The sequence below is a fragment of the Delphinapterus leucas genome, chromosome 6 (assembly GCF_059928025.1).
Source record: "Delphinapterus leucas isolate spDelLeu-1000000601 "Yukka" chromosome 6, BTC_Dleu_Yukka2, whole genome shotgun sequence".
NCBI lineage: Eukaryota > Metazoa > Chordata > Mammalia > Artiodactyla > Monodontidae > Delphinapterus > Delphinapterus leucas.
In genome coordinates this window covers 92557218-92701396 of record NC_143134.1, presented here as the reverse complement: position 1 = coordinate 92701396, position 144179 = coordinate 92557218, and the positions used below count along the sequence as shown (strand labels likewise).

The following is a 144179-nucleotide window of genomic DNA, read 5'->3' as shown; positions in this document are numbered from 1 at the left end:
AACTGGAGTGTTATTTGCTTAAATGTATTTGGTATTTAAGGTTTGATTAGTGATGTTTTCAGCAATACCATCAACAATCAGCAGGTTTGTTTACACTGCAGAGAATGGCAGAGATTACGGGTTGTGGTCATGCATACTCAATCATGATATATTGGCTTTTTTTGACTTTTATCTCTTGGATATGCCTCAGAATTCAATTTTAATTTTTTAAAAATGCAGCTGCTTTACACTGGTTTGAATAACACTACGATAGAGGGTTTTGTTGAATTGTGTGATGTTTCTTGGTGTGTGTGTGTGTCTTTTATGAGGCTGGGTGTCATTTAAAATTATGTTTTACTGGATAACCAGAGTGTAATTTCTTTGCTTGGATATAAACTGTGTGTGTGGGTCAAGCCCTTTTTCTTTTCACTTTCAAATGAAGGTGAATGCCACCCTAGGGACATTGGGTGAGGTGGACAGGGTATGTGAGGGCACAAGGGATAGGGGCAGGAAAACCGGAAACTTGGTCAGCTTCCTTCACTTTTCTGAGCCTTAATTTCCCCACCTGGGTTTATACTAGAGAATTCTAAAGTCTTTCTCCTCTAAACAACCTCTAAAATAGGCACCCTTCCCTCTTCCTGATATCACTGTAGTAGGGGGTGCTCCTTTGGGTGCATGAAATTGAATCTCATGTCAAAAATGTCATTAGAATAATAGAAAGTTGGATTGGAAATGACCTTAAGGTCTCTCCCCAAAGCTCTTTCAGGCTCTCAGTCATAACCACCCTTAAGGGCGCGGCCAACAGAGAGGAGTGTATTCACTAGGTATCAAGAATGGAGCTCAACTTCAGCATGCTTATGTAGCGTGTCACTTCTCCTCAGAATCCTGGCTCTGAACCATGGCTCATCACTGTGGCTTAGAACTATCCGTGGATTTCTTTTTTAATATTGGTGTCTGGATCCTACAACCAACATGCCAAATCAGAAATCTAGGGAGTGGGAACCCAGTATTTGTATATTACCAAGCTCCCTGGCTGATTCAGAGCCTCAGTCAAGGTGGAGAAGCTCTGTTCCAGAGAAATATTTCATTGAGATAGAGTCGAGACAGCAGAAGGAGATCTGATTTGGGAATCCAGAGACCAGGGGTTAAGCCTGACCCAAGTACCAAAGGAGCACAGAAGGAGGGAGGACTAACACAACCAAGGAAAATCAGGGGAACCTTCACAGAGGAGGTGACGTTTGAGTTAAATCTTGAAGAATGAGTAGGAATTTTCCTTTTGGAGAAGAAAGAATGGGTTGAGAGAAATAATGTATTGCTGTGTGTCACAGAGTGTGTGCCAAAGCAGTAGCAGTAAAAGGCAAGATTTCTGAGTTTCTATTCATTCCTTCCAGAGACCACGTGAAATGCTAGCACTAGACGGAAGGGCCTCTCCTCCCACAGGGAGGTTCACTGGAGCATACGTGGGGAAGGGGAATATACGGAGTTGGGTGTGTAAAAGTAAGCTGCATCAGCTTACAAAAAGTCATGACTCCCAGAAAATGAATTTGGAATTGATTCTGTAGGCCGCTGCTCACAGATGTAAGGTCACAGCACACTGGTATGTTACAATAAGCTGTGAGGGGCTGTGAGCAGTGTGTTAGTACTGGCTATCAAAGATGCAGTAGAAGAGAGTGGTTGAGAAGGCAGGCTCTGAAGCCAGACTGTGGGAATTCAATCCCAGCTCTGCCACTTACCGACTACAAGCAACCTACCTGCCAACTGAGCAAATTATTTAAGTGTTCAGTGCCTCCGTTTCTTCATTTGTACAGTCTTTTCTCAGTATCCATGGGGGACTTGGTTCCAGGATACCAAAATCCACCGATGCTCAAGTCCCTTATGTAAAATGGTGTAGCAGTCAGTCCTCCATATCTGTGGATACAGAACCCACAGACATAGAGGACCAACTGTATAACAGAGACAATAATGTTGCCTACCTCATAAGGTTGTTATGAAGATGAACATGCATCTGTAAAACACTTGAAAGTGTGCCTGGCAGTACAGATATAATTATTATTATTACTATTGCTGTTATTTTTAAAATTTTCTACAATAGTTTGAAAGTCACACACATGTTCGAGGAGACTCAATTTTATGTACAATTTATACTCATTTGTTTTACTAAATGGCAGAGATCAAGGCGGAGGTGAGCCATCATTCAGCAAGCTGCATATAGCCTGGGCTATGCCCAGACCAGTGAGACCTGCAAATGTCCTCCAATAGGAACCACTGCCACAGGCATGCCACCTGAGTAGGGTTGCCAGGAAAAACACAGGGAACCCAGCTAAATCTGAATCTCAGATAAATAATGAAGAAGCTTTTTAGTATCCTAAGGATACCCCAACTATTCCATAGGACATACTTATGCTAAAAAAAAAAATTATAAGTATGGGGGGAGGGTCCATGTGCCTTCCAGAGCCCCTTCCAGAGAGGCTGGATCTCCATGGCCTCTCCGAAAATGGATCCCCCACAAGTAGGGTGGGAGCATCATCCCTGAGAAATCTTCAGGGAAGCTGGTGTTAGACCCTGAAGGCTGGAAAGGATTTTGATAGGTGGGGAAACAGCAGTCAGTGTTGCAGCCTGGAGCCTAATGTGCTCTAAGGCACAGAGGCATGGGAGTGTGTGCCATGTCTGAGACCATTGAAAAGACAATGGCAGCAGGGGCATAGGGATATGTGTGTGTGTGTGTGTGTGTGTGTGTGTGTGTGTGTGTGTGTGTGTGTGTCTGCATGGGGTGGTGCTCAGGAGGACATATGGTCCGGGAAGTGTTTGGGGGCCAGGAGTTCAGGAGTTTAAGAAATTAGATTGAATGAGTTACTACCCAGTTCCTGAATTAGTCATTTTGCTTCCTTTCTTAATGGATTTCATTACAGACATTCCAGTTTCCCTAAGCATTGCCATTTTTTTCTTATTATGATTAGTTTGTTTGTTTGTTTATTTGTTTTACAATTCTTCTGTGTTTAGTTAGTGAAAGGTTGTAAGATGGATAGGAACAGCAAGGCTCAATGATTATTTAACAAGTAATAAACTGACTGCAGTCAAACATGCTTGTCATGGAAGCGTTATTCTGTTATCTGAAGCAAACATGGCAGAGCTCGTTTATTTAATTAGAAGCTGTTTTTACTGGAATCCTTCCAGGAGGACAGTGGGTGTATTCTATGGCTTTTTCAGGGCTCTTCAGATTTCAGAGGTCTCACAGATAGAAATTAAATAAAAGGGGACAGTTAAAATAAAACCCTGTGAACTGTTATTTCTCCAAGACTGTCTGTTGACTGCTTCCTTCCTCTTCAGCTGTTCGGGGATGGAGACCTTTATCCTCAGACCTAGGCAGATAAAAATTACATAAAAATGTACTGAGCTCTTTTGGTGTTTTTCCCAGATTTAGAAGACACACATCTTGCCATTTCTTGATTAATTACTACATGGAGGTTGTTGAGAGGCAAGCTTGGCTCAACATAACGAAGGACTCACATATGATTGTGGAAACACCGCCAGGCTGGTTGAGGAGGATTTGGGTTCTCATCTTATGAGCAGCAATAATTCTTTGTGAGATCCTGGGCAAGTTGTTTCCCTTCTTGGGGCTTCAGTCTCCTCATCTGGGGAATGAGAAGTGGATCTTAATATTTCCTTTTAGCAGCCCCATTCTGAAATGTTGGGACATGCTCGCAAGAAGACTGTCCAAAGAGGAGCAGCCAGGCAAGACAGAGCAGCAAGGAAAGGCCTGCTGAACGAAGGAGCTCTGCACGGAGCCTTAAAGGAAGGACAAGGGGGGGACAGGGGAGAACTTTACACATTTATTCTAAACAAATAATCATAGATGCCTACAAAGTCTTATGTTGACAAAGGAGATAATGCTAGGAGGTTCTTTGGATATTACTATTTCGAGAGAATTAAGGAGTTCATGACTGTGAAGATGTGAAGTGCTTGGCGTAATAGACCTTCTTGTTTCTAGGAACAGTGGAGTAGGTTATTTAGACCAATCCTCCCACTGAAAGCAACTAAAAATGTACATTTAAAAAAATCTTCTTAAAAGCATCAAAGAGATGACAAGAAAATAAAGGATTACTGGATTAAAAATAAACGGAAAATGAAAACCTAGTAAGATAAGCAAGCACTGTAACTGCTTTTGATCTGAACACACTACTCCCTCAAAATTAAAGCTTTGTTCTGGCAGTCTCAAGAGGTGAGAGGGACAGAAAGCAAAGCACAGGCCACACACAGTGAGGCATCTCCTAGGAGACCCTTCCCACAATAAGCTGGGACCAGAAGGGATACAGTCCCAAGAATTACATCCTGGTTCTAAACCTTTGGGTCCTGTTCCAGTCCCTTGCTTCTCAAAGTGTGGTCCACGGATCCAGGACGTCAGTGGCACCAGGGAGCTTATTAAAAATATGGATTCCTGAGTCTCACCCCAGACTAACTGCTTATTCAGTATATATACTTTAATAAGATTCTTGTTAGAAGCAAACATGAATCCTCTCAGGAGAAATGTACTTTCATTCTAGGCCTCAAACTATTCCTGACAATAGCTTTTCTAATACAATTTTCAGTAAATTGTCCAAGATAAGTCACAAAAGGAAATTCACCTCCACAAGAGAGAACAAGCAGAAACAACAGACAACAGAAACATAACTACAGAGACTTTACATGGTGGAATTATTGGATGTAGTCTATAAAACAATAATTTATATTCATAATAGCTATGTGTGAAAGGGATCATAAAAAATTTGAAAATCAAACTTGAAAGTGTCTGCAGTGAATAGAAAATATGAACTATAAAAAGTTCATAACAAATTTGAAAAAGGACCTTAGAAATTCTAGACATAAGTTTTTATCATGATTTCTGGAGCTCATCCATTTGTGGAGGACTGGCTTGGGGCAGTGAGCTACCTGTCACTGAAAATGTGTGAACAGGCTAGACAACTGGCTATCTCTCCACTGAAAAGGGGACAGTAGTATTGACTAAGCATTAGCCAGGTCATCCTCAAGTCTCTTTCTGGTGCAGATACTATAAGATATTTTTCTAAGATGGGACATCCTCCAATTGGCCAGGGCCCTTGGAATTCCTTCTAACTTGACTTTTCCTTGTGTGGGATTGAGAATCCTCCCCAAGGTTGCTATATCACCCATTGCCTTGGGGTAAATAACACCACAACTGTGTAATACTTGCAGAGAGGTAGGGATCATCAGTAGAACCTCCAGATGAAACAGAGGGAGTCTATCTAGGGGACACATCAGGCGCCATGGACCCAGGAGAACTTTATGAACTGTGATCCAGACTGATTATTTGCACATTTCTGCATGAAGCTTCACAAGCCCTCCCCACTTTCAAACATTCTCAGAACTTCATAATCTTCAAAAATAAAAGGAGGGACTTCCCTGGTGGCGCAGTGGTTAAGAATCCTCCTGCCAATGCAAAGGACACGGGTTTCGATCCCTGGTCCGGGAAGATCCCACGTGCCGTGGAGCAACAAGGCCCTTGTACCACAGCTACTGAGCCTGTACTGTAGAGCCCATGAGCCACAACTACTGAGCCCATGAGCCACAACTACTGAGCCCACGTGCCACAACTACTGAAGCCTGCACACCTAGAGCCCATGCTTCACAACAAGAGAAGCCACCGCAATGAGAAGCCCGCACACCACAACGTAGAGTAGCCCCCGCTCGCTGCAACTAAAGAAAGCCCGCGTACAGCAATGAAGACCCAATGCAGCCAAAACTAAATAAATAAATTTTCAAAAAAGTAGAAAACACTAGGGTCCTTCTCTTGACCCTCTTCCCTTCTTGGTTCTGTTTATCCTCTCTCCTTGTTCTACTCTATCAAACTCTCCAAAGGTAGGTCTGTGGCCATATTTTCTGTCCACCCTCACATATTATGTCTCCTTCACCCTAATTTCTCTGCATGCCATGAGCTTATTCAAGTTTGTTTTTCCTTTGGTTCATCCTCCCCAACTTCTCTGATCATCTCCTTCTTGGGGCTCTCTCTTTGGGAATCACAGTTAGCATCTGAGGGGCACCTAAACCACTTTCTATATCATTTAATCCCCACACTAATCATGAAAGATAAGCATTTCTGTTATTCCTATTTTATAATATGTATTCATTATAGAAAAATTAGAGATTATCTGTAAACAAAAAGCAAATTGAAAGCTCCTCTAGTTTTACTATCCAGAGATAACTTTACCACTGTTAATATTTGGTATATTTTATCCAGACTTTTTTTCCATAATTTTTGTGGAAAAAATGAGATTTTGTATGCTGAGCATATGTTTTTATAACCTATTTTTATTTACTAACAAGAGATAGTGAACCTCTTTCCATATTTGTAAATACATACCTACAACATAATTTTTTAATGTTTGCATAGTATGGATGTATGATAACTTATTTAGCAAACCTTCAATCGTTGGGCATTTGAACTAATTCCAATCTTCACTATTAAAATAGCATCTTATAGTAATATCTTTGTACGTATCCTTAATTATTTCTCCAAGATAGAATCCTTGATGTGGAAATGGATTCATGCTTCTGATTTTGACAAATTTCCCCTGCAGAAAGTTTATACTAATTTAGACTCTCAACAGCAATGTGTGAAGGTGAGCGTTTTCCTGCACCCTAACTAACATTTAGGTATTATTGTTTTATTGTCTTGATTAATTTCACAAGCAGCCTTTTATTGCTGTTTTAATTTGATTATAAATAAGATGGAATACAGCCGTCCTTTGGTATCCATGGGCGATTGGTTCCAGGACCCCCACGGATACCAAAATCTGCAGATACTCAAGTGCCTCATATAAGATGGCATGGTACAGTATTTTCCCTTATGCTTCTTTACCATTTAGCTTTTCTCCTTTGTGAATTAAACTGTTAGTATTGTGTATATATTAACACACTGGCACATAGAAATGAATGTTAGCATCATCATTATTATAGGTAGCAGCCACAGTATATTGCAAATAGTTTCCCCCAATTTGTCATTTTCTTTTGTTCTAATTCAATTTCATTTTATAATTTAGGCCATACAGGGGTTTAAATTTTTAATTTGTACTTGTTTTGTTATTCCTTGTTTGTTTTGTTTTTTTGTTTGTTTTTTTAAAAAAATTTTTATTATTTATTTTACTTATTTATTTTTGGCTGTGTTGGATCTTCGCTGCTGCGTGCAGGTTTTCTCTAGCTGCGGAGAGCGGGGGCTACTCTTTATTGTGGTGTGCGGGCTTCTCATTGCAGTGGCTTCTCTTGTTGCAGAGCACGGGCTCTAGGTGCCAGACTTCAGGAGTTGTGGTTCACGGGCTCTGGAGCGCAGGCTCAGTAGTTGTGGCGCACAGGCTTAGTTGCTCCGCGGCATGTGGGATCCTCCCTGACCGGGGCACGAACCCGTGTCCCCTGCATCGGCAGGTGGACCCTCAACCACTGCGCCACCAGGGAGGCCCCCAGGTTTAAATTTTTGATGTGAACAAACTTATGAACCTCCATCTTTATGGTTTCTGCCTGTGGTTGCCTGCTTAGAAAGAACTCTCCCACTCTAAGATTATATAAATGTTCACCTTAGAGTATTTTTATGGCTTCATACATTACATTTAGATCATTAACACATCTGGAATTTATTTTCATTTAAGGATGGGATAGAGATCAGTGGCTTTTCACAAAAGGCCAAACGGTTTTCCTACTCAACATTTTAAGTGTTTTTCAAATGGAACAGAGCAGAGACATTTTTGAATCAAGACCTGTGAATGGCTATATCTCTGAGTGGAAAGGAATTAATTACTGCATGTCAGAAATCAGCATGGGGCCAGAGCTATTAAACATACTAATGGCTTGGATGGAAGGAGAGCTGCAAAGCAGGCTGTGAGCCTCTCCCTGTCCAATGGTGATTTAAGTGGGTTACTTACAGCCCAAGATGACAGAGTGAAGAAAGCCAGACGGCCTTTGGTGTCGGGGAAGGGAGCAGCCATGGTGTCAACAGACAGAACTGGGTCTGGTTGTAATCTGCCTGCAAAGCTCACCCGACTCCTTGGCCCTCGTTTTGAAGACTGGAAATGGAGCAGAAGGCCTGAGAAAGGCCTTCCAAAGCAGCATCCCTTCGTGGCCAGGCCTGGAGAGACCGCACGTAAAGGTTTTTCCAGCTAGAACCTCAGCAGCCGCCTGTGCTCACGATTCCTCTCCAGCACAGCCATGCTCTCTGGTCTCACTCCACGAACTTCTGGCTTCTAGTTCTGCTCTCCCACATCCCCCCACTGCATTGTTTTCTTCAAAGCACATATTCATAATAAAGTCATTTTTCTCTAGACTGTTTTTTATGCTGTACGGCAGTCCCATCATTGCATGAGTTTTTCACCTTTAAACTTTTTTCATAATGCTGTATCTTCTGAAAGTGGACCTTGCTTATTCTATGGGCAAGTAACATAATGATACTAGTTGACAATTACACCTTGCTCCCACGTGTTTTAAGGCACACCTCAGAGTAATCCTGACAGATAGGTGGGCAAGATTGGGTGTTCAAAGCCTAAATTTGAGAAGGGATTTTTCTGAGGGACACAGTGAATCAGGAGCAGATCTGGAACTCCGCACTAGGGATATGGGCCCAGCTTCAGAATTCCACCTACTCAGCTTGATGGCTCTTGGGAGTCCTGTGATTCAACAGAACTCTGATAAGCCCTGTTGCAGCCCTGTGCTAGGGTACCAAGATAATAGATTCATACCCAGTCTCTCAGCAGTTTCACTCCAGGAGTGATTTTTGTGTATTTCCTGTGTACAAAATGAGAGATGGACAAAGAGAGAGTGTTAACCGCAGTCAGGCTGTCAGGGAAGGCTTCACAGAATACTGTGTTTGGGCAGTTGGGTGGTGGCATGTTGGACTAAATGAGCTTCGGGGTCTTTAAAGGAGATCTGTTGTCCTGGCACCCATTCCACACCCCCGCAAAGCTTTCCCCTCTTCTACTCTCAGTTCGTGCAATTTTATCCTCTGACCACAGGTCTAGGTTCAGGTCAGGACCCACACTATTCCAGTGACACTCAGCCCTGGAGTTTTTGTTATTATGCTATTGGAGGAAAAGATGCTGGTCTTTCCTTAGGGGTAGCTGAGAGGCTGATGACCATCTTACCTCTGTGAGGGGAGAACCTGCCTGAGGGGAGCCCACAAAGGAGAACAGAGCTGAGAGAGGGAGAGGGTAAGACAGAGTCTTCAGGACAGTGTCTGGGCCCTGAATCCAGTCACCCCTGGAAGCAAATACCTTGAATTTTACCGTCATGTGAGACTAGCGATTCCTTTTCTTATGTGTGTATACCAGTTTGAGTTGGGCTTCTGTCACTTGCAACCCAAAGATCTTTGACTAATACAGAGTCCTGTCCAAATCCAAGGCTGTGAGTCTTTGGCAGACTTGACGTGGGGTGGGGGGCAGAAATGGTGTCCGCACTGCCTCAGCATCTAGCTCCTCTGCCTTGCAGGTCCTGCTGCTCAGCATTCATGAAATGATTGGGTCCAGGGTTGTCCTGCTTTCAAAGCTGTTGATTTTTGCTCCTTGGTGGTGTGAGGTTCCAGACCAGGGCAGGACGTTCAGGTCAACTACTGAAGGATTTGCTTTCGAGAGAGCAATCCAGCTGTAGGAATCCTATATGAAGGTCACAGATGATGGCTAGGGAAACTCTCTTCTAGATCTTTCTAGAATAGTACCCCCTCCTTCTTCTGGAAAATAACCCCTATCCCCACCCTGGCCATGTGGTTTGAATGGGGGCTGCCAGCATCTTAGTGACACAGCCATGTGACCAAAGCGATTGGCCTGGAGTGGGCACCTGCCCAAGGATAGGGGAGAAAGAAGTCACAGATCTTCTCCAACAGTGGAGATGTCTAGAGTCGGCAGTGACCAGTTCCCTTGTACTGGGGAAGAAACAGCCTGAGAAGGGAGAGAATGAAGTGGGAACACAGAACTTGGCATGAGGGAAAGGGGGCATGGAGATGGGTGAGGTGAGATTAGGCAGTTTTCTACTCCCACATACCATTTGTCTTTGAGATCCCACTTTATTCCCTATGTGCCTCTTGATTAAATGAGCCTTCTAGTAAATCCCCCTGCAAATAACCAAACCTATTTAGCTGAATTAGGTGTCTGTCATTTGCAACCCATAGGGCCTTATACAACTGTTGAATTCCCCAAGGCCGTCCAGGCTACACTTAGCTAACTAGCCACCCATTAGATCAGTGGTTCACAGCCCAGGCTCACATTAGAATTACTTCAGGGGCTTTTAAAACACAATGGGACCCCTGCCCAACTCCAGGAACTCTTACTTAACTGAATCTAGAGAACGGCCCAAGCAACAGGTATGTTTTTAATCTCCCCAGGTGATTTTAACATGTATCTTGGCTTGCAAACCACTGTAGAGATGACCAATTCACTCTACTTGCCTACGGAGTGGGACATGTTGCAATAAGGTTGTGGTCCTTATTTGGTGGTCTTGGCATCTGAAGGGCTTGGTCCCAGCCCCATCTTAGTCACTAATTCTGTGAGTGTAGGCAAATCTGTTGACCGAGCTTCAGGGTCCCCACTTGTTAGATGGAACTAATAACTACTGCTCTGACCTCCTCACAGAGGTCTCATAGGGACCAGATGTGAAGGAACCTAGAATTCTTGGAATCAAAAACCTCCTGGAGCGGAGACTGTACGTCCACACACTCCTCACACAGTGGAAGGGGATGCTGTGGCGTCTTCTTACCTTTACTGGAGTCAAGACTGAAGCCTCAGGAGGGACAGAGGGCAACTCCACCTCAGCAGAGGAACACAACATAAATGGGTCTCTAACCTGCAGTTTACACAGTGTCTGTGTCCTCATTTCCTGCTTCACCCCCTGCCTACCCCACCCCCACTCTGCCTCACCGCCCGCCCCCCGCCCATCAAAGTTCCTGTAGGAACACCTCAAAGATTCCTTGTCAACAGCCAGCCACCCATCAAGGCTACTTAATGATCAAATCAGCCTTTCTAGGCCTTTTCCTAAAGGATTTTTATCTCTGTCCTTGTTCTCCCCTGGATTTTTTTTCCACCACTCTTTGGCTTAATAAATGCCTTTCCAGAAGGCTTCAACCCGGCTGGAAGTACACTTGAACAGCAATTCTAAGTCCTTATTAGCTCTATAGTGATCAGGTGAAGGAATAATTGATCTCAATCAGGAACACCTGGTTTCATAATTGCACAAATGATTATAATCCAATAATAAAAGTCAATTTAACTAACTTAATTCAGATTGCTTTAACCTCTCGCAGACAGTTAAAAAGTAAAGAAGCAAACAGAGGAAAAAAGGAAAAAGAAAAGAAAAAAGAAAAACAAAGCTCTGTCTAAACTGCCTGACCCAGTAGGGCCCAAATGTAACTGATTCATTTTCCCCTACCACAGTATACATTATCGCTTCTGGGCCTTTGTTCACTATATTCTTTCTTTGTAGAGTATCCTTTCCCCATTTCCATGCTTCCAAACTCTATGCATTTTTTCCAGATCAAACTTAAATAACACCTCCTTCACCTCTATAAGGTTTTATAAAGTTTTGGGGTCTCAGAGTTGGGAAGATATCCAGTTCCCCTGTGGGCCTTGAGCAAGATAGTGACCAAGGGAAGGAAAGTAATATTTATTGAGCAGCTTTTGCAAGTCACTCTGGTATTTCACGTAGTACCCATAGAGCTTAACAATTTGCTCAAATTCAAATAGCTGGAGAGCAAGCAGAGACAGAATCTGAACTCAGATCTCCCTGATTTCAGATCCAGGTCAGGGCTAATGGCCACCAAGACTTGGTCATTCATGTCACCAGAACTTCACTTACATCCCCAAGCTGCTGAGGCCTGAGAATATTTGAGCTCTAAGACATCCTCAGAACATGAAAAAACCCTCACACTTCAAAGAATGCTGCACCTCGGGCGATCACTGGCAGTACGAAATAAGTTGAAAGTGTCCAATTTTAAAAGGAAGGAATAGGTCATCTTTACGATGTAAAAAAAAAAAAAAAAAGTCAATGGATGGATTCATTATCAGGTTAGTTGACCATGGAGCCATGTTAGCCCTCAGCCATGCACGGTGCCCCCTCGGTCAAAGCTCTGTCAAACCTCTCAAACAGGCAGAAAGAGGGACCCAGGAAACAGGCACTCCCATCTGGTCTCTGCATTGCCAAGAAGAGGTCCAGCTGCTCATGGCAACCTCCCCTCGGGGCTGGAAGAGCTGAGGCTGGGCCAGGGCAGCCTCCCCATGACGGCGGAGAGCAAACAAAAGCAGCCAGGATGCTGAAGGGGCGCAGGGCTCAGCTCCCGATGCCGCTGGCTGACCCTCCTCCTGCACTGGGACTCAGGGCAGAGACCTAGCACGTAGGCTGGGAGAGAATCTCTATGCTCCTAGGAGCCTTGGCTTGGCGGGGGGTGGGAGTCGGTCGTCAAAACCTCCAGCTATGAAGACCCTAAGGGATTATCTAGTCCAACCCCCTCATTTTCCAGATCGAGTTGCTGGGGCCCAGAGAGGGGAAGGAATTTGTTCAGTGTCACTGGGAATGTCAGTGACGCAGGCTTCCCGTGCGTGATTCAGCGTAGGACACTGAACCCTGACAAGCGACCCTGGGTTTCCATTGGGTTTATCAGAAAAATCAAAATAATCACATTGCTCAGTATTTTCCAGCCACTGGAAAAGTCTAACTTTGTTAAATCGACGAAGCATAAACATTTGCTAATCGAACTATTTACCCAAGTGATACTCAATTAAAGCAATATTAAGGGAAATAAAATGTGTACATGCTACTGACTATTCAGGATTTATATCACATTCTCTCTTTTTTTAAACATCTTTATTGAAGTATAATTGCTTTACAATGGTGTGTTAGTTTCTGCTTTATAACAAAGTGAATCAGCTATACCTATACATATATCCCTACATCTCCTCCCTCTTGAATCTCCCTCCCACCCTCCCTATCCCACCTCTCTAGATGGTCACAATCAACCAAACTGATCTCCCTGTGCTATGCGGCTGCTTCCCACTAGCTATCTATTTTACGTTTGGTAGTATTTATAAGTCCATGCCACTCTTTCACTTGGTCCCAGCTTCCCTTCCCCCTCCCCGTGTCCTCAAGTCCATTCTGTTCCTCTGCATCTTTATCCCTGTCCTGCCCCTAGGTTCTTCAGAACCCTTTTTTTTTTAGACTCCATATATATGTGTTAGCATATGGTATTTGTTTTTCTCTTTCTGACTTACTTCACTCTGTATGACAGACTCCAGGTCCATCCACCTCACTACAAATAACTCAATTTCGTTTCTTTTTATGGCTGAGTAATATTCCATTGTATATGTGTACCACATCTTTATCCATTCATCTGTCAATGGGCACTTAGGTTGCTTCCATGTCCTGGCTATTGTAAATAGAGCTGCAATGAACATTGTGTTACATGACTCTTTTTGAATTATGGTTTTCTCTGGGTATATGCCCAGTAGTGGGATTGCTGGGTCATATGGTAGTTCTATTTGTAGTTTTTTAAGGAACCTCCATACTGTTCTCCACAGTGGCTGTAAAAATTCACATTCCCACCAGCAGTGCAAGAGTGTTCCCTTTTCTCCACACCCTCTCCAGCATTTACTGTTTCTAGATTTTTTGATGATGGCCATTCTGACTGGTGTGAGGTGATACCTCATTGTAGTTTTGATTTGCATTTCTCTAATGATTAGTGATGCTGAGCATTCTTTCTGTGTTTGTTGGCAGTCTGTATATCTTCTTTGGAGAAATGTCTATTTAGGTCTTCTGCACATTTTTGGATTGGGTTGTTTGTTTCTTTGATATTGAGTTGCATGAGCTGCTTGTAAATTTTGGAGGTTAATTCTTTGTCAGTTGCTTCATTTGCAAATATTTTCTCCCATTCTGAGGGTTGTCTTTTGGTCTTGTTTATGGTTTCCTTTGCTGTGCAAAAGCTTTTAAGTTTCATGAGGTCCCATTTGTTTATTTTTGTTTGTATTTCCATTTCTCTAGGAGGTGGGTCAAAAAGGATCTTGCTGTGATTTATGTCACAGAGTGTTCTGCCTGTGTTTTCCTCTAAGGGTTTGATAGTGTCTGGCCTTACATTTAGGTCTTTAATCCATTTTGAGTTTATTTTTGTGTATGGTGTTAGGGAGTGTTCTAATTTCATTCTTTTCCGTGTAGCTGTCCAGTTTTCCCAGCACCACTTATTGAAGAGGCTGTCTTTTCTCCATTGTATATTCTTGCCTCCTTTATCAAAGATAAGGTGACCATATGTGCATGGGTTTATCTCTGGGCTTCCTATCCTGTTCCATTGATCTATATTTCTGTTTTTGTGCCAGTATCATACTGTCTTGATTACTGTAGCTTTGTAGTACAGTCTGAAGTCTGGGAGCCTGATTCCTCCAGCTCTGGTTTTCTTTCTCAAGATTGCTTTGGCTATTCGGGGTCTTTTGTGTTTCCACACAAATTGTATCACATTCTCTTAAATGAGCATGAAATCAATGGCAGTTCTCACTGGCTGGGATTTGAACAGCAGGAAATTAGCAGGAGCCTTTAGAAGGATTCGACAGGCAGCAGGAAAGGCTCAGAATCAGGAGCCAGGAGATCCACCTCCTCCCTCAGCTCTGCCTCTCAAGGGCCCATTGACTTTGGGCAAGTCCTCTAACCTCTCTCAACCTCAGTTTCTTCATCCCCGAATGGGGAGTGCTACTCCCTGTCCAGCCCAACTGCCGCTCCTCACAACTGGAGTTGTTGCAAGGGTAATGTGAGGTGGCCCTTTAGGCATCTGATGCAAATCATAGTATTTTCTAGCCACCTTCAGTCTGAGCTGGTGATCAGCTACCGAAAGGAGAGTAGCTGAGGAGAGCAGGTCAGAAGCAGGGTAGGTAAGGGGACTGAAGACCAAGTTCTTGTTGGGACAGTTGCACTCCATCTGCAGCTGGGCAGATGGAACTGAGGGCTCTGACTCTTCCTAACTCTGTGGCCTTGGGCAAGTCATGTGAGTTCTCTGAGCATGTAAAATAAGCCTGTATTAACTCATTTAAGCCTCACAACAACCCTGAGTCAGATGTTATTACTATCCTCATTTTACTGATGAGGACATGCAGGCAAAGAGGGGTTAAATAACTTGCTCAAGGTCACACAGCTGCTAAGTGATAGAATCAGGCTTTGAATTTGGGCATTCTGGCTCCAGAATCTCTATACTTAACCTCTACATCGAGTGTATTAGTTTCCTATGGCTGTTGTAACAAATTACCACAAACTTAGTGGCTTAAAACAATACAGATTTATTACAATTCTAGAGGTCAGAAGTTCTAGATTCAACTTGTTGACAGGGCTGCTTTCCTTCTGGAGGCTTTAAGGGAAAAGCTTTTTCCTTGCCTTTTGCAGCTTCTGAAGGCCACCTGCAATTCCTTGGTTCATGGTTCCTTCCTCACATCACTCCAACATCTGCTTCCATTGTCACATTTCCTTCTCTCTACTCTGACTTCCTCTTATAAGGACCCAGATGGTAGTCCAGGATAATATCCTCACCTCAACGTCCTTAATCATATCTACAAAGTCTCTCTTTCCATGTAAGGTAACATATTCACAGGTTACAGGGATTGGGATATGGACATTTTCGTGGGGCCACTATCCCATGGGCCTGTTGCACAAATAAGAAAATGTTTGTAAAGTGCTTAGCCCAGAGCTGGGACATAGTAGGTCTGGATGCTGGTGATATTGAAGATGTGATTAACCGGCAAAGACTGGCTGCCCAGTGTCACAGCTGTCAAGAACCACTCTCCACTGACGTGCAAGGAGCTTCACATGCACTGGGTCAGACAATCCCTCTCACTTCGTTTAGGTTGCCCCTGAGACCCTGAGAAAAGGATTCCAGTGCAAGTCATTTATTTGGGAGGTAATCCCAAGAAAACAGTGAAAGTAAGACAGGCAAGGAAAGGAAAGCAATAAAGGGTGTTATCAAGTTACTTACCACTGTGGACACCTGGAGCTCGGTCTTGCTGGGACTGTGGGTGACAGTGCAGAGCCTCGCCTCACAGTTCTCCTGCCCAACAGGTGACAGAGCTGGGGTGTGGATACACCAGCTCCCTACAGTCTTCGCTGAGGGTTAGTCTGGGGGCTGGGGACAGTGGAATTAATTCATTCATCTTCACACATGCATAGGGAGCAGGCTCTAGTGCCCAGAGAAAGCCCACATGCAATGACCTGCAGGTGCTGGCAGGTAGGACTTAGGCTGTGGGCATGAAGGGCTGAGCCAGGGTGTCAGCAGTATCTGCTCCCCAACCTTGAGTCCACAGTCTACTTCCTGTGGATCCTGGAGTAGCTGCAGTCGAGGAATCTCCCCAAACCCAGATAATGCAGAAAGGTTAGGAAATCAAGGAGCCAGCATCTGACCAAAGTGAAGGTAAGAGGACTGCCTGGCGCTGACAGCTAGAAACTGAGGCTGGTGGAAGACATGATCTGAAAGTTACTCTCCAGGGCTCTCGGCCCTTAGGACAGACAGGCCACATGCAGGGCAGCCTTGGGGGGATGGTGGCCATACTGCTAATCCCCAGCACCACTCATATTGCCACTTTCCTGGGAAGCTTTTATCTACCTCTTACTTCGACTACCATGTGGGGTTATTGTCAACCTTTTGAGTAGCTGCTGTTATTTTATTAAGGAATTCTTTCTCCTCCTCATTGTTGCTTGGAAAGCTTCCTGGCTGTCTTTGGTGTATTTTGTATCACATTTAGGCCCTTTCTCCCAGCAAGATGGAGCAAGTCTCCTATAACTTGCCAGCTGCGTATCCTCTCCTCCCTTTCCTTCTTTAACCCAGTGCAATCTGGCTTTTACCCACCTTTCCATGGAAACAATGCTCCCGAAGGTCACCAAGGGATTCTGAATTTCCAAAATTAATGACATGTCTCACTTACCCAAGCTGAAGTCAGCTTTTGATGTTGTCACATGCCTTCTCTCTCCCTTCCTCCCTCCCCCTCTCCCTCCCTCTCTTCACTGGTTTGCCCACTGCCTGGCTGCTTCTCAGTCTCCTTCTCTGAGTCCTCTTCCTCTGGCTGCTCCTTGTGTTGGTTCCCCTGGAGGTTCTTCACTGGCTCTCCTCTCTTCTCGCAGTCCTCACTCTCCTTCATTGATCTCACCAGATCCACGGATTCAGCGACCACCTGTTCACCTGCAGTGCCCACATCTCTAGCTGTCCCCCAAGCCACTCTCCTGACCCCTAGATCCAGATGGTCCTCCCCTCCCCCATGGGTCAGTTTCACATAAACATCACACTCAACAGGCCCCAGCCTGATCTCATCTTCCCCAAAACCTGTGTCCTCCTCCAGTGTGCCCCATCTAGGTGAATGATACCGCCCAGCCCACATCATTGCACAAGACACCTGCCACATCTAGTTACTCACCAGGTCCTATCTCTGTTATTTTCTCATAACCAGCTCCTACATTCTTGCCCAGCTGTCTTATTCGTGGTTCAGGTCATTATCACTGGGCCATGGCAGGAGCTTCCCACAGTGTTTTCCTGCAGCTGAAATCAACCAGGACAATCCAATCCCACAATGCTGCCGTTTTATGGAGCAGGAAATAGGGCTGCAGAGAGTGAGTTACAGGCCTAGCACCGAGGCCTCCTGGCCCGAGGCATAATGGACGTCAAAGCCAGAGAGGCCTGCGCTCAAAGCCTCACTTCTCTCCTTGCTAACAGGTATTAGTTTCCACTTGCTGCGATAACAAATTACCACCAACTGAATGACTTAAAACAACACAGATTTATTATCTGACAGTTCTGGGGGTCAGAAGTCCAAGATGGGATTTATGGGACTAAAATCAAGCTGTCAGCAGGACTGTGTCCCTCTGGAGACTCTAGGGGAGAAGCTGTTCCTTACTTTTGCCAGTTTCTCAAGGCTGCCTGCATTCCTTGTCTCATGGCCTCCTTCCAGCAATGGTATCACTCTGACATCTGCTTCCATGGTCACATCTCCTTCTCTGACTCAGACCCTTCTGTCTCCCTCTTAAAGGACTCTTGTGATTACATTGGGCCCTTCCAGATAATCCAGGATGACTTTCCCATCTCAAGGTCCTTATCTTAAGGTCCATCTGCAAAGTGCCTTTTGCCACATAAAGTAACTTATTCACAGGTTTTGGGGATTAGGATGTGGATAATTTGGGGGTTCAACCTACCATACTAACTATGACACCCACCCCCCAAATTAACTTAATCTCTCTGAGATTTTGGTTCCTCATCTGTAGAATGGAAGTGGTATTTCCCACCCCACAGGGATATAGTAGGTAGCAAACGAGAGTATGTATCTAAAGCACACACACACACAAATGTAGGTGTTCAACAAATACCTGCCATGAGAAACCTTGGTATTATGGCAGGTTGGGATGGACCAAGGCATCGAGGAGATGTTCCTGAAAGCCCTCCACCACTTCCTCAGGACTGCTGGAGGTGGACTCTTCTCCCTCCTGGTCCTCATCAGTGCTGGCTGGGCCTGGGGCAGGATCCGCCATCCTCCCTCTGAACTCCAAGTTTCAGGCATCTTCTCTGGAACTTGAACTGTTCATTTGTCATAGGCAAGCAATGCCATGCAGGCCGGAATCCACTGGGACCACTCTGTACCCCAGCCCTGGGCTCAAGACAACTTACCTGCTGACTTGGGGCAGAGGTAGAGGAAGAATAGGAACGATATTTTAAAAATGTATTTCAGTTCTTATTTTGAAAATACTAAGAGAATCTACTACTTCAAAAATAGCTATCGTGTTGCTGTTATTTTATAATATGGTAATCCCTCAGGAGCAGGGTCATATCTATGATATAGTGGGAAAAACAAAATTCAATGCTAATTCCGTCTTTTACAGGCTAAAGTGGACACAACCCATGTAGTTATATACCTCCAACGAAGTTGACCCCTTCCAGTTCCCAGGCCAGGCCCAAGTAGTCTGAGCATAACCACTTTTCTCATCCAAATAAGTGGTTCAGAAATGAGATGGAAGGCATCATTGGGGGCAGGAGTAGGGAGCTTGCGCCTAATGAAGTTTTCCAACTATCCAGAAAGGCCGAAGAAGCTATGTTCTCTCTCTTCTCCTGCTACTATCATGTCTGGATGACAAGTCTGGTACTCCTGTGGCTGTCTTGTTACCAGCTGTCTTGTTGCCAGCCTGAGGACAAAGCCAACCCAAGTACAGCAGAGATGTAGAGAGAGTGCAGGTCCTTAATGATATACTTGAGCTGCTGTTACAACCAAACTTGAAGCCTGCTTTACCCTAGACTTATAATCATATTAGAGAATAAATCCCTTTTCTTGTTTAAGCCAGTTTTCCAATATTTGCCACCCAAAACGCCTGAAGTGATATATTAGCTGTGTGACCTTGAGTAAGCCACCTAACCTCGCTGAGCTTTATAATAATCCACCCCTGCATAGTCTCGATGAGGATCAAGTGAGAACGTACATATGAAAGCACTTTTCAAACTAACTATAGAGTGCTGGACAACTTAGGCTATTATTATTATTATTTTAAGCTTTGGTAAATGTGCGTTGGCCAAATTGGGCCTGTTTAACAAAACTCTTTGCATAATTGATTTATTCAAATCTCAGCTCTACTTTGACCAAGTAGATCCAGGTTCATTTTTTTAGAGCCATGGTAGCATCGGAAACATGTACAGGTACTCTTCCCTCCCTCTGTCTTGTTGAAGTTCAAATGGATCCCCTACAAGGAAATAGAAATGGCCCAAAGTTTGTGTAGGGAGAAAAGCACCAAGGAAAGGAGAAACAAAGTTTTCCCATCTCCCCTTGAAAATCAGAGCCCAGGAACACCTGAGAAGAAGTTTAGGTAGTCCAAAGCACACAGACGCCCAGGTACCTGAGGCTTACTCTGCTGTCTCCTGTCATCTGTGCTTCCCAGTCGATACATTTGTCTGGGGAAACTGTAGTTCTGAGGGTTTTCAAATAGTGCCTGGGCGATCTGTTCCCTCTGAATATCTCCTCTCCTTCCACATAGGGAACTCTAATTGATAAACCTTTGCCTTTATCATTTTCACTTTTTCTATGAACAAGTAGGGATGGGAACAGACTGTAACTTCTCTGTTCATCTGTAGTCTGAACCCCTCAACATGATGCACAGAAAAACAGAAAAGTCTCAGAGCCCCAAGAGGCAAGGGTACAGTGATGCTGGAGGGAACACGTCCCTGCTTGGGCATGGCTTCCAGCTGGTCCTTGAAAGATCGAGAAAGTGGGATACAGGGAGACCAAGCAGAGGACAAGCTTACAGGTAAAGGAAGCCATATGCAGGTGAGGAGGTGGGACCACCGAGTGGATTAGGGCATTGGCTTAACCAGAACTGGCCTGCGGACCACACTGACCTGTGACTGTTTTCCTTCCACCAACAGTGAAGGTGAGAAAAATAAGGGCAAAGAGCAAGTTTTGAATAAAGCTAATTTATTCAACTTGAAGTTTTGCTTTTATCCTGATATGATGTCCTTCTTATGTTTTGGGTGCCAAAGTGCCATTTTTTTAATAAAATGATTGTCATAGTCATCGGTAGCTGGAGGAGTCACGGGTGCTGGTCATAACTATTCTGACTCTCACCTCACAGGCACAGGGGAGGATTAATCTTCCCAGTCCCCATTTCAGTTAGGCCTGGACAAGTGACTTGTTTTCACCAATGAAAAGTAAGCAGAAAGAGTGTGTCACTTTCAGGCAGAATTTGTGAGTCAGACAATTCCACTTCCCTGCCTCAGAGACTATGGAAACATGTGTCAAGACGCAGCCTCTGTCAACCTGGCTCCCCCAGCGACCGCAATCCTGCCAACCTCACTGGGCACGTAGTATGAGTGAACAATAAACTGTGGCTCTGAGACTTGGGGTGCTGTTCCTGCAGCCCAGTCTGACTAACAGAGTAGCTGTTTATTTTTTTCCTATCGTTACTTAGCAAAACGAAATGTTGCCAGTCTTATGTTGGTATTCCTTTATTTTTTCATTTTGGCATTTAACGGCCCCAGGAAATGGAAGCCCTTGGACATTCTAACATTCTGATAGCTGGAGCATGGGAGGTATCCAGTTTGACGAGAACAACAGTTCTCAGTTTAAGGGCCACAATATGGGGCCCCTCAGCGCCAATTCAACCAGAGTCACCCTGTTTTATCCATGTACTGAATAAATGAATGAGTATACCACACTCCTGCATGGGATTTCAGCATGAGGAAAGAGTTTTATAGCTGAAAAAGAAAAAGTTAAAAGGTATGTGGCTGAGAATATGCTAGGCTCTGGGGCACAATACTGAACAAGACAGACACACATTCTATGGTTTTCAGTTTTGTGGAATGCAAGAGGGGCCAGAAGGGCAGACAAAAGACAAGTAAACAAACATAAAATAATTAAAACAGGGAAAAGCACTGTGTAAGATATGGGAGCTGAGGTAGAGAATAATGGAAGGGGGACCACTTTAGGTAGGGTGGTCGGCAAGATCTCTTCTCGGGAGGTCATGTTTAAGTTGCAACCTGAAGGAGATGCATCCAACTGGAAAGGGTGGGGAAGGGGCATCCAGGAAGCCATGCTGGGAGGGCCATCAGGCTAGGAGGTGTGCCACCTGCTCAAGAGCAGAAGACCTGCATAGCTGGACAGTAGGGCTGAGAAGGAGAGAGGCAGGAAGGAAGTTGGAAGGGTCAACAGGACCTGACCACACAGGGCCCTGCAGGCCATAGGAAGTGAGTGAAGGAGGGCAGTTGGGGTGAAGCTGCCTATCCCACGTCACCATTTAATAAACACTCAGAGAAGAAATCCTGATGCTCACTCGCTCACTTCCCCAATCTGCCTTCTCTCCGCATCTCTGTCTTCTCTCCGCATCTCATAAATGCCAATTCCACTCTTTAAGATGCTCAGGCCAAAACCGTGGAGTCTCTATTACTCTACAGCTAACCCATCAGGGAATCCTAGTGCCTCTACCTTCAAAATGTACCCTGAATCAGACCACCTCTCATCACTGCACAGCGATTGACCTGGTCCAAGACACTAGCCTCTCTTACCTGGACTGGTGTGGAAGCTTCTTAACTGGTCTCTCTGCTTCTACCCTTGACCCAACATTCTTCTCTCTACACAGCAAAGAGATCCTTCAAAACACAATCAGACCATTTTCTGCCCCAAACCTGCAAAGGCTTCACACCTCACTTAGGATAAAACCAAGGTCCAGTCCATCGTGATTTGGCCCCTCACCAGCTCCCCATTTCCATCTCTATTTCTCTTCTCCTCACTCACTCAGCATCAACCCCACAGCCTTCTTGATTTTTTGTGGCATGACCTTTGCACTTGCTATTTCCTCTCTAGATCCCTTCCTCAGTTATCTGTCTCTTGTGGCTTGCTCCCTCCGCTATTCAGATCTGTCCTCAATGGTCACGTTATTAAGAGTACGCATCCAGAGACCCTCCTTTCTATCATTTCTATCTTCACATCTGTTCATTTTTCTTCATGAAATGAATCGTCACCTGACATATTATATACTTAGTTTTCTAGGTCATAAGTTGGCAAACTTTTTCTATAAAGGGGCCAGATGGTAAATATTTTAGGCTTTGCAGGCCATACGGTCTCCATCACAACTGCTCAACTCTGCCATCGTCGTGTGAAAGCAGCCATAGACAGTACATAAATAAAAGAGCATGGCTATGTTCCAGTAAAACTTTATGTACAATAACAGGTGGCAAGCTGGATTTGATCTACGACCACTGTCCGCAGACCCTTAGTTTAGGCATTTGTTGTCTACTTCTCTGTTAAAATGCAAACTCCAGGAGAGCAAGGATTTTGTCCTTTTTGTTCAGTACCTTCTGCAGCATATACCAAAGTGCCTGGCATGTGGTAGGCAGTCTATAAATATTTATTGAATTAATTCTTTGATTTATTGGTTGATTAATGATCTCTTGGGAGACTTTGACTTTAAGGGCCTGACTAAGGAGCTTAAATTTTCTCTTTAAAAAAAAAAGTTTGAAAAGGGTCTTTGCCAGTTTTAACAATGTTCATGACTTGATTGACAGATCTTATCAGCAGTCTGCAATTCTCAGAATGCAGACATTTTGAGACAAATGACAGCCACTCGCGCATCTCACTGTTTACTCCTCTCGGAAGGGGAGTATGTATGATGCACATCGCACATTGAATTGGATGTGTGATGCATCAGACCACTGCCAACAAAAACACATAGAAATAAAATAATCATCTCTGTGAGCAAAGGCCTAGGGCTGACACTCCAGACGCCCCCATGGAATAAAAGGGCCCTGCTGCAGCTCTGTAGGGAACAGAATTGGGGACAGCACTGTGTTGCTGGAAAAGCAGAGCGGTCAGGGTGTGATTGAATGAGTGGCAAAGGCTGAAAGAGTTATGAGGGAGGGGAGGTCAACTTGGGTTAGGCTGGAGGGAACAGGTGGAGACAAATGGAAGGATGATTCTAATTTTCTGGGATGAGATGGGCCGAGGTGTGGAGCTGGCTGTAAGCAGAATGTGCTCCTCCTGAAATCTGAAGAACCCAGTTAGAGTAGCTTGTTTCTTTGGTGAAAGGGATTTGGATATGAGGATCTGGACTGTGGACAGCCTTGAAAGCCAGTCTGGAGAAGTGGTACCATCTGGGCAATGGGAAACCACTGAAGTATTTTGAGGTTGTTATGGCAATGGAAGTTCGTATGCAAAAAAGTTGAGAAATGGAATGAATGAGCAAATGGATGTGAATGAATGAGAGCGTGAATCTCAGGTGAAGGAATCAGAACTGAATCCTGAGAGCACTGGGGAGCCATCAAAAGGTTGTTTTTGTTTTTGTTTTTTAACATTTTTATTGGAGTATAATTGCTTTACAATGTTGTGTTAGTTTCTGCTGTATAACAAAGTGAATCAGCTATACGTATACATATATCCCCATATCCCCTCCCTCTTGCATCTCCCTCCCACCCTCCCTATCCCACCCCTCTAGGTGGTCACAAAGCACCGAGCTGATCTCCCTGTGCTGTGCGGCTGCTTCCCACTAGCTATCTATTTTACATTTGGTAGTGTACATATGTCCATGCCACTCTCTCACTTCATCCCAGCTTCTCCTCCACACCCCACCCTGCCCCCGTCCTCAAGTCCATTCTCTATGTCTGCATCTTTATTCCTGTCCTACCCCTAGGTTCATCAGAACCACTTTTTTTTTTTTTTTTTAGATTCCATATATATGTGTTAGCATATGGTATTTGTTTTTCTCTTTCTGACTTACTTCACTCTGTATGACAGACTCTAGGTCCATCCACCTCACTACAAATAACTCAATTTCGTTTCTTTTTATGGATGAGTAATATTCCATTGTATATATGTGCCACATCTTCTTTATCCATTCATCTGTCAGTAGACACTTAAGTTGCTTCCATGTCCTGGCTATTGTAAATTAAAAGGTTTTAAGTAGAGAGTGACAGGACCATATCTCTCTTTCTAGATGAAATGGGCAGAGAGATTGGAAGGAGTGGGAGAATCTTCAGGGTAACGAGACCAGTTGGGCTACTGCTTCTAAGAATATCCCTCTTTTGTACATGTTGTCACACTGCCCCGGGTCCACCTCTACACTGGGGTCACAAGTCAGCACAGTACGTTTAGTTGATAAATCTGGCAACCCTACTCAGGTGCCACTTCCTCCATGAAGCCTTCTCCAATCTTCCTACCTGGAAGGGACCTTTCCTCCTCGGAGCTTTCACACCTCTTCAAATGTTGCCCTCTAATTGCAACAATCACTTTTTATCTTAGCTCCCGACTGTCTGGATTCAAACCACAGCTCTACCACTTGCCAGTTCTGTGGCCGTGAGCAGGTCCCTTAGCCTTCATAGGGCTCTATTTTCTCATTGACAAAATGGGGATAATAATACCTTTCTCCTAAGGTCACTGTAAGGATTTAATGAGTTAATATATGTGATAGACTTAGAACAGTGCCTGGAATATAGTGAACTTTGTATAAGCAACGGCTGTTATTGTTATTATTGCTATTTAAATTATTTGTGTCCATGTTTTAATTCCTATAATAGATTTGAGCCTTTTGAGCACAAGGACTATGACTTATTCATTTTTGCATCTTCCTCAGTGAGTAGCAAGATGCATTTACATAGTACATGCTCAATAAATATTTGTAGAATGTATCAATAAATGGTCAAATGAATGAAAGAATGTAAGCTTTAGAATGGAATTTAACTATGGTGCTGTAAACAAAGTATTATTTGTATTCAAGGATACTTTGATCTTTAAAGGAAAAAACAGCTATGTGTGTAATGACAGGAACCTAAGAATCTGAGTACAGAAGGGGCACAGGGTAAGCCCTGCAGCATGTATTCTCAAAACTCAACCCTGTGCCTTGATTTTTTTTCATCTGCAAAATGAAGAGATTTGATTAAATGATCTTGAAATCCTCTATAGCCCTAAAGTTCTATTATTGGGGTCACTAGGTTCTTAAAACTTTTGTCTGTTGATTACTACACCATTAGGAATTTCCTAGAAAAGACAGTGGAAGAATATTTTTATTTGAAAAAATACTTCCAAATGACACTTAGTACTAGGGCCTAAAGAAAGATCTTATCAATTATAGCGAGGGCTTGTGTTAGAGATGGAACCTGTGTTCCCTCACTTTCATTAGGACTAACACATCAAGAAGAGAAATTCTGTCAGAAATATGTACCACAGCCACATTTACCCCAAAGACACAGGAAGCTTGAAAACAAAAATCAAAGCTGCTCAGAATTCTCCTGGGAAAATGAACAATGAGAAGCACCAGCAAAATGAATCCAAGTTCACCGGGAAGCCATTGACCCTCCTGACTGTGGATTGGTATATTGGGCTCTGCCACTTTGAGTATTTTGGGGTTCAGCGTGAAAGCTGAAGACGCTGCGGTTTCTAAAGATGCCTAGAGGCTATGGCAAAGGGATCCCTGGACCGGATGGCCCCATCTTCTAAGTCTCTCTCAGCACCCTCTTCAAGGCTTGGGCACCACCTGCCTGTGCAGCTGTCATTTGTGTCACTGGATGTTAAATTCTCCATAGATTGTGCTTATTTATCTCAGGAACCCCCATACCCAGTACCCAATACCTAGATGCTCAACAAATACTTGTTGAATAAATGAATGTTGGCCATGCCTTAAACTGTGGCTCTGAGGAATGCTGATATGAGAGAGAAGTTGCAGATACCTTAACTTCCAGGTCATATGATGGTTAACCAATATAAACTCATTTCTGGTTTAAAATCAGACAAAGGTGAAGCAACCAGCACATGTTCTCCTGCCTCCTCTCTTGACTTCTCAATCAGCCTGGGCTGGAAATACAGAGACCTCTGGGCAATGAGCCTGTAGCTCAGTCTGTGGGTCTGCCCATGTCTGAGGTGGTGCTGGTGATGGGGAGCAGCTGGCTGCTGATGATAACAAGAGCCATGTGGCAGCCATGGCTGATTCCTAGTGGGGGTTTTGCCCACCTCCCATAAACCCTGCAGCAGGCGATCTCCCCAAAAGAGCCCTGTACCCGGTTCTGTTCGGGGAGAGGGAAGCTAGATTCCTCCTCAACAGATGTCACCATAATTAGATAACTCGTTATATCAAGGAATAAGGAAAGGAGATTGACATAGATACAAATGCGAACATATTGATAGCTTTTCTGCATGTGAGTTTGTGCAATCTTGGAAACTGATTTCTTGGACAAGTCTCAAGGGATGAGTCAGCGGTTGGAGCCTGAGGAGATTTTCCACAATGAAATTCTAGTCCCAGTCAAGTATTCTAAGAGCTTGCCACCCTGTAAGACCATTCCCAGGGGCGGCCAGGGCTCAGAGCCAGCGTAGGTGTGTGTCTGTGCCCTGTGCACATGGGAGAACCCCAGCAGGGATCCAGGGCCTGGGGGTGAGGGAGGGAGAGGGAGTAACTCGCTGGGTTAGGCAGACCCCATGGGCAGTGGCTGACGCTGATCCACGAAGTCGTCGGAACTCCTGGGTCCCCTTCCTGCGTCTGAGTTGGAGAGCCTCCTTGGGTTGTCACCCCCGGCAGGGAGTAAGTGTCCTTCACAAGTGCTCCCATATGACCCTGCTCTTTCTGTTGGAGCACCCATCATTCTGTAATGTACTTGCCTCTTTTCCCTGTGGCAAAATAGAAGATTTGACTACATGATCATTTCCAGCTCAAACATTCTAAAGTTGGAAATGCCTTAAAAAAAAAATGGGGTAAAGGAAGGAAACCGTGAGTTGACATGCAATATATGTATATATATGTCTGCTCCTTCTCTGGTCATTTCATATCCATCATTTTCCAACCGCCTCCTGAGGCTGGCCTTCCAGTTTTCAGGAGGCAGTGATCACTTCAATCACTTATGCTTTCTGAAGACCCCAGAGCAGCCCAGGCTCTTCTCCTGTAGTTTAGCTGCTCACCTGTACTTAGCGCTTTGTTTCTACAGGGAGACTTAGGGGAGTGGAGAGTGTGAACAGAGAGAGCCAATCATGCCGGAGGCCCTAATTCCTGCTCCTGCCCCTGAGGTCTTCATCCTCTACCCCAGGCTCTTCCTCTGGGGCCCTCAGGTACCATCCGTCCCTTTCCCACTCCCCACTTCCACCCCAGCATCTTACCCCCAGAGAGAATGATCTCCTGTACAGAGAAAATAGAATCGCCTAGAAGGGAACTCTCTCATCTTACTTCCGCGGAAGAGGAGGCTTACATCCTTCCTAAGAACTTTCCCTGTGGTTGGCGCCTGTCTCACCACTTTAGAGTCATAGTCTGTCCTGGGCTTTATTTCTTTTTTCTTTTTAAATTTATTTGTTTATGTTTGGCTGCATTGGGTCTTCGTTGCTGCACGTGGGCTTTCTGTAGTTGCGGCAAGTGGGGGCTACTCTTTGTTGCGGCGCGCAGGCTTCTCATTACAGTGGCTTCTCTTGTTGTGGAGCCCGGGCTCTAGGAGCGCGGGCTTCAATAGTTGTGGCGCATGGGCTCAGTAGTTGTGGCTCGCGGGCTCTAGAGCACAGGCTCAGTAGTTGTGGCAAACAGGCTTAGTTGCTCCGTGGCATGTGGGATCTTCCTGGACCAGGGCTTGAACCTGTGCCCCCTGCATTGGCAGGCAAATTCTTAACCACTGCGCCACCAAGGAAGCCCTGGGCTTTATTTCTTGAGTCTGTCCTTTGCTCTGCCCCCTACCTGGCCCGCTTCCCAGACATTCCTCTGGGTATTTATGATATCCCCCAGGCCTCCCCCGAGTGGTCTTTCTGCCACTGCTCTCTTCTCCTTCCTGGGCCTTCTATTCCCTACCCCACATCTCACATACCTTCTCTTGAACCTATAGAGAGACCCTCCAACAGCCTGAACCTGGCATTCATACATCTTGGTTAAGAGTCCTGGGGAAAATTCTTTTTGAGTAAACTAGAATCTATAAGCAGATAACACTATCCTAAAGTGGGTGAAGCAGGTAGACTTTAAATATAAAGATTATGGATGCCACCAGCAGTTTATATACAGGAGCCAATGCTATGTTTACAGTGTTAAAAGTGTGACAGGCTTTTAGCTAGACATTTTTAAAGAACTGACGGTCACTCTTGTCCGAACAGTCCAGGCCTGAATTACAGATGACTCTCAATAAAAATTAGAGCTACACCCAGCTGGCCCCATAAAAGAGAAGAGCTGAAGTCCATCTCTCTGGGACAGCCTGAGGCAATGATACTCACATTGATCCTGTTACTGGGTAAGTGGGGGGATGCAGAAGGACCCAGTCTCCTCGGGGACCACAGGCTGTTGGAATATCTCCATCCTCCATTGGAGTCTGCATGGAGGAGTGAGAAACAGTGAGCCCTCTCTGACTTGCAGTACTTCTCTTTCTTCCCACTTGGTCTTGGCATTAAAGCTCTCTGGACTGGTTTTTGCTCATACTCTGTGAGTCTGTGCAAAAGTCCATTTAGAAGACCTGTTTGTAGCTCCAATTTTGGAATAAGAAAGTCAGACCTTAATCAGACTAATTCCCACCTTCCATCCGCTTTCCAGTCCTACCACCTACTCATTCTGTGTAGCAATTCTCTCTCCCTGTACAAGCATCACTCTCCTTTCCTCTGTTTTCCTTTGTGGTCAAATCTGGCCATTCAGCAGGGACCATTCAAACCTCACCTTTCCAGGGAGACTTCTGGGCTCTGCCTATCCTCGCCTCTCTCACAGTCCTGCCCTATCCTCTCAGCATACTCTGCTTTCTATTAGAGGCGTTACTCTGCCTGACTTATCTCCCCTACTATACCATGGATTTTTCCAGGAAACAAATTCAGTCTGAGACTTGTGAGCATATCCCCTAGGCCCCAGCCTAATGTTGTTGGCTGAATGTGACTTGCTATGGAAGAGGTATATCATTTCCAGCCACATACTAAATGCCTCACATTCATTATTCCATTTAATCGTTCCTTGGTAGCTGTCATCCCATTTTGCAAATGATAAAACTGAGACTCAGAGAAGTTAAATGACTTGCCCAGGATCACATAAGTAGCAAGTGGCTGAGCTGAATTTGAACCCAGGCTTTGTTGTGTTTATTCCACCCTCCCTTCCCACCCCCCAGTGCCCCCAAGCCCCTACAGTCTCCTGCAGTGTAAATTGAGGGGTGGGAGGAGACAGAAGTGCTAACTCACTTAGGTGAGTAAACGCTGCTTTGCAAGCACAGTCTTTTCCCACCAAAACGTGTATTTTATATGCCTTTGAACACTTTTTAAGCATCTCTTGAAAGAATGGAGTAAATGTGAACAACACAGTTAAAGGCAGGAGCAAGAAAAGAGAGAATCAAGAGTTAGGTTTCTGGACTTCCCTGGTGGCGCAGTGTTTAAGAATCTGCCTGCCAATGCAGGGGACATGGGTTTGAGCCCTGGTCCAGGAAGATCCAACATGCCGCAGAGCAAGTAAGCCCCTGCACCACAACAGCTGAGCCTGCACTCTAGAGCCCACGAGCCACAACTACTGAAGCCCGCTCGCCTAGAGCCATGCTCCGCAACAAGAGAAGCCATCTCAATGAGAAGCCTGTGCACCGCAACAAAGAGTAGCCCCTACTTGACGCAACTAGAGAAAGCCCACACACAGCAACGAAGACCCAACACAACCAAAAATAAATTGATTAATTAAAGAATTAAAAAAAAAAAAAGAGCTAGGTTTTCTTCCGATAGTTCTCCTCCTCATTAGAGAGTTTGGTTTATAGGTTTAGGAGGAGAGAAGGGGGAAGAAAGGAACTTCCAGCTAGGGAAATGGTGCAGCTAAAAAAGCATGGCCAGCTTTGGGGAGATACACAAGCAAAGAAAAATTTTGCTGTAATTCACTCAATGAAATCTCTTCATTTTGCCTACTTAAAAGAGACCTCAGGGAAAATGTAAAAAGGTTGATATTGCTTTCTGGATGTCGGACTGATATTTCTTGTCTGTATGACCTAACGAGATGGGACTAGAGGTCACCCAGAACACTTAGGCTACGTGCCACTGTGTCTTTAACATGTCTCCTCCCAGTGAACAGAGGTGCTGACACCTCAACTTCATGGCAAGTGGAATAGTGTGCTTCAAACCCAAATCTCCTCACCCTGCGCCAAGGCCTTCTTCCTCTGCCTGTTCTCCTGGGGTTTGGTCCTCATCACCTGAATGCGCTCTGTACGTCCAGGAACTTGTGTAAGGAGAAGAGGCAACCTCTCGTTTCCCCGCTTATGGCAATTTCCCACCAGGCCTCAGGGCCCTGGGACTGATGCCTCCTTATTATGGGGTACTGGCCATCTGTCTTGACAGCAATAGCAAGAGAAAGAACTGTGGAATCCAGTTCACTGTACATTCAAGCTGCATCAAAGGTCAGGTGTCGCTGCAGAAACAAGAAAGATGTTTTAAAGAGCATGGTCCATATTTACAGGGCTAGTTAAACTGTTTCTAGAGCACCATGTTCAGTTCTGGACCTCACACTGACATCCACTTAAGCTGACCAGGTTGTGAGGGGACTGGAAACAATACTCTATGAAGGATTCTCAAAGGAACCGTGAATATGGCAGTGGTAATATCTAGTCTCTAAAGAATTGTCTTGAAGGACTTCCCTGGTGGTCCAGAGGTTAAGACTCTGTGCTCCCAATGCAGGGGGCCCGGGTTCAATCCCTGGTCAGGGAACTAGATCCCGCATGCTGCAACTAAGACCTGGCATAGCCAAATAAATATATATTAAAAAAAGAATTGTCTTGAGGTAAAGGAAGCTGATGGGGCCTGGGAAAGGGAGGCAGGGCAAGTGGGAGAAAGCTCTATGCAGGCAGCTTGCACTTAGTAAGAGGACCCTGCGTGAGGCTCAGAACTTCCCAAAGATGGAATGAATGGTAGTGATCTCCCTTCCTCTGGGTGTGCCCGAAGCAGAGGCAAAAGGAGCATGGGACTGGGGGAAGGATCAGGTTGGCACATAGCAGCTTTTACAGATGAAATGTAGCCCGTGGGGTTTTCATTGCAAAGATATGATCTGCCTTCTTATTTTGCATTTTCAATTCGTGACACAGGGAAACAGAACAGCCAGGAGCTTTTTGGAACATAGAAGAGTCTAAGGTAGCCAGTCGTAAATGACCCAGAAACCAAAGGGACCCACATTTAGCAAATTTGCTTGCAATAAACATTATTCCTATTTTAAACACTTACACATCCTTAACCAGAGACTGTCATTTCTGGCTCCAACTTCAGAAACAATAACATACCCTTAGGGCTTGTAATCCACACTAGAGAAATCATTAGCTCACTCATCGAGCACCATCTGAAAGAGTTGTTGTATCTCATTCAAATCAAACCAAACCTGCAAATATTTACCGAGCACTTTGCTGGTGCAAAGAGAACCAAGATGATGAGATCTGGTCCCTGCCATCCAGGCACCAGCAAGAGCGGGATGGAGAGAGAACAGGTTGGTGAAAAGCTTAATTATCATGTCACCTCTTCCAGCACTTTTCCCACCTATCGGGATTATTTCTTTAAAATTGCCAGCAGCACCACTAGGCTGTGAGTTTCCTCAGAGACAGTAAAGCTTATTGGCTAAGACACAGCATTTGCACCTGTAGAGACTAAGTTCACCTCCTCACCTGGCCATGTGTCAGCTGTAACTTTGGACACATTGCTTCACTGCCTTATACTTCAGTTTCTTCGAACCTAAACAATAGAACCCATTATTGTGTGAATTAGATTAAATACCACAGGCAAAGCGCTTAGCACTGTGGCCTGATCCATACATATGTGCTCAGTAAACATTTGCTGCTGCTGCTGTAGTGGGGGTTACTCTAATGTAGGGTTAGTTTCTAAAGTAAATTCATGAGGTGAAATCCATACCTAATCACTATGATACCTCAAAATCCCACCTTGCGTGTCCTCAGAAGCATATGCACTTGAATAGTTGCCAGCAACGCTTTTCGTTCTCACTCTTTCTTTCTCACAGGCCCACTTAAATTAATAACAGCTAATAATGAGGGCTTATTACATGGGAGGCACTGGTCTAAAACTTTACATGTATTAGCCTATTTAATTTCATATCAACTGTGTAGCGTAAGTACTAGGATTTTCTCCGTTTCGCCTATGAAGAAACTAAAGCACAGAAAACACATTCTTAACAACTGGTCTGACTATCTCTCCTAAGGTAAATAGGATATGACTACACCCTAATGCTAATGTCAGTATGCCCAACCATTTACACAAGTCCTGGGATACAGCAGGCGTTCAGTAAATGTTTGTGGAATGAATGAGTTCCTCAGGTTACTAGTTGTAGGAAATATTGCCTTTGTGCAGGGAACCCATATCCCCATAAACTCTCAAACAGCAGAGGGGAAATTGGACTGGGGTGAGGCCATCAGGCAGTGTCCCCATATCAGAAGCCTCTTTGGTATTCTTTGCTCATGCTTAGCCAGTTCAGCCTGTTCCTAGGTCGAATCTCCATCCTTAATCCTCCATGAGGCCAGCTCATTCCCAGCTCACATGATCCCACAGCAGCAAGTCTTCATCCCATGCCATTGTCTTCTGTGACATCTTGGAACCACCATGTCACCACTGGGGTGATGGTGTGAAGGGGGCAGAGAAAGAGGCTTATAACCTTTAGCACACTTCGGAGGAACTCCAATAAATCAATGTTTCTCTAACTGGAATGATGGGAGGAGGTACAGAGGTGTATTCTCAAGGGTCCGTGCGTTTTCTCCAGGAACTTTTAAGTGATGTGTTTTTGTTTCAATTATGATGTGACAAAATTTGGAATGAGTATATTCTAGAGGTTAAGACTGCAAAGCCTGGAGTCAGAAATCCTGGATGCAAATCCTGACTTTGCCGCTTGGCAGTGTATGCCCTTGCATCTAGCTTCCCGGACAAGGTGAGAAGTAGAATGAAGTAAGCGAGTTGCCCTCTTGACCTTCTTTTCCTTCCACCCCACCCAGGCAGGTAAGGAACCTGTTCTAGTTTGTATTTACAGTTAGGTCCTTGCCTTTGGTACAAGACTTCCTGGAGAAGGTGACTCCTGAGCTGATGCCAGAGAGAATGAGCTGGCATCCACCAGCACATATGTTATATAACCATTAGATTCATTTCTACAGTGTCTTACGGTTTGTGATGGATTCTCCCATGCATTTGGTCCTGACAAAAGCTAAGTGAGGTAAGGTAGCAATATATAAATGTATATAGAGTCAATCCTCATTATTCACAGATTGCATATGTACAGATTCACCTACTTGTTAAAATTGATCTGTAACCCCAAAATCAACACTCACAGCACTTTACAGTCATTTGCAGAAATGGGCAGAGCAGTAAAAAATTTGAGCTGCCCATCGCACACGTTCCCAGCTGAGGTCGAACAAGGTGACACTCTGCCTTCATGTTTCAGCTCTCATACTGCAAACAAGCTCCTTTTCGCCATCTATTTTCACATTTTGTGCTCTTTTTCTCAGAGGTTTTGATGTTTAAAATGCCTCCAAGCATAGTAGTACCCAAGGAGATTGTGATGTGACTTAATAGAGAAAGTATGTGTTAGATGAGCTTCATTCAGGCATGAATTCCAGTGCTGCTGGCCAGGAGTTCAATGTCAATGAATCAACAATAATATTAAACAAGGTGTCTTTAAACAGAAACACACAGAAAAGAAGGTTATGTGTTTCCCCTCAGAATACCAGTTCAAATATTTGTTAATGCAACATTCCCAGTCACTCTGTACGACAAACTATCACAAATAATGAGAACAGAGTGAAGACCATACTATATAATATATACAATATATAAAATAAGGGAACCGAGGCTCAGAGAGGTTAGAGAATCTGCCCAAAAGGCCCAAGGTCACACATCTAATGGGTGCCAGGCAGGTCTGAGTCCATACTCCACCCACTACCACCCTCTGCCTGTCGGGATTCATGGTCAAAAGAGTTGTATGAACAATTGCTATTTGTGGAGTTTGAGTAAGGAGAATTCGCTCTAGCTGTTTTCAGCCTCTCCTTTGCTATGCTGGTCTTTATTTCCCCTCCTGTCCCTCTTTGTTTGTTTTTGGATCAACTGTAATTGTTTTGTCATAGCATGGAAGGTCCTTCCAAGCAAATGAATCTGTAGGCACCTCTTGCTACATAGCACAAGTCTTTCCAAGGAGGGACCTAGGAATAGAGCAGGACAACCAACCTGGGAATCAACTCCTATTCAAGTTCATACGTGAACCAATGAAAATTATCCTCCATTATTCTTAATAATATTTTAAAGTCTAGAATGGGGCAGATGGGAGAAGAGGTGTTAAAGGAACCTCTGCACCCTCCTTAACCCTCACGCCCTCACCCCCGGCAGCCTTCACAAATCCTTGAGATGCCTACCCCTCCCCATTGAGGAGCAATGCCTCTTTGTAAGCGTTTTCAAACACTCAGTGTCATTTTGTGGGAATTTAGATCCAACATATCTCTTTTCACAGGTCCCACAATGCTTCAGTGATGATGAGTTTGACAGGCATGACAGAAGAAAGGCAGGAGGGCGGAGGAGAAGAGAGAGGATTAACAAGTGTCTGCGAAGTGGCATTTATATTTAGAATTTCCTTCCCTTTCAAGGGTTGGTGTGCCAGTCAGGACTCTTGGTATAAACAACAGAACCCACTTAGCTCATTTTAATGGAAAGAGAATTTATTAAAGAATATTAGATAGTTCTCAGAATCTCTAGGACAGCCAAAGAGTGCAGCATAAAGGGAGCCAGCCAGGAAAGTGCCCAAACCACGAAGTGAAAGTACACCTTCGAAGGCCCCACTGGCAACATGCCTGGGCATAAACACCACGGCTTTCACCAAACACGCTGAACACTGAACACCAAAACCTCAGGCTGTGACACTCCCAAGGCTTCCTGCTACACTTCTGAACTGTATTCTTCCATAGGTACATCCAATTGGTAGAGCCCAGGTCACATGACCGAGGACTGGCCTGGTCTCATACGTGATGGATCCCCAAATGGGGACCAGATCAACTTGTTAACTTGCTGAGTGACCTCAGGGAAGTCACTGAACTCACTTGTTCTAGTTCCTCGTCTTTAGTATGGAGGGTTTAGCTCAGTGTGCTCTAAGGTGACTTTCAGCTCAGAAATGCTATAATTTGGTGATTCTAAGCATCTGAGAATGTTTTATTTAGCACTCAGCCACCCCAGGATGTTTGATAAAACCTGATCATTTGGACAAGTCCCAAGAAAAGAACAGATCAGAGCCTGCATTGGGTGTTGGGAGCCCACCTGATGGGAGAATGTGTGTCTGTAGTGGGAGGTGGGGAGGTGGATGACGAAAGTATGGAGAATTTTAGAACTTGAAGGAATTAAAGACTTCCTCTTTTTTCCTTTCTTTCTTTCTTTCTTTCTTTCTTTCATTTCAAATATGGAAACTGAGCCTCAGAGAAGGAAATGAGGAATCTAAGTTCACAGAGTTAGTTAAAGGCAGAACTGGGATTAGCATTACCTTTTCTGCTTTCCATTCCAGGGTTCTGTCCCCAATGCAAAGAATGACAAACAGATTTCCTTTCCTTTCCTGTGTTAACTCTAGTGAATTAGCATGGCTGCCTTGAGCACTATATTCAGGAAGGTTCCCAGGTCCTTCAGGGCTCAGTGGGAAAAGTGCTATAGTTGATTAGCAATGTCTGTCATGGCCACAGCGGGGGAGAGCAGTCACCCAGGTTCTGCCATCCCTAATTTACCAGGCCTCATTATAGAATCAAATTGCCAGTGAGGAACTGGAGGCTCATTCTCCACAGAGAACCAGTAGGTGAAAAAGGGTAGAAAACTACATAACCCGTTCTGCAGAAGGCTCTTACAAAGAGCCCCAAATTAAGAGGTGGTAGTCAATGTATGCTTAGGGAACCAGCTCACGCCTACATTCAAAGTTTGCTAAGTTACACTGGGAACAAAGAGTATTGCAGACTGTGAAAAGGGCATGTGAAAACAAGGATATGAGAGCTGGGGGAACAAGTCCCTAAAAAAGCAGAATGAGATAACAGTTAAATTAGAGATGCATTGTACAATGTGCACCCAGAAGTTTTTTTTTGGGGGGGGGTTATGTTATCCTAACTAAAATATCATTGCTTAGATTGAGACAGTGAAACTAATTTATTTTCATGAACAGAGTTATATGTAAAATCTATATGAGCATATGGATTGGTCAGTCCCTCCATGCCTAAACTGAATTCTAGTTAATAATAATGATGATGATAATAATAACTATCTCATTTAATCCTCATTACAAACTTGTGAAATAAATACTATTATCATCACTGTCTTATAGGTGGAGAATCTGAGCTTTGGATGGCTGAGGGACTTCCCTAAGGTCACACAATTAATGCGTGGCAAAGCTGGGCTTCGAATCAAAAAAATCATGATTTTTTTTTTCCCGTTCATGTTAATTAAAAGTCGGATCCAATCTGAGGCATGTTTGAGAATTTGTGGAAGTTACTAGAAGTGAGATATGAACCTTTGCAGAACTGGCCCTAACATCCTAACCCCTCTTAATAGAGAAGTGACATCATGATCTTCCCCTTGTTTTCATCTACTAAAATTCAAATCACCAAACTTCTTAGCCTCTCTGGGAAAACTAAGCAACCCATCACTTCAAAGGAAGCTCGTGGGGTTTGTGCACAGCGATTTCACGTCTTCCCCAAAACACCGACATAGCCAATCCAGGTTAAAGGATATCAGCATTGCCACACACTCTTCTTTTTCCCAAATTAATCAAGAAGTAGGAATTTCTGACAAATGCCATCTGCTGATTTTTCAGAGAGACAAGTTTTGGTGGTGTGACCAGCAGGTGCCTCGGCTTTTTCTAGCATGCAGTACCAAAATAGTCACCATGGCAACCCTCAGAGGGCAGACTTCCAAAGAGATGCATTGTGAGCATAGAAACTCTAGAGCACTTTCAAGCAAGAAGGAAGGAGGCTCAGTGGGCAGGTTTCCAATGTGGGGAGCAGGAGCTTCTCCCCACATCCCCAGGCCGGACCGCAGGCTGCTATGTACTTGGTACAGCCAGGCTCTCAGCCACCCTGGGGCTTTTGCTCCCAGGAAGAGAGAGGAAATGTGAATTTGTGGGGAATGGCAGGCGGAACAGGCAACTCCAAGATTTTTTGCTGGGACTAAAGTGGCTTGCGAGTGGGACAAGTCCCTTGGAGGAGGGACAAAAAAGGCATGGCCCTGGGCTGGGACTTGGCAGGAGACTTGGGTTCTAATTGCTAACCAAGTGACCTTGGGTGATTGACCTCACCTCTCTGAGTCTCAGCTTCTCATTTGTGAAATGGGGGTGGTGAACTCACCCTGCCTTATCACAGGGGAAACTGAGGATACGATATGATGCTTGTGGAAGCTCTTGGTAGGGCGCTCAACGGGCAGCACAGATCAAAGAGAGTAGAGATTTGGGGTTCAGGAAGCCTGGGTTCCTGACCAGGCTCTGCTACTTTCTGATCCTATGAGCCTGGGCAAGTGACAGAGCTTCCCAGACCTCAGTCTCCTCACCTCACAGGGACGATAATAAGTACTGCCTGGCAATGTGGGTGTGCAGGTTAATGAGGTATAACATTTGTGATCAGGGACGCAAGTCTGCTCCGTCCTCTGGGCTCCTGGGGCTTCTGAATCCTGGGCTCCTCTGTGACCTGGGATTCCACACTCCCCTGTGGTGTTAGAAGCACAGCCAAGACAGGATTAAACGTAAGGATTTTACTTGGGGAAGCAGTTGAGAGAAAAGGGGGAGGGAGCTGGGAGAGGCCAGCTGGGAGAGCCATCATACCAGAATGCAAGTCTGACCTAAATGCAGGAGGGTGGGGAAGAAGGTTGGCCGGAAGCATCCTCGACCAGCTATGCGCTGAGGAAGCCCGAGGAAGGCCGTGAGGGAGTCTTCAAACCACAGTCAACTCTCAGAGAAGCCCCTGTGTCCTGGAGACTATGAGTAATAGCACCTGGGACTCACTCAGTGGCTAACTGGGTGGGAGCAGCCCATAGGAAGTGTGGCCTCAACACAAATACGAGTGCACAGCAGCTGGGGCCCTTGGTCAGTTTGGCTCCCTGTCTGCAAGGCATGCCCACACCCACAGTCCCTCATCCAGAACATTATAGGAACTAGGACTCAAAGATGTCTCTGGACCCCAACTCTGGGAGAAACAGCATTCTTGATTAGATTATATAGGAAAGCTGCGCATGCCCTATGTCTCTATACTTAAATGCACACGTGTGTGGGTACACATGCTATTTGTCAGTGCACACATATATGAATGAGTATATCTGCATATGTGGATAAGTATTTATATTTATGTATATGTGTGTGTGAATTTATACAATGATACCATTAGAACTATGCTAAGCATTTTTTACCACAGTATCCCTCATCTTTACAACTATCTTTGAGGTAGATAAGGTAGGTAAACTTATGTTTTCCCCAACATGCCATTCCGGTAATACAAAGCAGAGCCAAGGATTGAATCAGGAATATTTTCCTTCAAGATCTGAGCTCTTGTCCTCTTCACCACACCCCCGCCCACTCATATGACCATTTATTACATGAAACCACAGATGTGTGCATGTATAAGAAAAGTTAAGACACAGGAGGCAAATATACGCGGAGAGGTATAGATTGATTATAGGTTGGTGGCTGATGAAGGGACATGCTTCCAGAAGCACACCCCCAATAAAATTCTATTAGTGTATGCCATCGGGAAACATATATTGCATTCTAGCTGTAAGAATTTCTATATAATAAGCTACAGCACAAATTTTAGAGATTCTAAGCAATTTGAGTCTCTGATTCTTCTAGCACAATCCTACAGGAGTCCCTTTTCTTGTCCTTCCCCCAAATCCTTGCTTCCATGGCAAGTTTTTCAGAGTGCTTTGTGGAGGTTTTTTGTCCTGATTGAGAGGTATTTAAAAAATAACACAATCAACTCCAACACTTTAGTTTTCTGAATTTGTCTTTGCTTGTTTCCTGGCAGTATGAAATACTAGTCTGGAGAAATCAATTTAAAATCAGTCGCAATTACCATTTATTGAGCACAGGTACTGTGCTTGAGATTTCCATAAACAATCACATTTGAATTTGGTTCTTATCAAAATGATCCTCATTTTACAGATGAAGAACTGAGGCTGTAAGAGTTTAGGAGACTTGGTTGAGTTACTCTGTTCATAAGGGGGCAGAACAGAGACTGAAGCTGGGCTTTGCTGGATCTACAGCCTGGCTCTTTCCACCGTTTTGACGCTCTGCATAGAAGCCATAATTTGCCCAGTGCTTGGTATTCCACGCCATGCTATTTGTTAGTTCTGCTGTATCCTGGGAGCCTGCAGGCCCAGCCAACCCCAGGAGGGCCGCCTGGGGCCAGGGCAGGTAGACTTACCTGGAAGAGCACCAGCCTGGCTATCAGCATATCCACTTTCTTCCCATCTCCTTTTGCAGCCTCCTTCCTCCGTTCACAATGACAGTCCAACTTCTGCCAGTCCTGATTGCCATTCAAGCCTTTTTTCTTTTTAAGGATTTTGAGGAAGAAAACCATCGTGTGCTCAAAAGGGTCCTGGCAATCAGAAGTGTCTGGAGATTTTGAGCTGTTAACGCAGAGAGGTGGCAAAAGTCCTTTCTAGGACATCCTTAGGAGCCCAAATGGCAGCTAGAGTCAACATGGCTAGATCTGAACAGGTTTCCAAAGCACGGCCGTAAGTGGGTGAGGGCTGTAACGAAGGCCCCAATGTTTGGAGAGCACTGCACAGTCTGTCAGATGCTTCCAGCCCCACACTGTCTCTCAGTCCTCACAGCAACCCCATGCAGTGAGTGGTGTTACCCCTTTTCACAGTTAAGGAAACTGGTCAGAGAGGTACAGTGACTTGCCCAATGGCAGATAGCTAAGAGGTGGAGCTGAGACTCCAACCCAGTTCTTCTGACTCCAGGCCCATCATCTCAGGATTGTATCTGGGTGGTCCTCATACCTGTACGAGGGGCCAGTGGCAGGGTCAGTGGAAAATAGCAGAGGAGCCTGGAAGCAGTAGGGGCCTCTGTAAAAGGTAAAGTTGTCTTTGTTGGCTTGGGTTGCCATAACCAGTACCATAGACTGAGTGGCTTAAACAACAGATAATTATTTCTTACAGTTCTGGAGGATGGTAGTCGAAGATCAGGGTGCCAGCATGGTTGGGTTCTGGTAAAAGCCCTCTTCCTGGTTTGCTGTCTTCTTCCTTGGTTTGCTTGTCCTCATGTGTCAGGGAGTGAAATCAGAGAGAGGAAGCTCTGTCCTGTCACTTCTGATAAGGGCACTAATCCCATCATGTGGGCTTCACCTTCATGACCTAATTACCTCCCAAAAGCTCTATCTCCAAAGACCCTCACACTGGGGATTAGGCTTTCAACATATGAATTTGGGGAACACAAATATTTAGACCATAGCAGAAATAGAGAGCCCTGGAGGCCCATTTCAATTGGTGCAAGGAACCAAGCACCATGCTAGGCACCGGGGATATGGCATGAACAAGGCCTCCCAGACCCTGCCCTTAGAGTGTCATAATCCAGTGGGGGAGACCAACAGTTAAAAAGACAACCAACACAGAGTGATAAATGTTCTGGGAAAGGAACATACAGGCTCTGTTGGAGCACATGGGAGGGCACCTCACCCAGACATGGTATAAGGCCTCTTGATTCATTTTCCAAGTATATAAAAGTGACTTAAGATTTGGGGTAGAAGTAAAAAAGGAGGTGGTGGCTGTAGGAGGAGAGGTACAGGAAGGCTTCCCAGAAGAGGTGTACAGCCTTTTGGAGCTGTAGCCTTGAAGAATGGGTAGAATTTTCATGTGCAAAGATTTGGAGGAGAATCATTTCAGCCTAAGGAAAGAGACTGGTCCCTGATAGAGGCATGAATGGGGGATATGCCCAGTGGACAAGAGCTCATCTCCAGAGTCTTTGAGTGGACTGCTTGGTGCAGAGTACCAGGAGACACAGCTGGAAAAGCAGATGGAGGGGGGGGTCAAGTAAGTGCCTTCCAAGATGTGGACTTTGTCCAATAGGCCATGGGGAGCCATTGCCAGCATTTTGCGTGGGGCAGTGACACCCTTGGGCCTGCATCTTGGAAAGGTGGTTTTCAGGGCAGTTTGGGTGATATTGGGGAGAATCTGGAAGCACAGGACCAGTACCATTGTGTAGGTGAGAGATGATAAGGGCATCAGTCCTCAGGCAAGAGATAAATCAGTGGGGTAGTCACCCAGGCTGGCAGAACCAGAGGGGGCAGAGCCAGAGAGCAAGCCCCAATGGTGTCTGAGAAGAAGTTGAAGATCCACCTGGAGGAGCCAGGTGTATCTTCCATCCAAGGGACAAGCTTAAGGTTAGGGATGAAAAGAAGCACCAGAGGGCTAAAGCAGAGCAAGCAGAGGGACACAGTGGGAGTAAGAGGCCAGAGGAAGCAAGGGGTGTAAGGGCTCTTGCTGGAAATGGGCCTCAGACTGCTAACTCTGTGTGTGTGTGTATGTGTGTGTGTTTGTGTGCGTGTGCACTCTGGGCTGTGCGTATATGTGATATATGCACAAACATGTGCTGAGCAGGGAGGAAAGATGACCTGGGTTAAAGAGTGATAGATCAAGAGGATAATGAGGGTCCCCTAAGAGGTTAGATGAGACAGGCAGCCAGGAGCAGGTCTTAGCATCCACATGGGCAGTCGCTCCTCAGCACCTGAATCAAGAGAATGAAGAGCAGTGAGCTTCCCACAGAACAGTTCTCGCTCCCTTGGTTCTACCCCCAGGAAAGCAGCACTTCAGTCACATGCATTTGTACAGCCATCCAGCCACCATGCTCCACATACCTACTAAGTGATGCCCAAGACATGGAGATAAAAACCCAAAGTCTTTTTTTTTTTTTAAAGACTTGAATCGAACTCCTTTCTGGCACTTTCCACAGGTTTCTAGGGGTTTTGTCCCCTGCACTCAGGGCTGAGGAAACTGGTTTGTCCACAGCCTGGTCATCCCAGGGGGTTCCTTTGAAAACTTCCTGCGGTGTCCAGGAGCAAGCAGCCTCCTGGACACACTACCTGGTGAAACTCCAGATGAGAATGAACGGCATTTCTAAGACAATCCTCCCCGGTTCCTTTTCAGCACTGTGATTCCTTCCTTCCTTCCCTCCCCAGCTGGGCTAGCGTTTTCTGCCCATCGGAGCTCTGTGAGAGCATTTTAGGGCAATCCAGCCGTCCCACTTCACCAGAGGCTGGCTGACCCCTGGCCGGCCGGTGGGTACTGTACCCACAGCCCAGGGCTTGTCTGTCTGCCCTCCCTCCTCCCCTGCTGCTGACGCACGCAACCTATAATAAGCCTCTGTTACTTGGAGCTGGGGCGGCTAGTAGTAAGCTGAAACCGCTACTATATTTACACTCTTTCCACATTTAGACAAAGGCTATTTTTAACAGAAGGTCTATTTGTGGGGGATGCCCACGTCACACTCTGTTCACATGCATCTCACCAGCCTGAGTCTATTATTTTGATTTCACACTTGTACCAGGTCTCTTACCTTCCCTCTTCCTTCCATCATTTTGCTTTCATTTCATCTTTCTTTCTCCAGTTTCCTTCCTTTCTTTTCCCAGGGGGAAATCAGGATGAGAGGTCTTTGGCAGGCTGTGTTCCCATAGTTTTTCTGGGGATGCAAGGCACCATCCTCACAGGGCAGAGTGGGCAGTGGACACCAGGCCTGTGGACTGTTCTCAGTCTGTGGCAGGGGGCAAGGACAGACCCCAATCCCAAGGGGCTCCGGAAGGGCCTGTTCTGCCTCCACAGTCTGGGTGAGATGCTGGGACGGCCACAGCCTGGCCTGCCTTCTCCATGGCATTCCCATTCTGTGCATGCATGTGTGCGTGCGCACGTGTGCTTGGGGGAGCACGGCTAGCAAGGCCACAAGAAAATAAGCCAGTTGGTTCATCGTTCATGCAGAGACTTTTTTTCAGCTTAAAAGTTAATTTTGTCAGACTTCTCTAAGACAGAGTTTTTGTATATTTTGATGAAAGAGGGTTTCATACTTTCTAGGTGAGTGATCCACTTAAGGGAAGGGGTGGGGAAATCAGTGGAATTAGCACATATTAGTCCTCGATGTGGTCAAGCCCTCTACAGGCACTGTGGAAACCTGGACCCTGACAATTGCGCTGGGGGGTAGTCCTGCCGCACCCAGATTACAGGTGAGATTTAGAGAGATGAGTGACTGGCCTAGATTCACTTAGCTCATAAGTGGCTATGCTGGGACTGAAATCTACGTGTCTGGCTACAAACTGCATGCTGGCCCCAAATCTCACACCTTCCCTACTGCTTCCTTCTCACCTCCCCCAAAAAATAAAGTCTTCATTAATGCTGTTTTTATTATTTTCTTTCCCTGGCTCTGCTTCCCTCCTCAGCCCCCTACCCCGACTAGAAGAGACCTTACAACCTCGGAACCCTCAGCACTTGCTTGGTCTGCTTCTTTAGATTCTGAGCAGTAACAGATCTGAGATACAGTCACCTTGGAATCTAAAAAGCACACCGGCCCCCAGGCTCCTGGGACCTCCCTAAAGGGTCCCAAGAGAAACCCCACGTTGTCAAATCTTATTTTATTTCTGCCAACAATTTGGATTGTGGCTTCAGAGTGACATCTAAGAGCAAAGGGTGCTGAGATTTGAACTCACATCAGACTACAGCAGAAACAGAATTGTAGGACACCCTTCCCTCCTTAGCCCAGCTTCTGTAGGTGTCAGAAAACTCATGGAAACCAAACGCCCCCTGGGTCCCTATCATCAAGACTTTTAAATTGCTGACTTGTCTCCGACATTTCCTGGAGACTCTGATAAGAGATTATTGTCTATTTGGTGTCCTAGAGTCAGGAGCCCTAATCCCAGGAGCCTTGTGGCTGTAACAGTAGGACTCATATTTAATTTGATTTCTTCTTCCTTAAAATGGAGATACTAATGCCACTTTGCCCACTCACCCACTTCACAATTTGCTAAGAAGATTAAATCAGAGAATTTACGTGACTCTGCTATTGCAAAAGCTGGCAAGAGCTACAAGAATGTTAGTTGCTAGTGCTGATGTTTTTGTCATTAGTAAAGATGTGAAGGAGGACTCAGCAAGGCCAAGTGACATGTTTAAGGTCACACAGCAAGTCAGTGGTTCGAATAAGGGCTTAATAGCCTGCTTCCCGCTGCAAAGGGCTGAAAAAAAAAAATCACAGGGCCACTGGAAGGCTCAGATACTGAGCTCTACAATGCTGGGCCGAGTTCAGCCCAGAAATGGGGACACTGATCTGGGATGGGTCCCATCGCTCTCCCCAGCTGACCCTCCCTGCACCTTTGTCCCAGAAGCTTCTCAGGCTTCTCAGCAGTGTGGGTATCCTGCCTCAGCCAGAGCTGAAATCCCAGAGCAGGGACAGAAGAGTCAGTGTCATGGGGCTTCTGGTTTCAGGATATACTGGAAAGGTGAGAAGGAAGCTTGTCTTCCCATGGATCTGGGCCAGGGCCGGGTGGCGGGGCCTCCCCTGCCAGGAGCTGGGACGTTCCCCAGGTGCCCGGGCATCCCCAAGTCAGCAGGGCCGCCAGCACTTTCCAAAGCATTAGCTTGGGTCTGAAAATAAGTCCTTCAGCCCTTTGCATGAACCAGATGCTTTGTCGTTCAGGCAAAAGCTGCCCTAGAATCTACAACCTTGGCAAGGCCTTGTGCTCCCCCGGCTTAGGGACCAGTTTGTGGAAAAGAAATTAAAGCCCCATGTAACTGGTTCTTGGAGGACTTGGTGAGAGTCCTCTTTGCATCCTGTATCTCTACACCTCAACCTCCACGACTTTGACCTTTATGCCATGGCCACACATGCTCCTCCACCTCCAACCACCACCTCGCCTCCCCGCCCTGGCCAAATTCCCACCAGCTTTCAAGGCCAGGTACAGATAGTACCCCTTATGTGAAATCTGTTCTGGTCCTTCTCCCAGTTAGGAATAATAACGAAAGCCCCTCCTCTGGGTTCTCACAGAGCTTTGGGAACATGGCAGCAGCACATCCCAGCTAGCCTGCACTGGAATTTCCCATACATCCAGCCCAGAACAGAGGAGCTGCCCCATTGATCAACGGACTGGAATCAGGCTTAGTTTTCACCCCTTCTCCTGAAGGGGTGGAGTAGAGCCTCTGGGCTGTTGGCCTGTAGACAGTGGAGGAGACGCTGTGGTGCCCACCCTGGCCCCCTTTGCAGGGCCTATGCACACCCCCCCTCAGATGCTACGAGTGTGACCTGCTTGCCTGTTACGGACTCACAGCTGCCCCCTTTCTTAGGAGAATTGCCCTCAGGAAACAGAAGCTGCCTCTGCAGGGGGTCATGACCCCACACCCCCCCCACCCCCCACAACTACCACCAGCACAGGGATGACTAAGTAAAACAGGGATCTGAAAGGGCATTGCCCTTCTCTCAAGGGGACACCTTGGCAAAGTGCTTTAGGCTCCAGAGTGTCAGTCCCACTCCCACCCCCTCCACAAGGATTAGGCCAAGGCTAGGCTTTACCTGAGACCACAGTTTAGGGCCCTGAAAATCTCACGTCCCAGGTAATCTCTCAGTTTGGGGCAAACAGAGCTGATTGGTTGGCCTAGACTGGGTTGCCAGATTTAGGATATAAAAATACAGGATATCCAGTTAAATTCGCATTTCAGATCAACAAAGCACACATTTTTAGTATAAGTACGTCCCATGCAATATTTAGAAATCCCTGTAGTAAAAAATTGCTTGCTGTTTATCTAAAATTCAAATGTAACTGGACGCTCTGTATTTTATCTGGTAGCCCTACCCTCAACCACATCTGTGTTTGTTCCTTTCCCCTCCCTATCCTGCTTCTCCATCTTCCTCCCTTGCAGGTTTTTCCCCCTATAAACCATGATACCTAATACCCTTTCTCAGCCTCTGCTTCTAAGGAACCTGACCTGAGACTGTCACTGCCTCTCTGCCATCCACAGTGACCAGAGAAGGCCCTCTATTTCCCCTGGACTTTGCAGAACATATCTCTTTGGCCCAGCCTCCTGACACGGGATGGGTGGAGCAGTTCTGAGGAGGGTCTCTGTGTGACCCTGGGGGAAGCCACTGCCTCTAACTGCATTCCTGCAGGACTGGTTTCCTGGAAACCTTAGGAAGACCAGGCGGACAGCAATCTTTGTGACCAGAGCCTCTTTTAGGGAGCTGACTTTGATCCATCCATGACAGAGCTAGGGTCGGTGGCTTAATATCTGAGCCTGGATTTTTATACTCTGGAACATGAAGACTGGATGAAAATGACATCTGGGGACCTTCCAGCTGTGACCCAGTGAGATTTGGAGTTTTCCTAAGCCTGACCTTTGTATTTAGTTTATAAAGTACTCAACCTAGTGCCTGGCACAAGGTTGCTATTAATAGTAGTGTTGATCATAAGCAACCATAATAAGTAACACCTGATTCCCCAAATAACGTGGGATTAGTAAGAAAATGTCCTATGAGGGCACCAAGCACCCAACTAAACAGATTTCATGGCAAAACCACCCCAAGGTGGAGTGAGTTGTCTCGCTTCCTGTCATACAAAGGGAGGAACGGGAGAGAGGGGAGACGTTTATCTACTTGCCAGTGGCCAATCATTTCCATCCATCATCTCCTTTAATCAAACACAGTGGCTACTCTGGTGTCCAGGAATTTGGCAAATGGTTCCAGGACAATGTCCCAGACTCTACTCCTACACTTTTCTGAGCTGCAAACACTCCCAGACCAATTGGAGGACCACCTGCTCTCTGACGGGGGTTCGGGGGGGACTGACCCATGGACACTCAAACCTTGTGTCCCTTCAGTCCTCCAAACACAGGAGGCAGAGTCATGCCCTCCTTCCTCTCACCCATCACCACGCTTTGCATGCCGGTCCCTCTTCTTGAGGTGCTCAACTCAGCCACAGACTACTGCTGAGACATGCTCAGCCACCAGCCCCACAGCTCTTTGGCTGAAGGAACTGGCTTTCTGTTCCCTCTCTCACAACCATCACAAGGACACTCAGGAGCCCTCATTCACATAAAATCCCATCGTGGAATCTTTGCCCACAACCACAGAATCGCAGGGCTGGAGGAGGCTCTGAGGCACCTAGTCTAGTCCTTAGCAGATGTACAAGCGGGGCCGCCCCAAAAACAGCCCCGCCAAGTGCTTCTGCTCGACACCTTCGAGGCCGAGAGCTCACTCCCAGCTGGTGCCCCCACTTCCCTTCATGGAACTACTCAGCCATTAGAAGCTTCTTCTCATGTCCATGTGGAATCTGACCTCTTGCAGCTTCCTCTCGTTGGTCCTCATTCTTTCACTGATGGCACAGAAAGTCCAGTCTTGTTGGAAGATGGTGTCCAAAGAGGTTCAGGGAGGTGTGTGGGGAGAAGTATCGTGAGACGATGTCAGAGGTGATGAGAAATGTCAGAAAGAGAACTGGTAGAGATATATGCTTGCTAAAAGGGACCCGCATCCTGCATGCTTTCTCTCATGCTTTTTAAAAGTGTGGTGCTCAAGAGGTAGCTCCTCAGCCCTCTGGAAAACTTGTCTGTCCCAAATAACTTACTCTCTGAGACTACAGACAACTGGAGTATTGTGTTACTTATTGTGGCGACAAGAAAAAGGTGATCAGGAAGGGAGGAGACTCAAAACTGTGTCACGGGAAAGATAGTTGAAAGACCTGGGTCTGGTTAGCCAGAAGGAAAGATTTGCGTAGTAAAGTCGTTGCCTCTGAAAATCTTTCCTGGGGAAGAAGGACTGGACCAATTCCAAATGGAGCAAAGAATTAGACTTAGGACAAAAGGGTAAACCATAAAAGTGACCAAAAGCTTCCTACTAGACAGGGCTATCTAACAGTGAGAGGTCCCTGTCACTGAAGGTGTCCAAGGGAGGTGGAGAAGGGGGCCATCGATGCAATTCAAGCTCTGGGTGGAGGTTGGACATGACAGCTTTGGCATCACCACCACCACCCAAACACACACACAGACACACACACACAGAGACACACACACACACACAAAGAAGTTGGGGTATTTAAAGCCAGAGGCTCTTTATTTTTCAAAGTGCATCAGTGTAGGTTGCGTGTCTCTTGCTTTGCTTAGCCTTGGTCACCCAGAGATTTTCCCATCACTGACTTGGTTGTCAGCAAGTAATAAAAGCCTTTCCTCTCTCCTTGGGAGGAGTGGAGCAGATTGTCTGGATCGGCACGTAGTGCCCTGGCTCCAGTCTCAGCACCAAACGTGTTCCTTCTGCGCAGTCTGTTCTGTTTTGACAATGCATAGGGGAGAGCTGGAGAAAGTCCCGTAGCCAAGGGTTCTGGAAGCTGCAGGGTGGGGCTTTGCTCTGGGACAGGAGGGATGATATTTGCATTGAATAAAGATGTGGTTGGAGCCCCTTGCTCAGAAGGAACACAAGCAGAAAGTTTGGCTGGGATCAGCGTCTGACCTCACTCATCGTCTTTCAGAGAGGAAGCTCTACCTACTACAGCCACACCAGTGTTTTCTCAAGGGCGGAGTCTGAAAGAGATTTCTTCACAGGAGGGAACTCCCCTACACCTCTTTGGCATCCTGGAGATTAAAATAATAATAAGCTGGTTTTCTTCTGCATAAGAGATGAGATTTGCTGTACTGCCTGAGGATGGAGTACTAGACTCCCTGCTTTATTAAGATCTGAAAAGTGGTCTCATTTGGACTAGAGCATTTTACATCCCGTGACCAGCTGGTAGTGACTCATTAAATGATATTACTCAACAAGGATTTACTGAGCCCACCTCTATGCTAGGCTATGTACCAGGCACTGGGGAGCAAAGATAAACAAGATACAGGATTTGCCCTCAAGAAGCTTATAGTCCAGTGAGATAAAATTGCAAGCAAAAAATTAAAATCCGTGCAGCCAGGGCTCCAGAAGAGCCCTGTGAATACACTAGCTGCCCACGAGCCTCAGGGATGGTGTCCTCGAGGAAGGGATATCTTGAGATGAGTTTTCAAAGATGAGCAAGATTTTATGAAGCTTCAAAGGCAGGAGTAGGGAAGGACGATGGAGGGAGGGATCTGTGTATGCAAAGGTGTAGGAAGGATGTGAAAAAGCTTTGTTTATTTAAAGGAGCCACCTGTACTTCGATGCGACCAAAGCCACGTATGATGCAGGCAGAGATGTTCAAAGGATGAAGCTAGAAAGGTGGTTTCAAACCAGGGGCAGTTTTGTCTCCCAGGGACATTTGGTTGTCTCAAGGAGAGGAGGGGCAGCACTACTGGCCTCTAGTGGGTAGAGACCAAGGATACTGCTAAACATCCTTCAGTGCTCTGGGCAGCCCCCTCAACCAGATAGACCAGTCTATCTGGTCCACAATGTCAACAGTGCTGAGATGGAGAAACCCTACCTCAGAGAGAGGCAGCAGCCACCATAAGGATGCAGCTCCTTTAGGGCCACTACCTTTTCCCAGGGTCATGCAGCGAGGGCACCCAGGGGAGAGAAACCAGGGTAGTGTAGGGTTTTCAGATCTTGCAACCCGAGGTCCCCCTTACCTGTGTCTCAGCCATCCCTCCCAGCTGAATTTTTCTGTACTCACGTGATAGGCCTGCATACAGTAGCTTCCTCCAACTTGCTGACAAAAATAGTAAACACAAAATTTCCTGGGGAAAATAATGCCTTAGATGCGTGTAACATCATTCCACTTATGGGGCACTTTTCATCCCTCATCTTATTTTACTCATTCTACAAAAGAGGAAAACGAAGCTCAGAGATGCTCTGCAGTCTAGGAATTATTTAACTGCAACACACTCAGCTTCTACCTCTTCTCCCAACCAGTCCCTGAGTGCACCACGGACCCATCCCTCTGGCAGCAGGGGATGCTGGGAGTATCCTCCATCCTGACCTTAATGGCCTCCTTTCCAGCTTCCTGGATTCATATCTGTGTGAGGGGCCAAGAGCAGGCTTCCTGCCTCCCTCTGACCATAGCCGTGACACTCACATACCCTTCTGACCATAGGAGACCTCACACTCCCCGTGGTGAACTGGCTGCCTTGGTAAGAGGACCCCTCCTGGCCAGCATGTCAGGGACAGCTGCTCGGCTCGTGTACTCTGGCCAGGAGGCATTACTGACCCTGTGATTTGGCTCTTCGTCCAAACTGGCAGATGGGCACAGGTGCCTTGTCGTGATGCTGCTCCCTCTTGACTGAGCAAGTCTGACCACTAAATCACCCAGCGGAGGACAGCGCCAGTCAGCTGAAGGGTGGACTTTTTCCAAGTGGAACCCCCAAATGCTGCTGATCTGAAATTTCGCTGTCTCCAGGACAGCATTAACAAGCCACACCAGGTCACATGCTGCACAAACACTCAATAATCAATAGTCATTCTAACAGCTTGTCCGAGGCCTGTTCATCTGATTTAGAAGTTTATATAATAGCATGACAGCCCTCTACCCCAATAGCTCATGAACTCATGGAGAAGTGACTTCCTACATTCCCAAAGCCATTTCTCCAGTCATACAGAAAACAAGAAAAACAACCAGCACTTCCCCCTCCTCTTCATCTCCCACAACCCATCCATTACAAGCCCAAGGAAAGGAATAAAGGGCAATGGATCTTCATAAAATAATAAAACCCTGCCTGGTCTCAGGCCCACCTATGTCATCCCAGCACTGCCTCCCCGTCCCACCCCGTGAGACCTCTTAGCCCAAGCAGGGTCTCAGGGCATCTCCCCACTCTTCTCTCCGTGGTTTCTCCTCCAGTGGCATGGCCCAGAAGCTCTCTCCCGCTGACCACGGCTCCAACCCTCTCCAGTAATATTGCTCCATCTCCAACTGTGTCCTGACACTTTGTCAAGGCTACAACAGTGGAGAGCACCTGACCCCTGGCTGTAGAGTAGAATGAATAACAGGAAGCAAGAACAGAGGGAGAAAGGAGGTGGCTAGAGCAGGGCAGGTGAGAGATGATGCTGGCTGGGCCTGGGGTGTTGATTGCAGAAAAAGCAAAAAGGGAGGTGTGAGAACTGAGCCTGTGTTGGAAAGAATGTCAAAGGGGGCTCAAGCCCCAGCTGAGGTAAGGGCCAGAGAAGGGGTCCCTTTCAACCTTGAGAACTTTAAATAATAAACGGGGTGCATTGGCTGGAAGCTCTGCTGTGACTCTGATCCTAGAGGGTATGCATCTCTTTCTTGGGGTACAGGATGACAGCACCCATTTCTCCAAGTGCTTTTGTGTCCCAGTGGAGTGCTCTCCAGAGGCGCTCCAGACCCCACTCTGTGCTTGTTCATCACGCCAAGACACTGCTGAGCATGAGTCCCACCTGCTTAGAGCGGGGCAGTGGGCTCATAGCACGGGGGGGACCCAGGTGGGGGCTCAACATCGAGCCATGGGGCACTAACAGCGAGGCTGCCACCATCTCAGTGGCTGCTCCGATGGGCTTTCTAAAAATACTCTGGGTTCTGCTGCTCACGGGCACCAACCCAACCCTTGTGAGTGCCAGGCAGACAGGCACCCTCCTCACTCTCCCCAGTGCCTCCTCTTTAGCTCACGTTCATCTGCTCTCACCTGGATTATGACACGAGCCACCCGGCTGCTCTCCCTTCTCCACAGGGACCACCAAATGTGACCAGAAAACCCAGGAGACCACCCCATCACCAAAGCCTATCCATTCATTCACTCACTCATTCATTCACTCGACATGCGTCCAACAGAGCTTTCCTGTGCCAACACAAAGTACCCTTACTAGGCCAGGCCATGTGGTAGATGCCACAGATTGGCTGAGTGAAGCCAAACACAAAAGAATAAATACTGTGGGAATCCAGTTATGTGATACTCAAGAATAGGCAAATCTAATCTGGAAATATGAAACTCAGAATACCAGCTACGTCTTGGAGGTGAACGTAGTTATTGACCGAGAAAGGGTAGGAGGGAGTTTTCTGGGATCCGAGATGTTCCATATCTTGATCTGAGTGATGGTCTCATGGGTGTAAAATTGAGACATTTTTACATATGTAAAAATGTACTGAGCTATAAACTTAAGATTTATGCCTTTTACTATATATATTATGCCTCAATCCTTTTTTAAAATATATATATAAAGTATTACTCTGGTTTTACTTTTTATAATTTATAGATGAGAAAGCTACACACCAGAACTGGAGCAGTGGTTCACTGATTGGTGAGATGATGGTGAACTTTTAATCTCCTCTCTTTATACTTTACTGGACTTGCCAGATATTCTGCACTGAACATACCTTGCTTGTGTAGTGACATTAAATATATTAAATGTTACTTTGAAAGTAATAACCCTAGAGGTGAAACATTCAGCAAGCACGAGGTAGGTGGCTCTCTTCCCAGAGGGGACAGAGCCCACTCACGAGCTTTTGTCCTCTTGGACAGTGAGGACATGGGCTTAGGAGTCCTGACCCAGGTCTGTGGGATTTCAGTGCAACTAAATAAAGCTTCTGGCCCACTAGAGGCTGGGAGGTGGGGCTGCTGGAGGAACCCTGGGGCTTTCCTCTCATTCCTAAGGGGAGGAGCCTCCGGGGCATTCTGAAACCTCACTGAAACCCTAGCCTGTCTGCCTTAGAACTTGCCTGACTCTGGTCTCCTGCATTTCTGACCCCTTCAGCTGGGGGTTCTGTGCCCCAGGGTATGGAGGCCTCTCCCCTGGACTTAAGAGTGATTTCAGCACCCCTCACCTCGCCCCATCAGCAAGAAGTACCCGCCAGCTTGTGCTATTTGGGGCCATGGTGAGGTAGAGGGAGCTGACAGTGGGAGTATTAAAACAAAAACTGGATTAAACCCTGAAAACCCTAAGGAAGGAAGAAAAGGGAAGATGGAGGAACCTCTTCAGGCCTTGGTTTTCTCACTGGGAAATGGGCTGTTGTGAGATTAACATACAAATAAGCATATGGAAAGCACTAGAACTGAGGGCTGGTTTTGTGCTTCGGGGTTTTTTTTATTTTTTGTTTTTTAAATTTATTTTTGTCTGCATTGGGTCTTCGCTGCTGCGCGCAGGCTTTTCTCTAATTGCGGTGAGCGGCGGCTACTCTTCGTTGCGGTCCACAGGCTTCTCACTGCAGTGGCTTCTCTTTGTTGCGGAGCACGGGCTCTAGGCGCATGGGCTGTAGACGTGCGGACTTCAGCAGTTGTGGCTTATGGGCTCAGTAGTTGTGGCTCGCACGCTCTGGAGCACAGGCTCAGTAGTTGTGGTGCATGGGCCTAGTTGCTCTGCGGCATGTGGGATCTTCCCAGACCAGGGATTGCACCCATATCCCCTGCATTGGCAGGCAGATTCTTAACCGCTGCACCACCAGGGAATCCCTTGTGCTCTGGTTTTGCTGACACTTTGGGAGACAGAGGCTGGTCGCATGGCTGGCTCCCCCACCTTCTCCTCCATTCCTAGTGTCCCTCTCGGCACAGAGCAGGAGGTGAGATACAGTTTTTTGTGCCCGAAGCCTGATTTCTGCACTGGCAAAGTCAGTGGGCTCATGTGATGAATATTTGCTTGTGATTCATAAATATATTTTATATTTCCAGCCTGGATCCTAAAATCACTTCCCCCTCCCTGCAGTCTCCTCTCCCGCCCCTGACACACATACTCCCACAGAGAAGTCATGTGAGGCCTTCTCAGATTGAGCCCAGGAATGAGCCAGCGGCCCAGCTCTGCCCTGTGACACACACAGCCTCCAGCAGTCACATGGCCTCCAGCTGCCACCACCTGCCCTCTGTCACCAGCCTGGTGCCCTCTCCCTGGCAGGCTTCCTGAGCTGACTCGCCCCTACAGGCTCTAAGCTTGGCAGACAGTGGGACTGAGGGACAGAGGGTATAGGGCCAACAGTCTTGGACAGTTCTGGTCTCAGCTGACCTCACTGGGACCCCATCCAGGAGTCTCCTCAGCACCACATGGTGTGCCCCACAGGGGATTAGGTACCCTGCTGGCCTGGTGCAGAGGTGGACAGAGCTGTTGGCAGCTGGCTCCGTGAAGCCAGCCCCAGCCAGAGCCCCCATGAGCAGGGAGCTGGAGCCACAGGTGCTAAGATGAGGCTGTGTGGGGAGCCAAGGACACCATATATCCGTGTACCTAGTGGAAAGGCTGGAAGCCAGGCATTGCCGGGCTTTAGAAGGAGAGAAGAGAGCAAATACAGGAGGGGCCATCTGTATATATATTATACTCAAAAAAAAAAAAAAGGAAAAGAAACAAAAGAAAAAAACTCTAGAGGAGTGGTCCTCAACCAAGAGCAGATTTGCCACCCAAGGCACAACATCTGGAAACAGTTTTGGTTGTCAAAACTGGGGGACTGCTACAGGCATCCAGTGGGCAGAGGCCAGGATGATGTTGCTGAACCTGCTACAAGGTACAGGATAGCTGCCCATAACAAAGGCTTATCCACCCCAGTGTCAGTAGTGTCACAGTTAAGAAACCCTGCTCTAAGAGAGGATGCCTAAAATCATAATAATTTCACAGACACCCCAAAACACACCACCAGACGTGGTCCTGCCCACCAGAAAGACAAGATCCAACCTCATCCACCAGAACACAGGCACCAGTCTCCTCCACCAGGAAGCCTACACAACCCACTGAACCAACCTTACCCACTGGGTGCAGACACCAAAAACAATGGGAACTACGAACCTGCAGCCTGCAAAAAGGAGACCCCAAACGCAGTAAGTTAAGCAAAATGAGAAGACAGAGAAATACACAGCAGATGAAGGAGCAAGGAAAAAACCCACCAGACCAAACAAATGAAGAGGAAATAGGCAGTCTACCTGAAAAAGAATTCAGAGTAATGATAGTAAAGATGATCCAAAATCTTGGAAATAGAATGGAGAAAATACGAGACACATTTAACAAGGACCTAGAAGAACCAAAGAACAAACAAACAATGATGAACAACAGAATAAATGAAATTAAAAATTCTCTAGAAGGAATCAATAGCAGAATAACTGAGGCAGAAGAACGGATAAGTGAGCTGGAAGATAAAATAGTGGAAAAAACTACCACAGAGCAGAATAAAGAAAAAAGAATGAAAAGAATTGAGGACAGTCTCAGACACCTCTGGGACAACATTAAGTGCACCAACATTCAAATTATAGGGGTCCCAGAAGAAGAAGAGAAAAAGAAAGGGACTGAGAAAATATTAGAAGAGATTATAGTTGAAAACTTCCCTAATATGGGAAAGGAAATAGTTAATCAAGTCCAGGAAGTGCAGAGTGTCCCATGTTACAAGAGACAAAGAAGGACACTACATAATTATCAAGGGATCAATTCAAGAAGAAGATATAACAATTGTAAATATTTATGCACCCAACATAGGAGCACCTCAATACATAAGGCAAATGCCACCAGCCATAAAAGGGGAAATCAACAGTAACACAATCATAGTAGGGGACTTTAATACCCCACTTTCACCAATGGACAATCATCCAAAATGAAGATAAATAAGGAAACACAAGCTTTAAATGATACATTAAACAAGATGGACTTAATTGATATTTATAGGACATTCCAGCCAAAAAAAGGATACACTTTCTTCTCAATTGCTCAGAACATTCTCTAGGATAGATCATATCTTGGGTCACAAATCAAGCCTTGGTAAATTTAAGAAAATTGAAATCATATCAAGAATCTTTTTCGACCACAGCGCTATGAGACTAGATATCAATTACAGGAAAAAGAAATATGTAAATAATACAAACACATGGAGGCTAAACAATACACTACTATATAACCAAGAGATCACTGAAGAAATCAAAGAGGAAATCAAAAAATACTTAGAAACAAATGACAATGAAAACACGACGACCCAAAACCTACGGGAGGCAGCAAAAGCAGTTCTAAGAGGCAGGTTTATAGCAATACAATCCTACCTCAAGAAACAAGAAACATCTCAAATAAACAACCTAACCTTACACCTAAAGCAATTAGAGAAAGAAGAACAAAAAAACCCCAAAGTTAGCAGAAGGAAAGACATCATAAAGATCAGATCAGAAATAAATGAAAAAGAAACGAAGGAAACGATAGCAAAGATAAATAAAACTAAAAGCTGATTTTTTGAGAGGGTAAACAAAATTGATAAACCATTACCCAGACTCACCAAGAAAAAAAGGGAAAAGACTCAAATCAATAGAATTAGAAATGAAAAAGGAGAAGTAACAATTGACACTGCAGAAATACAAAGGATCGTGAGAGATTACTACAAGCAACTATATGCCAAAAAAATGGACAACCTGGAAGAAATGGACAAATTCTTAGAAAAGCACAACCTTCTGAGAGTGAACCAGGAAGAAAGAGAAAATATAAACAGACCAATCAGAAGCACTGAAATTGAAACTGTGATTAAAAATCTTCCAACAAACAAAAGCCCAGGACCAGATGGCTTCACAGGTGAATTATATCAAACATTTAGAGAAGAGTTAACACCTATCTTTCTCAAACTCTTCCAAAATATAGCAGAGGGAGGAACACTCCCAAACTCATTCTACAAGGCCACCATCACCCTGACACCAATACCAAAGATGTCACAAAAAAGAAAACTACAGGCCAATATCACTGATGAACATAGATGCAAAAATCCTCAACAAAATACTAGCAAACAGAATCCAACAGCACATTAAAAGGACCATACACCATGATCAAGTGGGGTTTATCCCAGGAATGCAAGAATTCTTCAATATACACAAATCAATCAATGTGATAAACCATATTAACAAACTGAAGGATAAAAACCATATGATCATTTCAACTGATGCAGAAAAAGCTTTCAACAAAATTTAACACCCATTTACAGTAAAAACCCTCCAGAAAGTAGGCATAGAGGGAACTTACCTCAACATAATAAAGGCCATATATGACAAACACACAGCCAACATCATTCTCAACGGTGAAAAACTGAACCCATTTCCATTAAGATCAGGAACAAGACAAAGTTGCCCACTCTCACCAATATTATTCAACATAGTTTTCCATTAAGATCAGGAACAAGACAAAGTTGCCCACTCTCACCAATATTATTCAACATAGTTTTGGAAGTTTTAGCCACAGCAATCAGAGAAGAAAAAGAAATTAAAGGAATCCAGATTGGAAAAGAAGACATAAAACTCACTGTTTGCAGATGACATGATACTATATATGGAGAATCCTAAAGATGCTACCAGAAAACTACTAGAGTTTTGGTAAACTAGCAGCATACAAAATTAATGCACAGAAATCTCTTGCATTCCAATATACCAATGATGAAAATTCTGAAAGAGAAATTAAGGAAACACTCCCATTTACCATTGCAAGAAAAAGAATAAAATACCTAGGAATAAACCTACCTAAGGAGACAAAAGACCTGTATGCAGAAAACTATAAGACACTGATGAAAGAAATTAAAGATCATACAAACAGATGGAGAGATATACCATGTTCTTGGATTGGAAGAATCAGCATTCTGAAAATGACTATACTACCCAAAGCAATCTACAGATTCAATGCAATCCCTACCAAATTACCAATGGCATTTTTCACAGAACTAGAACAAAATATTTTACAATTTGTATGGAAACACAAAAGACCCCAAATAGCCAAAGTAATCTTGAGAAAGAAAAACGGAGCTGGAGGAATCAGGCTCCATGACTTCAGACTATACTACAAAGCTACAGTAATCAAGACAGTATGGTACTGGCACAAAAACAGAAAGATAGATCAATGGAACAGGATAGAAAGCCCAGAGGTAAACCCATACACATACGGTCACCTTTGATAAAGGAGGTAAGAATATACAGTGGAGAAAAGACAGCCTCTTCAATAAGTGGTGCTGGAAAAACTGGACAGCTACATGGAAAAGAATGAAATTAGAACACTCCCTAACACCATACACAAAAATAAACTCAAGATGGATTAAAGACCTACATATAAGGCCAGAAACTATCAAACTCTTAGAGGAAAACATAGGCAGAACATTCTATGACATAAATCACAGCAAGATCCTTTTTTGACCCACCTCCTAGAGAAATAGAAATAATAACAAAAATAAACAAATGGGACCTAATGAAACTTAAAAGATTTTGCACAGCAAAGGAAACCATAAATAATACAAAAGGACAACCCCCAGAATGGGAGAAAATATTTGCAAATGAAGCAACTGACAAAGGATTAATCTCCAAAATATACAAGCAGCTCATGCAGCTCAATATCAAAAAAACAAACAACCCAATCCAAAAATGGGCAGAAGACCAAACTGACATTTCTCCAAAGAAGATATACAGATTGCCAACAAACACATGAAAGGATGCTCAACATCACTAATCATTAGAGAAATGCAAATAAAAACTACAATGAGGTATCACCTCACACTGGTCAGAATGGCCATCATCAAACATCCACAAACAATAAATGCTGGAGAGGGTGTGTAGAAAAGGGAACCCTCTTGCACTATTGGTGGGAATGTAAACTGATACAGCTACTATGGAGAACAGTATGGAGGTTCCTTAAAAAACTAAAAATAGAACTACCATATGACCCAGCAATCCCACTACTGGGCATATACCCTGAGAAAACCATAATTCAAAAAGAGTCATGTACCACAATGTTCATTGCAGCTCTATTTGCAATAGCCAGGACATGGAAGCAACCTAAGTGTCTACTGACAGATGAATGGATAAAGAAGATGTGGCACATATATACAATGGAATATTACTAAGCCATAAAAAGAAACGAAATTGAGTTATTTGTAGTGAGGTGGATGGACCTAGAGACTGTCATACAGAGTGAAGTAAGTCAGAAAGAGAAAAACAAATACCATATGCTAACACATATATATGGAATCTAAAAAAGAAAAGAAAAATGGTCCTGAAGAACCAAGGGCAGGACAGGAATAAAGCCACAGACGTAGAGAATGGACTTGAGGATACGGGGAGGGAGAAGGGTAAGCTGGGACGAAGTGATAGAGTGGCATGGACATATATACACTACCAAATGTAAAACAGATAGCTAGTGGGAAGCAGCTGCATAGCACAGGGAGATCAGCTCGGTGCTTTGTGTCCACCTAGAGAGATGGGATACGGAGGGTAGGCAGGAGATGCAAGAGGGAGGCGATATATTTATATGTATAGCTGATTCACTTTGTTATACAGCAGAAACTAACACACCTTTGTAAAGCAATTATACTCCAATAAGGATGTTTAAAAAAAAAAAAAAAGCCCTGCTCTAGAGAGAAAGCAACCCTTCTGGGTTAGATTTGAGAAGGACCCCACAAATGAGTGAACTGGGAGTGTCACACCCTGGCTTGGAACCATTCAGTACGTACCCAGTGCCTTCAGATTCGAACCCAAACTCCTTGGCATATGGCGCACCAAGCCTTACTTCCATAATCTGGCTTACCCTCCAGCCTCACCTCCTGTGTGTTTGTGGTCACATCAAGCCATTCACAGTGTCCCAATACCCCAAGGCCTTTGCCCTTGAGGCAGGGGATTTCTTGTCCTCTCTTTAGAATGTTCTCCTACTTCTATCTGGCCAGGATTCACCCATCCTTCTGGGTCCAGCTGTGCCATTTCCTCATCCGAGAAGCCCCCTGCACCCTCATGCCCCTGGGGTGGCAGATGGCACCTGTACCATAGATCATCACACAGGACAGGTGCTGGCACAGCTGTCTCTCCCACAAGACTGTGGGTTCCCTTTGACATCCAGGTCTGTCTTCCCAGTGCCTGGGGTGACCTTGAACAAGGGGAGCCAATCTCTCCTTGATCTTGGGGTGGGTAGGCAGGTCTAGCCTATTGTCGCTCAATGCAGAGGATCCATGGGGAGCTGGAGAAAATGCAGAGAGTGATGTCAGGCCAACTGGGCCAGGCAAAGCAGGTGGGATCAGAGACAGGAATGAGTCTGAGGGACCAGACAAACAGGGTCTGGTAACAAAATGACAGAGGAGCAGAGACCAGAAGAAAGATGGCCTGTGCCAGTTCTAGAGGCAGAGTTGTAAGCTCCCAGTTCCCCCCATGGTGGGCCTACAGCATCCAGGACTGGGATTGCCACCAGATGCTTGGCAAATGCATGTTATATCAACAGGGAAATTTGGTCATTCACATTTGAGAGCCAGGTCGCTTACTTTTCCTTAAATTAGCTTTATGGGGAAGGCAGGGCACAAGAGACAATCCCATTTAATAGATGAGGAAGCTGAAGCTCTAGGAGGTAAAGAGACTGTCTCTAAATTGCCAATACTGCATCCCTATCTCTTTTTCTCTTTGGCTACACCATTCTGAGTCAGCCAAGACAAGATCAATCAGCTCATTCCTTCACCACTGGTTTAATTTCCATGGGCAATCCCAAAAGACAATGCAAAAGAACAATTCTCCAGTGTCATCTCTTGTGGTATGCAGTTACCCACAGAATTTAGTTTTGTGTTTTACAGCTATATTGAGATACAACTGTCCTACAATAAACTGCATATATTTAAGGCATACGATTTGATGACAGCTGACATATGTATACTCCCATGAAACCATCGCCACAATGGAGACAATGAACATATATCCACCACCCTTAAAAGTTTCCTTGGACTCCTTTATTATCCTTCTCATCCCTCTTCACACACCCACACACACACACACACACACATACACACAGGCAACCACTGCTTTCTGTTCTTCTTATTGCATTTTCTAGCACTTATACAAGTGGGATCATACAGTATGTACTTGTTTTTATCTGGCTTCTTTCAGTCAGCATACTTGTTTTGAGATTCATGCATGTTGCTGCATGTATCAAAAATTTATTCGTTTTTATTATTGAGTGGTATTCCATTATATGCATATACCACAATTTGTCCATTCACCTGCTAGGTTGTTTTCAGTTTGGGGCTGTTACAAACAAAGTTGCCATGAACAATTATATACAAGTCTCTTAAGGACATATGTTTTCATTTTTCTTGGTAAATACCTAAGAGTAGATTGGCTGGGTCATATGTTCAATTTATGTTTAACTTTTTATGAAATTGCCAAACTGTTTTCCAAGTTAATTGTACCATTTTACATTCCATCAGCAGTGTATAAGAGTCCACTTCCTCCACACGCTCGCCAGCATAAGGTATAGCCAGTCTTTTAATTCTAACTATTCTAGTAAGTATGGCGGCATCTTACTATGATTTTAATTTGCATTTTCCTAATGACTAATGATGTTGAGCATCTTTTCATGTGCTTATTTGCCATCCATATATTTTCAATTAGTGAAACGTCTATTCGAAGAAAAAGTTTTGGAAGAGTATTATATTTGCTTATATCAGATGTAATAAGGTACATAATTTTGAACATGGCCTTTGGAAACTGTCAGACCTGGTATCACATTCTGGCTTGGCCACTTACCATGCAACTTAGGATAAACGGCTTACCTTCTCTGAACTTCATTTTCCTCTTGTGTAAAATGAAGGTAATAATAGAACCTGATAAGGTTTAAATGAGGATCAAATAATTAATGCCTTTAAAGTATAACTCAAGGTCTAACATATAGAACTTAATAAATATTATTAATAATTATTATTATAACATCCTCTGTTGGTCTGATTTGAATTGTGACAAGAAATACCCCTGGCATACCTGAAAAACTAATCTCTGTGAGAATTAAATGGTGTTTCATGTCCAACACAGTAGATATACAATATCTTTTTTATTGCTAGGTATGTGAAAAATGGAATTTAATAGAAGTCTAGTATGTCAGAGCTGAAAGAGTCCTTAGAGATATTTAAACCAACTCTATGCCTTAGCTCAGGTCCTCTGGAAAGCAGAGCCTGAGGCAAGGATATAGTACTGCGACTTTACTTGGGAGGTGCAAACTCAGGGTGGTTAGGGTGGAGAAAAGATTCAGAAGTGAGACAAGGGAAGATGCAGGGGCTCTCACACAGGTAACCACTATCCAACTACTCAAAGAGGTGCCAAAGAAACACAGTAGGTCTCTCGGCAGGCATGCTTTCTCAGCACATGGAAATTCCCTGGAAAGTTTCTAAAGAGAAACCACACTTCACAGAAGTCCAAAGAGGGGGAAAGTAGGGCACATATATCTGTCATTTTCTCTCCTGTGGTCAAGACTCAACCCATGGCAAACAAACTCCCCTGCGCTTCCAGCGTGTGTCATCCACCACCATGGTGGTTATTCAGGAAAACATCCCACATCCTGCCTTGTGGTCTTTCATCCAAGCCCAGAACTGAATGGGCAGCTTAGTGCAGATGGAATGCCAACCAGGGAAAAAAAAGGAGGTGTGTAAGACTTATGTCCTGTCTTAGGCTGGGCACCTGCAGAAGCAGACCCTGAGTCTAAGATTTGAGTATGAGAGGTTTGGGGGGAATGGAATCCAGGAAGCAGGGGTAGAAGAGTAGAGAGGGGAGACAGGGGAGGAAGCCAATACATGGTGTGGTGTTGGGGAGGCTACTGTTGTAGGCATCTGGGGCTCAGTCCTAGTGGTGACGTCTAGGAGACAATACGAAACTCATTTCAGGTTTGTCCCATGCGAGGTGAGGAAGCTGAGATAGCTACCTCCAACCATTTGTCATTGGCTGAGGGCTGCTCCCGGGGACATTAACTTCCATGACCCCTCCCTCCAAGAGAAAGGAGGAGAGTCCCAGCTGCTGACAGTAGGATACCTTTGGCATGTCCTGGAACAGTGAAGGCAGTATCTGCTACATCAGGGGTCAACAAACTATTTCTTAAAGAGCCAGAGACTAAATATATGAGATTTACGGGCCATGTTGTTTCTGTCACAACTAGCCCACTCTTCTGTTGTAACTCAGCCCCAGATAATATGTAAGCAAATGGGATTGGGGCTTTGTCCCAATAAAACATTATTTAACAAAACAGGCAGCCAACCTGCAGGCCATAGTTTGTAGACCTCTTTTCTACGTGTATGAAGTATCCCATTTTGCAGACAGAGAAACTAAGGCCCAGTAGAGAAAAAGTAACTGGTTATAAAGGAGCCAGAGTCACATCTCTTGACCTTCTGCCCAATATTTTCTCCACTATATCTTGTTACCTCTTTACTGGGGCCTTGGTATGATTTTTAGGAGACTTTCAGCCAGAACTCTTTCAGGGAGAGTCTGTGTACCCCAATAAGTCTTTTTTTTTTTTTTTAACTGTACGCGGGCCTCTCACTGTTGTGAGCGGCATGTGGGATCTTCCCGGACTGGGGCACGAACCCGTGTCCCCTGCATCGGCAGGCGGACTCTCAACCACTGCGCCACCAGGGAAGCCCACCCATAAGTCTTAAATGGCAGCAGTTTGTTTCCTCTTGGTGGCCAGAGAGGCTTCAGGGACTGAAGCCTTGCAGCTTTCCGGGGTCACTCAGAGCAACTTCTGGGAGCCTCCCCGTGCCAGGCCCTCTTCCATCAGGCTCTGCCTTGCTGCTTTGACAGAGCATCTCCCAGCAGCGGCCACAAAGCGCAGAGTGAAGAAGCAGTTAGAACTTTGGAGCCTGTAAAAAAATCTAAAAATATCCAGGAATGTGTGCACACATGTGGCCCTTCTGTGACCAAAACATCTGGGGAGATCAAATGCTCCTACTTTAATTTGCCTAAAATTCTGCGAGGACTTGGGAAGGGAAGGGAAGTTGCAAGTCGATGACTTCACTGGGGGGAAGGATGTCACAAGAGTTTTGTTTTTTTAAGACAGAATAAGTTATGCGCATGCAGAATCCTCCCCTGGGGGAAGTCCTGGACCTGGTTTCCTTGGGATTCTGAGGATTGTTTCTCAAAAGGGGTGGGAGGGGGGAGTTCATTGGCTACAGGCTTGAATTCCTGATTTGATGACTTTTTTAAAAAAAAAAAGATAAAAATACCAAGTCCCTCGATCAGAACATTAGGAGTGGGTGATAATGTAGTGAATCATTAAATGTCAGAATTGTAGAAGGCCTGGTGTGAGCCATGCATTTGTCAGATGAGGAAACTGAGACTAAAGAGAGAGCTTTCCTGATATTCCATGGAGTGTGGCAGAGACAGGGCTGAAATGCATGTGTCCCGACTCCCAGACCAGTAATGCATTGGGATAAAGAGTTGGAGGAAAGGATCAATCCTGGTTCCACTACTTCTAAGCCCTATGACCTTATTTATACACTACAGACGATATTGGTTGGTTTTGTCTGTAAGAAGCCAGGACTGGAACCTCTAGATCTTGTGCTGTGACCTATGGAGTCCTTGCAGGGTGAGCCAAGGCAGGTAGATATCCACTCTCTTCATTACTAATCATGGCCTCAAGCCCTAATAGAACATCCGGGCAATTTGGGCTGGCTAATGTGTGAGCCTAGAATTCCATTCAGCCGCTGGCTTGAATCCTTGGCCAGAAACAGGCTAACTGGCCTGTTGGGTACCCTTTCCTCAGGCTGTGCCCCAACTTTGGATCAGGGAAAGCTAGCCACTCCCTAAAGCTTAAGGCAGCCTGACTAAGCCACCCACCCACACTCTCTCCAAATGCTTGCCACACTGTGGTTTCCACTAGTCTGTGGAGGACAAGCAGTGGCTTCTTAGACACTCCTCACTTAGGAGATGGAGACGAAGGCTCGAAGTAGGATCCTTAAAAAATACGGTGCAAAGAGAGAAGGGTCTAAGCAGAGCCTGCTACTCAGACAACAGAATTTTTCAATTTGCCCGCCATCCTGGAAAACTATAATCCAAGCATGTCCTTAATTTGATCTCCACCAGACTCAAGACCTAGTGTGCCCTCTAGAGGCCAACCTTTTTGTTTAGCTCCAATTAGTGCAATGGGCTCAAGGACCAGACCTATCAGACACATAGATGTCCCCCACAAGAGAAATAATCATGAATTACCACAACAGTCCTAGTAGTATCTTGGCAATGCTGTTTCTCTAATCCTTTCCACTGCTTTTACGTCCCACTTGGTCCTACATGGGACCACTGAGATGAGAGGTTCATACTCCCAAGGTCTTTACAAATGCCTCTCTCATGCTGCCCTACACTCTCCACACTAAGCTGAAAAGTCATGTTCTCTCACTTTAACCACCTGATTAACAAGCTGAAGGCTACATATGGACATCCAAAAGCAACAAGCCATGATCACAACAGACAAGCTCACATTTGCCACCACACTATAAGTCATCATTGCGTCCCCTCATATTTTAATCAGTACCCCATTGCCACAGAGAGAAACATTCTCCAATTATATCAAAAGCTCCTTTTGTACCTTTTGTACCTAGCTGTGGGAGCCACGGGAACTGCAGAAGCTGGGATGGAAACTGGGTTTCTTCTTCAGTAGCTGCAGGCAGGTATCTCCTGCTGCAGTAAAACTTTCATTCATCCTGAGTTGGGTCCATCCATAACTAGCTCTCTCACGTGTCCCACTTCTTCCACAAGACTAATTGCTGTGCCAGGACTCACTTGCAGCACCTGCAAAACACAGACTTATCTCAAAGCCAAATGCCAACAACATATGCTAGCTTCCAGGAGATAAAGACCTGGGACTAAATGAGATTAAAAGAACCCTCCTTAGAGCCCACCTCTGGGGACTGAGGAACATCCAACTGGCAGAGATCAGCTTCATCTTATCTCCATTTCTGGGGCTCTCCTGTTTTACATATTGGGAGGTCACGTGCTGTATTACTATTTTTTTTAATGGATCCCAGGGTATTCTTCATTTGGGAAGTAGGGAAATGGGACCAGAGAGCTATTGTATTTGGTTTGCTTCTAGTCTAGATATTAGGCTGGAGGGTAACTGTGAAGTCACATTAATCCTGAGATATGCTTGTGATTTCTACATTCTTTGGGTGTGGGACTGATCTTATGCTCTTCTTAGAGGTAATTTTGAATAAGTGAACTGACATCCAGGTTGGCTCAAGAAAGTCCAAGTTTACGCCTATTGTCCTGACTTCCTGTCTGGTTTGGCATTTATTCAGGATGTTATTAACATTGAGGGGGGGCACAGGAGTGTTACTTCATTCTTCCGTGCATGCTGTATGAACCTGTCTGGTGAGCTTGATTGTACAAAATGACTTTCTGTACGGAAGATGGAATAGGTGAGATTATCTTGCCTAACTTAGCAGGTAACCATGAGAAAAACAGGCTGAGCTGCCCATTCATTGCTCCCAGGTCTAGACATAAGAGAAGAGGCAAGGACTGGAGAAGAGGCCTCGTGAAGAGTCAGGCAGGACTTTTCTGATACTCTTGTTTTTTCTGGCCTAGGGCCACATCCCTAAATTAAAGAGAGACCCAAAATATGGAGGTATGTTGGCTGAAGGCCCCAACTTCTGGGGAGGAAAGAAAGCACAGTCTCCCCACAGCAGGAGGTTTCTGACATGGGGAACAGGCACTGCTCTACTGAGGTGCTAAGATAATGATGGTGAAAGGATTTTAAACACTCACCATTTCCTGTCATCTAATATAACTGCTTAAGGCATCATGTTGAGAAAGATTCTAGGTTTGGCAAGAATGAGAGCCGTCACTGATTGGAATGTTGGCCATGATTCAGGAGCAGGGAGCATCTGCACACATCTCAGTAATTTGCCATTTCTGTACTAACAAGAAAAGCTTTCAAAAGGAGGAACAAAGAACTTAAAACATTATTCCTTCCACATGGCACGCCCTATTGGATCCTTTTCCTTTTTGGATTGATTATGTCTGTAACTTTGGTTGGCCAGGAAGGTCTGGAAGCTGTTCTAGCTTATGAGACTGCTCTCTCCTACCATTAATTTTGTAAGGGTGGGTAGGGTGGGAGATACAAGCCTATTGCACTAGATCTTAGGAAGACACTCTTTCCCTTTATGCTCTTTCCCTTGGGTGTGTTCTTTCTTCTTTCTGCTTGTGAGAATGATAGCTCTTAGAATGAGCTAGGATGGTTTTTCATGTAGGACTTAGTCCATCCAGGAGCAGAAAATTGGTCCTTAGACATAGTCTAACCTATCTCACCAGTGCGGGAAGAGTTGGTACCAAAGCTCCCTTTGTAGTTATAAACATATTTCCTCTGACTAGCTTTGTCCATTTTTACCTTGCTCATGGAGCTAGCAGGACTGGTGTCAGACTGAGGGTGGGCAGTTGATCAAGGACCCATAGATTTGAGATCTCAGCAAAATATCTTGCCATCTTATTACTATCACCAATAATACGTATTTTCCTAGAGATGGAGGGATTAAAGACAATACGTATAAAATGCCTGGGACTCAGGTAACTGCCATGTAGTTAGCTATCACTATTACCATTATAATGATGACAGATGTCACTTGAAGGCCAAATCTTCCCTTACCTGATTTGATTTTTGGCCAAAGTAATAAGTACTGGAAAGTACCAGACAGGAAGGTAACTTTCTTGAGAAAATACCTGGACAACAGCAGGCAGTGCATATGTCCTCTAAAGATCTGTTAGTAAGAAATTCAATACAAATTCCATCCTAAACCCCATTGTTCAAGTGAGTGCTTTGAAACAAAAATGGAAAGTTAGATGTTAGCCACTTTGCCTCCTAGGATTTGTACTTTGTGAGGTTTTCATTATTTCTTTCTTTACAAATATTCAGGAGGCCTGGGTGAGCTTCTCCACATCATGATTGCTCATCAGTTGGCTGGGTTTAAGATGTACACAGACTCCAGATGTGGTGTATCCAACCATTAGGAAATCTTGAGGCTTTCTGGCAAGCTATCTTCAGGATGGTTAGAAATTAGGCAATGGGTATGCTTCCTAGTTCCTCCCATGAAAATGGTCACCTTACCATTACAGTGGAACAGTGTGGATGAGATAGCTCTTGGGAAGTAACTGGTTTACATCATTAAAAACAACTAAAAATACAGGATTTGCAGATTCTGGTATGTTAGGTTTATACATTGGCTATTGGTAGGAAAGGAAAAAACAACTCTGTGTTGTGAGTGTGTACATTTTCCAGATATGCCAATAAAGATGCTGAAGACCCTGTTTTCCAAGGAAAACTTTAGTAGATAAGAAAGCTGGGGGTGCTGGCTAGGCCCTGAGCCATGTAAATAAATGTTGGGCCAAAGATGTTAAAGGGCTTCTGCTTTACAAGGAGGGGAGGAACTCAGAAATGGAGGGCCCAAAAACATGGATGATGCCATGATATGAGGCCAGGAAAGCATCTGGTAGCTAGGAAAGGAGGCTGAGAAGGTGCAGTGTGAGCCCAAGGATGCAGTATGTAAGTTGAAGGTTAATTTATGTGAGCTGAAGGGTATAGAGTGTCAATATCTGCTATATCAGAAGTTATAAGTTTGGAAGGTGACATGGAAATGGGATTTGGCCAAGGGAACCAGATATACCCTAAATTTTGCCTGGGCCCAATTACTTTCTTCCTCAAGTCCAAAGAAGACAGACCTGCTCAAGAGCACCAAAATATGACATTATTGGCCAAGACGTTAGCACTAAAATCAATTATAGAATTCCAGTAAACTAGGCTAGACAAAGGGATCCCTTTTTCTAATCAGAGCAAGCCATATGATTAGTTAATATCCACTGTATCTAGGGAATTATCCCATCTGAAGCAGACATACCTGGGATTGCTGGTGTTTGTGTCAAACCTGGCTGTCCTTCTCTCAGGATTCTTCCCACTCTGGGTCCATCCACCATCTGGGTCTGCTATTGCTCACCAGGGAGAAAACTGAAAAACACAGAGAAGAAGCTAAAGGGAGAAAGATTTTAGCTGGTTGAGGAAGAACTTTCTAATAGTCAAGCTCTCATGGTGGAAAGACTGCCTCAGAAGATGGTAAGCTCTCTGTCTCTGGAGGGAGACTACCCAAGATAGGTCAACTTTTCTTGGAAATGCTGTAGAAGAGTTTATAGTCTCAAAAGAGGATAGACCCACTAGGTCCCCTTCCATCTTTAGAATTATGATTCTGAATCATTTCATTCCAGGCCTCATCTTTAAAATAACTCCTGAGGTCCATTCCTGCTCTGTAATAATGATAGAGCCTTAATAATGTTGCCACATATTTTGGTTCTTTGTAGGTGAAGAGAACAGAATAAATAAAAGCATGACAAACAAAAGCTTAGGGAATTCACCATCACTAGACCTGTCTTACAAGAAATACTAAAGGGAGTTCTTCGAGCTGAAATGAAAGAACACTAATTAACAACATAAAAACATATGAATGTAGGGACTTCCCTGGCAGTCCACCGGTTAAGACTTCGCCTTCCAAAGCAGAGGGTGCAGGTTCGATCCCTGGTCAGGGAGATAAGATCCCACGTCTCACGGCCAGAAAACCAAAACGTAAAACAGAAGCAATGTTGTAACAAATGCAGTAAAGACTTTAAAAATGGTCCACCTCAAAAAATCTTTTAAAACAAACAGACAAACATATGAATGTGTAAAACTCACTGGTAAAGGTAAATATATAATCAAAGTCAGAATTCTCTAATATTGTAGTGATGGTCCATAAATCACTTTCAACTCTAGTATAAAAGTTTAAAAAGTATTAAAATAACTATAACTACAATAATTTGTTATTGCATACACAATATAAAAAGACATAAATTTTAATGTCAATCTAAAATTTGAGGGGGCAGAGAAATAAAAATATAGAGTTTCTGTATGCAAAGTTAAGTTGTTCTCAGCTTAAAGCAGGATAACCATAAGATATTTTATGTAATTCTCATGGTAACCATAAAGGAAAAGCCTGTAGTAGATACATAAAAGATTAAGAGAAAGGAATCAAAGCATACCACTACAAAAAGTCATCAAATCACAAAGGAAAACAGCAAAAGAGGAAGAAAGAAACTACAAAACAGTCAGAAAACAATGAACAAAATTGTAATAGTAGGTCCTACCTATCAATAATTATTTTAAACATAAATGGTCTGAATTCTCCAGTCAAAAGACACAAAATGGCCAAATGGATAAAAAACAAGAGCCAATGGTATGTTGCCTATAATAAACTCACTGTAGCTTTAGGGACACATACAGGTGAAGGGATGGAAGAGATATTCCAAGCAAATGGGAACCAAAATAGATCAGAAATAGATATATCAGACAAAGTAGTCTGATATGGTATAGTCAAAATAGTCAAAAATGATCATGAGACCAAAAAAAGTCATTATACAGTTGACTTTTTTTTTTTTTTTTTTTTTTGCGGTACGCGGGCTTCTCACCACTGTGGCCTTTCCTGTTGTGGAGCACAGGCTCCAGACACGCAGGCTCAGCGGCCATGGCTCACGGGCCCAGCTGCTCCGCGGCATGTGGGATCTTCCCGGACCAGGGCACGAACCCGTGTCCCCTGCATCGGCAGGCAGACTCTCAACCACTGCACCACCAGGGAAACCCTACAGTTGACCTTTGAACAACGTGGGTTTGGACTGAATGGGTCCACTTATATGTGAATTTCTTTCACTAAATACACTACAGTACTACATGATCTACAGTTGGTTGAATCTGTGGATGCAGAGCTGCAGATATGGAGGGCTTACTGTAAAGTTATATGTGGATTCTCAATGGCACAGAGGGTTGGTGCCCCTAACACCTGCATTGTTCAAGGGTCAGTTGTATAATAACAAAGGGTCCAATTCATGAAAAGGATATAACAACTGTAAATATTTATGTCACCCAACATCAGATCACCTAAATATGTAAAGCAAATATTAACAGAACCAAAAGGAGAAATTAAAAAAACAATACAATAATAGTAGGGGACTTTATTATACCACTCGCAACAATAGATAGATAATCCAGAAGAAAACTAATAAGAAAACAGCAGATTTAAACAATGCTATAGACCATATGAGACTAACAGACGTGTATAGATAGAATACACATGATTTTTAAGGGCACACTGAATATTCTCCAGGATAGAGCACATATTAGGCTACAAAATAAGTCTTTACAAACTCAAGAAGGTTGAAATCATATCATGTATCTTTTCTAATCACAATGGTATGAATCAATAACAGGAGGAAAATTGGAAAATTCACAATACATGGAAATTAAACAACATACTCCTAAACAACCAATGGGTTAAAAAAGAAATCAAACGAAAATCAAAAACTATCTTGAGACAAAAATGGAAACACAGCATACCAAAATTTATGGGATGCAGCAAACACACTTCTAAAAGGAAAACTTATAAATACCTACATTAAGAAAAAAAGAAAAAGATCTCAAATAACCTAAATTTACACCTCAAGGAACTAGAAAATGAAGACCAAATTAAGCCCAAAGTTAACAGAAGGAAGGAAATAATAAAGATTAGAGCAGAAATAAGTGAAATGGAGAACAGAAGAACAGTAGAAAAGAACCATGAAATTTAAGAGTTTGTTTTTGAAAGATAATAAAAACTACCAGACCTTTACCTAGAATAAGAAGAAAAAGAGAAGTGATCCAAATAAATAAAATTATAAATTAGAGAGACTTACAACTGATACCACAGATGTACAAAGGATCATAAGAGACTACTATAAATAATTATACACCAACAAATCAGATAATCTAGAAGAGATGATGCTTAAATTCCTAGAAACATACAATGTACTAAGATTGAATTATGAAGAAATAGAAAATCTGAACAGGCCAATAATAAGTAAGGAGACTGAATTAGTAATCAGAAACCTCCCAACCTCCCAGCAGAAACCAGACAGCCTCACTGGTGAATTCTAAATAATTCAAACATTTAAACAAGAATTAATGCCAATTTTTCTCAAACTCTTCCAAAATTGAAGAGGAGGAAACATTTCCAAACTCAGTTTATGAGGCTAGTATCATTCTGATACCAAAGCCAGATAAGGACTCTATAAGAAAAGAAAATTACAGGCTAATAAACCTAATGAACATGATGTAAAAATTCTCAACTGAACTCTAGCAAACTGAATTCAGCAGCACATTAAAAGGATTATGATCAAATGGAACTTATTCCTAGGATGTAAGGACATTTCCACATATACAAATTAATATATATGATCATATCAACAAAATGAAGGATAAAAATCATATCATCTCAATAGATGCAGAAAAAGCATTTGACAAAATTCAACATTCTTTCATGATAAAAACTCTCAACAAACTAGATGTAGAAGTAATATACTTCAACATAATAAAGGCCATATATGACAAGCCCACAGCTAATATCATACTCAACAATGAAAAGCTGAAAGCATTTTCTCTAAGATCAGGAACTGGACAAGGGTGCCCACTCGCACCACTTCTGTTGAACTTGGTACTGGAAGTCCTAGCCAGAGCAATTAGGCAGGAAAAAGAAGTAAAAGATATCCAAATTGGAAAGGAAGACATAAAATTTTCTGTTTGCAGATGACATGATCTCATATGTAGAAAACTCTAAAGACTCCACCAAAAAGTATTAGACTTATAAACAAATTCAGTAAAGTTTCAGGATAAAAAATCAACATAACAAAAATCAGTTGCACTTCTATACACTAACAACAAACTATCTGAAAAGCAAATAGAGAAAAAATCTCATTTAAAATAAAATACTTATGAATAATCTTAATCAAGAAGGTGAAAGATCTGATGAAAAAATTAAAGAAGACGGAAATGGAAAGTTATCCCATGTTCATGGACTGGAAGAATTAACATTATTAAAATGCCCATACTACCCAAAGCAATCTAGATTCAATGCAATCCCTATCAGTATTCCAGTGACATTTTTCATAGGAATAGAAAAAACAATCCTAAAATTCATATGGAACCACAGAAGGCCCCAGATAGCCAAAGCAATCTTGAGGAGAAAGAATGAAACTGTTGGGATCACACTTCCTGATTTCAAACTATATTTCAAAGCTACGGTAATCAAAATATCATACTGGTGTAAAAACAGACACAGACCAATGGAACATAATTGAGAGCCCAGAAAAATATCCACATGTATATGGTCAACTAATGTTTGACAAAGCACCAAAAATATACAATGAGGGAGGGATAGCCTCTTCTATAAATAGTGCTGGGAAAACCGGATATTCACATGCAAAAGAATAAAACTGAATCCCTAAGTTACAGACCTCAGATGGATTAAAGTCTTAAATGTAAGAGACCATAAGACTCCTGGAAGAGGGACTTCCCTGGTGATCCAGTGGGTAAGACTCCACTCTCCCAATTCAGGAGGCCTGGAGGCTTGGTTCAATCCCTGGTTGGGGAACTAGATCCCACATGCATGCCACAACTAAGAGTTCACATGCTGCAACTAAGAAGTCCACATGCTGCAACTAAGAAGTCGCATGCTGCAACTAAAAGATCCCGCATGCCGCAACGAAGATCCTGCATGCCTCAACTAAGACCTGCTGCAGCCAAAATAAATAAATAAATAAATAAATATCTTTAAAAAAGAATACTCCTGGAAGAAAACATAGAAGAAAACCTCCTTGACATTGGTCTTAGCAATAGTTTTTTGGATATGACATCAAAAGCAGAAGCAACACAAGCAAAAGTAAACAGTGGGACTACATGAAAAAATAAAGCTTCTGCACAGCAAAGGAAAAATTAATGAAATGAGAAGGCAACCTAAAGAATGGGAAAAATATTTGCAAAACATATACCTGATAAGGGATTTATATCCAAAATATAGGACTTCCCTGGTGGTGCAGTGGTTAAGAGTACACCTGCCAATGCAGGGGGCACGGGTGTGATCCCTCGTCGGAGAAGATCCCACATGTCCCGGAGCAACTAAGCCCGTGCGCCACAACTCCTGAGCCCTCATGCCACCACTACTGAAGCCCGTGCACCTAAAGCCCATGCTCCGCAACAAGAAACCACTACAGTGAGAAGCCCACGCATCTCAACAAAGAATAGCCCCCACTCGCCACAACTAGAGAAAGCCCACGCACAGCAACGAAGACCCAGCACAGCCAAAAAAAAAAAAAAAAAGTATATATATATATATATATATATGTAAGGAACTCATACAACTCAATAAATAAAAAACAAATCCAATTTTAAAAATAGGCAAAAGACCTGAATAGACATTTGTCCAAGAAGATTTCTTAATGCCCAATAGGTACATGAAAATGTGCTCAATATCACTAATCATCAGGAAATGAACATCAAAATCACAAGATATCCCCTCATACCTGTTAGAATGGCCGTTAACAGAAAGAGATAACAAGCGTTGGCAAGGATGTGGCAAAAAGTAAACCGTTGCATGCTGTTGGTGGTTATGTAAACTGGTACAGCAATTAAGGAAAACAGTATGGAAGTTCTTCAAGAAATTAAAAATAGAGCTACCATGTGATCCAGCAATCCCACTTCTGGGTAAATAGCTGTAGGAAACAAAATCACTATCTTGAAGAGATGTCTATACTCTCAAGTTCATTGCAGCAGTATTCACATGAACCAAGATATGGAAATCAGGAGATGAATGGATAAAGTAGATGTGTTGTATGCATATACAATAGAATATTATTCAGTCTTAAAAAAAAAAAAAAGAAGGAAATCCTACCATCTGCAACAACATGGATGAACCCAGAGGATATTATGCTAAGTGAAATAAGTCAGGCAAAAAGCAAAAAATACTGATGATCTCACTTATATGTGGAATCTAAAAAAGTTGAACTCATAGAATCAGAGTAGAATGGTGGTTCCCGGGGCTGGGGCGATGGGAGAAATGGAGAGATGTTGGTCAAAGGGTACAAACTTTCAGTTATAAAATAAACAAGGTCTGAGGATCTAATATACAGTATGGTGACTGTAGGTAACAATACTGTGTTTTGCATACTTGAAATTTTCTGAGTAGATCTTAAATGTTCTCACCACCAAAAATAAAAAGGATACTATCTGAGGTGATGGATGTGTTAACTAACTTTATTGTGGTAATCATCACACTACATATAATATATATAATTTTTTAAAAGCATGATACATTTACTACTAGTGCTGGTATTCCACTTTAAGGAGAATCACTGGATTGGCCAGTAAGGGAAAATTACAGAAGAAAGTAAAATAGCAGACTTACATTGTCAGTATTAGAGATAGATATGAGGTCATCAATATTTGAAAGAATAAACCTATGTGTATCTGCACGTATCACTCATTCTGCCTAATGTTTTACCTACTCATGCCTCTCCCTTCAGAAATAGTTTGCCTTCACGTGGTATATAATCCAGTTTCCCAACCAGCTTTAGGAGATGCCAAATATTTAATGATATCCCACCTACAAACAATAAATACATCTGAGTCACTCAGACTCCTGGGGAAAGGGATGTTGAAAATTTGATGAAAGGGATTAATAAATTATAACCAGGCTATTAAGATGTGAATCACTAAAGACTCCTGACACTCTTTTCTTTTCTCTAATTAGAATTAAGAAACAAATAAACAGACTCACCTCCCTGTGCTCAGATTTCCTCCCCTTCCTTTCTGAGGCCAATTGGTTGGTCTAGTTCATGGGCTTTCATTTAGACATTAAGATGGCTTTAACTGATCAGCAGTAAAGGTCTGACAGTTCCAAGGCTGTGCACTGGTGCTCTAAACCAGATGCTGTGACCATATTGGTGAGATGCCAGTCGCACAGCTGGGAACAGGGAAGGCCCAATTTGCAGGCCATGGGGTTTCTTTGCAATCAAAGCGCTCCTGCCGATGGATTTCAGGACCTGCTTCAAGCTGTCGTAGACCGACGCTTTCTAGAAGGAACCTTAGATGATCTCATCTCACCCCTTTTTGTATAAGCAGAAACTTACAAAAGTTTGAAACTTCTCTCAAAGGAGAGGGAGCAGGTTGCCCAAAGTTACACAACTTTTGATAGCAAGCCTCATACAAGAACCTGGGTCTCCTGACCCCTGGACCACTGCTGCTCTTTCTACATCTACTTCTACACATATTACAGGGGCCCGAATCCAACAGCTCTTTACGCCCCTATCCAGTCACTAGACCACCTCTACGACACAGTGTCAGAGGATAGCTACAAGCCTCAGGTATCTGAAGACAATCCCAGCACCTCACTGTGGGTGAAAGGTCCGTGGCTCCTCCCTCTGAATACCTGAGGTGGAGCCCTGATGTCACACTCTTTTGGTGTGGGTGCAGACACTGACTGACTGACTCTCCTTCTCACCTTTGCATCCCAGAGCCTGGACCAATGCCCAATAAAGAAGTCCTCAGGGGTAAAAATTGTTTAAATGAATGAATCATGAGAGTTTATCTAATTTCAGAACTTCTCTTTTTTTTCTTGAGTGCACAGTGACTCAATGCCAAGATTGGTTAAAAATGCATTTTCTTCCAATATGTCATGGATTCTCCTTCAAGACAAATCTTCAATAAACCTTTGCTCAGATTTACTACATTCTGGGCGCTGGGTAAAAAAAGAAAGTAAACACAGCCCCCATCTTCAGGGGCTCACAGTCTAGTGAGGGAGACTGATGTCTAGACAGTTGTGATCCGGGATGAAGGTACACCATGAGAGGGTGAATCATGGAAGCACGTGCAGGGCAGAGGCAGGGGCAGAAGTGACAACTGAGCTGAGTGTTGAAGGATAAGTCATTTGGGGAGATGACAAGGAAGGGTGTTTCAGACGGAAGGAACAACGTGTACAAAACCGTGGAATGAGATGGCATGAGAAAGCATGGCCAAAGATGTAGGAAGAAGGAAATTGGCATATTTTAAGATGTTATACAAAAGAAATTTAAATTTGTTTCTCTGCTTGTTTGCTTTCCCAGAAGAGGTCATTGTTGAATAGAGGAAGAAGCATTGGATTTGGAACACGAATAGCTCAAAAAAATGAGTCCATTTATAGTTGCTGAGTTTATATTGTACATGCCAGGCTCAATTACACAGTTACCACATGATGGAGGATATATTACACCTCCCCATTTACAACCAGGGAAACTGATGCTCAGTGAGTACTAGCAGGACTGTTTTCCTTTTCGGTCCTGTTTGTTGAGACCCTGGGGTGTACCATAATCCACCACCTCAGATACAGTACAAGGCTACATTATCCCTGTCTTGATAGGAAGTTTCCTTCTGCAATAAAGAGCTGCAATCCCTACTTCTTCCCTGAACTACCCCCATGATGACTCCTACCAGAGCACTCAGGAATATCCCAGAACCTTCCAAAGCATGGGAAAACACTGCTCTGACCACGCTCCTGCTCACGCACCTCTCAGCAAACTTCCCTCACACGCCTGGAAGTGTGCCCCCTCAGGGTATGCGTGGGTTTGGAGTATTGCCCAGTCGCTCCCCTTTTCTCAAGTACTTGCTCCCCTTGTCCCAGCAACTCGTGTCCTCTTCGTATACTCCCATTCATTCAGAGCTTCCCTCCACTCAGGGTCACAGTTACTGCATCAAACTTACAGCCTAGCACAGTGGCACCTTTTCCCAGGAGGCCCCTTTCCCTCACACACAGAGTCACTCCCTCTGGGCGTGCCCTGCCCTTGGGGGCTTCCCTGCCATTTGTCAGAGCTCAGTTTATTCTGCACTCCACAAAAGATTGAGAATCCTAGAAGACAAGGACTCTTTGGACTCCTTTGCACCAATTCAGTAAGCGGTTGGCCTCCCAGGCATAAATGGGATGAATACCAGAGGAGAGTCAAGCCCTGACTCTGTCCCTTCTTGGGGCCAGGCTGTGTTAGAAGCTGGTGAAATAGGGTCCTTGCCTCACCTGGTCACCATGCAGGTTGAATGAGGCAGGCAGGTGCACCTGGGTAGATGTCTTGCTCTGATAAACGTCTAGAGATTCCATGGCTCATTCTCACCTCCAGCCCAGCATTGAGCCAGGAGACGGTGATGGAATGTGACCGGTGTTCTTGGTCAGCCCCACCGACCTGCTCAGTCCATGCATGTATGTCCCCAGTGCATCCTGCAGAAAGCACTTGTCATTTCTGGGAAGTGGAAAGCACCACTCCCTATTTCCTGCATATTTATTTTCTCACCTCTAATTATATTCCTTTGGCCCGTTTAATGATATTTTGCCAGAGAGTGGAGTAAAATGTGTGTATTCATATTTCCGTCTTGAACCCCACCAAAGCTTTTAAATAGGTAGATTTCTTTCAAGAAGCATTTCTGACTGAGGAATGCTCAATACTATGACCCTTTCAGTGCTAATTGGCTCATTCTCTCATCATTGGGTTTGAATCTCAGCTCCTCCAATTACTACTATCTGTTTGATTTTGAACCAATGACTTAACCTAGGTCAGTTTTCTCATCTGTAAAATGGGAGTGATGACAGCTTTTCTGCAGCATGGTTGTAAACTTGAGAAATAATTACAAATTGCTCATAACAGGCACTCAATAAATCACTGCCCTACTGTGTTGAGGAGAGGTTTAATGTGTTCTCTACATAGACCTTACTTTCTATACTATCTTTCTAATCCTCTGGAGAAGAATGGTCAAAACTCCACATATCCCAGAAATAAGTCAAGTAAACTAATACTGAAAAGTGCCTATTGGATTGGAAACTGGACTTTTCTTTTTAACCTTAGTAAAATCAGTTTCACTGAAAAGATTGGATAACAAGTCATAATGAGTTGTGACGTAAACTTGCCATGACTTACACGTCCCCTCCATCCTCTGTACCAGTGTGTCCACATCAAATCTCCAAACTCAAATATCAGATAGTGGTTTCCTGGCAAAGATATCAGGCAGAGCTCATATCTCTCAAGTCCCAACCACCACCAGGCCAGAAATGATAATCACTTAAGAATGTTAATTGAATGTTATAATTACAGTCAGTGCATAATAGGCATTTTGCACTGATGTTGTGCACTGCCAAGAAAATATTTACTTGGCTAACTCAAGTCCATGACCAAGTCTATTTTTTTCACAACAGAAATAATGCTTTAATTTGGCATCACCAGACACACCAGAGTGAAGCATCTTGGATATTTCAAACATAATCAAGATGTCTCTTAGGCTTTTGCCTCTTTTATAAGTCATATGCCTTCTATCTTTGCAGGATCTAACCTAAGTCTTATGTGGATTATTTTGTATTCCTTACTGGCTTTTAATGAGATTAGCTATTTATTGAAGTTTTGTTTGGGGAGGGGCAGGAGAAGTGTGCTGGGGAGGGGGGTGAAACTTTGATTCATGTTTCTTGTCACAAAACCCCTTTCATCGAATTCGCTATTTCCCTTTCACTTGGATGCGTATTTCCCTTCAGATTTTTAGCCAATACTGTTCGCGGAAAGCCTTTTAAGCCACAGGCTCGCTGGCAAATAGCAAATGCTGCTTCCTCAGCCTCCTTCCACCCATCCCACCTTGGGCGTGATCAGAAAGAAGTCAGCCTCAGGTTGTGGGAATGGTAGACCCGTGAGATTTGCCTTCAGCACCAACTTCCCAGTTGTTCCCAGGGATGCACTGGTCCTCTCCAGGGACACTGTTATCCATCTGTGACCCACCCAGCCCAGGACAAGGTCGTTCTAGCCAAAAGACCCTTTCAGGATGGGAATCCTCACCTTTAGGAAATTTCTATCTTGCTCAAGCCCTGAGGCAGTCTCCATTCCTCTCTCATTTTCCTCCAGATTTCACAGTATTTGGTAGGTATGCTTCATAGTTTGTGGTCTTTTCCTTGTTTTATTGAAGATGAAGGGTCTTTTCCCTCTTTAAAAAAAATTTGTTGTTGTTTTCAGTGGGCTTGTAAGGAGAGCAAGAACTAAAAATGCCCTTAGGCTACAATCTTTAGCCAGAGCCCTACATGCCTTTTAAAACCCAACCCCTTCACTTATTTCTTAACCTTTTGTATTGTGTGTACTTCGGCAAAGTCTTTCAAAGCACGCTATGGAATAAGGTGAGGGTACATGTACATACATTTTAAAATGCCACATTCATCCATTTGCCCCTCTCTAAACCTTGATTTCTGTTTATCTCTTTGGAAGTCTTTTCATTCTTTCTTTTCTGTCATTTCTCTCATCCAATCTGGAAACTCTCCTATTCTCTAAAAGAGGTCAAAGAGATATTATTTGGGCCCTCTCCTTTTCTCCTCTAGCCAGAAGAGCAAACTGCACTTGTCAGAGACATAATTAGTTCTTTCCCTTCACGGCCAAACTGTATGCCTTAAATCTCTAAAGAACGGTCCCCTCATTGTTCATGCGTCCTGAATCCCTACACAAACCACCGGTAATGTGGCTCCCCTCACAACTCTCAACCACTGCCATGGAAACTGCCTTTTTCTGGTCTTGATTGAAAGGGCTTCTGGGAGAACTGCATGTAGGCACTCCACACCATGCCCCTTCTCTGTAGACACACTATATATTACAGAGATGAGCCCCTCGTTAGCTGAAGGGCCCCTTATTTCTTTCACCCACATCCCTGTGGGGCCATTGAGCAAGATAAGTATGGCATAGCAGAATTCTGCTCACCACAGTTCCCACCTGCTTCCTGCACCTGTTTTCTTGGGTTCCTGATCCAAGGGGAAAGAAAAGATGGTTCAACCTTGCATGTATGTTTATCCTGCTGGTGGAATGTCATTAAATATGGAAAATCATGCAAATAGAGTTCCAAAGAAACGGATCACTGGATAGAAAATTCCCCCTGGATTCACTGTGTTCACAGCTGGGAGATCTGGTTCCTCAAAAAAGACACTTTCAGGATCCAGAATAACAGGAGGGAGGATAAAGCCATAACCTCTCGCTGGTGTGAACAGAACAGCATATGTGAGAGCCTAGGCACAATGGCAATAACTTCTGCTGAGGCTGCCATTTACTAGGAACCTCCTATGCACAGCAGTTGTGAGAGGAAACTTTTAAAACCTTATCTCATCCAGTCCTCCCAATAATCCTTCCAACAATTACCTCCATTTTATGCATAAAGATACTGAGGATTCTGGTAGAGAATGGAATGGACCATGGGAGTACTTTTTAAGTGATTACACTGTTGGTGATTACTTGTTAAATCAAAAATGTTTTCACATTTGGCTTTGAATAAGTTTTCCAGGAAGCTGCAGATTGAGAGGTGAGGGCTGACCCTGAGCCTATATCTTTAAGCAATTTGAGGTTAGAGATCAATCTCTCCTGAAGTGCTTTTAAGTAAGAGAATAAAGCCTGTATCTCTCCCAGGCCAACATGCCCTCTTCCCAAGGTCAGCCATTGACATGAAAGGTCTACTACACAAGTCACGATATCCAGACACACCATGGCAGTTCCATTTTTGCCACTGCGACTATAAATATGATTAAATAGCACTTTCCAACTATCTCAAAGATCACAAGACTTTTGAACCAGAGGAATCTTAGAGATTCTGATCCCTGCATTTCAAGGAGTTGACAACTGAAGCCTAAGCAGGCAACGTGCTTAACTCAGTTGCCTTTTTTGAACTATGTAAAGACAAAAAGTATTACGACAAAAAATATTTCCTCCCTGATGTTTTCCTAACTCCCTATAATATTGGAAAAAAGTGTAAATAGTACATAAGTGCAGCCCCAGGACAGATACCTGCAGTCTGAAGGGAGTGAGGAGAAAGAGAGATTGTTCTGAGAAAGCTGAGGCTGAGTGGAAGAGACACTGAGGACAGAGTGCTGATGTGGGAAAGTGCCAGGGAAAAGCAGAAGTGCTGCATACTCTAGGGATGCAAGGAAGGACACATTTATATATTCTGCAAATTAAGGTAAAACTGTTTCATGGTCACATCCACCAAAAGCAAGAGGTCCAGTATCTTACCCTAATAGCTCCCTCCCCTCCCCTAGATTGTATGAAAACTGCAAAAGATTACACATTTTGAAACTCTTGTTGGGTAGGAAAAAACCCCTGTGGCTCTCTTGCATGGACACTGGAAATAACCATCCATTCAGTATCCCCCACCACCTATCTGTGTCCCCCACCATCTATCCAGTGTCCCCCACCATCTATCCAGTGTCCCCCATCATCCATCCAGTGTCCCCCACCATCCATCCAGTGTCCCCCACCATCTATCCTGTGCCCCCTACCATCCATTCCATGCATCCCTATCTAGTGCTGCTACTATTTCCTGCAGAAAAGTCTTGCAGGCCAAAATGGGCCTTGAAAGGGAGGTCACAACTTTCAGTACCCAATCCTTTTTCACTTACCTTCCAATACCCAATAGCTCCAGAGGTGCAATGCCAGAGCTGGTTCAGGCGTCTACCCACTATGAAATCTGCAACCATCTTCCCATGAACCCACCAGGGCTCAGGCTGCTAACCTCTTCAACCCCACTAAACTACGGGGACATTCCACGGTTTTCTCCCTCAGATGTGTTTATTTTATTTGCTTTTTTTAATATCTATTTGGCTGCGTAGGGTCTTAGTTGCGGCACACGGGGTCTTCATTGCGGCATGCAGGATCTTAGTTCCCTGACCAGGGATTGAACCCAGGCCCCCTGTATTGGGAGCGTGGAGTCTTAACCACTGGGCAACCAGGGAAATCCCTGCCACAGATGTGTTTATGAGTTCATCAGAGAAGGCCTAGACCTCAGAAAAACAAAGCCTAACCCAGGTGAAACCGTTTTATTTAGTAGGTTTGGGTTTTTTAAATTAGGTATTTACAGAGTGCCTGGTACACGCCAGGTATTATTCATATGCTATTCAATCCTTACAACAATGCTTTGCTGTAGATAGAGAAGCTTCAGCAACTTACCCAAGGTCACTCAGCTAGAGCTGAGACTCAGATTCAAATGGGAATCCTCAGTGTCTGGGGTGTGAAATAGCACATTCCGGCTTTACTGTTGTGAACCACAGAATCATAGAGCTGCAAAGGCAGGCTTCATCTAGACCATTTCCCCTGCCGGTATTTCAATCTCGTCGCTGTGTTCAGCAGAGAAGTGGGACCTCTCATCCTTGGACGGTCTCCTCTGGCACAGACTGAAATCCTAGATATGCTGGCTCTGGCCTTACTTCTTCCTCTTGATAGTATTTCAGAGTTTAATGAAAGCTCTCCTGTCTTCTTTCCATTACTCTTTTGCAACCTACTCATCCCCAGTTTCTTCTGTGTTTTCATCCATGGCTGATTTCAACCTTCTGCCTTTTATTTCTGGTGTGAAGCTGGGTCCTGAGGGAGTTTTGAAAGAAGTCTCAACTATTGTCAGTGACATTACTGGGCATTTGTGTTGAGTAAATCCTCTTCCTATTCTTGGGAGACTCTACCAGGTGCCAGAAACTTTCAAACACGACTCATAGGTGATTTAGGAACATCCTTCAAAACCCCGCCTGGTGGGTAACGAGATGTTTACCTGTAATTACCTCAGAGCAAAGGTTAAGTACTTTGGAATATTGAAGACATTTTAAAAGATTATTTGCAAGAGGGAAAAATATGAGAACATCTGTTCTTTAAAATCACTGTAAAATATTCATGTACAAGTAAGTTAAAAAGTACTGAGTAGTGAATCTCTTTGGAGTTAATTGGGTACGTGAGTTCAGAAAGTCTCAGCTGGGAAAAGAATTTTCCCTCAGAGTCCCTTCCTGTTTTTATCTTACAATTTTCTTTGTAATACTACACCTTTCCTGGGGGGATCATTGCCATGATATTTAAATAGGTTTTTTTTTTAATAAGGATTTTTAAAATAGATCTTTCTTGGCATATGAGAGAAGCTCTTTTGGAACTGTTCTAGTCTCCGAGATAAGCATTATGTAAAAGAGTGTTTGTGCCATGAACCCAGAGATTCACCTGAAGCACCATCGTGCCCTCTACAGAGCAGTTTAATTTTTATGAATTTCATTCTAGCCTCAAATATAGAAAGGCTCTTGCTTCTTTTAGTTGCAGCATGCAGGATCTAGTTCCCTGACTCAGACCCGTGCATTGGGAGAGCGGAGTCTTAACCGCCGGACCATCAGGGAAATCCCTCCCACAGATGTGTTTATGAGTTCACCAGAGAAGGCCCAGACCTCAGAAAAACAAAGTCTAACCCAGGTGAAACAGTTTTATTTAGTAGGTTTGGGTTTTTTTAATTAGGCATTTACAGAGTACCTGGTATATGCCAGGTATTATTCATATGCTATTCAATCCTAAAGGATCTCTGGGCCTCTTCTGGTTGGCAGTGTTTGGACTAGATTCTACTGAAAGATAAACTATGGATCTAACGCACTTCATAAAATTTGTGATGCCCAAATAAGATTGCCAAATTTAGAAAAAACTAAATAATGCCCAGTTAAAGATAAATTTCAGATAAACAACAGTTTTTTAGTTATGTCCTGAAGACTGTATGTCATATAGCATCACTAAATCCAAATTCAGTGTCAACTGCCCTATGTTAATTTTCCTTAATGAACTTTAGTGATATCTCCATCATGGAATAGAATAAAAACTGCATCTATTTTTTAAATCTCTGTGAAAGACATAACAAATCCTTTCTTGACAAAAGAAATATGTGCCAATTGAGGCATATGGCTAGTCTCACCCAATGTACGTGCCTTGTACAGAATTGGAATCTGGGCCTCCACTCACTTCTTAAGAGCTGATAATTAGGAGAAACTACATATGAGCTCAAAACCAAAAAAAAGAAAGAAAGAAAAAAAAAGGTGGGGGGAAGGAAATGATATGCACCTGAGGAATTGTGAAGAGGTCAGGGACCTTGTGCCTTACTGTTGTTTTCCCCTGCATCTAGCACTGTGTCCAAAACACAATAAACACTGTAAAATAATGTGTTGATGAATAAATGAATGAATAAATCATTCTAAAGCCTCTTTCCCAAGCCATTGCTACAAGGTATCTAGGGGCCTTTCAGATCTTAGTGTCGTGTTAAGCTCCAAGAAGATAAGAAACTAATTAGGCTTTAAAACATGTGGCTATGTGAGTGAATGAGTTTTGACAAGAAACAAATTTCTCTTCCTTAAATGGGACTCTGCTTCTTACCTGAGATAAAATAGATAAAACAGGCTGAAGTTTAAATGAGAAACCACTTTGCAGTTTCCAGTAGAGGCATTCATGATGAAATAGTCTCAAAAACATTGGACACTACCACTACCCCAACCCTGCCCCATAAATTTCCTATTAAAGAGGACACCCCATGTTGAAATGTTAAAGTGCACAGTAGAAGGCCAGGAGTTAACGAACCTGAATGGAACGAACTTAACAAAGTGGAGGGGGATGGGATGGAATGGGACAGACAGAGGGAATGGAACTGAAACACCTAAACCGATGACACCTTAAAGGCACTGTGTCCCTTTAACAGGAGAATTTTGCAATAGAATGTTACAAGTATTTTTGAGATGTCTGTTAAAGTGCTGACCAGAAAGTTTGCTCTAAGTAATTGGGCATTAGGGAGGATGTTATTTAACTACTATTAAATGGAGATTTATTTAATGTTCTTGTGCAAAGCCTGTGAAACCAAAGATGTTTTATGTTTTGATCACTTCAGCTGAGTGTGCACCAAACTTGTTCCCGCTCCTCCCATTCTTTGATCCTTGAATTTTATTTATATCTGATCCATTTCATGAGATAAAACACTAGCTAGAAAAATGCAAGTAACTAATCCATATTTCTTTCCATAAAAGGGAAATTCTTTCCATATAAAAGAAACATAATCCCTATTTTCTATGATTCAGATAGCTAAAGGTTTATTTTTATCATGTAAATGCATGTTTTATTAGATTTTTGTTGTTGTTTTGCTAACCCCAATTCATTTTGAAGCTTCTTCAAAAAAACTCAATGTGGATATTTTATTTCCCAAAGTTTATTGAAGCAAATAGGGACAATGAATGGTCTCTAATACTGTATACTAAATTTTAAGGATGTATTTTCTGTGCTGTACTGGGCAGAAAATGGCTATTATATAAAATCACTTAACAAAGCAAACAAGCGTGCTTCCCTGGTGGCACAGTGGTTGAGAGTCCGCCTGCCAATGCAGGGGACACAGGTTCGTGTCCCGGTCCGGGAACATCCCACGTGCCTCAGAGCGGCTGGGCCCGTGAGCCATGGCCGCTGAGCCTGCGCGTCCGGAGCCTGTGCTCCGCAACAGGAGAGGCCACAACAGTGAGAGGCCCGCGTAACACAAAAAAAAGAAGCAAACAAGCTTTTGTAATCTCTTCTGCAGCAATAAGTTCTTCAGCAATACACATATAATTGCCTTAATAAAATGAGACTCTGTTTTCATTTGATCTGAAACTTTATTTGAAAATGAAAAACAAATTTTAAACTTAAAGAAGTATATTGAACAGGTCGATCTGATCAATGTAAGGAATTGAATTGTATTGTCTTTGGAAATGTTTTACCTATCCATCCTTATCCAAAAATGTACATAAGGTAATATAATGCAAAACACATGTGCAGGGCTTCCCTGGTGGCGCAGTTGTTGAGAGTCCGCCTGCCGATGCAGCGGACACGGGTTCGTGCCCCGGTCCAGGAAGATCCCACATGCCGCGGAGCGGCTGGGCCCGTGAGCCATGGCCGCTGAGCCTGCGTGTCCGGAGCCTGTGCTCCGCAACGGGAGAGGCCACAACAGTGAGAGGCCCACGTACCGCAAAAAAACAAAACAAAACAAAACACATGTGCAAGGAAAATTTTAAATACTAACAGGGGACAACCTTTTATATATTTGAAGTCAACAGATATGTTCTCTTTAGGTTTTGGGGGGTGGGGCTAAAACATACAGTTTCTTCAGCCATTGTTGAAGTGTCAGCATCTGTTGTAGACTAAACGTGTCCCCCCAAATTCATATGTTGAAATCCTAACCTCCAAGGTGATAGTATTTGGAGATAGGGCCTTTGGGAGGTGATTAGGTCATGAGAACAGAGCCCTCACGAATGGGATTAGTGCTTTTATAAAAGAGATCCCAGAGAGCCACCTTGTCCCTTCCACCACATGAGGACACAATGAGAAGACGGCTGTCTATGGAAGCAGGAAGCCAGTTCTTAACAGACACCAAACCTGTCAGCATCTTGATCTTGGACTTCCCAGCCTCCAGAACTGTGAGAAATAAGTATCTGTTGTTTAAACCACCCAGTCTATGGTCTTTTGTTATGGTAACTCAAAAGGATTAATATAGTACCCCTCCATTCTTTGTCCATACCTAAACATGCTCTGGTTTATAAATGACCCACTTACAGTGTGTGAAACCAAAACTTGGCCACAGAACAATGGAAAACTGGCAGGTCACCCTCCTTGTTCTGGGCGCCATATTACTGGCATACAATGCCATCTATTTTTGTTGCCTTTTTGGCATCCCTAAACAACTATATTAAAGATTTATTTTATATTGTACTTTATTGTTGCTTATTATTGAATGAATATGAAAGTTAATATAAATACAATATAAAGTGTCACGATAACATTTTAAAGTATTTTAATGTGTTTTTCTTTTTCCCACATCTTTGTACATCACATTTGTTCTTTTCAGCCAGAGGGTCATTGCCTTGAAGAGAGTAAAGATTGTTAAAGCTGACTGCAAAAAGAAAGATGTCAGTTCCAAATTAGGATCTGAAAATTGTGAGAATCAAGAATTTCATTTTCAAAAGTGAAGTTTTGGGGGGAGAAGAAAAGATGTATGGGCTCCAAAGAGCCAAATTTAGAAGGCTCAGTTTTCAGTGTTTTCCATAAACCAGTGAGCAGGTAGCATGCAGGATATGAATAAGAGTAGGAAATAACATGGCCTTTTCAGCAGCTGTGAGTCCTCCACTGCAGCTCAGGAAACATCTCAATTTCCTCCAAAGTATATGCAGGCATGGAGAGGTTGGAGGGATGGTGAAGTGCTGTCCTTAAGTCCTCTCTGCCTTAACAGGTCATGCCTTCACATCTGCAAATATATCTCAAAATACCTACTAGGTCATTTCCTGATGATAACTGGGGCACCTCTCCCTCCCACCCCAACATTCTGGGGTTACAAACCTATCTGGGGTTCTCTATCACCCCTGATTTTTAACTAAATTATGTTAATTAACTAATTTAAGTATGTATACATTTCAGAAATGTATACATTTGTAAAGTGCACAAAGCATAAGTGTACAGTTGGATGGATTTTCACATGCAGACAGATCAAGAAACAGACCATTTTCACCCCAGAACCCCCATCTTGTGCCCCTCCCAATCATTAATACCCCCTTCCCAAAGGTAGCCACCATTCTGTCTTCTATCACCATAGATTAGTTTTACCTCTTTTGGAACTTTATACAACATTTTTGTATTGTATTCTTTTGTATCCAGTTTCTTCCACTCAATATTATGTGTGTGTTTTTCATCTATGTCGTCACCTATAGATATAGTCTATTCATTTTCATTGTTGACGCATATCCTATTGAATAAATATATCACAGTTTCTTTATTTTTCCATTCAGCTGTTGATGGATATTTGAGCAGTTTACAGTTTTTTAGCTATTGCAAATAATGCTGCTGTGAATATTCCTAATCATGTTTTATGGTGCCCATATGTCCTCATTTCTGTTGGATTTACACCTAAGAGTGAAATTGCTACTGGATCATAAGCTATTTATATATTAAGTTCTAATAATTGCTGACAAAGTTTTCCAAAATAGTTGTATTCATGTGAACCTTAGGAAATTATAGTTTTTGCAGGTCAAAGTAGTTGGATATTAGTAATTTCAATGGCTTAACCTCCAATTTACACTTCTACCAGCAATGTATGAGAGATCCAGTTGCTCCACGTCCTTGTCAACATGTGATATTGTCAGTGTTTTAGATTTAGCCATTCTAGTGAATGTAGTGTTACTGCTTTCTAATTTTAATTTCCATCTTCATAATGGCTAATGATCCTGAGCCCTTTTGCATATCCTCGTTGGCCATTTGGATATCCTCTTTTTTGAAGTTCTATTCAAGGTTTTTTGCATTTTTAAACATTGGATTGTTTATCTTTTTCTGATTGATTGTACACATTCCTTTTACATTCTGGACACAACTTCATTGTCAAATACACTTATTGCAAATATCTTCTCCCACTTAGTAGTTTGCTTTTCACACTCTCAATAGTATATTTGATGAACAAAAGTTTTTAGTTTTAATATCATCCAATTTTCTAATATTTTCCTTTTTATTTAGTGCTACTTCCACCCTAATGTTTAAGAACTCTTTGTCTACTCCAAAGTCATTAATGTATTCTCCTATGTTATTCTCTAGAAGCCTTGTAATTTTAACTGTCACATTTATAATTATAATCCACTTGGAATTAATTTTTGCATAAGGTGTGAAGTAGGTGACAAGGTTCATTATTTTTCCATATGAATATCCTGTTGACCGAGAACCATTTGTTAAAGAGAAGAATCTTTTCTTATTGTACTGCAATGTCCCCTTTGTCATAAATCAGGTGACTGGACAAGTGTTAGTCCATGTCTGGACTTTCTGTTCTATACCACTGGTTTATCTCTCTCTTACCACTGGTACACACTTGTAATTACTATAGCTTTGTTTGGTAGTGTAGCCTTCCAATTTTATAATTCAAGATTGCCTTAGGTGTTCTTGGCCCTCTGTGTCTTCATATAAATTGTGGAAGCAGCCTGTTATACACACACACACACACACACACACACGCACACACACGCACGCACGCACACATATGCTGATGTTTTGATTAGGCTTACAATAATCTATAAGCTAATTCGGGGAGAAGAGATAATATTGGGTCTTCTAATCCATGAATGTAGAATAGGCTTCCATTTGCTTAGTTCCTCTTATGAAACAGCAAATGCTTTGAGAGAAAAAGCAATGCAAAATGGTTAGCTCAGTTCAATGAGTTCTCCTTCTTTCAAGGATCTTGAAACTTCAGGTCCTGGTTACTTGGTAGCTCACCAGCACCTTCAAGCATATATTTTTCCCTAGTTTTACCTGGAAGGAGATTGCTCTGATACAAGTTTTTCCATCAAAATGGAAGTGAGTGTTAGAAGGTAGAAGTGGGGTAAGGCAGGAGTCTGGTAGCCAACGAATGATTTCAAATCTGGGTTTTGCTACTTACTCTATTTGTGATTATAGCAAGCCTCAATTCACTTTAAAAACATCAGATTATAGACACAAAGGTTGGAGATGATGGGGTGTATTCATGGAACAGCTTTTCTTCTAGAAGACTATGGAAGAGAAGACTAAAAATGCAGGGGGAAGTCCACACAATATCGGCAGTTACTCTGTGTTCACCATGCACCAGCAATGTGCTATCAGACACTATTATCCTCATGTCACAGATGAATAAACTAAGGATTAAACAGTCATTAGTCCCTGGTCTCCTAGCTAGCGCCAATCAGTGATGGGGCCTGGATTTCAATTCATGCAGCCTGATTCAGAGCATCTGCTCCTAACTGAAGATTTCAGCAGTGGACTATGAAAACTTCTTCACTTTCAGATGTCTTTAAGGCTGCAATGATATATATGATTTAGGAGGATCACTCTGGTCATGCCTGAAGGATAAATAAATCTCTCAACATAGTTTTTATATCTAGATTTCTATGCTAGTGACCTGTATGGTTTAAACTAAATAAAACAAACAAAAAATAAAACTCCTGCGATTTATTAAGTCATGAATCTAAAGAGACCACTGCCCAACTTGTTGCAAATGTTACCCATTTTCTCGGTTTTGTATTTCTGTCTTGAATTGCTAGATTCATAATTCCCACCAAACAAAACTACTTCTTGAGAAATGGACACACATGATGTATCATGTCTTCTATACATATTTGGGTTCCTTTCTGGCCTATTTCTCCATGTTTGAGATTGCTACTCTTACTAGATATATTTTTTTCATGTTTATTATTATTACTTTTTAATTGCTAAAAATAATCTCTCAATAGCATAATCTTGTCAATACTTCTGTGTATGTCTTCTCCTGGCATGGGGGATTTAGATGCTATAGATATTTTTAATAAATTATTTTAATTTCTCTGGTTGTGAAAATAGGGTGCATTTTTAAGCTTATTTTCATATTAACATCATCTTTTTGTGATTAATTCTTAATCTATTATTAGCTTTTTCTCTTTCCTTGTTGTCATCTTATCCCATTTGTTCTTTTCATTAAAACCTCGTGTTGTCTGCCTTTTGGCAGAGACATTTTAGCTTTGCATATTCTAAGTAGGTGATATTATCTAGCATTATTTCTTACATACTGAATACTGCATAAATTTATCACCTCTAAGCAACTGGGCCAATATTGTTGTCTTATTTTTTTCTACTCCTATTGTCTTGGTGTCTTAGTCAGTTCAGGCTATTATAACAAATTGCCATAGACTGGGTGGCCTAAACAACAAACATTTATTTCTCACAGTTCTGGAGGCTGGGAAGTCCAAGATCAAGGTGCCAGCAGATCTGGCATCTGGTGAGAGCCAGCCTCCTGGTTTGCAGATGGTTGTCTTCTTGTTGTATCCTCACTTGGTGGAGAGCAGAGAGACAGGAAGCAAGCTCTGTCCCATCTCTTTGTCTAAAGGCACTAATCCCATTCATGAAGGTGGAACCTCTCAAACTACCATCACAATGGAGGTTAAGATTTCAACAAATGAAATGGGAAGTGCGCGAAGGGGACACAAGCATTCAGTCCATAACACTTAGGTTTGATGTTGAAATCCTCTCTTGACTTACAGTGATGATTTCACTATATGCTACTTAATTTGTTGGCTTCTTGGGATATTTACCAGGTCTGCTAATTTAATGGATTAGTTGTCTCTTGGGTCTATTATTAAATTGATTTTAAAAAATCAGTTTATAGTGAGGATTCACAACATGATTTCATGCATCCTACAATAATAATACTAACTATAATAGCAATAATAATAAATCTGAATGTTTATTACATCCCTGGCCCTGTGCTAAATGCCCTGCATACATCATCTCATTTAACCCTCCCAAAGTCAGTATCACTACCCCATTTATCATATGACAACACCAACACAGACATTAAGTGGCAGAGTGTGATTCAAACCCAGGTCCTTCTGACTCCAGAGTCTGTGCTCTGCTCTATTTAACACTAGCACCACACGACCCAGCTGCCTTTCAGTAACACTGACGATTGGCTAAGCTCATCCTCGCTGGTCTTGACTTCATGCATAACTTTTCTGTTTATTCTGTTTTTTGGTTTTTTGGTTTTTTTCGGTACGCGGGCCTGTCACTGTTGTGGCCTCTCCCATTGCGGAGCACAGGCTCCGGACGCACAGGCTCAGCGGCCGTGGCTCACGGGCCCAGCCGCTCCGCGGCATGTGGGATCTTCCCGGACTGGGGCACGAACCTGTGTCCCCTGCATCGGCAGGCGGACTCTCAACCACTGCGCCACCAGGGAAGCCCTGTTTATTCTGTTTTGCCGTATAAAACCTTCTAACATTTATTTCAAGCATATAAAATAAAAGATCTAGTGGGAATTTTATGGCAAGAATTGAAATAAAAATTCAGAGTGTTGAGTCACACCATAATTTGAACTATATTTTAAAATCCACACAATGTATTGACTTCCTGGGTTTAAAATCATTTCTGAAATTTTTCCATATATGTACTTGTCTTTCCTTTAAATGTTACCCTGTGCTGTTTGGCATGTAGGTGCCTGGAGGTTTAGTTAACCAGAGAGACAGTTACCTGTCATTGTTTTATAGCTTGTGTTCCACCTTCTGGAAGCAAAGGAGAAGATGACAAGAACCTTGAGTAGCACATGTGCCCCAATCCCCAGACTTGTGCCACCAGACAGACTACTGGGTGAAAGACAGTTGCTGGAGGACTACATGGAAATGGCCACCCCGCCCACCTGGGCCTTAGCCTCCCAGGCAGAGGTCATACCGTGTCTGTGTGCACACTGTGGCTGCCCCCTGGGTCCCGTGCAGCCTGGGGCCAGCCTGAGCCTAGACTCTTGAACAGAAAATCCTCATCCTAGCCCTTTTCCTTCCTCATCACTGAGCTCCTCCTGGCTGACCACTGGGCTCCTATCATTGCTAAATTTCATCCTCTTGGTAGGTCAATCATTCTACCCTGTCAACGTGATTATGAGTTTCTGTAATCCAGTATTCTTGCTTTTGTTTCATCTTCAAAACTGTAAAACGCATTTTCAACATCTTCACATAGATTTTACTTACAATATTCAATAGGTCCAAAGATGGAGTTTAGAAGCATAGAAAAATCCTCCCTGCTGCTTTAACCTGAATAATTAACAGGTTATGGATACATTTGTGCTTTAAAAAAACTCAGCAAGAATATGTTGCTTTCCTATACCAGAGTCCCTCTGGTATAACTCTTGGGGACTCTTTTAAGGTGACTATTAAGCAATATTCAGGCATTTCTGGGTCTTCTGGACATGGGCCATCCACTAGCACCAAAATTTTGCCCATATTTTAATACCTTCCTTATTCTGACATTTAGTATAGCTAGAAACAGCCTTTTATTTTTTCCCTTCATCTTTGCAGTTCTCAGATTGAGGAGGGTTTTATCTGCCACAACACATTCTTCTAAATCTCTTATTTTCAGCTTTGTTTCAGAGTCTTTTATAATGCGTGTTCATCAGAGAGACCACAGGGGTAGCTATACTTATTTCTTTAAATTTCTATAAGAATAGTATAGGCAAAAAGAATCACTATCCACCAGTGACCTTTAGCCTTTGCTTCTTGGATCCACTTCTCTCTCTCTCTCACCAACTCTCCTTGGACCATGGTCTGCCACAGTCACTCCTGGTACTTCTGGCTCTTCCAGCTTAATTTCAGAGAGATACTAGCCTTCTCTCACCTCCTTTAACTCACCAAGCTCCTTCCTGCCTCAGGGCCTTTGCATGTGCTGCCCCTCTGTCTGGAACACTCTCTGTCCTCCGTCTCTACCCTGACACACATTTTCCCCACTGTAGCCCCATCCTTTATCTGCCTCCCCTCTCCTTTTATCCTTCAGGTCTCTGCTTTCCTGTCCCTTCTCCAGTGGGTCATTTCCGGCCAGAACTCCCCTCCTTCAGTCTAAATGACATCTTATATCACTCTCAATCATATCACACTGTCCTTTTCCTTCATACCTTCTATCACATTTCCAATCATATACATCTTCATGTTTGTGTATTTCATACCCAGCTCTCCCACTTTTCCTCTAAGCCCCATGAAGGCAGAGGCTTGTTTGCCATTGGAACGCACACCCAGCCCAAGGCATTAAAAAGCCCACAGTCACTATTTAACTGGATGAGTGAATGAATGAGCAAATGTTGAATATTCTAGGAACATTTTCCTAGGTGACAGAAGAAAACAACAAACTTGAAAATTCAGTACCTGAAGAGTTTAGAGAATTCTCTATCTTAATTTTACTGACTGTCAAGCCTGATTAGCTTGCCTAGGTTGTCACATGGAGGAAACCAGTGCTAGGGTGACCAGCCATCCCAGTTTGCTCAGGGCTGTCTTGTCTGTAGCACAGCAAGTCCCTCATGTTGGGGAACCTTTCCATCCCAGCACAACCAGGGTGGGAGGTTGCCCAACCTAGCACAGCCCTTCTCTTAACCTCACCTGAGATAAGAGAGTAACAAATTTCTCTGACCTCTGAATGTTTTCTTTCAGCACCAAGATTGATTATTTTTTGTGGACTTTCTAAGTGTGCAAACATCTTTTCTTCTTAAATGCAAAGACACATTTTGGCTGGAAAGAAAACCTGTGGCTGGGCTCTTATTTTGGTTGGTGTATTAAAAGGGACCATAAATGGGGACCATAAAAGGGTTTCTGTTTGCGGGTGTTGTTGAGTTGTTCCTACAAACCGTATTGTTGTGAGAATTTTTCTTTGTTTTCTTCCTCTTTTCCTCCTACTTCTTTTTCACTTCGTTCAGATTTACCTGTACCTCGGAGAACATTCCTCTTCTGCCAATCTTCAAGGCCCTCTCTTGTCTTAAAGCACAATTTATGGAATTTCTTGAGTCTGGCTGGCTTTACCCTCTCATTTACAAGCCTGTTTTCTTTCTTCCCGTTGCCTGGTAATGAGTTCCAGTTTGCCGGTTATTGTTTCTAATGTCCTTTTTGTAATTCTTTGAAGCATGTAATTATAAAGAGGGGTTAATTCAAAATCTTCCTGATTCTCAATTTCTGAGAAATGCTTTGTGAACCATTTCTTTTCTCTCTCCTTCCTGCTTCCATTTTATTCCGTCTTATAATAGTAATAACTAATAATACCATTCGAAGTTGTCTTATTTAGTTGCCTTTTTTTCTTTCCTGAGTTAATTTATTAACTAGCCTACTATTTTTTTTCTTTAGGGGTTTGCCTGCCTTGCAACTCAGCAGCTGTCATAAGTCCTCCTCTGCTTTGAGTTTTAATAGAGTTCTATTTTTATAGGGGGAACCCCACAAATTTGAATGCAAAGGCTTGTAATTCACTCTAACCCTATCTTTCCGCTTTTGTCATTTAGAGTTGGTTATTAAGGCAGAGTCTGTGGCAACACCATCCACCAAGTGCTGTCTGCTCTGAATTTTAGACATGGAGGTTCAGGAGCAGCCTCACCTTTGTGAACCCAGACTGATAAAGTGATATGATGTGATATGATACAGAGTCTATCCAGGAATGGGAGAAAAAATTCTATGGGTAGTTATCTGAAAATCAGTAAATAGAAGCTCTGTGTGATAAGGCGCAAAAGAGAAGCATTTGGCTACCAGAAGGAGTGTTTCCAGCTCATGAATAATCAAATCAATAGGAAAATATTAATAACCAAAATAACCTGCAAACACAACAGACTCAGACGTTTGGTGGGGCCTCATGATTCCTCTTTAAAACATGCCAAACACTATTTTCATTGACTTCAAGAAACAGATACACACTCTTCAGTAATGGGGAGCTTATTGGGAGGATGTAGTAGCAGCTCTGAGCCAATGCTCACCTCGTCTGTCTCTCCCCCTTTCCTGGGGTTTCTGCCTTCTCTTGGACTCTCCCGCTCAACTGTCCTAGGCAGAGACAATCTGATAGGGCCAGACAATTGGCATTCAGTAGGAGTTTCTCTGTTAAGCAGCCTCTAGCTCCAGCTGGTCCAATCCAAACAGCAGAATTTGTTCGGCTCAAAGCATGAAGCTTTCATAAACCATGAAAAAAAGGTTGCTAAGAGGCTACTTTACTTGGAAGGGAACTGCATAACTGGCACCTTGGAGGCTGTGTAAGGAAAAAAGTAAGAGTATGAACAGCTGATTAACAAACTAGAAGTTCTGGCTGAGTTGGAAAGGAGGTAAAAGAGACTTTCTGGATTTTTCCTGTGACACTTAGTGCTGTCTTTTGCCCCCATGCCTTTTGCTTTGATGCATGAGGTTGAATTAAAAAGTCAATATTTGAACATTTTTCCCTTACAAAAATGGCTATTTCACTAGCTTTCATTTAATATCTGTTATTTGAAATGCCATTGGCTTTCTCTGCCAATTTTTGTATCCAAATCCTACCTACCCTTTAGGGCCCAGTCCAAATGCCAATTCACCATGAACCCTCCCCCCACCCCACCTTGAGTCTTCCAGCTAAAAGGAACCATGCTGCCCTCCCGAGTCTGATGGCTGATCTAAACTTCTAACCATTAACTTCATCTTTGAGCCCACCTCCCCTTTTCCCCAATATCAACTAGCACCACATGTAGCACAGAGTAGGGGCTTATGGCAGTCAGAGTAATGATTCATAGGGTACCTTACTTGGCAAAAGGGAATTGAGGCTTCAGATGCAATTAAGGTTGCTAATCAGCTGACCTTGAGATAGGAACATCATCCAGGTGGGCCCAGTTTAATCACATGAGTCCTTAAAAGTGGATGAAAAGCCAGAAGAGATGGTCAGAGTAATACAATGTGGAAAGGACTCAACCTGCCATGGCTGGCTTTGAAAATGGAGGAAGGGGCTATAAGCCAAGGAATGCAGGCAGCCTGTAGAAACTGGAAAAGGAAAGGAAACAGATTCTTCTTTGCTTGAGAGTCCAGAAAGAATATAGTCCTGCCAATACCTTGATTTTAACCCAGTGAGACCGTGTCTGACTTCTGACCTACAGAACCATAAGATAATAAATTTGTGTTGTTTTAAGCCATGGTTTGTGGTAATTTGTTACAACCACTATAGAAAATAAATATGAAGTGCAATAAGTATTTGTTTAATTAGCCAATAGTAGTGATTTTTAATCATTTTTATTTCTAAACAAGAATTAAATCAACTCAAATTTCACAGAATCTCACATTTAGAAGATTTTTCTTTATTTATGGAGATGAGTAGGAATAAAAATCTTTCTTTTCATTAAAACACATTCAAAATTAAATTTTTTTAAATATTTGAGAAAGGGGAAAGATCATTTATAACCTCACTGAGATGCAACTGCTTTCATTTTTTTCTTCTTTTCCATCCCTGATCATAGGCACATACAATTTTACACTGAAGTAATAGCAATCATAGCATAAATATAATTGTATATTCTTTTACATTTAATATTGTATAATAAATGTTTTTCATAGTTCTGTGTGATCCTCACAATTGTCATTATAACCATTGCCTTACCTTTTATTAAGTTGGGATACTAGAATTTACTTCCATTCCTATTTGGTGGATCATTGGGTTGCTTCAAGTATATTTCCTTACACTTAGAGAAAATACTAGAATTAATTCTTATCTTCATTTAGGCTTTTGTTTCTGTTGAGTTATCTGCACAGCAGATTTCCATAATTGAGATAACTGAGAGAAACGGTCAGAGTGGTAGTTAGTGGCTCTTGATAGCTATCACTAGGGTGATTCAAGGAAGGCTGCAGAGAAGCTCACCAGGTCCACAACTATCTTTGTCAGCATTTGGGGTTTATCATAGTTGTTTATATTGCACTGCTTTGATTCCTAGTCAGAATTAACATTTATCCATTTGTTATATTTCATTAGTTATATTATTATTGAGCAAAATATGCTTACAGCGTTTGTTCATTTACCTACTAGGGACTTGATTGTTTTCTTATAAAGAACACTTTTAAAACACTCTTTAGAAAATGCAATTCTGAACTTTCTGTCAAATTTACATACATATGTTTTGTCATCTAGTCTGCTTTTTAATTTTAGCTATGGAGTTTTGAATCTGTTTGTTTGTATAATTGGGGGGAAAAACTCAACCAGACCAAAACATCAACAACAAAATGAAACAACTTATATGTTATCTAAACTCTACGTAGTAGACAAGGCAACTCAGAATAAATAAGAAAGTTCGGAGTGTTGTATGAATAACCTGTTATGGTGGCTTTAATTTTAATCTGATAACTGATTATATAATTTATAACATTAATAGCAATTTATTATTTGTGGCAAATTTTCTGTAACTCATTTAATTTTCCTTTATCTCCTGACAAAGCTATAATTTGAAAATAAGCAAAAACCTTAAAATCAAATCAGTTCAAGGAAAACCAACCTCTATTTATTTCTTAACATTTTTTATGATTATAAAAATAGTTTATTTTATGAAAATTAAAAATGACAGAAAAGAATTTAAAAATAAAAAAATTTCAACTCAGATCTCATCACCCAGAAATAATTCCAGCTACACCGAGGTGTATTCTGTTTCAGTCTTTTTGTCAAGTGTGTATGTAACTATATAAAAATTTCAACAAATTTTTTTAAACATCTTTATTGGAGTATAATTGCTTTACAATGGTGTGTTAGTTTCTGCTTTATAACAAAGTGAATCAGTTATACGTATACATATGTCCCCATATCTCTTCCCTCTTGTGTCTCCCTCCCTCCCACCCTCCCTATCCCACCCCTCTAGGTGGTCACAAAGCACCGAACTGATCTCCCTGTGCTATGCGGCTGCTTCCCACTAGCTATCTATTTTACGTTTGCTAGTGTATATATGTCCATGCCACTCTCTCACTTTGTCCCAGCTTACCCTTCCCCCTCCCCGTATCCTCAAGTCCATTCTCTAGTAGGTCTGTGTCTTTATTCTCATCTTGCCCCTAGGTTCTTCATGACCTTTTTTTTTTAGATTCCATATATATGTGTTAGCATATGGTATTTGTTTTACTCTTTCTGACTTACTTCACTCTGTATGACAGACTCTAGGTCCATCCACCTCACTACAAATAACTCAGTTTTGTTCCTTTTTATGGCTAAGTAATATAACATTGTATATGTGTGCCACATCTTCTTTATCCATTCATTTGTCGATGGACACTTAGGTTGCTTCCATGTCCTGGCTACTGTAAATAGAGCTGCAGTGAACATTGTGGTACATGAGTCTTTTTGAATTATGGTTTTCTCAGGGTATATGCCCAGTAGTGGGATTGCTGGGTCGTATGGTAGTTCTATTTTTAGTTTTTTAAGGAACCTCCATACTGTTCTCCATAGTGGCTGTATCAGTTTACATTCCCACCAACAGTGCAGGAGGGTTCCCTCAACAAATTTTTGATTATACTATTTTGCATCATACTATTTTATCACTCAGTATTTTTGGATGAGCATTTTCCCATTTCATTAAATACTTTAGAACCAACCGTATAATTGAATAACATAATCTACATGGGCTAATTGGGCTCTACCTTAGAAGCAGTTTGAACTCCTGAAGGAAGTCTTCTCATGCCTTAGTGGAAGGATGAGTCCAATTTTTCTGCCCCTGGTTCTGAGATCAAGTTCGTGGAGCCTCCCAGGAGTAGCTGACAATAGAAAAACACCTCCTGTGGAGAATCAAAGCTCTCCCTATGGCTCCTCTATGTCACACACCCCCGTCCACCTCCTAAAAGTCCATGTACATTGTGTTTCAAGGCACTACTTATTTTTAGGGATGTTTTCCTCTTGTTTCTGCTGCTGTTTTTAATCACAAGCTTTCGGCACTACATCCCAAGGAAACCCTGGCAGAGGAAAAAGGTGTAAAGAAGGAAGAGACAAGGCACTTATCAGAACCATTTTAGACACCCTGTTTACAGAAAGGGAACTTATCCACTTCACATTTATTAGTGTGCTGTGACAAAAAAAAAGCAGAGGAGGCAAGGCCAGACAAACTTGGTTTGAGTCCCCACACTGCCATTTAATTGCCAGCTGGGTGACCTGGGGAAAATCCCTTAACTGAATTTTAATCTCCTCCTCTGTATAAAAGTAAATGCACCACTGAATTATAAGGATTAAATGTTTATGGAAAACTACTTTGTAAATTATAATGACCATTTCTATACCTTGAGAAGAGAGGGAGAAGGAACTTCTAGGGCCTTCTTCTTCTGCCTCTATTTTTTATTCATTGTACTTTCACAAATTATCAGCAACAAAATGAACCAACATATATGTGGTGTGTGTGTGTATATATATATATATATATATATATATATTTGAAACTCTACGAAGGAGATTAGATAATGCAGAAGGAATGGAAGCTTTGAGAAAAGCTGTGCTAAGAGCTGTAAAAAATACCCAAATTCCAGTGGCCCAGAACAAAAGTTCTGTCGCTCATGGGAACATCCAACACAGGCTTTGCTGTTTGGTGGACAGTCTTCCAGGGACCCAGGTTCCTTCCATATTGTGGCTCTGTCCTCATCCCCTGCATGCAGCCAGCAGATGAGGAAAATAAAAGAAAGCACACGTCTACTTCTTAACCACCACAGCCAGAAAGTGACACCCATCAATTCCACTCACATTCCATTGGCAAGAATCCGTTTCACAGCACAAGAAGCTGAGAAACACAGCCTGGGTTTGGTGAGCCTGCCACATAGATTAAAATAATTAATAGAAGAAAACAAATGCCAAGAACAGGTGCTAAGATGGAGCACTGCCTATAGTTCTGGGCTAAAAGTGAATGATATTGTTTTCTTTGTGATCTCATAGTCTTATTTACAACACACTCTTTTATAAGCATATAGTCTTATAGCATACTCTTTTTTTATATTGAAGTATAGTTGGTTTACAATATTGTGTTAGTTTCAGGTGTACAGCATAGTGATTCAGTTATTTTTTCTGATTATATTACATTATAGGTTATTACAAGATATTGAATAGAAGTCCTTGGGCTATATAGTAAATCCCTGTTGCTTATCTGTTTTATGCATAGTAGTTTGTTAATCCCATACTCCTAATTTGTCCCTCCCCCCTCCCCTTTGGTAACCATAAGTTTGTTTTTTATGTGTGTGAGTCTGTTTCTGACTTGTATTGTTTTTTAGATTCCATATATATTTTTGTAGAATATTTGTCTTCCTCTGCCTGACTTACTTCACTAAGTATAATGTTCTCTAGGTCCATCCATGCTGCTCCAAATGGCAATATTTCATTCTTCTTATGGCTGAGTAATATTCCATGGTATATATACCACATCTTCTTAAGCCAATTATCTGTTGACGGGCATGTGGGTTGTTTCCATGTCTTGGCTATTGTAAACAGTGCTGCTATGAACACTGGGATGCATGTATCATTTCAAATTAGAGTTTTCATTTTTTCTGGATATATACCCAGGAGTGGGATTGCTGGATCTTATGGCTGCTCTGTTTTGAGCTTTTTAAGGAACTTTCATACTGTTTTCTGTAGTGGCTGCACCAAGTTACATTCCACCAACAGTGTAGGAGGGTTCCCTTTTCTCCACATCCTCTCCAGCATTTATTTGTAAACTTTACAGCATACACTTATGGTCTTGTTTACAAGGGTTATCAGAGGAAGACTACCTTTGTTGATGCATTTATTCGTTGATTTTTCATTCATTCAAAAAAGTATTAGTCAAGCACATACTACGAGCAAGTAACCTATACCCGTGAAAAGTGGCACACTGGAGGCCTGTGCTCTCCCTTTGTTCTGTAAGCTTTGAAAGAAGAGCTGTTATGCCCAAACACCTCTGTCCCATTCTAATACTGAACAAGGATTCCCAAGTCAGGCAGCTGGCTCAGATATGGCCTCTGTCTTCGATAGCTATGTGGCCTTGGGCATGTTGTCTAGCTTCTCTGGGCTCCTGCTTTCTTATCTGTAAGATGAGGATGAACGAGGGAGTGCCTGTAAAGCTCTTAGCACAGTGCCTGGAACACAGCGAGGGGCCCGCACATATTAGCACTACGACCATCATCACCACACCTACCTCAGTCCACCCCACACTGTCGACTTACAACAACCCCTGCTTGAATGTGCAGTTCAGGGAATTGGGCAGAGAATTTGTTATTCAAATAAATAACTTTTCCTGAATGCACTAGCTGTGAAATCTGCCAGTGAGGATGTGCGAAGTGTGATTATTTCGATGATGGGAAATTGGAAAGAGAATGTTCTAAATTATGGCTTGCCAATCCTTTTCATAGACAAATATAATATTAATAGATATCATTTATTAAATACCCACTTCTGTGAAAAATGCTAAACTGGGTTTTTTATATATTCACTTTGATCTAATTCCCACAGTAACCCCATGAAGTAGGTGTTATTATCACCTATTTTACAGAATGAACAGCAATAACAACAAAGATGAAGATCAGAGGGGCTTGTAATTTGCCCAAAGTCACATAGCTGGTAAATGGAGTCAGGATTTGAACCCAGGTCTGTCCAGCTCCAGGTCTATTCTCTGCCCAAGGGGCACACTACTTCCCTGGTTCCTTTAATGGGACTCTTTCTTGAACATGGCAGGCAAGAATCACGTTATTCACATGACACCTCACTGTTTTCAAATTCCATGCTCATGATTCTCATATCACCCTGTGAAATAAGCAAGGCAGGGATTACCTTGGACAGTTAGGAGAAACTGAGACTCGGGGAGGACTCTCTGTGTTGTGTGAGGAAGTTGGTAACAATAATAGTAAGCATTTCCTGAACACTAGCTACCTACATGCCTGGCATAGTGAGAAGTACTTTATATCCATTTCTCACTGAGTGCCCTTAAAGCTCCAAGAGATGAGTGCCTTTATTATCCCCACTTTGCAAATGCAGGGACTGGCACTTAAATATTAGAATCCTGTGCCAACCAACTAGCATGCAATGGAAAAGACAAAATTGAAACATGTTTCAAACCTAAATAGACCGAGAATTCTGTCTCCCAAGCCCCTTGCCTGGAAAAACAAAACAAAACCACTCATCCATTCAGTGTTTCCTGAGCATCTACTCTGTGACATGTGGCAGCACCCAGGGAGACAATGGCCCTGCTACAGTGAGGTGATAGCTTAGTAGGAAAAGACAGATAATAAACAAGGAAACAATTTGGTTAATAATATACTTTCTGATAGAAATAATGCTATGGAGGACATAGAGCAGGTTAAAGGGGTAGAGGATGATGGGGGCCAGTGAGTTTAGTTAAGGTGGTGATATTTAGTCAGGTGTATCCAGCATCCAGCCATGAGTGTGCTGTCTTTGAGGTGTTCAGAGAAGAGTAAGAAAACTGGAGTGGCCATAGATTATAGCTAGAAATAGAATAACATCAGAGACAAGAACAAGGAGAGTAAGAATCATAGGAAAGTATGGCCAGTTGTCGCTCAGGAATGGAGATGCAAATATCCTAAATTATAAATATTAAAAAATCAAATACAAGAGTATATTTTTAAAATATATTTTGTCCAAAAAGAGCTTATCCAAGGGGCAAAGGGCAATTCAATATTAGAGAAATTCATCTTGTAATTTATCACAGAGATGAAGTAATATTATCTCATTAAATACAAAAAGGAGTCAATAAAATTCAAGATTCACAATTAATTTTTTTTAATCTCAGTAAGTCAGGAATGGAATGTAAGTTCTCAACATGAAAAAGGATACCTGTCAGAAATCATCAACAATGAAATACTTAATGGTGAAATCTCAGAAGCATTCCCACTAAAGATAAGGGCAAGACAAAACTGGTTGCTATCACTGATACGAGGCATTATTGCCCCAGAGTTCAAAAGACAAGGAAAAGAGAGACATAAATCTTGGAAAGGGAAAAAAGCTTTCACTTTTTGGAGATAATACGATTTCCCACCTAAAAAAATCCAAGGGAATCAATTGAAAACTGTTAGAACTAATAAGAAAGTTCAAAACATGGATATACACATCAATATACTTAAATCAGTAACTTTCCTGTATACTAGTATTAATTAAATAGTAATTTTAGAAGGATTCAATTTATAACAAAAAGGATAAAATTCCTAGAAAACAAATATAATTTTTAAATGTGTAAAATCTATTTGAAGATCAAATAACATGAAAACCTTTTAAATATGTGAAGTGATAAAGCTGATTGGGAAGACTTAGTTTTGAAAATACACTGATTTACCCCACATTTGTCCATCAATGCAATTCCAGCCTAAATTAACAGCATTTTTTATTCAGGTCTCATCCTTCCAGATGTCAAAACACACTGTAAGCTACAGTAATTAAAATGGTCTAGTATTGGTGCAGGTATTGACAAATAGATCAATGGAACAGATTAATAAACCAAGAAATAAACCCGATTACATATGAAAATTAAGTATACAATAAAGGTGGTAGTTCAATTTAGTAGAGGAACAATGGACTAATCCACAAGTGAGACTGGACCAATTATCTATTCATCTGGGGAAGAAATTAAATTAGATTCCTAACTCACACCATCCATCCACAGAAAATAACCCTCAGATGAGTTAAAGAGCAAAACTATAAAAATATTAGAAGAAAATATAGGTGAATGTATTTTATGAATTTAGAATGTTAGGGCCTTCCTAACAAAAAGATAAAATCTAGAAACTATAAAAATTTCATAGACTTAAGCTCATAAAATTTATAAAATTCTGTCAGTCAGAATATACCATAAACCAAGTTAAAACATAAGCCAAGGTTAAAAGACTAGGGGAAAATATTTACAACACACTTAACTGGTAAAGGATTAATATCCAGAACATACAGAGTTTCTAACAAAGCAGAAAGAAAAAGACTACTCAATTATAAAATTTTCTAAAGGAAATAAACAGACAATTCACAGAAAATTAATAATTCACACACAATTCATAATCACACAAAGCTGCATTAGTCAGGGAAAAAAGAATTATTTTACAAAAAGTAAAAAAAGATACCAAGTGTTGGCAAAAATATGGAGAAACAGACATTCTCATACACGCTAAGTGTGTAAACTGGTGAGGCCAATTGATGAAGGCCATTTGAAAACATTCATCAAATCTCAAACGCACGTATCAATTGACCCAGCTATTCCATTCCTAGGACTCTTCCCACAAGAAATAGTTGTTTGTGTGCCCCACACAACTCATTGTACAAGTGTTTGTACATGGATCCAAGAATGTTCATCACAGTATTGTGTGCGGTAGCAAAGAAATAAAAGCCTAACTTACTGTTAATAGGGAGGGAAATAGTTAAGTAAATTATGGTCTACCCATTCCTCAGAAAGCAGAGTGCATTAGAGATATGGCAGTAGGAAGATCTCCACAATATATTACTTAGTGAAAAAAGCAAGCAGCAAAAGTGATATGTGATTAATATATGTATGTGTGTAAATGCATCAAGAGGGGAGATGAGCATCCACCACACTTCCTCTAGGGATGTGGAGGAGTGGGGGAAAGGGAGCTCACCTCCTTTTACATACCACATCTGTCTCCTTTAGCTCTTTTACAAAAAGAATTGAATCAGTGTATCATTTGAGTAATAAGGAACATTTTAAAGCATGCGTTACGTATCATCACTCCATCTGTGTAGCTGGAGGATGGGATAAAAGGGAAAGAGGGAGCAGTGAACTGTAGATTCACATCTCAGGGTTTTAGGTCCCTGGCCTTGAGATTCAGGAAGAAAGGGAGGAAGGGGTACAAATCGTCTAGAGAAGGCTCAGATGGAAGGTGACCCACCTTCTTGGTCACCTGTATTCCCCCTTGGTCCTGAGTGGATCTGCTTCAGTGTCACTGGTCAATGAGAAGTCCCTCCAATGGCCAGCTCCCCATCTGACCTATCTCAGACACCTCCAATTCATCATTCTCACAAGATACTTCAAGATGCCTTCCTATCATTTATGACATTGGCTTGCATGCTCCTCATTATATATAACTCAAGGATTTGGACTAAGGTATCTAGTCAGGCTTTCTCCGGACAGGTGTCTTCCTCAGATACTTCAGTTTCCTGGTTTACCACCCCACCTGCACACCACCCTTTCCCCAATCAGCACAGCTGGAAAAAAAATTTAACTTATACTACAACCTCAATACATGGCAGCCAATAAATCATCCCTTATATAATTACAAGCCTGCAAGAATCAATATTTAGGACTCCGGAATAAAATTATGAATTGTGACATCACTATTACCATTATTAATTATTAAAATAATTAGTGTGCATAATACTTTGCAGTTATCAAGCACTTTCAATTGACTATTTAAATGACCTTTACAATAACCCTGTGAGTTGTACAAGACAGCAATTATTTGCCCATTCCATAAGTAAGGAAATCGAGGCCTGGAAAGGGGATGTGATTGCCAAAATCCCATCACTAATAAGTAGCAGAGCCAAGACTGAATACAGGCTTTCTGATGCTGAAACATGTGCTCTTTCTACATAAATCTAGCTCATTGCAAAATAAGCAGTAATATCACATTTATGCAGACTCTAACCTGGTAAATTTAATGCTCATGAGCATTGTCACTAACCCAGAAATAAGGAAACCTAATGCCCTGGGCCAGCCCCCAAGCCAGCTCTCCTAGAGTCTTTGCCCTGGGCCCATCCTTTATTCTATTGATAGAAGCTCTCGCCTCAGCAAATCATTCCCAGTCCGACTCAATGGGCTTCTCTGCCCAGCAGACTAGAAATAGAGAATTGAGCGGGTGGTAGTGGGGGCAGGAGGAACCTTTGAGTCGCAAGCTGTGCTGTTCTCTTTGTTTTTACTCAAACATGAATCTTTGTTCTACGATGCAAATTTTGAGAAGTTGATGCCAATCTGCTCTGAACAAAAGAATTTTGGTCTGAAAAAACAAAATTTGAGATGGTAAGTCTGGCTTTCCTAGTTGCACTTTTGAGCATCTGCCTCTACCCAACACCCCCCCACACTGGGCCTCTCCCAAAGGTAGGCACGAACTTTGAGGAAAACTTCTTGGGTAGCTTACCAGTTACAGAAGTCAGGGAGAGAACAGGGTGTTATATGTCAGGGGTACTAAAATAAACATCCTTACAATGCTTAGGAAGTTGAACCAGCTGACCCTGAGGGCCCTCCCTCAAGACCTCAAAGATCTTTGGGTCCTTGGTTTCAATAGGGATTTATCAAAGGCTTGACCTTCTACTTCTTCCAAAAGGATTATTCCATTGGCTTTATAGTCACACTATTGTATTACTGAGACTATTTTAAATGTGTATATATTTATTAAGCAAATAATTATTTAAGTGTGCGTTTTCCATGTTCTCTTCTAATACTCAGCCATATACCAAAAAAAAAGTATAAATTGACCAGATTTTGATTCTGCTAACTTACATTGTCTGTCTTAAGCATTTGTGTAAGTTGATGTGTAGTGTAGACTTTCTAATCACTTTAATAGCTGTATAATATTTCATTCATGGTTATATCTCAATTTACTTAATACCCTATTGTTAGCACTGAATTTGTTCATAATTTTATTGAAACTATAAATAATGCCTCTTTGAGCGTCTTTGTGCATAAGGCTCCGTTATCTTCTCTTGAACGATTTACTTACTCTAAAATTCCAGAAAAACTCCAGGGAAAGTATTGGATTGAAGGACATGAATACCTTTATAGTTCTTCCTAGGTTTTGACAAACATATTTAAAATTAAAGTTAATCCACTAACCTGAATATTGGACATTAACTTCAGTTTTGCTACTATTAATCACAACTATGTTAGTGGGCTAATTTTTATATTTTAATATCTTCTCTCAATCCCTTGTTCAGTTTTATCTGTCTTAAAACAGCCTTACTGATCTTTCTCACAATCACAGAGATAGGGGCATTTTCAAACATTTAGAAGAAATGTATAGATACACACCTCATATTTTAAGTTCAGATGAAAAAATAAATATTACCTACCAGTTCATATGGTAAATATTATATAAAGAAGTCAGCCTATATCTGCCACTTTCAATAGTGGATGCTCCTCTTGCGTCCAAGGAGTTAATCTTTTTTTAAAATTGAAGTATAGTTGATTTACAATGTTGTGTTAATTTCTGCTATACAGCAAAGTTATTCAGAACATATATATATCTATATTCTTTTTTATATTCTTTTCCATTATGGTTTATCACAGGAAATTGAATATAGTTCCCTGTGCTATACAGCAGGACCTTGTTGTTTATCCATCCTATATATAATAGTTTGTGTCTGCTAACCCCAAACTCCCAATCCTTCCTTCCCCCCACTCCAGCAACCACAAGTCTGTTCTCTATGTCTGTGGGTCTGTTTCTGTTTTGTAGATATGTTCATTTGTGTCATATTTTAGATTCCATATATAAGTGATATCATATGGTATTTGTCTTTCTCTTTCTGACTTACTTTGCTTAGTACGATAATCTCTAGGTCCATCCGTGTTGCTGCAAATGGCATTATTTCATTCTTTTTTATGGCTGAGTAATGTTCCATTGTGTGCGTGCATGTGTGTGTGTGTGTGTGCGTGTCTGTGTGTGTATATACACTACATCTTCTTTATCCATTCATCTGTCGATGGACATTTAGGTTGTTTCCATGTCTTGGCTATTGTGAATAGTGCTGCAGTGAACATTGGAGTACATGTATCTTTTCAAATTATAGTTTTGTCTGGATATATACCCAGGAGTGGGATTGCTGGATCTATGACAACTCTATTTTTAGTTTTCTGAGGAACCTCCATACTGTTTTCCATAGTGGCTGCACCAACTTACATTCCTACCTGTAGGAGGTTTCCCTTTTCTCCACACCTTTTCCAGCATTTATTATTTGTAGGCTTTTTAATGACGGCCATTCTGACCACTGTGAGATGGTACCTCATTACAGTTTTGATTTTTATTTCTCTAATAATTAGCAATGATGAGCATCTTTTCATGTAGGAATTAATCTTGGTTTCCAAATGCCCCCTTCACTGATTTCATATGCCTGAAGGGAGTAAGCATGGCTATTAAAAAAAAAAAATTCCCAAGCCCCATTGAATCAAAATCTCCAGGAATGACCTAAGAATCTGTTTTATATGGATTAGAGTTGGGTTGAATTTTAAATAAGCCTCCCAGGAGATGCTCGTCACCAGGGAAGTTTGAAAACACCTACTTTAGAGCTTGGGTCAGTGGGTGAAGACCACAGGGAGGCAGATTTCCACTCACCTGGGAGAATTCCTGAACAATCAGACCCACCTAGTGGTGAAAAGACTGCCAGAGTCATCCCCTGTCCCTGGAAGTGTTTGTTTGGAGGCCAGATAACCACAGCCATCTCTCTGGGAGACTCCAGGGTGCATCACAAAAGGTCTGGTCCCCTCTGAACTTGGGGGGCTTTCTCTAACCACAGCTCCAAGGCTCTACAAAACACCTGAGCAGATGGAACTAGAGGCCTTTACGTGTCCTTTCCACTCTAGCACTGCTTGATTCAGAAATTTCGAATAATAAAACAAATAGTTCACAATGTAGCTTCAATATTTTCCTATTTGTCTTTCCAAGAAGACATTATAAGAACTTTTTATTTGTAATGGAACTGGAAAATGAAGGCTAGTTGAGACTTGTTATAATCAGGATCCCCTAGGTCTCTTTGCTGCCTTCCCCTCTGATGCTCAAATCCCCTTTAGGACACCCAGGAGGCTGCCCTTCCGCCTCCAGTGAGGACTCAGTAACTGAGTGCTCCCTAACTTCATGACAACCCTTTCACAGGATCATGAAAATCATTATCTTTACCAACAACTTATACTAAACTCCATCAATTACACTTTGGGAAACTGAGTCATAGGCATAGCTGGGGCTAAAGTACTGGCCTCTTGCCTCTTACCTAAGTCCATTTCCATGGGTTCAACTTGTTATATCTGCTTGGGGAGTAAGGGGGCTCAAATCTGAGAACCTGTTCTCTAAAGAACTAACCTCCAAAGTGCTCTGGTTAGCCCAGATACATATGTAGACTCCAGCCTTCTTGGAAGACTTCTTAATCGTCGTTACACTAAATATTCAGCAAAATGTAAAGACCTGTGAACCATGGGGGCTTGGGGGCAGTGAAGAGCAAGGAGATAGATCACAGCCTGCACCTACTCTCCAGCTGTTCTCTATCACTTTGCTCTTCAAAGCATGGTATGGACCAGCAGCATTGGCATCCTCTGGGAGCAGGTGCAGAATGCCAGGGCAAACTCCAGACTTACAGAATCACAGGCTGCATTTTAACAAGCTCCCCAAGTGACTTGTAGGCATAGCACATTAACATTTGAGAAGCACTAATCTAGAGCACTCGTAGAGAAAAAGAACATTATTTAATATTTTTCTGATTATAAAAGTAATGAAAATTCATTGTAGAAAATGTGGAAGGTGTTCCCCCACTCCACTCCAAGGCTCTAAGAAGGAGCAGTGGGGAGGAAGGTGGCCTGAACAGGAACGTAGCCAGGCTCTTGCACGTGGTGAAGGCAAAGGTTCTCCCAGATCTTCATGTAATTAGGCAGCAGCCATCCTAAATCCAATATGACTGGCCTGGGGTAGGGTGGGCAGCCAAGTGGTGAGAGGGACCATGGAGAGAGTTTCAAACACAACTCTGACTAATAACATGCAGCACTTAACAACTTTGCAGGCAGGAGCAGTTTTGTAAACTATGGGGCAGGTAGGAACATATTTCTCTTCTTCCCCAAGACTTGCATCTGGACTGACTGTGGGAACTGGAGAGGAGTGCTAGGCGGGAGACTTTGGGGAGCAATCCAGACCAGAGAACTCAGACCAAGGAGGGCAAGGGACTCTGGAGGAGAGGACAGGGCCCCTAGGTGGGGTTTCCAAGGCGGTGGAGATTTGAAGAGAGTGGTGAAAGGATGCGGGTGATTTTCGAGAGGGGAACAAAGAGAACTAGGTCAGGAAATGGGATCCTAACCTTATCCTAATCTTCCCCTGAAGATGGGAAAAGCAGATGCCGAGCAGAAGGGGGTTCATCCCACACTCGGCCTCTCCCACCCGCTGCATCCTTCAGGGCTAAGAAGGTTGCCCAGTTATAACCCAGCCTCAGATTCTGCATACAGGTTCATGGTATATACTTTACTCAATTATCATTGTAATATTAAAATTCTCCCACCTAGTTAAAAATTCTTTGAAAACACCATTTTAAAGAGTATCAGTAACACTTTTATGTAAGTATTTAATAAAATACTTTTATTGAAGTATTTCCCATGTTTGGACTGTTAGATTATTTCTATTTTTCGTTATTATACATGATGCTGTGATAAAGCTCTTTGTTTACACATCTTTATCCATAAACCAAATTCTTTCCTTTTTTATTTAGGTAAACTTTTTTAAGTCAAAGTAAACCATACATGTACAAAAGTGCACAATTCAAAAATGTACAGTTTAATGCTTTTTCACCAAGTGAACACTCCATAGAATCACCACCCAGATCAAGAAACAATATTACCGGAACCCCAGCTCCTGTTGTGCCCCCATGCAGTCACTGCACGTCCTCCCAGGGTAACATTATCCTAACCTTCAACACCGCATGATTGAATTTTATATATTTACATATATCTTATCTGTAGATATATCATTTGTATTGAATTTTATATAAAATTCAAATATAAAATTGTACAGATCTTGCATCTGGTTCCTTTTGCCTAACATTATGTTTGTGACATTCATCCCTGCTTTTGCTTGTCGCAATAGTTCATTCATCTCCATTTCTTTTGTATTTTGTTCAGCATTTCTACTTCTTAGCAGAAGAATTAGGCTGCTTCTGGCTACTCCATCTTAGCCAGAAGGAGAAGTCCACTTATTTCTTTTTGTTAAATTCTAAGAAGTAGAATTTCTGGGCAAAAAGAAACAAGCAGTTTTTTAGGACATGGCATGCTGCATTCTGCTAATTACTTTCCATAAAAGCTGTGACAATTTACACTCAAGAAAAAACATCAAATTCTTTTGAGGAATGAGTGTCAGGAGTCGTCCTAATAATAATAATTTTTAAATCCTAGTAATAATATTTTATTAAGCATTGTAACTAATTTATGTTATAAATATTAAAATGCTGAAATCACATTTTATAAAGGCCCTATTAGCTAATTTATTATTTAATTCTTATAGAACTCTGAGAGGTAAATTTTATTACTGTCCCATTTTAAAGATGAAGAGGGCTTCCCTGGTGGCGCAGTGGTTGAGAATCTGCCTACTAATGCAGGGGACACGGGTTCGAGCCCTGGTCTGGGAGGATCCCACATGCCGCGGAGCAACTAGACCCGTGAGCCACAACTACTGAGCCTGCGCGTCTGGAGCCTGTGCTCCGCAACAAGAGAGGCTGCGATAGTGAGAGGTCCACGCACCGTGATGAAGAGTGGCCCCCACTTGCCACAACTAGAGAAAGCCCACGCACAGAAACAAAGACCCAACACAGCAAAAATAAATAAATTAATTAATAAAGCCCTACCCCCAACATCTTCTAAAAAAAAAAAAGATGAGGAAACTATGGCTCAGAAAAACTGAAGCGACCAGCTAAGTCATGTGGCTAAAGAACAGCAGAGCATGGACTTGGGCCCAGCTTCTCTGCCACCACAGACAATCCTCCTTACCCAGACCAGGGTGTCTTGCCTAAATTGCAGGAAGAAGTACATTCCAGACATTGCAGGACAAAACTGGATGCCATGGAGAGGGGCATGTCACCCCTGGGTATGGAAATGAGCATCCATCAAAGCCCAGTTCAAATGTCACGCCCTTCCTCACCTGACTCTCCCCTCCATCCACCCAAGTGGAGTCCCACCCCTATACCAGGAAGGGGCTCTTGCCAGCGGAATACTGAAATATCATTGCTGGGATTATTTAGTCCAGGGATTGCAGGTAGGAGGCACACATTAGAAACACTCTTCCCCATTATGTCAGTGCAGACATAACTAATCAGTCACCATCTAGGCACAGTCTACCACTCTGAGCCCATCTCCACCTCTCCTGATATACTGGCCTTGTCTCTGTTCCTTGGACATGCTGACTTCCATCCTACCTTGCAATCTGTCCATTTGCTGCAACCAGATCGTCTCATGACTGGACCTATTTTGTCATTCAGGTCTCAGCTCAAATACCACCTCCTCACAGAGGTTTTGGCTGACCCCCATATCTAAAGTAGCATCACTTTCTCTGGTTTATCTTTTGTAATGTCATCGTCTTTTTTTTTTAAGTTTTTTTTTGATGTGGACCGTTTTTAAAGTCTTTATTGAACTTGTTACAGTATTGCTTCTGTTTCATCTTTTTTTGGCTTTTTGGCCATGAGGCATATGGGATCTTAGCTCCCCAACCAGGGATCGAACCCACACCCCCTGCATTGGAAAGTGAAGTCTTAACCACTGGACCGCCAGGGAAGTCCCTATCATCATCTTTTAAATGTGATGTATTTAGTTGTCTGTTTCTGTTGTTATTCTTGCGGTTTCCTGAGAACAGAAGCCTCTTCTGATGTGTTCACCTATCCCAAGTGCCTAGAAGAGTCCCTGGTACTTAGTAGTTGCTCAGTTAATAGTTGCTGAATGAGTTAGTTAATCAAGATGCATTTTTCTGCTGAGTCCAGGTATGGCATTAAAACCCTTCCCATCGCAGCATTATGGCCATTCACTGCCAGCAGTCAGAATTGAGACAAGGGATGAAAACTTTTTTCTGTGCCTAACTTCTTTGATCCCCCAATTTACAGATGGGGAAACTGAGACCCAAAACAAGAGACATTCCTTTCCCAAAGCCGCAGAATGAAGGAGGGGCAGAGCTGGGACTGGTACCAGCTCCTTCCAACACTTTATCCTTCCCACCCCTCCCCAGCACACAGCCATACTGGAAAGAGTTTCATAAACCATCAACCACAAAGCAGAAGAGCAGGCCCAATGTGCTCCAGGAGCTTGCCTATGAATTATGCACCTAATTACCAGCTGCCTTTTTTTCCCATTCTGTGGGTAAAAGTCTGATCACATATAAGATTCTCCCTGTGTTTCCGTGGCTACAAAGCGATCCTAATTTCAAACTCCCTTGTAAATGGCAAATGAGTGAACTTAATTTTAATAAAAACAAGGAAAATCATACATGTGAACTTAATAAAATCTAATTTGGGCAATTTGGAGCTCATAAAATAAAACCTTTATATAAAAACTAGCAATTAGCTTTATGAAACAATACAGTGAATCTTTGGCATTGGGGAGGGTTGGGAGCCAGAAGACTCCAGAGATAAGGAAGTGTGACAATACAATGGGAAAGCTAAAGAGGCAGGGGTACATGGTTCTCAGTGTCGGATGATTCAAGTTCAAGACCCCAAATGACCACTTTGCTCTGTGTCCTTGAGTGAGTCACTTTCCCTCTTTAGACCCTGGTGTCCTTGTTTTTAAAATTGGGTTAATAAAACCTACTTTACCTAGTAGGATGGTTGTACACACAAATAAGGAAATGAATGGGCAAGAGCTCTCCAGAAGTGTTTAACAATTGTTATTTCATCATCTCACCCATCTACATTCTTCCCAGCGAGAAGGGGAAAGGAGATTCATGGACGTTATAACCTGGGTCAGGGGATATGGGTGAAGTGGGCTGGAAGGCAGGTGTGTAACCCTCCACATTCACCTTGCTTTAAGGCATCAGGGACCTAGGACAGGCTGAGGGGGCAACTCCCAGAGGTGGTTTACAGGAACCAGAAGCAAATCCACAAGTCAGACTGAGCCTGGGGGATGTCTTGTCTCCTGATAAGCAGTCACCAAGGCCCCACACATCTGTGCCTCTGACAGATCCCCTTGACATACAGTTCTTTGCCAGCAAGCTATATCATTCCCATTTTACAGATGAGAAAAATGAACCTCTGGGAGGCGCTGTGGTTAAACTCACGTCCCACAACTAGGTGACCCAGTCCAGAAACCATAAACAAGACGAAAAGACAACCCTCAGAATGGGAGAAAATATTTGCAAATGAAGCAACTGACAAAGGATTAATCTCCAAAATTTACAAGCAGCTCATGCAGCTCAATATCAAAAAAACAAACAACCCAATCCAAAAATGGGCAGAAGACCTAGATAGACATTGCTCCAAAGAAGATATACAGACGGCTAACAAACACATGAAGGGATGCTCAACATCACTAATCATTAGAGAAATGCAAATCAAAACTACAAGGTATCACCTCACACCGGTCAGAATGGCCATCATCAAAATATCTACAAACAATAAATGCTGGAGAGGGTGTGGAGAAAAAGGAAGTGTCTTGCACTGTTTGTGGGAACGTAAATTGATACAGCCACTATGGAGAACAGTATGGAGGTTCCTTAAAAAAACTAAAAATAGAACTACCATATGACCCAGCAATCCCACTACTGGGCATATACCCTGAGAAAACCATAATTCAAAAAGACTCATGTACCACAATGTTCACTGCAGCTCTATTTACAATAGCCAGGACATGGAAGCAACCTAAGTGTCCATCGACAGATGAATGGATAAAGAAGATGTGGCACATATACACAATGGAATATTACTCAGCCATAAAAAGAAACAAAATTGAGTTATTTGTAGTGAGGTGGATGGACCTAGAGTCTGTCATACAGAGTGAAGCAAGCCAGGTTTTCTGATTTCACTCTCCAGGCTGTTCACCATCACTTCCCATGGCTACAAAAGCACCTGACTGTGAGACCAAGAACCTGGTCTCTGTTGTGTCCCTTCTTCTTCCCCAAGGGAACTTGCTGCTTCTATCAGAGCTGCTGGGAGCCACATCCCCAAAGAGTATGGTCTTCATCACAGAGGCTCCAGCAAGCAGCAGCTTTTCCCAGTCCCTCTCCTCAGCAACCACCACTCCAGGCAGAAAGCAATTTTTTCCTAGTGCCTTCCCAGAAGCAAAGTGGGTAATTAATTGCACTGAATAACACATTAAATGTACTAATAATTGGGTAGTCACAGCAAAATGATTACTTTGAAGAAATATTACCAACTCCCTGTTGTACTTAACATTTCTCCTTATTTATCATTACCATTTTAATCAATAATAGTCACAATACTAATAAATCCATCTTAATTTTAATTGTGTTCAATTGGATGTACCAGTACTTGAGTATTCTGAGCATACTTCATTATTTATATTAACTTAAGATCACTTAAAGGCAAATTACAGAGTTTGTACTTTCAAGTGGGTAGGTAATTATGACAAAGTTTCTCCAGATTCAGCATTTTCAAACACTGAGGACGGTGAGGTGTCAGCCACCTGTCCTTTTCTGTTAGCACGAGGGTCAGAGATGGAGAAGGTGAAAGAAGACTCTCAAGCCCCCACTTGAATTAGCATATCCTGGTCTTTTTTTTTTAAAGGCTGGGGTCTCTGAAAGTATGATTAATGGCTCAGCAGCTTTGCCTTTGCTTATGCTGTCTCGTCATGAACTCAGCACTCATCCATTGATCCACCAATGACAGGGTCAACACCACACCAGGCACCAGGAGACAGGGAGAGCAGAGTGAGACGAGGTAGAAAGTGTCCAGAGGCCCTGAAAGAGGTTCACATGAAGGGTGGCAGCGGTCAACAGGCAGATGAGGTTGATAACATGCAACTGAAGGACTCAGGGAGTACTTCTAGAGCAGGGCCATGTTTCTAGGTCCTGAAATGGCTGGGAATGGGGCAGCAGATTCCAGCTTTGGCAAAGAGCCAGCTCCAAGGTTCCCAGCAGAATGAGGGTTTCCAGAGGTAATGGAGAGGTGGCAGTAGAGAAGGGCCAGAAGAAGCATGGCAAGGGCAAAATTGTCCCTGGGACATGGCTCTGATTGGATGATTGGGGGTTAGTGATGCCAGAATGAAGAAGGAAAGCCAGGAGGAGGAAGCCAGGTGTAGGAGGTAAAAATATGAGTTTTCTTAGGGACACACCTGAGCTTGAGGGGCCAGGGGGCAGCCAAATGGAAACACCTAGCAGATAAAGCAGAGAAGCTGGCTAAAGCCCAGAGGAGCAGCCAGCGCTAGAGAGAGAGGTCTGGGAATCCTCAGGAAGAGGATTGAGAGAGAAGGGTGACACTGTGGGCCTCACTTCACAGGTAAGTACCTGTTAATGTCCACAGCCCCACAGTCTATAAGCCCCCTTGGAGTGCCCAGCCTAGGAAGCTCCTTCTCCCCTTCTCTGCCCAGGGCCTAGCATACAGGGCATATCTTTTGAGTCAAGTTGTATTGAATTGAAACTACACAACAGCTGTTTTGTCATAAGCCCCCTTTTGTGAGGACATCCTGGTGTCTGAGGGAGTGGGTACAGGGGTTACATGCCCTGAGCAGTGGTTCAGAGAGCTGTGGGTCTGTGTGGGCTGTGTCTCCATGGCCACTCTGCCTAGCTGGGGCCTTGAAGCCCTGGCACCTGCAACAGTTTGCTAGGGTGGTTGCAACTGATGCTAATGATTTCTAGAAACCTAGATCTTGTAGAAGGAGAGGAATTCAATGGGAAAGAGGCTCCACCTCCTGGTAATAATTCAAAACCAACATTTCTTCAGTGCTTTACAGTTTATAAGCTGTCAGCCTTTAAAATCTCATTTAGCTCTAAATCTTGATCTGGGTGATAGTTACCTGAGTATATACATATATGGAAAGAAAAACTGTCAAGCTTACGGTGAAGTTTCAGGGCACTTTATTCTGTTAGTTTTATGGCAATAAAAAACTCTAAATATATAAGAAGTGGATAAATAAATAACATCTCATTTCATCCTTGTAACCATCCTATGCGGTCAGCAGCTTTGTTATCCACAAGTGAAAGAACTTGAGCGTGGGTGACTCACTCTAGATCGAGGGCTGGTGTGCAGAATGACGGGGAAGCTGGAATTGACTGGCACGAATCCCTCTGGTCTGATTTGGATGCTGGGAAAGATACCGACATGACCAAGGCTTGGAAGGGCTGAGGAGGGAGCACTCTTGGTGCCAAGAAGCCCTGTGGGGGTCTTTGGGACTGAAATCTGTCTCCAGTAAGCCCTTTCTCTCTCTAATACCCAGGTTTGGCCTGGGAAGATATTTTTTCTGCATACATATTTCTGTTTGGATAGAAACTCAGGATGGGCAAAAGTCCAGGAGTCTCAGCATCTCACGAGTCCTCCAAGTTGCTCCCCACTGGTCTCTCAAAGCTCCCTCAGGAGTTTGTACAAAATGAATAATACAAAAGAAAATCAACCTGAGGTTGCCAAAAGGTTAGACATCACACCTTATTGTTCATTCAAAAGGGAGCAACAAACAAGCATCAGAATCTACCAGGTCCTTGGACTTCTGGAAGGGAATAGGGCTGGCTACTTCCTTCTCTGCCTAGTGTGGGAAACAGACCCTTAAAGCAAACAAAGGCAATAGAATATGAGAAGTTGAAGAATACGCAAAGTGCTGTGGGAATCTTGAGCAGAAAGTATCCAGTTCTGCCAGGGAGAGTGCAAGGGGTGTGGCTTGAGCTAGGCTTCTAAGTATAAATAAAAGTTTAGTGGGCAGAAAGGAGGAAGGATGTGCATAATAAGCACATCCTTGCTTAGGCAGAGCATAAGCAAATACCCAGAGGTCAAAGAGTATCAGATGAGGTTGAGGAGAGAGTAGCTGGGGGGAGGGTGGAAAGGAAAGGAGAGTGTCAGTCAAGAAGGGCCCAGGAGTCTGGTTCCTCTGCCTCTATCTACGAGGACCCACTCAGGGTACCCCTGTGCCTCCCAGAGGCTGGAAAAGAAGTGCCTATGGTCTCAGTGGACCCTTAAAAATGTCTGCAATCCAGATGTGGCAGGCTTCTGCTCTCGTCTTCATGCCAACAGCCAAGCCATGTCTTGCCACACACCCACGTGGAGCTAATAGTGCTGTTCATGCGGTTTATGGTGCTGCCTTTGATACTGGGGAACTTTTCCCTCTGGAGTCTGAAAAAATTAGTCCGCCTCATTTCTCTCCAAGTTTCTAGCCTCATGATGGGATTGGATCTCTGTCGGGTAACAGCTTTCAGTGTGATGAATGGGCTCTTGGTTTCTGTCTACATGTCTGGAAGGTCCAGGTTGCCAGCTGGGGCAACTGATCCACCTGGGGAAAATGGCGTTTGACAGACATGAGGGACAGAGACTGACCCATAGCTCCCCGGGGATTGGGATGCAGTTGGGGCTCTGACAACAAGAAAAAAGAAATTAACATCTTTTTGCTGAAACTAGAGGCTCTTGTTTTCTCCTGGAGAAACAATATTCTCCAGGCTCTACAGACCAGGGATTTATTAAGATATCAGCAACTGACTGAAATAAATCACATTCATAGCTTTATGTTCTCACTCATGCTTCTCCACCCCCCTTCACCCAGCCTACCTCTCTCCCCACTTAACCTGATGCACACCAGGTAGGGCAGAGAAAACTCCAGAGCTCTATTCTGAAGATCAGAGTTCAAGTCTCCTGTCTGCCAAGTTTAGTATGAGGTCTTAGGCAAGACTCCCTGAGGAGCCTGTTTTCCTACCTGCAAAATGGATGTGAAAGCAGCGCCCCCCAGGGTTGACTGATATGTTATTCATCTAATTCACTGCATGCCTCCGTGCCACACCCTGCATGGTAAATCACACCAGGGTGCATCTTAGTTACCAGTATTAATCCAGGGATCTGACACTCACAACGCTTGCGGGAGAAAACCACAGTCATGTTTAGGAGTAAGGGCTTTGGAGTTAAACCTGAGTCACTTACTAACTAACTGACCAGCATGATACCCTTAAACTTTCTAGCATTGGTTTTTTCATCTGTAAAAACAAGAAAATGGGATCAATAATAGTTATTTTGGCTGAGGTTTGCTTGAAGGAGGAGTTGGAATAATGCACCTAAAGTAGTTTACAGAACTGGCTGGTACATCGTAAGCACCCAACAAATGTTAACATGATGATGAGCATTATTTTAAGAGCATAAGATCTAGCGCAGCTGCCTAAAACCACTTTCCTTACCCGGAAGGAGATGAGAGTCTGCGAGCTGGGCGTTGAGCAGTGCGCCTTGGGTGCCACGTGGTGACATGGGTTTCTCTGTTTATCCCTTGAGGCTTCCTTTCAGCGTCTTCTTCCCCAGCAGCTGCTCTGTCAACAGTCCATATGCCGCCTCAGCTACGGAGCAGCTTTCAACATAAAGCTGCCAACCCTGTAGGAGAACTTTGATGAGGAGTCCAGGGGCACGCGCGCACTGTCATCAATCACTCCGCCCCCCTTGCTTCCAGCCTCCGGAACCCCTCCTGGAAACGGAAGTGGGCAGGAGAGCTGCAAGCAGCTGGGCCTGGTTGCGGGCAGGGCGTGCACGTGGCAAGGAGGCCAGCTGGAGGAACAGGAGGGGACAGATGCCATGGGGGCCCGGATTTGTTCCTGCAGGAAGAATGCGAGGAGCTAATTGTCTCATCTCCCTGTTGTGATCTCTCCAAGGCCCTGCCATGCCGTGTGGAAAGAACTTCCCAGTGTGTGCGTGTTGGTGGGTGGCCCTGGGAAGGAAGAGGAGGCTGTCCTGGGCCTGGATTTCTTCTAAGCGTGTGCTGTAGAGCAAGTTCTAGTACTGGGCCCCCAGGCCTTGGAAATACCGCTTCAAAAAATTCAACCGCAGCTCCACATCCCTTCAGCTTAGCTGACCTCCCCACTCACTCATCACCCTTGACATGAACACACACACACACCCCTCATACCCTGTCACTGGTCATTTACCCTGAGTGGTGATCTGGTTTCCAGTCCATTCTTTAACACACGAAAGTACTTGGGTCCTGGCCTACCTCTTTTCTACACTGGTTCTCAGCCTTTGCTGTCCTGGCCCCCAGCTCTGTACCGTCCTGTGTACTCAGCCTTCTGTGTCTGTCCATCATGGTCAGCACCATCCTTCAGGGGCCAGTTCAAAATCTGCCTCTTCCTTAGGCTTTCATTGTATGTGTTTCCTGCCTTGCTACCTCTAATTTCAGACTGCCTGGTATTAAAAGAAAGTTAACTGACCTTCCTGCAGCTCCACAGCTTTTACAGATTTCCACCCACACGCTCCCATCTCCTCCTTCTCTGTGACAGCCCTGTGAAGTAGGCAAGAGGGTGCATTTCCCTCCACCTCACAATGCAATCAGATGGTAGATGCAAAGAATATTTACAACCCACTACAACATGCTTTCTGCTTTGGGGGAGCCCTTGAAACATAGGAGACTAGAACTTACTTATCTGCCAGCCCTGGCAGACATAATTCTGGAGTCCTGGCTGTTGACCACTGCTGGCTCCTACCACTTTCCAGGCTCCTACCACACATTAAGAGAATTCTGGCCTCATAATCTCACGTCCAAGGCACAGGTGAGTTTATCAGTAGGGATTGCATGTAAGAGAGACACAGTTACTGTGTGTTTGACCAAAGAGAAGGGGCTAATTTCTTTCTCACTTAAGTCTGTATGTCCACCTCATTGCTACAAGACGGTGCTTCTAGTCTCACATTCACATTCTAGGAAGAAAGGGGTGGGGGGGGGAGAAACAACAAGATGGAAGGGATAGCACCAACATCAGGAAAACAAAACTTTCCTGCAATACCCAACAGACTTCCTTACATTTCAGTGGCCAGAATGTGTCACATGACTATCCTCAGCTGCAAGGGAGCCTGGGAAATGTCATTGGTTGGTTGGACATATTGCCATGCCAAACAGTTTCAGAATTCTATTAACACAGAAAAAAAGGAAATGACACAGATGTGTGATTGTGACTTAAGATGTGTCTTCCCCACTAGAGGGTAGGCTCCACGAGGTCAGGGAGCTTGTGTGTCTAGGCCCACAGTTGTGTTCCCAGAATCAAGTGTAGTGCCTGGCACACAGTGGGTGCTCCATAAATATGTGCTAATTGGTGGAATGACTGAAAGAAATGACTGCTGACGTCATCATTTCTAAAGCCTTTTAAGATCTAGATGGGCTCAGATGCCAAGCCCCAGGTTGACTCCTGTCAACCCTTCTATACATGCCACATTTGCCAGAGTTCAAAGGCCTCCTCCCCTCCAGGTTCTGACAGCATCCCCCTGTGTTCTTTGTGTGTTACCTAGATAACCTCTAATGCCCATTCTTAGGTCACAATAAATCAAATCTGCAGTAGCTCATTCTGGGTTACCTGGAATATAGGCTCCATATTTTAGTTCATAAATTAATAGCTGATTATATGTAATTACATATCATCTGTAATTACACAGACAGGATCAGGTGTGTCTGTGCATAACAGTTGACTGGAATTCAGGTTTTTAATGCAAGTATTTATTGCTAGATACATATCATTTTGAGGAAAGCCTGGTTTTATACCTCTTAAAAGAAAAGACACCTGTGTAGATAAGAAGTACCATCTTCATAAAATACTGCAAATTTGATAAATGAATAGAAGGATAAAACTTAGCCAGAAGTGCTCTATGATGAACAGGTTTCAAAATAGTTTCAAAAAATTTAATGACAAAAAGAATAGGGCATCAAATCAGATGTAGAGATCCTTTTTAAAGGATTAAGTTTTAGATTAACTGTTTTTAGGAAAGAAAAAAAAAACAAACCTGCTTTAGTTTAATTAACCAGAACCTCCAGGAACTGGTTGTGTGAACTCTAGAAGGCTAGGACAGCCCAGGCCAGAAGAGGTCGGGGTTTGATGGCCTCTTGGTTCTGCAGTGGACAGCAGTGTCTCCAGGAACAGGGTCGGAGCTGGGGATTCTGTGTATTCTTCACAACACCTGGCAACGTTGTTAACTTGACCCATTAACAGCACTTCGTTACAATCCATTCAGGATTTCATTGATTCCTCAGACTCTTGCTCCTTTGAGATAGCGGAGGTGCAGCCTTATTAGCCTTAATTTAGGAAGCTCGGTTTCTTATCTATACAATAAGAACAAAAGCAACCATCCTGTCAGCCTTTTCAGTGCATAAGGATCCCATAAGAGGAAGAATGTGAAAACACAGTGTAGAAGGTAACACACTGTATCTGTGAGCAGGATTCTTAGGGTCAGTAATGATTTTCATGGGGAACATCCTCAGCAGGATTGTTTAGTTGGGCGATTACATTCTTAGTACTGAACATGGGACATCCAGTAGATATCAGTGGCATGCAGGTTTATATTCATTCAGGCTCAACTAAGAAAGGACCATTGTCCACTAACAGACGCTATGTGACGCCCAGGAGTCTGGAAATCTGAGCTCTCATTCTGCATCTGACACTCTCTTGCTCTGTGACTTTGCACTAGTTGTTTCCATCCTGTAAACCTAAGTCTGCTCATCTGAACAATGGAACTAACTGAACTCTGAGGACTCTTCCAGCTCTACTTAGTACTTCTGATGCTGCAGAATCCAGAATCCCAGCATGGGGTGGGATTGGGAATGGTTCAGATGTACATTCACCCCGAGACACTCTGAGGCCCTTTTCCACTGCCCCTGCCCTGCCTATGTCAATGTTTCTCCAGTGATTTTCTCTAGCATCTCAGCACTACTCCTCTGATTAAGAACCTTCCAGAGCCCCTGGGACAGAGCTGAAATGCCACCTTTGTCTCAAGCTGTGTGGGAAGGTTACTGCCCACAAACAGCATGACTGAGGGATGTCAAGGCGACATTCAGGACTTCATCAAAGCAGTTCCAAGAGTGTGCATGCAGGTGCTGGCTTGTTAAGAGAAATAATTTCTGTGTCTCCTCACTCTGACCACATTAGTCATTCAAGTGCTGAGGAACAATATAAATTCCTGTCATCCTGGTTTATGTGACCACTAAGATTTATTTCAAGTGACAGGTCATTAAGGTTTCTTCTCTTTATTTTTTTCTTGGATTCACTGAAAACTCATATTTCTGCTCCATGTTATGGACTGCTAACAGCTCTGTTTTTGGTCAGGGAGTTAGCAATAAATCTGAATTTAATAAACTGACAAAACGTCGCTATCCCAGAGACAGTGTGGGATATTCCCACCCTATTCCTTGTCTCCTTTTATAAAATGCTACTGTATTGAGACATCTTCCACATAAAAGTCACATTTGCCATCTAAATATTCACCTCCCCCGACAGATGTTTTGCTGTCCCAAGGCTGATCACATAATTACAGGTTGTTAGGGTCAGAGGCCTAATAACAGTCAAGGTGGGTAGGGATCTGCCCATCCCTGTGTGACCTTGGCATGTCAGTAAATCTGAGTTTCCTCATCTATAGAACAGAAATCATAATCTTCATCCTGTCTACTTCTTGGGGTATTGAGAAGATTAGATTCAAAGGAGGACAGGATGCGGACCACAAAACTCTATGCAGCTGGGGAGGATTGTAACTGCTTTGTTAGTTTTAAATTTTCAACTTGTTAGTGCTGGGAACATCTTAGTGTCTTCACTTTCCCCTAAAAAAATTGAGTTATCAGCAAACGGACATATACCCCCAGGGACCCGATTCCCCTTTCTGGTGTGCTTTCAGCTACACCACATTGTGCCCCCAAGTCCCTCCTGCTTGCTCTAGATGCAGGGTTTAGTGGAAGCATTCTCTGAAGTCTTCTGGGAAGCCTTAACCTGCTGCAGACTGCTTGGCCACAGGAAGGCTCTAAGAACTTTCCGGCTGGGACGTGAGTCCTCACCACCCTGTCTTTGTCCACCCCCTATCCAGTCGTGAGTGCCTGAAATGCAGTTCTTCCATAGAGTAGGCATTTAAGAATGACTATTTGAGTGAATTTCAAATTAATCCATGGGGGCTGACGTTCTGGCTAAACTCCAGAGAGCTTTCTGGGTGGCTGGGAGGCACCTGTCCTAAAATCCTAGCATCCCTTCCAGAAGCAGAAACACTATCGTAGGAGATGAAAGTCTAACCCCTTTCTTACTGGGGCTTTCACATATACTCTCAGAACTTGAACAACTCCACTTCCAAAATTGTGGAGCAGAAAAATAACTTTTAGAAGATAAGCATGCCAAAAAAAATACTCAAGTTCTCTATAAACTTCTGTCTTCAAACCACCTATAAACGGCTGCCTTCGAGCCCTCTGTAAACTCCTGTCTGGATTTGTAAGTAACCATATAAGGATTCTCCAGTAAACACTGGAGGCAGAAATGGTGAGACATTTCCAAGAGCCTGTTTCTGCCTAGTTGAGCGAAGCTTATAAAAGTTATACTGTGTGCTCTGTCACCCTTTTGATTGTTTTGTAACCTCAACCATAAACCCAGAACAATCCTTATTTACCAGCTCTTTCCCTGCATGTTTCTGTAGTCTCCAACCAAAATTTGATGCAAATGGTAGAACAATTAATTGTACTGGATACAATTAGAAAGTTCTAAAAATAGAGCTGTCTTTAAAAATAGAATAGGCTGGGGCTTCTGTGGTGGCGCAGTGGTTGAGGGTTCGCCTGCCGATGCAGGGGGCGCGGGTTCGTGCCCCGGTCCGGGAGGATCCCACGTGCCGCGGAGCTGCTGGGCCCGTGGGCTGTGGCCGCTGAGCCTGTGCGTCCGGAGCCTGTGCTCTGCAGCGGGGGAGGCCACAGCAGTGAGGGGCCCGCGTACCGCAAAAAAAAAAAAAAAGAATAGGCTGCCCTGAGCAACAGTGAGTCTCCCAGCACTGGAGGTATGCAAGCAGAGACTAAAAGAGTATCTTCTGAATGATCTGAAAAGGAATTCTTGAAATCAGGTGGGGAGACAACCTTCAAGTCCCTCCAAATCAGAAATTCTGGGAATCGAAGACGTCCGTTCACTCAAAGCTCTTCTGAAGGCGTAGTCTGTGCCAGACTGTGTCCTGGGGAGAGATGAAGTAAACCCAGCCCCTGGGAACTCTGGGTGACATCCAAGATTTATAAGAAGACAGACAAGCCAGCAACTAACTCAAGTGCAAGGCAAGATGATGCCAAGTGTTAAAGGGAGGTGACCAACAGCCAGCAGAGGTGGCTGAGATGAAGAACCACCTGGGATTGGAGAAAGTTCCGCATAGCCTGCTTCCCTGGGCTGGAGGGCTCTGGCTGTGGGGAAACTGTCCACATATAATAATATATTTTATTGAGCACTTATTTGGTGCTGGGCACTTAACAAGATGTCAGTTAATCTGTATAACAGTCCAATGAAGTAGGCACTATTGTTTTCCCCCATTTTATGTATGAGGATATGAAGAGTAGAGAGGTTAAGTGATGTGCTCAAGGTCACACACCCTAGGAAGAGGCCAGGCCCCAACATGAAGCCAGGTGTCTACTTCCAGACATTGCTCTTAATGCTGTTCTGTTCCCTGGGCTAGCTCCCGTCATTCTCCAGGGTTCAGTGTCCCTATAAGAACAGTGAAGAGTTTGCACTAGGCCCTATGTCATGCCCAGTATCCTGGAAACACCAGGAATGACCTACATTCCCCTTCCAGGATGGGACTGGGAGGGAAGGAGGGCTTCCTTGGCCAGGTCAATGCTGCATCCAGTCTCTAAGGTACAAACTCCTGGGCCTTGAGCTCCATGGTAGCTCAGAGAGGTTCCTCACACATGGCTTCAGCTTCCTAAAACTGCCCATGAATCCGGAACAGAGAAGAGAGCCTTGCTCCATGAGAGTCAGATACCACCAGGAATTGTCCATAAATTCCTCTGACTTCCAACTGGAATCAGGTCTGGTTTCCCAGAGCCAGGTCACAGCAGGAGTGATAGCTTCACAAGCCCTGGGAGGGAGGGCCAAGCTGAGAGTGCCTGGTGCCTGTGGGAAAGAGGTTCCCACTAATGCAGGCAGGCACAGGGCCAGGTGAGGAGCCGCAGGTGAGCTATGAGGCCACCGGGCAGCCCATGGCCCTGGGTCAGTGACTGAGCTGCAGCCTCAAAGGGAACAGAGGTTTATAATGTCAGTTTAGCTGAGCTGGAACTGTGTTTCCTAGAATTCACTCCTCTGTGTAGTTCCTGGTCAGCTTTGGTCACAGGAACATTTTCCCTGAGATTTGGAAAGTGGAAAGGAAGTAGCAGCCACATTCTTTCTTATGCTTAGAAGGGCAGGGCACAAGGCCTCACCCACCTTGTCGCTGTCCTGCGGGCTCACCTGGGTGGCATGGGATAGCATCCAGACCCACAGTACAACCCTCCACACCTGCCAGTCCTGCCCATTTTAATTCCTGATTCCCTGGGCCAGCTGAGGGTTGTGCTCCACAGGGAGAAGCAAAACTTTTCCTGTAAGTCATCCCTGTCATCAAAGTCAGAGTCTTGAAGGAAGTGAGACACCAAGTGGATTCCAGCCCATTCCTGCAGGTTCCAATTTGTCCTTGATTCCCTACTTCCTTCCCATCATTCCTTCCCAACTGTCTGCTCTGCTGACTTGAGGCTCTAGCACCAGACACAGAAGTGACAGCCTCCCTTAGACTGACCAGTTCCCATGATTATGTAAGGTCAAATCCCTATAATTAATCCCTTATTGCATACATTTTGGTAGTGGCTCTGCTTCTCTGACTGAACCCCAAATGATATGCAGGGGGACAGGTAAGAGGAAAATAAGGCTGGGCCCTGGAGGGACTGAGGGAGGGACGGGCTTGATGCCAGGATCAGAGCAGAAGTCAGGTTCCCAGAAGCAGGGCATGGTTGCGCCCCTGAGCTCCTGAGTGTGGGCTAACTGGCTACCTCGTAGAAATAGAGACCTCAGGACTTGAAGAAAACTGAGCCCATCAAGGAACAAGTGGCTTCAGTTGTGGGGAGGGCTGGACAAGCTGGGGTCACAGCAGGTCCTTGTATGGCTTAGATACGGCCCTGTAACTGCTATAGATACACACGCACGTGCTCGTGCATAAATACTCAGCATGTATAGTCTTCCCTAGCCAAGCAGTACTTTCAGAGCTTTCTTTTATTCCTCCCTCCCTTTTCCTTCCAGTCAATGCTGGAAACTTTAATGACATTTTTAAGCCCTAAAATATAATATATATCGAGACTGAGATTCTAGCGAGGCAGCCTCTGGATAAAAGACTCTCACTCCATTTCCCTCTCGCTCCCTTTCTGGAGGAAGGCAACAGCAGGACAGTGAGGCGGGAGGAGACCGGACGGGGCACCTGAGGCCACCAGCTCACACGTAGAGGATGGCTTGTGCACCCGGAGGGGCCCAACGAGTGTGGTCCTGGGAGGGCCAGCCGATCCTCCTGGCCTTAGAGGACCTGCAGGGGAGCAGGAAGCAGGATGACTACTCCTGGTCCCTGAAGCGGAGGGGCTGCTCCAGGTCCTGGGGAGAGGTTTGCTCAGAAGCTCCCTCCTTCTGCTCAGGATAAGCTACAAAGCCTGGCCATTGTGTTCCCCACAGCTTAATGAGACCAGAACTGCCTAGGCCTTGCCAGCAGGGGAGAGATTCCAATGATTTTACCCAACAGTTGATCCAGCGAAATCATGAACAGGCTAAAGAAAAGAGTAACTATTTTAACCAGCATTCAGTAACCAGAACAAAGTAGACAAAGCAGAGCATGAAGAGCAGGGGCCCCACTGGAGCAGAATCAAGTGTGACAATTAAACAGCTGTAAGAAGAACTCTTAAGGAGATCCAATTAGAGAATAAAAAAGACTGTCTCGGTCTAAAAGTATAGCTTTCTCATTGAAACTTTTAATACCTAAACTGAAAGAAAAGATAGTTTTTCTGAAAACAAAGTTAGTAGCCTGTACAAGAAGTATCTCACAACAGAGCAACAAATTCAAAAAGATGAAAACCCTGAAGGGAAAAGATATGACTCTTGGAGGACAGATACAGGAGACCTAACTGGCAAGTAAGGCAAGTTCCAGAAGGAGAGAAAGGTGTTTTTACCTAAAGAAAGATAAATTTCAAAATTAAAAGAGGTTTTCATGTCCCAGACACAATTTTTTCCAGTTTTATTAAAGTATAATTGACAAGTAAAAATTATATATATATATATCTAAGGTGTACAGTGCGATGTTTTGATTTACATATACCTTGTGAAGTGACTGCCATAATCAATCTAATGTATCCATCACCTCACATAGTTACAATTTTTTTGTAGTGAGAATACTTAAGATCTATGCTCTTAGCAAATTTCAGGGATACTATACTGTATTATTATCGATAGTTACCCCTCTGTATAGTAGATCTCTAGAACGTATTCATTCTGCATAACTGAAATTGTGTACCCTTTGACTAACATCTTCCATTTCCTCTACCCCCAGCCCCCAGACACAGTTGACTAAAGAAAGAAATAGACTTTGACATAGCTTGGTTTAAAAAAACCTGAGTTTCAGTTTCTCCACTGTTAACTACAGTCTTTTCCCTTGCAACTGACAGAAAGGAGAAATTAGATAAAAAAGGAAGGAGAACTAAAACCAGACTAGAATCAGATTTTTCAATCACAAATAACAAGCTAGAAGAATAACACCTACGTGGTAAATAAAGGTATTTGAAGCTATGCAAGAATTCTGAGGGTGTCACCTGTCTGAGGAACATACTTAAGAAACTGTGCTAACCAAATGGCAGCTCCAGGAGAAAGATAAAAAATAGAGGGAAAATGGTGGTGAGCAACACTGGTAACCATGCTTATTCATGGCTGCTATCGATTCTGCTAGGTTGTTAAATATTTTTAATACAGCCTGTATATATGTATGAATGTATGTATAGGTAAATAAATAGCATGAGTGGAGGTTTTGATCAAAAGTTTTAAGTGAAGAATTTTAGAGCAGGTAAAGCTAAACCTAATAATAGCCTTGACTAAATGTTTAAAAATCACTTGAGCAAAACTTAGAAATGAAAAATAAAGAGAAAGTTGCAAGTAAAGAAACAAAACCTTTCTAAATATTTCCTTTCATTTTGCTATTAGGAGTGAGGCATAGGTAAATAAAGCAATTTGGTGGAAGCAAGTTGATAATTACTATCATAGTCAGATATAAGAGGTAATACATGAAATGATGATTCTTGGGATGAAAAAAGTAACCACTTGCAGAATTGAAAAGCAGAGAAATGCTTCCAAATTAGCAAAAAGGAAAAAGGGAATGAATAAAAACTTGCTCCAGCAAGTTAATTAATTAATTGGTTAAAGAAAAACAGAAAGCAGTAGCAAAGTAAAACACATAGAAAACATAAGATTACATGGAAGGGTATTTCTTATTACTCTAAATGTAAATAGGCTGAATTCCTCCATTAAAGTACAATTAAAAAACAAGAAACACACTTAAAGAGATAGGGAAAGAGTTAAAATAAAGGGAAACCAGGCAAATTCAAACGAAATGAAAGCAAAAGCAGCAATATTTTATCACAAAAGTACATTTAAAGTCAAAACATTAAACAGGATAAAGTAACAAAACTTTCTGCCCTCCAAAATATTGCAGCTAAATATAAGGCAAAAACTAATAGAAATACAAGGAGAATCTGACTTTTAAAATGTAACTTTGGTGGGAGATTTTAATATGCCATTTTCAGAAATTGATATACTGGGAGTAAATGCAACAAAATACAACAATAAAAGACCTAGCAAACATGACTACAACCAACAATATATATCAGCAATTCAAATTATGCCACAGATAGAAAACTCATACTTCTACAAATAGAAACAACACATTATCTCTTGAACACTGAAGTATTTCTAAAAATCAACCATGTAGTTGACCAAAAAGAAAACCTTAATAAAATTCTAAAAGTAGAAATTTTATAAGCCACACTCTCTGACTGCACACCAATATAAAGATAATGAAAATTTCTTAACTACTTGGACATTGTAAAATGTCCTTCTAAACAATGACTGCATCAAAGAAAGTACGAATTATCTGGAAAGTAGTAAAAAATTACAGTATTTCACACCAAAACCTGTAAGACTCAGTTGAAGCTATATCCTGATGAAAATATATAGCCTTAAATATCTTTAAAAACCTTTTCTGAAATAATTTTAAACTTAAAAAATTTCACAAAGTGGAAAAAGAACATCCATAAACCCTTTATCCAGGTTCATCTATCATCACCATTTTTAATGTATCATTCTCTCTCTCTCTCTCTCTCACACACGCCTACACACACACAATTTTTTTCTGACACTCTTCACAGTAAGTTGCATACATCAGGGATATTTACCCTAAATGACCAATAAGAAATGATGCTTAATCTCAAAAATAGTCAAGAAAATGCAAAACAAAGCAATAACACTATGCCATTTTTTTACTGGTAAAACTGGAAAACATTTTAAATTAAAATGCCAACTTCTGGTGAAAATATGGGGAAATGGTCACATTTATACATTGATGGTGAGAATATGAATTACCACATCCCTCTCAGAAAATGATCTGCCAATATTTACTCATATTTAAAACATATCTGTATACTGACCCAGCAGAAAGTTTTCCTAAAGAAACACATAATATATACAAGGACGTTTTGTGCAGCATTATTTGTAGTGGGGGAAAAGTAAAAATAGGCAGTCATTAAAAAGAATGAATGACTTCTGTATCCATTGACCTGAAGGGTTGACCAAGAGGTATTATTAAATTAAAAAAAAGAATTTATAGAGAGATGTCTTTAATAAGGATCCAGTTTTATAAAAAGGAAACAACAAAAAATCCTATCTATGGATATATGTTTTTTCACAGGGTTATATGAGAATAGAGAAATGTATGAAAGGATATATACCAGGTCATTTCCATTGGCTGCCTTAGGGAGGAGAGGGAATTCAGAAGATGCCATGAGAGAAGAGAGGAGATGGGGAAGAAAAAAGTCTGTAGCAGAATAGAGTCTGCCAATGTAATGATGTTGAATATACCTGTATGATCTTGTGTGTATTTGTGTTTATATGTTTTGCTCTTTTAGTGGATTAAGCTTATCAGAGATTTGTTTATTTTAGAAAAATCCGTTCTTAGATTTTGTTTCCTAATGCATTAATATCTACTTTTAACTCCATTATTTACCTCCTGCTATTATATTTAGTTTAATATTTTCTGTATCATTTTAAGAAGGTATAAAATTGCAATTTTCTCCATATCTGAAAATATTTATTTTTACAACTATACCTATTTAGAATATTTTATTTATTATTATTTCAATTAGAAATAGCACTGGAAGGGACATCTTTGAGTAATTATTTCAGAGGAAGTATGTATGGTATACTTGCTGAGACCTGTTATACAACTTAATATTTCCAGTTTCTTCATGCATGAACATCTTGATGGAGTTTAATTCTTGGGTCACAGTATTTTTTCTTTCAAGCACTACATGTATTAGCTCATTGTCATCTAGGAAAGTGTTTCCCAAGTATTTTTGAAGGAACACTGGTTTTACATAACACTGGTTTTACATAAAACACTGGTTTTACATAAGCACTTTTGGGAAGTGCTTCATGTGTGGTACCATGAAACATGTTCTAGTTCAAATTCTAGTATTCGAACATTTGGCATGAATGCAAAAAAATCTGAGAACCACTGACCCGGGACTTTCATCTGGGAAATCCTCACCTTTTGGAGTGCATCACACTTCCCATCACCAGTCTCCTTTCATCTGTAACTGTGTCATTGTCAGAGTGTAATTAGATGAAAGGAAGGAGATTCTGAGGTCTGCCCTGGATGCCTTCTTTTTTTAAAAAAATTATTTATTTATTTATTTATTTATTTTTGGCTGCGTTGGGTCTTTGTTGCTGCGCGCAGGCTTTCTCTAGTTGCAGCGAACAGGGCTACTCTTCACTGCGGTGCGTGGACTTCTCATTGCGGTGGCTTCTCTTGTTGCAGAGCACGGGCTCTAAGCGCAGGGGCTTCAGTAGTTGTGTCTCACGGGCTCTAGAGTGCAGGCTCAGTAGTTGAGGCAAACGGGCTTAGTTGCTCCGCGGCATGTGGGATCTTCCTGGACCAGGGATCAAACTTGTGGGGAAACCCTGGTGGACTTCTTTTGGAAATTTCATTTCTCAGTCTGAGAGGTTCTACCCTGAGGAATAGTGTATACCTCAGAAACCACTGCAGTGTCTTTAGGAGAAATGACACTATAAATGCCTGGAGTATAACGCAATGAATGATAATTTGGTTTATATACCTCAATTTTCAATTCAAATGCATTTAAAGTTCCAAATATATCTCAAGTAAATATGCCAAACTCTACTAAAAGTTTGATCACTTTTTAAATTGACACAGTTGGTCTTTTCTCTGGCGTTTCAAAAATAGGGCAAATGACAGTCAATGATGAACCTCACGTAAAACAGGAGAACTTTGTTATCCACATTTAATTTTTTGCAAAGCAAAGCAAATAACTTGATGCTTCTACCCAATTTTGTTAATAAAATATTACTATCTTGATAGCAAGATTAAAATCCTTTCAAATAAAGTCAACATATATCCTAAAAGCAGATGAAAATTTTAAAGTTTTTTCCATTAAAAAAAAAAGTCTAATTTCAGACCCAGCATTGCTGATTCAACCATCAGGACACACTAAAAAAACTTTTCCCAATTTAGTTCATTAACTTCAAATAATTTTGACACAGCTCGAAAGACATCATCAACTTCAATGATGGTCTCCAAGGCTTTAGTTTAAAAAGTAGCACATCTTATTCAAATGTATCTCTAACCATGCATTAGGAAATATACTCAATTTCTGTCCTCTGTGGATTCATCACAACTAAAAGCAAAATAATTTATGATCAGCTCTTTTGCAAAGCTTGAAGTTTGATATCTTCAACAATACATCAGTTTGATTCTTGACTATAGAACAGAATAGAAAAAATATCCCAGTATCTTAGCTACGAATAATTCTTGGCAGTATCCCAAATGCAAAATTGAGGAGAGTGTCTTCATTAGAGGAATAGTTTTTTAAGTTATTCTTTCTGATTAAATGAGCTATTTCATACAACAATTTCACTTTTGTGCATTCCTAATGCAATATTATATGTTACAGGGAAATCCAATTTGTAGAAAAATTCAGTACCTTTTTAATTATGTCAGTATGATTTTACTTGAGTGTTATTCAATTTGAGAGACTCTCAAGGCATACCTGCTCTTCATTTTTAAACTACTGATGCTAAGGAAGCTGGACTTCTCTTTTGCAATATATAAGAATCCATATGTATTAGTTATCTATTGCTGCATAACAAAACAAACAAAACAATTCTAATTCTCTTGCACTTGTGCATCTTTTGGTCTTTTTGTTTATTGGCCTTAAGGACTTTTCTTTATGTTTAAAGTTTAATAGTTACACTAGAATATGTCATAGAATTGATCCTTATGAGTAACTTTTCCCAGGTACCTAGTGGACCCTTTCAATATGTAGATCCTGATCTTCTTTCATTTCCAGAAAGTCTCCTTGAATTATCCTCTTCAGTGACTCCAATTATATATATTGTTTCTTCTTTGCCTTCCAGTCAACTACTTTCTCCCTAACCCTTTTTGCTTCTTTATCTTCTTTTCATTCTCTTATATGTTTTCCTGCCTTTCTTCAATTTCTCTAATTAAAATTTCATTTCAGTCTATTCTTTCTTGGGCACCTTGTAAAAAGGCACTTAATCTTTTTTTTTCCAATTTCTTTTTTTTAATTGAAGTATAGCTGATGTACAGTATTATACAAGTTACAGGTGTACAATATAGTGATTCACAATTTTTGAAAGTTACATTCCATTTGTAGCTACTATAGAATATTGGCTATATTCCCTGCATTGTACAATATATCCATGTAGTTTATTTTATACATAGTAGTTTGTACCTCTTAATCCCCTACACCTGTGTTGCCCCTCCCCACTACTCTCTCCACACTGGTAACCACTAGTTTTTTCTCTATAACTGTGAGTCTGTTTCTTGTTTTGTTATATTCACTAGTTTGTTGTATTTTTAAGATTCCACATGCAAGTGATATCATACAGTATTTGTCTTTCTCTGTCTGACTTATTTCACTTAACATAATGCCCTCCAAGTCCATCCATGTTGTTACAAATGGCAAAATTTCCTTCTGTTTGTGGCTGAGTAGTATTCCATTATAGTAGTATAGTAGTATTCCAATATATATATTCCACAACCTCTTTATCCATTCGTCTGTTGATAGACACAGGTTGCTTTCATATCTTGGCTCCAAGTTCTCAAGGGGAATTTATTTTTATCATCCCATATTTTCTATTCAGTGCATCTATAAAGGCATAATTAATCATTCTTGTAAATTCCTGGCAACTGATAAGTACTTCTGTTGGATGTGACAGTAGATCAAGCTAGATATTTAACTGAAGACCTTTCCAGGCATGACTTGACCTCTCATGTCTATAACTCATTCAGACGTTTTTCTTACTTGCTGACTTGTTTTGTTATCTATCTCATATGTGTCTCCTGCCTTCCTAGGAAGATAGTAAATTTCTTATTTTTTTAAAACAACTTTATTGGAGTATAATTGCTTTACAATGGTGTGTTAGTTTCTGCTGTATAATAAAGTGAATCAGCTATACATATACATAGATCCCCATTTTTCCTCCCTCTTGCGACTCCCTCCCACCCTCCCTATCCCACCCCTTTAGGTGGACACAAACCACTGAACTGATCTCCCTGTGCCATGCGGCTGCTTCCCACTAGCTATCTATTTTACATTTGGTAGTGTATATATGTCCACACAACTCTCTCACTTCGTCCCAGCTTACCATTCCCCCTCCCCATGTCCTCAAGTCTATTCTCTACATCTGCGTCTTTATTCCTGTCCTGCCCCTAGGTTCTTCAGAACCTTTTTTTTTTTTTTTAGATTCCATATATACGTGTTAGCAAACGGTATTTGTTTTTCTCTTTCTGACTTATTCACTCTGTATGACAGTCTCTAGGTCCATCCACCTCCCTACAAATAACTCAATTTTGTTTCTTTTTATGGCTGAGTAATATTCCATTGTATACATGTGCCACATCTGATGGACACTTAGGTTGTTTCCATGTCCTGGCTATTGTAAATAGTGCTGCAATGAACATTGTGGTACATGATGCTTTTTGAACTATGGTTTTCCCAGGGTATATGCCCAGTAGTGGGATTGCTGGGTTGTATGGTAGTTCTATTTGTAGTTTTTTAAGGAACCTCCATACTGTCCTCCATAGTGGCTGTATCAATTTACATTCCCACCAACAGTGCAAGAGGGTTCCCTTTTCTCCACACCCTCTCCAGCATTTATTGTTTGTAGATTTTTTGATAGTGGCCATTCTGACCAGTGTGAGGTGATACCTCATTGTAGTTTTGATTTGCATTTCTCTAATGCTTAGTGATGTTGAGCATCCTTTCATGTGTTTGTTGGCAATCTGTATATCTTCTTTGGAGAAATGTCTATTTAGGCTTCTGCCCATTTTTGGATTGGGTTGTTTGTTTTTTAGATATTGAGCTGCATGAGCTGCTTGTATATTTGGAGATTAACCCTTGGTCAGTTGCTTCGTTTGCATATATTTTCTCCTATTCTGAGGGTTGTCTTTTCACCTTGTGTGTGGTTTCCTCTGCTGTGCAAAAGCTTTTAAGTTTCATTAGGTCCCATTTGTTTATTTTTGTTTTTATTTTCATTTCTCTAGGAGATGGGTCTAAAAGGATCTTGCTGTGATTTATGTCATAGAGTGTTCTGCCTATGTTTTCCTCTAAGAGTTTGATAGTGTCTGGCCTTACATTTAGGTCTTTAATCCATTTTGAGTTTATTTTTGTGTATGGTGTTAGGGAGTGTTCTAATTTCATTCTTTTACAAGTAGCTGTCCAGTTTTGCCAGCACCACTTATTGAAGAGGCTGTCTTTTCTCCATTGTATATTCTTGCCTCCTTTATCAAAGACAAGGTGACTGTATGTGTGTGGGTTTATCTCTGGGCTTTCTATCCTGTTCCATTGATCTATATTTCTGTTTTTGTGCCAGTACCATACTGTCTTGATTACTGTAGCTTTGTAGTATAGTCTGAAGTCAGGGAGCCTGATTCCTCCAGCTCTGTTTCTCTTTCTCGGGATTGCTTTGGCTATTCTGGGTCTTTTGTGTTTCCATATTTTTTGTTCTAGTTCTGTAAAAAATGCCATTGGTAGTTTGGTAGGGATTGCATTGAAACTGTAGATTGCTTTGGGTAGTATAATCATTTTCACAATGTTGATTCTTCCAATCCAAGAACATGGTATATCTCTCCATCTGTTTGTATCATCTTTAATTTCTTTCATCAGTGTCTTACGGTTTTCTGCATACAGGTCTTTTGTCTCCTTAGGTAGGTTTATTCCTAGGTATTTTTTTCTTTTTGTTGCAATGGTAAATGAGAGTGTTTCCTTAATTTCTCTTTCAGATTTTTCATCCTTAGTGTATAGGAATGCAAGAGATTTCTGTGCATTAATTTTGTATCCTGCTACTTTACCAAATTCCTTGATTAGCTCTAGTACTTTTCTGGTAGCATCTTTAGGATTCTCTATGTATAGTATCATGTCATCTGCAAACAGTGACAGCTTTACTTCTTCTTTTCCGACTTGGATTCCTTTTATTTCCTTTTCTTCTCTGATTGCTGTGGCTAAAACTTCCAAAACTATGTTGAATAATATTGGTGAGAGTGGGCAACTTTGTCTTGTTCCTGATCTTAGTGAAAATGGTTTCAGTTTTTCACCATTGAGAATGATGCTGGCTGTGTGTTTGTCATATATGGCCTTTATTATGTTGAGGTAAGTTCCCTCTATGCAGGACACTTAATCTTGATTTCTGATATGATTTTGTCTTTGTTTACATTTCTTTTCTGTTTTCAACCAATTCTCTTTAATTCCTAGTTCAAGGGTGCCCTTTTTATGTCCATGTGTCAGTGCAGAATATCTTTAAAAGATGGCTTTTATTTTTTGTGGTTAAGGAAGTAATTCGTGTCCTTCAGTTTTTTGGTTCTCTCTTATTTGCAAGACTCTAAAATGTTCCCTTTGCTTCTTTTCCCCATCACCACCATATCTGTAAAAACCATGTCTCCTGGCCTTTTCACATTCTCTTCCCTCAGAAGCAGTGCCTTTTGAAAACTGCTACCTCAAATAACATATGTTTTTATATTCCTTCCTTATAGCAGGTACTGTGGTATACCAGGACTCTTTTTCAGAATTTTCCCAACTCAGAGTAGACTTTGTCTTTCTAGGAGTGATTTTAGATCAAGCCTGGGCCTGTCACTGTCTACCCTCTTCACTCTTCCATGTAGCATTTCCCCTACCACCCTTGGTCTTCGTGAATGCTAGTGGGCAAAGCATGAAAAATAACTTCCTGGCATTTCGAGTTTTTTGTCTACTTGGGGGTAAATCTGAAATTTGTGCATTCTCTTTCTTATGGTTATGCTGAAGACATGGATTTTACGGTTGTATTTATCCTTCTTGTTGTTCTCTGTTGTTTTTGAGAGATTCAGGTTTTTGTGGCCATCGTCTCAGCTACCCCTAGGGCTAATTTAAAAAGATTTCTTATATCTTTTATATGACCCTATAAACCATAAAGATTTCATTGAGCTTTACTTCTTGTAGTTTTCACTAAGAATATGTTAGCTATTTTTTGTTTTCCAGACATAAAATTATATGATAATATTTAATATGTTCTCAAACTACATGCCCCTCAGTCCGTAGATCCTAATATTATCCTCCCCCATGAGACATGCTTCACTCTCCCCACTCCTTATTTTCTGAGAATCACTATTCCAGCTTTTATACTTAAATCTGTATAATGCAGAATCCGTAGGTGATATGTTACAGAGACCCTGGAGTAACCAACAGGGAAACTCCTCAGAATGACATGCCCTAGAACAAAAGGATTTCATAAACCTTCCTGATTTTCGGCAGGAAAAATAATAACACTCTATGAATGTGGGGAAAAGGATGCATCAGATCAAATCCACACCCACTCTTCCCAGACTCTTCCCAGCACCTGAGGGTATTAACATCAGGACATAACCATTTACATATTGCTATGAGAGAAATAAAAGCAGAGGTAATTTTAAAAATTGAAAGTGGTAAGAAAATAATGAATATTTCACTTTGGATATATGTATGGAATAAGTAAAAAAAATGCCATGTGTATCTTTCATTGTTATATACTATAACTTTACATCAGTATATACACATTAATAACTGGTAGAAAGTCATTTAAGACTTAGCAAAAAATAGATTCATGAGCAGCTGTGCAAAATCCAAATTTTTTTTGATGGAGGAGCTTCTGGATCCAGTTCAGTCTTTGAGAATTTTCTCCATTTTTCAACCATCTATCTCTATACCTTTTCTGATGATCTCTTACCATGAAAGTTTTTTTTTTTCAAACACTCTAGAAGAGATCAAAAGGATTTTTGGAACATTGGGCTACAGGTTAAGCCTACAGACTATAAGTCAAAGTCCTATTATATAGCTGTTTCAGACCCAGTTCATTTGGCTTGTACTTGTTCTCTTTACCCCAGAACCAAATATTATGAATCATACCTTTGACTCCTCTTCAACCAGACCTAGCAATTAGCTGTTGGAATCGACAACTCGCAAATTAAAATCCCACTGACAAACACTGAGGTTTTGTTGGTGGTGATAGTGTTTGTGGTGGTTGCTTTGGTTTTGTTTTGGTTTCTCTTTGCCTCTGAAATTAAAAATTATGGTTATGGAACTGGACTTATGATCCTCAGGTATGAGGGTAGAAAAATAAGGCATCCACTGGGACATTGTTACTCTGTCTCCAGTCTCCTTGTTTGTATTTTAAACAAATAGCTCTTGTCTTTTGACACCCTAGCCCAGAGCAGCACTGAAGCATCCTTCCTACATGACAGGTGTAATTTATCATCTGCCAGGGTCTGGTGCAAATTATTACTCACCAGCCCTAAATGAGACAGAGCAGACTGTTGAGGGAGGGGCAGCAGGGAATAATGAGAAAATAAAGCATTGGAAGGCAGGAGGCTGGATCATAGCCTCAGCTCTACCTCTGGCTCATTGTTTAACCTGGGGCAAGTCCCTGCCCTGCTCTTGAGCCTCAGATTTCCCATCTGAACTGGATTCTGTCTGAAGAGACTAGCAGCTCAGAAGAACGCAGCCCTCTTCTAAAAGAGACTTTGGTTAGAAATTGGCCTCATGGCCAAGAGCTTTGTAGGCCTTGTGGAGTAGTGCCTACACAAGCAGGAGAAAGGAGTGGTCCAAGAGAATGGAGGCCTGACCCCTCACCCCACAGCTTAGACAGGTGAGAGAGGATGAGAGAACACTCTCTATCACCTAGTTATCTAGCCCCTGCTGCATCATTCACGCCAAGGGGCCAACCAGACTCTCTTTGTATACCACCACCAATGACGAGTTCACTTCCTGTCAAAGTAACCCCTTTCCTTTTGCATTTTTAATGCAGTAGAGATGGAGAGAAGTGGGTACTTTCAGGAGATTTTCACAGAATAAAAGTAACAGGAGGGAAGTGTCAGAGATGAAGCCTAGTTTTCTGACTTGTGAAAGCACATGGACGGGCAGTGCATTCACTTAGATAGGAACAGATGAAGGGTACATAGAAGAAGATCATGAATTCAGTCTTGGACATGTGACCTTGAGAAGCCATTGAGACATCCAAGCAAAGGCAAGTGACCAGTCGGATATTCAGATCCAGAGCTCAAAGGAGACATCCAGACTGAAGACAAATAAATTACAGTTGTTTTCCTAAAGACTGATAGAGGTAGTCATTGAGGAAGACAGTATGGAATGAAAAGGAGAAAAGGGGCCTTAGATAAGAACTTGAGGAATACCAATGTTGAAAGTGTGGATTCATGGGGAATTGATGGGCAACCAGAGAGGTGAGGGGAGAACCAGGAAGGTGGCACTTTGGAAGTCACTAGAGGAGAGTTTCAAGAAAGACCAAGTTGTCAATAGTGTCAAGAACTGCTGAGAAGTCAAGTAAAATAAAGACTAAAAACAGCCATTGAATGCAGTGAAGTAGTGATGCTTGATGACTCTATTAAGAACAATTTTGGTAGACTTATGGGACCAGAAGTTAGGGTAGAGGGTTGAGGACTGAGTGGGAGGTGAGGGAATGAGGCAGCAAGTATAGACAATTCTGCGAAGGCATTTAGCTGTGAAAGGAGAGGAGAGAGGTGGGCAGTACTGGGGTGGGATGTGGAGCATTAGATGCTTTCTTAAACGGGAAAGGATTTATCATGGTTCCATATCAATGGGATGATCCAGTTGAAATAGAACGACTGACTGCATAGGAGAGAAAGGGTTACTGATAGTTCCTTAGAAGACAGGAGGGGATGGGATCCAAAGAACAGAGGGAGGGATTGCTTCATCAGTGTTTCAAAATTCTTACAGCTGGGTTTCGACCAGGGCTGTAAAGTAAATAACTGGTCTTTGGTTTTATTTTATTTGTAGTACTAGGTCAATTTTTTTAAATTACAATTTTACATGTGTATTGTCCCCTTTTTGCTCTCTTCACATCTCAAAAGTATTCAGTTCCTATGAAACATGTTTAAAATGAAATTAACATCTGCAAAAGTTATGATATCTAAAGAAACGTTATATTTATTCAGAGAAATGAAATTCCAATATCTTAGAGAAAATTCACAAAACTGTATTTTAGTATACCTTGTGAGAATATTCTCCAGTCTCATCTTCTAATTGACTGAAGGAACTCTAAATGGAAAATAAGCCATCAATAATTTGTGTGATTATCACTTAGCCATCTTTTTCTTCAAAGAGGAACCATTGGGCCAACAGTGATCCAGACTGCTCTGATCCCTGGTCAACACCCATGTGGCTACCCCAACCGTCTGACTCCCTGCAAAACCCCTGACTAGTAGTCTTTTATCCCTCACACACTGGCAGTTTATGGAACCTCATATAGATTCAGAGCCATTCTCATCTCAACTCAAAAGAGAAAAAGTCTCCCCGTGGGAATCATCACTGAGAAGAATTACTCGCCTTTCAAGGTCAAGTACCATGAAGTCACTGAGGACCTCTTTCTTTCCTGCTGGGGACTGCGACACATTTCTTCACATCCCGTTCATTTAGAACTTCCTTCTCTATTCATATTTCCTGATACCCTTCATGCAACTCATAGAGAAAAAGGCCACAGGGGCAAGTGGATAATGCAGGTGAACACAGCCCTTCACCAGAAAGTCTTAGATTCACAGATTCTAAGAAGATTCTAAGAAACCATGGGTTAGTGGGGATCATCTAGTCCAGTCTCTCACCCGTGGGGGTTCCCTTTTCAGCTTCTCTAACAATGGCACTGTGGCCTCCATTTGAACCCCTCAAGTGATGGGGGATTCTACCTCATGAAGCTGATACAAGAGAGAATAGAACTAACACAACATTGTAAAGCAACTATACTCCAATAAAAATTTTAAAGACAAAAAATAAAAGACCTATATCAAGTAAAAAAGAAAGAGAGATAGGACACTCTCTTTGAGTTTCTAAAGGGTTCTCCTTAGAAAGAGGGACCTGACCTCCAGGAACCTAGGATAGAACCTCAAAAAAAGCAGATTTCAACTTCATACGAGGCAGAAGACCTTGAGAGAAAGACCTGTCCAAACTGAGTTCATGGTTTCATCCTCAGTTGTTCTCTCTCCTTCCTTCTGATACAGAGGGTCCTCCTGCCTAACCACTTACAATCCACTATTTTTGTTGGGAAAGACTTCCTGGTATGGAGCCACAAGTCTTCAGGGAGCTTCTTCTGGTTTGTCCTTTTTTATGCTCATGGAGAAATAGTGGCCATCCCGTTCTTTTAATAAGAAGAAACCTTCAGAATTTGCTAATGGGGTCATGTCTTTCTTTAAACCAGATTAACAAGCAAAGGGAGTCCCACATCCACCCAGCAGACTAAAGAGAGAAAGAATCCTTAGGCAAGAGCCCTCCCCTGACAGTGATGGGTTAAAAGCAGAGGATGCTGGTAACTGGGACTGCCTCTCAGCTCTGCCAGCAGTCATGGCTTAGCCTCCATCAACAGGGCCCCCACCCATCCAAGCAGAGGCACACAGCTTGATTGCAGGGGTCATGGTTATGTTTATATAAATGGATCAGACATCACCTAAAGTCCTGAAACTTGCTTTTTTTTTAAAAAAAAAATTTTATTGAAGTAAAGTTGATTTGCAATGTTGTGTTAATTTCTGCTGTACAGCAAAGTGATTCAGTTATACATATGTATATATTCTTTTTCATATTCTTTTCCATTATGGTTTATCACAGCATATTAAATATAGTTCCCTGTGCTATATAGTAAGACCTTGTTATTTATCCATCCTATATATAATAGTTTGCATCTGCTAATCCCACACTCCCAATCCTTCCCTCCCTTACCCTCCTCCCCCTGGGCAACCACAAATCTGTTCTCTATGTCTGTGAGTCTGATTCTGTTTCATAGATATGTGCATGCAACTTGCTTTTTAAAGTAATGGTTATGGATATTATTCATTTTTTATTATTATGAACATCTTTATCTGTACATATAGGCCGATCTCATTCATTTTATCTGTACATATAGGCCGATCTCATTCATTTTATCTGTACATATAGGCCGATCTCATTCATTTTATCTGTACATATAGGCCGATCTCATTCATTTTATCTGTACATATAGGCCGATCTCATTCATTTTATCTGTACATATAGGCCGATCTCATTCATTTTACAGGCTGAGTAGTAGTCTATTAAGTGGATACACACAATTTATTTACATAATCTGCTTTTATTGGACATCTGAGATATTTCCAAGTCCTTCCAAAACGACAGTGACAATTCTATGCATACATACATTTGTGTGCACTTCTGTTAGCATTCTCTAAAATATGTGAATATCTTTTCCTTCACTTTTTACTACAATAAACAGTTAGAACCTTTTTGCATACATCTCTGGGCACAAGTGTAGTATTTCTAAGAATATATCCTCCAAAGCAGAATTTGGATCGGAGAATTCCGAATATTCAGAGGGGATGAATATTTTTAAAATTTACTGCCAAATTGTCCTCCTAAAGATCTTACCAATTTATATACTTTCACCAGTAAGAGTATGAAAGTGTCTGCATCCCTCATATATACTACAACTCTGGTTATTTTAAACTTTTTAATTTTTGCTGATTTGTTAGGTAGAAAGGTGACTTTTTAAAAAAAGAATTGCATTTCCCTGGTCATTGGTGAGGTTGAGCATTTTTTAATATCTTTGTTGATATTTTTACTTCTTCTTCAGTGATTTGCCTGTTCAGAGACTTAGCTGGTTTTTCTTTGTCTTTTGTAATATTGATTTACAGGAGCTCTTTAAACAATTAATGCTTTCTTAATACTTTATCTGTTTTATATGCTATAAAAATTTTCTCCTGGTCTGTCACTTATCTTTTAATTGTGCTTATCTTTGCCCATTTTTCTGTTGACTTATTTAGATTTTCCCATTGATTTGTAAAGACTTTTTCTATCCTAAGGATATCCATCTTTGTTGTAAATCTTGCGAATATGTTTTTCTTTTCTGTTTTAGACTTTCTTGAGTGGAGGAGATGTTTTATGTTTGTTTTGGCACATATACCTTTGTATATCATAAG

At 42.5% G+C, this 144179-nt stretch overlaps 1 long non-coding RNA gene across 1 annotated transcript; it reads right to left on the bottom strand.

Moving 5' to 3' along the window:
• Window positions 1–45739: 45739 nt before the first annotated feature.
• Window positions 45740–120095, bottom strand: LOC111188048 (uncharacterized). Its single transcript, XR_002648340.3, has 3 exons — window positions 119834–120095; window positions 68801–68907; window positions 45740–65705 (listed from the first exon to the last, which is right to left on the bottom strand). It is a non-coding gene; the product is annotated as an uncharacterized LOC111188048 (long non-coding RNA).
• Between the last annotated feature and the right edge of the window lie 24084 nt (window positions 120096–144179).